This window comes from Malus domestica, chromosome 16 (genome assembly GCF_042453785.1).
Source record: "Malus domestica chromosome 16, GDT2T_hap1".
NCBI lineage: Eukaryota > Viridiplantae > Streptophyta > Magnoliopsida > Rosales > Rosaceae > Malus > Malus domestica.
In genome coordinates this window covers 5692989-5834840 of record NC_091676.1, presented here as the reverse complement: position 1 = coordinate 5834840, position 141852 = coordinate 5692989, and the positions used below count along the sequence as shown (strand labels likewise).

Genomic DNA, 141852 nt, shown 5'->3' with positions numbered 1-141852 from the left:
TCCACAATTTCTGGTTTGAAATAGCAAACCTAACCTCCACTTTTCTCATTTGTTTAGTTAATTTTATGATTTAAAACCCTAATCTTGAATTACTAAAGCGTGGATTTGTAGTTAGTAGTGGGATGTGAACTTAATCCAATTTAGAAGCCTTTTTGAGTTTCAATTAAAAAATAAAATAAAAACAAAAAAGGGTTTTTGAGTGGTTGAATTATATACAAAAAAGCCCGGGAAGAAATTTTGGAAAAACAAACAACTACTATCTTTGAAGCTTTCAGCTTTTCGTCAACCAACACCCACCAAATGCACCACGACAAATCCATCCATTACACTTTTAGATTTTTCTCCTTTCGATGCAAACAAATCTACAGAAACTTCAACCGATTCAGTTTCCAAAAACCCATCTCTCCAATCTTCCCAAAAAGCTTCATGGCTGCCAGGATTCGGCCATGGCTTCTCTCTTGTTTTTTCACTCATGGTTTTTTAATTATTATTATTCCTTTTTGTCATGGCCAATCCCCTCAAAATATTGAAACTTTCTATCCGTTTACAGCTCCGCCACCCGAAATCCCACCTTCATTGCCTCCCGAAGACTCTCCGGCGCAACCGGTATCACGGCCGCTGCCGGTTCCTTTGCCGCCAAGAAAATCTTCGTCAAAGAGTGAGGTTGCCAAGGCTGTGGCAGCCACCGCAGCCTCCACTCTGGTGATTTCTGGGTTGGTTTTCTTTTTTGTGCAGAGGTACCTTGTTGCCCGGCGCAAGAGAATTAAAGGCGGAGGTTATGGTGGTGGCTGTGGTGGTGGTAGTGGAGGTTCGCAAGGTGGCCGGCCTCAGCCGCGGCCTCCTGTGGCGGATCAGAGTGAGTTTGGCAGATATGATGGGAATCTCAAGGGGTTCGTTGTTGATGAGGACGGTCTCGATGTGCTTTACTGGAAGAAACTCCAAGCAAAGAACTCGAAGAAGAGTTTTCGAAAGGAGGTGTTTCGAAAAGATGGTGAAGAAGACGAAGGGAGTAGCAGAAGAAGAAGGCATGAGCGTACACAGGATGTTCCTCTCCTCAGAGGAAAGTCTTCAGCTTCCTACATCAATGATGTGCCAGAAATAGTGAATGATCGAAATCGAAATGGATCAACGGCTCTTCAAGCTGTTGAAAAATCGGAGGAACCAGAAGTAGAGCTAACTGTTGGATCATCAAGTCCTCCGCCTCCCCCTTCTCCACCACCAACACCGCCGCCTCCGCCGCCACCTCCTCTGCCAATTCGAAACAATAAAGGCTCCTCAGCGCCTCCTCCTCCTCCACCACCGAAAGTTTCAGCTAAGAATGGTCCTGCACCACCGCCTCCTCCACCCAAAGCGCGGCATTTGAACGCGCTGTCAAAACCGTCTCCGGGGCAGAAAGGTGAATCAGGGGAGTCTTCAGCAGGAGCAGGAAATGTTATAGTGAAACTGAAGCCACTGCATTGGGACAAAGTGAGCACACATAATACTCAGCATTCCATGGTGTGGGACAAAATTGATGGTTCATTTAGGTAACGAAAGTGATTTCCGCACACCATCACACCACTCTTTATTTCGGGTTTAACCGTGTATTGTTTTCCATTGTATTTGGTTTTGAAGTTTCTGAAAACTTAACAAGTTTGCTACTCTCAGATTTGATGGTGATCTAATGGAAGCGCTTTTCGGCACTGTTGCCACCAACCGGCTATCCCCCGGAAAAGACAGCAGCCAAGCGAGTCCCAGTGGCACCAACGTCGGTCCATTACCGCAGATTTGTATCCTGGATAACCGGAGATCCCAGAACATTGCAATTGTTATAAAATCGCTGACGATATCTCGAAAGGAAATCCTTGATGTGCTCATGGAAGGCAGGGGGCTAAATGCAGAGACTCTTGAAAAACTTGTAACAATTGCTCCAACGGAAGAAGAACAATCCCAAATCCTCGAGTACAGCGGAGATCCTACAAGGCTTGCTGATGCTGAGTGTTTCCTCTATCACATTCTCAAAGCTGTTCCCTCGGCGTTTACTCGATTCAATGCCATGCTTTTCAGATACAACTACGACGCAGAGATTGCGAGCCTCAAGGAGTCTATACAAACGATTGAACTGGGGTGCAAGGAGCTTCGAACTCGAGGGCTGTTCATGAAGTTGCTAGAGGCGATTCTCAAGGCTGGAAACCGCATGAATGCAGGAACTTCGAGAGGAAATGCACAAGCATTCAACCTCAGTTCTCTTCGAAAACTATCCGACGTTAGAAGCAGTGATGGGAAAACAACGCTGCTGCATTTCGTTGTGGAAGAAGTGGTGCGGTCTGAGGGGAAACGGTGTGTCATCAACACGGATCATATCTTGAGTCGCAGCAACAGCCAGAGCCATAACAGAAACTCGAGTGTTGATAATATAAAACCAAAAGAGGAAAGAGAGAAGGAATACATGACGCTAGGATTGCCCGTGGTTGGAGGCATCAGTGCCGAGTTCTCCAGTGTGAAGAAGGCGGCTAGCATAGATCATGACAGCTTTGCAAAGATGTGCTCGGCTCTCACAGCCCGCGTGGCGGAAACCAGAGAACTCCTGCTCCAATGTGAGAACAACGGCGGTGGAGGATTCGTTAGGGACATGAATGGTTTTCTTGAAGCAGCAGAGGAAGAGCTTAAGGTGGTGGGAGAAGAGCAGAAAAGGGTGATGGAGTTGGTGAAGAAAACAATAGCATACTATCAAGCAGGGGCTTCTAAGGATAAAGGGGCTCACCCATTTCAACTATTTGTCATTGTTAAAGATTTTCTAGGCATGGTTGATCGAGCGTGCGTTGAAATTTCTCGAAATGTACAGCGGAGGAAGAAGAAGGTTACAGCGAGTTTAGGGTCATCGTCAGCAGACTCCCCGCCCAGGAACCCCGTAAGATTCCCAGTATTGCCTAAGAATTTCATGTCGGAAAACTCTACGAGCACTAACAGTGATTCAGATAATGATTTTTGAGTTGGCTTTCTACAATGTATATAGATTACAAACTCGATTACAATCTGAAAATAGCTGGAGTGTTTTTTCAAAGTTTCAAGGGTTTATTCCAAACCGTGGCTTCGTCTTCATCTTTCCTACTAACGACTACGTGTTCCATTCACAAATACTTGTTCTTTCAGTTGTTCTTTCGTCTGCAATTACGGTGTAACCATTTAAGATGTCCAGATTTATGCAACCAACTTTGGATTACCATGTAATTATAACAGTTCCAACAGTTATACCTTCGAATACAACAATGCGTACGTAGCATTTCTAACTCCGAATACTATTTGGGACGAGCAGGGAATGAAAAGCATAAACCCGACCTGTTTCTTATCATCTGCAGATTATTACCATGCAGTAGATCTGTTCCAGCCATCAAAATATACAGGTTGTGACTCAACATGTTCACTTTCTCATCATCTAAGCGATAATATTAAGCATGGATCTTCCATAAGAAGCAATTCCTTCACGTATATTCTCCTTCCTTGTCGATCCCCTGAAGTAGATATGGTTCTTGGAGGACGACGAGTGACCTTGCAGCCGCCTGAGATTTTTTCACCGATGGGTTTCATTGTTGGAACTCTCCTACATAAGTTGTCAGAGTTGGCATTAGAATACGGAAAGAAAAATATATTAAAAAATACTAATCACACCGATAATTTCAGAAATGCAGTGCCGTAGGACATTGTACAGATTGAAATGCTAGTGTTAAGGCATACACATGCATCTTTCCTTCTTGCATATGTGTTTTGAATGTGTTTAACTCGTCATATTCTTCGCATATGCATAATTAGCTTTTATACTTGTTCTGAAGTACACAGCACACGGGAGGCTACAAACTTCACAATATAGAAAAAAGTTATCTCCAAAACATGCCCTATACTCGACTTTCAAGCGTATTCAGTGACATAATAAGGAGGCACTTCATGAAAGAAGGATTTATAAGTATCGCTAAGATGGATCGTATAGTCTGGTTCTATTGAAATGGAGTGAACAGATCTTATGCCAGATACAGACAGAATTAGACTATACCTTTTCTGAAGTACTTTTTGACAGTTTTGGCCCCCGATAAACGCCTGGTGTGGGAGTAGCCTTAAAATTAAGACTCTGTCTGAGCTTTTTTATCTCTGCCTCCTTTTGATCCTATGTCAAGCATAGAGTTCCGAGAAATAATTCAAATTTTGCAGGCTATATAACATAGTTATATTTTCTATGAATTGTACAGCAACAGTCATAGGCTATTAGCATATGAACATTCATACAAAACTTGAATTAGACAGGTAGAATATTATTCTCCTTAAAAGAATAATTGTTTGTAAGATGATACCTTTGACTTTGGTTGGGAGTTTGCTCTCTCTGTCACTTTCACATTGGGTTTTGCCGCCAATTTCTGTGAAAACTGAAATATATTGCTTAATGAGATTACATATGTACGGCTAATAAATTAAAACAAAAAGAGTTTGGGGGTTTGTTAATGGATACCTCTCTTTTATCTGTGCTTTCATCACTTCTCAAGCTAACAGATGATGGAGCGGCCTTAGCAGTTCTTTTTTCTAGATACCTATGACGAAAAGAAAATTAATGCAATATAAATTAACAGAGACACCTAAAGAAGTTTGAATCGACAACGTGAAACATGATAGTATATTATCATGCAGAGACTGATATTATGCAAGAATCTCATGCACACAGGATACATAATCAGCAGTCAAATATGAGTTTAAGGCTTTACCCTCCATTCTCCTTTGTCAGGGGTACAGAGGAGGAAACCCTTGATTCTTTCCCCTTCGTAGAGAGCTGCTTTTTCATAACAAATTTTCCAGAAATAAAATTTGACATTAGATGCTCTGATGCCAACCCTCATAATAAATAAAACTGACGTAACCGGCCATCTCTCCAAACGAGAATATGTACTAAATTGACAAACCTGCTTTGGTGTTGGAGGTTTCTCTTCAATGGAGGGTTTCGGTTGGTTGTAATTGTTTTGAAACGACTTAAATGCTCGTTTGACGATATCCTTATCTCCCATATTCTCCATAATGAAAGACTTTCTGGTTGTAGTGGTCACAGAAGTTGACATTGTGGGACTGGATTCCAAATTGAGTGACATGTGCAAAGACTTGGAAGGAGCTTTCTTGGTTTCCTCAGTTGAAGGATTTTTGCTCCTAGGGAGAGATGAAGCATTGCCCTTCTTTACCGAGGACCACGATGAAGATGTTGCAGTAGAAGTTGATAGAAACTTAGCCACTCTGGGGGTGGAAGTTGATATAGACTTAGCCACTCTAGGTGTGGAAGTTGATATAGACTTCGATACTCTAGGGGTGGAAGTTGATAACGGCTTCGATGCTCTAGGGGTCGGAGTTGATGTAGACTTCGATGCTTTAGGGGTGGGAGTTGATATAGACTTTGACACCCTAGGGGCGGATTTCTCTGGTGTTTTTGCTATTGGCGGAACTGCCTTCTTCTTAACACTTGCCACATTTCTCTCCTTGCTCATTGGAGTAACCTATTCAACAGAAAAATGCAAAAGATATACGAAATCAGACGTCAAGCACACAATTTCTGAGACTGACATATTGACCATGGTATCTGCAAATAAGTTTTCCTTAATAGATTCAACAGTTTAAGTACATCAACTTCTGAGGTACCTTCCGAAGATCCAATCTGGGTTTTTCCTCTTTCACCTCTTTGACTTCTGGAGCACTTCCTACATCATTGTCCAAAGTCTTTGGAATCTCCTGTACTCCTTGAGATTCAGCAGGGACATTTTCTACTTCTTTCACCAAAACAAGTTCCTCCTCCGGATTGTCCAATTCGGGATTATCCGTTCTTCCATCTGTTTCTTCTTTTTCTCCCACAGCTAATGAGTTTTGACACACTATGGCAAAAACATCATCCTCCTTGAGATCATCCACATGAGTTTCACTAATCTCGCTGTCGAAATTCGCTTCTCGATCATTTCCTTGGGCATTACTTTGACTGTTAGCCAAATCAATTTCGAAATGAGCCTCGGAATCCATCTGATCTCCGCTCTTCTGATCAGATTCCGACCTAAAGGTATCACCACCTTGCATTTGCTTCTCTTGCTCCATCAACTCCTCGGCTTTTCGAGCAGCAATCCTCTTGTAATGGGCTTCAAAGTAAGCCCTTTTCTGGGCCACCGAGCCAGGAGTGGCACACTTCTCAACTTCCTCCAAGTACTTATTCTGCGAAAATGTCGACCATTTCTCCCAGGACAGTGAAGAATCATTCTCAAATCTTCCGAAAGAAACCGACACTTCCAGATGAGGGTTTGAAGAATTTGAAGCTAATGTCTCCCTCTCCACCACCTGTTCATTTAACACAAAACCCAAAATCCAAAACATGTTCTGAAACAACAATACAGTAGCAAAAACGTGCAAATCTAGCAATTATACAGTGAATCAATCAAAACCCACAAAGCACAATCCCCAAACGACAACAATTGCAGACAAAATCGAACACAAGGGTTATGTTTTTCGACAAATCCAAGGTAAAAAGTGTGTACCTTTTCAGCATCCCTGGCAAAATCGACTATTGATTCACCCATGAGTTCTAAAAGAATTGGAAGTGTTTGGAAGCTACCAGAGGGCTACAGAGCAAGAGCTTTGGCTACCAGCAAGCATGGGGGCACATCACCAATCAACTGGATCACACAAACACTAAAAAATTACCAAGAGTGAGAAAAAACCCAGAATATGGACAAAAAGAAAAGAATAAAAAATTAAAATTAAAATTAAATTAAAAGAAAAAGAAAAACACATCCATTTGGTCTTTTTTCTTTCTAAATTAGCATATCATGGCTTCACCTTTTTCTTCCTGTTTGTGGCACTTCTGGGAAATCCTAAGATGATAAAGGTAATCAATCACAAGACAACTCCAATTGTATGATGAGAAATTAAAAAGGTGGAGATAAAGGCTTAGGTTTGAACTTGCAGTTGCAGATGATGACCCACCAAACACCAAATATTATTTCCCCAAGAAGATTTGGCTTTTACTTGCAAATTTTGCAATTACTCTCTGGATTCAGAAAAAGTTGAACAGTTTGGGGACTTTCTTTTACTCAAGTGCATGATGGATTAATGTGTAAATGGGAGGATTAATTAGTGGGAAAATAGAGATTAGTTGGGTAAGTATGAAGCTTCAACAAATCAGAGTGGGCGTATACGTATTGAATAAACAAAGATATGACTCTTGACTACCCATCTTAACTAACTAAGCTTTAGATATTATTTTTGGTAGGAACAAAGTTTCTTTATTTACGTTTATCATACGCTGAAATTATAATTTATAAAAATCAAATTTGAGACGTTATAAGTGGTGAAGAATACTATTAGATTGGGTGATACAAATAATTTATTTTAAAACAATCTAAAAATATTAGAAATGAAATTCAAACTCAGTTGCAATGCGACCATGCACACATCTAAGTATTAATATTATTGGTACATGTGGATTTCTCATTGGGTACTTCAAAGAGACGAGAGATTTTTCAGTGTGATCAGTACACGGAATGGTACATCACGTGTCATTATACAAATGATGGGATATGTGTGCTAAAATGTTAATAACTTAAAAAATAAAAATTTCCACCACTCCTATTAAAACATAAAACACGTCATGTACCACTTGTGTTTCCGTTACAATTAAAAATTTATCCGAAGAAACATCCAAGAGGTTCCAGCAGTGTTCAAACTGAACCACTCGAGAGAGAGAGAGAGAGAGCGAGAACTAGAGTGGAAAGACATGATAGTTAAAGTTGCATGTGACAGGTCCAAGCTTCTAAAGTTTCTAAGCACCCAACACCTTGAATTTAATACGTGTCCATCTACTTAGGCTGTATGTGGTCCCCCCATCTCATTTAGTTGCTTCCATCAAACAATACAAAGTACATTGCACCAAACTTAAGAGAAACGTTGCCATTTTAGTTGGATCCAAAGTGGTCATACAAGAAAATGTATTGGGTAAGGATTAAAATAGGTGAAAAGTTCGTTTTACTTATATAGAATTGAGCAAGTTACGAATCAAATCGATATTTTGTTGTTCAAATATGTGATAATTTACCCTACCTAATTGTTATGCTATCTAATCAATTAAGTTTCAGATCATTGATTTTCAAGTGTGACCCCGATTATTGTTGATTAATTAGTGAACGTATTAGAAATTATGAATCATATCTCGATAAGTAAAAATGCCACCTAAGTAACAAGATAAACGGTGTCGTTTTACGGACAAGAAGTGAACATATGGGCCCAAGCCCAAAGAGTATGTATAGCAAAATCGTAACAATCTGCATCATTAACCTTTGTGGGCCTTTTACTTGCCTTGTATTTTCCTCCTCCAATAGGCAATACCCCCTAAGCTACTCAATCACCTCACCCAATAAACCACCAATTTTTACTTAACATCACAATCCAACATTTCCTATATATAAATGTCCAAATTTTGTAGGTTTTAGCAAAGGCAAAAACATGAACACAATCAATTATCTATTTCTCCAATTATTCCTCAACCTAGCTCTATTCGGCCGGGCCAAATCCGACCCGGATCCGCTCCAGGACTACTGCGTAGCGGACCCGGAAACCCCTCAGACATTTTCCCTCAATGGTGCGCCGTGCATTGACCCAAACCTAGCAATCTCTTCCCACTTCACCACATCAGTCCTATCCAAACCAGGCGACACTAAAGCCAACGGGTTCAACGTGACCATCACCAACCCGTTCAATCTGCCCGGGCTCAACACATTGGGCCTGACCATGGCCCGAATTGACATAGATGCCAACGGGATTGTGCCACCTCACTTGCATCCAAGGGCCTCGGAGGTCACAATCTGCCTCACGGGCTTCCTTCTTGTGGGCTTTGTGGACACATCAAACCGGGTCTTTACCCAGCAATTGAGGCCCGGTGAGTCTTTTGTGTTCCCCAAGGGCTTGGTACATTTTCTTTACAACTACGACTCGGAGGAACCAGCTGTGGCATTGGCCGGGCTCGGGAGCCAAAACCCTGGTGCACAGATTGTGTCTATGGCCTCGTTCACATCCGAGCCTTCAAACCCCGTCGAGATTTTGAAGAAAGGGTTTCAGATTAGTGACCTAAACGCTGCCTGGATTCGAAGGAACCTCGGAGGTTGATTTTGCAGGATAGTTGCAAGATGTGAGCGGCTGCTCAACCGGATATTGTACCGGTTGACTGACTAGTCACATCCTGTAACTATTCCGTCTCTGGAAAAATCCCGATTGAGCATACCAAGCGCAAATATTTATTTGTTTATGGCAAAGAATATAGTATTTTGGAAAGGGTATGCATGTTGCTTGTGCCAATATGGCTGCGAGGAAAGTGGAACGTTAGCTTAGGTTTTCGCCTACATGCACTTGCCAACGGTCGTATATGATGTATTATGTAATTGTTTAAAGAACCCAAAAACTTTGTTTTAGAATTCTAGTCATGAATATACAAGGACTTAATATGAGGGCAAATCTTGGCGTATCGAAAATGTTTTTTGTTTTTGTTTTTATCAACAGGTTACGGGTTTGAGTCGTATAAATATTCTCTTTGCAAAATAAGAGATAAGGGCAGGACTGCATATGATTGATGTTTTTGCTCCGACTCTCGCAAAGCAGGAAACCTACGCCCTTTTTTATACAAGGACTTGATATGTTTCACTGTTTGAATAATAAAGCCAATTCAAACAATTATTTAGTCTAGCTACAATCGATCCTTGTTTAACGGAAGAAAATCTTGAGTTCAAATCTAGTGTTCGGATGGAGAAAATTGGGGGGAAATGTGAAGCATGTGTGTAGGAATTGAAAGAATAAAGTGATTGGATCCCAGCTCAGCTCATATTAGTACTGTGCTCACTGCTGCTGCAGTAACAAGTGGCACGAAAACAACAAAAAGGGCATTGTAAGTTAACTTTGTCAGGAATTTTTGTAGCTATCATCACTAGGTCTAGGTCTGTATTCAAGGTTTTGTCACCGTTGGGTAACGTACAAATAATTAGGGGTGGAAAAAAATCCCGAACCATACCGAAAAAATTCCGATCCCAAACCAAAAATTTCCCAAACAGAAATTCCCGAAATTTCGGTACGGGATTCGGGATTAGCTTCTCGATATTTCGGGAATCTCATACCGAACCCAAAATATATAATATTAATTATTATATATATATATATATAATATTATTCTTTTAGAATTGATGCTAGTAGTTTCTAATTCATGCTCTGCAACCTGGAATGCCATGCACCTTGCATATTTTTCATGTTATGTTTGATATTCATTTGGATTTTATTATTGCTGTTACCATGGCTGATGATTTCGGAAGGCTTGATTTTGTTTCTCAACAGATTGCAAAAAGGGTTTAATTAATTTGAATTTTGACTATGATAAAAACAGTCAGGCATGCCAGTGTTCGATTAAATGGTAGTGTGAATGAAATGGCATTCCTAGTTCATGAATGTGTTCTTGAATTATATAATTGAACGAAAATTTATAATTTCATATTTCAATTTGGGATTCCCGATTTATCCCAAAATCTCGAAAATATTTCGGGATTCCCAAAATTTGGGATTCCAGAAAATTTGGTTTGGGATTGGTCTTCAAAATTCTTATCCCGAAAAATTTTAGTTTGGGATTCGGGATACTAGTTTCGGTATGGTATCCCATACCGAACCACCCCAACAAATAATGACTTAGGTTTAAAAGCGTGTAGTAATAACTTGATTCCGCATGGTAAAAAAAAATATCAATTTTTAAACTCATTGATGAGTCCATAATATACTAGATATTTTACCTTATTCTTAGTTATAGTTTATTGGTTATTTTAATAGAATTTTGATACTTTGTTATATATTTTCAATGTAAGACATTCAACTACCTTTGAAGCAAAAAGTAATCAAATGGATGAATTTTGGAGTGATTATAATTGGAGGATGTTTGTGAGTCTTTTAAGATGATTGTATCAAAATTTTAGATTTTTCTACCAAGCCGTTTGACCGTGGTGAAGAAAAGAAGGCCCAGCGCGGAGCTTTCATATATTGACGTGTTTGGACGTTTTGGGTATTTTGAAGGTCAAGATGACATATTTTGAGCAATATTCCTTCTGAGGATTTGTTAGGGACATCTCAAGCTTTAAAAAGAAACTTTTGGGACCAAATCGGAGTTGATTTGATGGGTCAAAAGTATGATTTACTAAGAAGTCTGAATTTCAGTTCAAATAGGAAACCTTTTATTTCCTAGTTTTTAGAAGACTTTTTTTAGGTAGGATTTGATTTTGTAGTAGTATAAATAAGGCTATTTAGCCATTAGAGTAAAGAGGCATCAATTTGAAGAACTTAGCTAGGTTTTGACGATTTGTACTTCAAGGTGTTTTATATCCTTTTTCTATTTCAATAAAATTCCTTTTGTTTTATGGTTGTTCGTAACTAATTTTCGTTTGCTAGGGCGATGCCTTGAGCCTTAGCATGAATATGTAGTTTTTATTTAGTTGTTTGTGATATTATGCATGCATACTTTGAATTATTAATCATGGTGTTTAAACTGTCTTTATATCTTAATGCTTAGCTACCATTATGATGTTTAGATAAGTAATCGGATGCAATTCGGTCAAAATGCCACCGGAGGATTGAGCATTGCTTCTTGTGATTGATAGTTGTAAGTTAATCTAGGGCAAATGTCACGTCTTAAGGGTTGCATGGTTTATCAAAGGGTTTTCACAAAGCGTAATGAGTCATGCATGTTTATATTTGATCTAAATGCCACAGACGGATGACATGTTTGATATACGTTCTAGCTTGAATGCCATAAGTAGAATATGCATACGGGAAACCTAACCTTTAGAGTTGCATGTGTAATTCATAAGTAATTAGTAAAACAACATAAGATTGTTAAGGTGATGGTGGAACACTAGTGTCATTTTATCATTATTTTTCTAAGATCGTTCCCTTTCTTTAATTGTTTTAATTTAAAATTAGTTTTTAATATTTTAGGTCATAAAATCAACATTTTCGAAACTTTGTTTTAAATAGTAATTAAGAATTAATTTAAATACAAATGATTCAATCAATCCCTGTGGAAACGACTTTGCTTGAGCTGCTATACTACGATAACCTTGTACTCTTGCAAGTATTTTTAAGTGTTTTTATTCCTACTTTTGCAGGTGGTAAAAATCCTACCACACTCCTCATGATGCATCACAAAATTAAAAATTAAAACTTACAAAATCTGAAATCCAAACATTTTTTTTAGAGAAATTTCAAAGGTTGTATTTGATTAAAGATTAAATTGATGAGATTACATAAACGGCTAAACAACTTTTAAAGACACTATTTCAGTCCCAGAGAAACTCAGAGGCCTTAGAAAATTAAAACGACATAATATGGACGTAAATCGAAAGGTCCGATATTTTATTATAGAATTTCAAATGTTGTTTTGGAAGCCTAAACGATTGCGATGTCATTCCCTTTCCAAAACGTATTATGGACTCAAATTGGAGCTCAGACGCCAAATCTGCAGAGTCCTGCCGAGCCCTTTGTCTTCCGTCGATCCATTTCCTCTTCAATCCACTCGGCCATTTGCTCTACATCACATCATTTCATCACTTGGTACCCATTTACCAGTTTATCGAAAATCTACATAGTATAATTGTAAAACGTTAAACACATGAATTTTTCATGGTTGAGCTGCCAAACTAGTTGTTATCCATAACTTATCAAACAATGTCATGTGTTTTAACTTTTCCATACAGTAACGCGTAATTAGTTTAAGATAACTGACATGTCGACGTCCCAATAGTAAATTCTGCCCCACTTCATCTCTATAACACTAACACATGTGAAATAAGTCTCGATTTTCTTAAGCCAAAAGAGAGTTGGATGCGGACAAGCAAATGAGCCCAATGAGACAATGAAAAAGTCCAAATTAAAGAATAGAAGCTTCAACCAACCAAACTTGATGTGAGGAAATATAGAGAGGGAAGGGGACGGACTTGGCAGCTTATCGGCATCATGACATGATACGTGGTGAAGAATTCTGCAAGCCACCCATTTAATATCTTTTCTTGACGCACATCTTCCACCAGAAAACCGATGGGTTTTTGCACTAGAGTTTAAGCCCCTCCTCCTACTCTTAGCCACCCAATTAAATAACCTAATAATTTGAAAAATTATAATACCGAACTAAATAAGAAAATGAATTATAATTGGATGGAAATCGAAAAATGTGAGCAAAGTGTAGAGCAGACTTATCTCCACTTACACCGCCGTCATCGGATTTTTAAGTCAATCACGCACTGTTAGGATTTGATTTGGGAAGCCAGTCCGGTTCGTAAGTCAATCGCGCACCACTAAGGATCGGCAACAATGGGGTTTTTATGCCTATCACGCACTGATATGGGTTGTTTGAAAATATCAACACGGTTCCTTGAAACTACCGACACCGTTGTTTGGAAGTACCGACATCGTGACATCCCAATCAAAGCTCCCGAGAGAGGCCCGTGAACCCATTGAGCCCTAACACCATTGATTTCAGCTTATCACGGTTCAAATCTCGCTGTCAAGAGTGTCCTTTGTATTCTTTGGTCACTTTGAAAATTTACAATCGTGAAGAGAAAGAAGCAAGAACAGGAAGCGTATGATTTTTGAGATGACAAAATTCTTCTCCTCTTGGGACCCACAGACATTACATTCAAGGAAAATCGTTCATTCTCCAAAACGGCTCCAAAAATTGGAACCCCAAAAATGGAAAATTGAATTGTTTCATCGCATGTGTGAAATCCGCCGAGAAAATTACAGAAACAAGAAGAAAAAATATTGTAAATTCAACTAAAATTTCAATCAATCTGTACAAAATAGCTATCGAAAGAATGTCTGAATGAACAAAGTACGAAAGAATTATCATAAACCCAATCATCTCACGACAAATAGCTGGAAAACCCGATCAATGTAGATGCGGAAATCGACGATAAAGATTGAAACTTGGCCGGGTTGAGGTGGTGGATCGGCTTGTAGAGATCGTACGGCACCCAGAGGTGGTCCAGCGGGCACGGGTTCTTGGTTTCGAGTCTGACCCAGGGCTTGCCCTTGCCGCTCCAATGGAGGAGACTGACCGGACCAGGGTGCAGAGACCGGCAGCTGCCTCTGACATTGTCGCCGCCGAGGCCGTGTTGGTTCCACCGGTGGTCTATGGCCTCCACGTTTCCGGCGAAGACGAGCAAGAACGGCGGCAGAGAACCCAGCTCGTAAATCCTTCTCTTCCTCTGTAATTCCATCCAGTTCTCTATCCTCTTTCGGTAATTTCCCTCCCTCCACCTCACCAGGTCCATCACCATCACACCGGTGTTGAAATAGCAGGGGTTTCTTGAGGAGAAAACCCGGGAGAGAACCGGGTCGGACCAGAACCCGTCGGTGAAGTACTTGGTAAAGTTGGCGTGGCAATACTCCGGGCCTCCAATGACCCGCGACCCGGTGAGCGAAATGTTCCAGAGCTTGTGAATGTCGTCGACCAAAACCACATCGGAGTCCAAGTAAATGACCCGGTCCACGCACTGGCCCAAAATATCGCCCAGGTAATTTCTCGCGTAGTTGAGCGGGTTCTCGAGCGCCTGCCGAATCGACGACGAGATGAGATTAATAACGGTGTCCTCCCGGAATATGTAAACCTTGAAATTGAGGGAGGGGAAGGTGGATCGGACGAGTTTGGTCAGGACCCGGGGACTCGCCGGGTCGAACTCGGCGGCGATGAAGTGGAAAAAGACGTTTTCCGGGCAAGAAGCGTGCTTGATGACGGAGTGCACTGCAGCCACTGACCCCCGGAGGTACTCGGAGTCGAGAGTCATGGCGATGTGGACCAAGGACGGGTCGCAGGAGGACACCATTTCCCGGTTCAACGAAACGGCGCATCCGGCGCCGTTTCGATAGTCCGGGGCTTCGGAGAATCGGACCCAGGGGGCGGAGCCGAGTTCGAAGGCATCCCCGCCGTCGATCGCCCTCGTCGGGAATGAGCGAATCCCGATGCAGAACGGGGGGAAGAGGAGGGAGATACTGAAGACGAACAAAACGGCGGCGTATAGCCGGAATGGGAGCATTGCTCGCCGCTTTTCGTGGTGGGGTTTTAGTTATCTGTTTTCTTGCTGGGTTTATGAGAAACCGGAGGGAGAGAAGGAGTAGTAGAAATGGTGGGCGGGGTGTGTGCCTGGGTGTGTCTCTGTGGAGGAGAGAGATAGTTATTATAGAGAGAGATAGGAGAAGGTTGTGGGAGAATTGCGAATTAGCATATAATATTTTCGCTAATTAAGAAGGGATTAACGAATTAATTAGACACGTCAATGCAATCAAATCTTAATAAATCCTAATTTGTGAAATTACATAAAGAAATAAATAAAAAAAATTGGAAAAGGAATATCGAAATGTAAAAGGACAGTGAGAAATGCCAAACACGGACAGATAGAGTACAAAAGGTGTTTACTGTATTACTATTTACAGTAATCGTTGACTCGCTCCTCTCTGTAACAGCTGGTAAATAGTTTGCTGGGTTTCTTCTATTTTTCTTTTGCTAGGTAAAAAAATTGAATTCTATTTTTACTAATACACATTTGAAATTTGAAAAAATGGGTTTCGGTTTAATTAGCAGAATACGTGAGTTGTCGTGTAGAATTGAAAATTTTGTTGTAGGCCTATTTCACTGCGGAGTTATGTGCATGAACGTAAACTTCGGAATATAATTATTTTCCTTTATTTTTTTAATCAGAATTAGTGAAATTTAATTTGCGTTTAATTGGGAAATAAGAAGAAGGAAGGGTTGGGATTTGGGTTGAGAATTGATGGTATATGGAGAACTGAGATTGATTCATCAATACAGACAACTTCAATGTGATTGTCACGTCGTTACATGATGTTATTGATCCAAATAATATTAACGAATAGACGACATAATTGATAAAATTATAACGAATATTCAACAAATACACTAAACTTATCTCTACCCAATTTATTTGTTCCTTTTCTGTCGTGTGTACAACTGTACATCAAATTTAACGGATTATATTTGAAAATTAGAATTAGCAAATAACAATGCAATTACCTTGTAAACGAACACGATAGAAACCAAGTGTCAAAGTGCCAGGTCAGAGAAAGCTGCAAGGAGGAGGGATGGACAGCTCAGCAACATGGGTTAGGGTGAGGCATTCACCTCCCCTTATTTTTATTTTTATTTTTTAATTTCGTTGTAATTTAATTTTTGTTTTTTGGAAATTTGGAACAAGTTATATTCGTTGTTGGCTCCACTGCCCAAATGCCAGCTGTTTCCTCATGTTGTTGTTCACGTTGGGGAACCCGATCCTATCTTGTTCCATGAGAACTGAGTCCACTAATCAATGAATCTGGACCATTAAAATTTGATATAATGATTACAATTATTATAATTTTAGAGAAGCTCTTTGTTTATAATTATTTGATCAAATTTCAATAGCCTAAATACATTAATTAGTTGACTCAGTCGTTTTGAATCCGGAAGGGATCCGGTTCCTCTCGTTGGCGGCTACGTTCGGCCTGGCAAATTCGCCTTGGCATCTCTCTGGTTGCATCTTTCAGCTTGTGTCCCACGTGTCCCCACGCGCTCCCCCTACCAAAGTGGAGTTTCTATTTTCCGTTTTATCCCTTTTGTTTTCTTCTTTTTCTTCGGCTCATATGTCTCATTTTTGCATTAATCGTCCGGAATATGCTATATTTATGTCAACTTTGCTGAATAGTCAAATGAGAAATGTTCAATTCTCAAACGGTAATGAATCTGAATATATGTTATATTTATATCATATTATTAATTTGGAGCTTGTTTGATAAGTATTTTTAAATTGCTGGAAACGTTTTTGAGAAAATATTTTTGGATTTCAAAAACACTTGAAGTGCTTCTTGACCTGAAGCAGCTGCTTCCTCCTAAAAGCACTAGTTATGTGCTTCTTACTCAGTGGCGGAGCAAGAATTTTATGTGAGGAGGGACCTCACAATATGAAAAGTTGTAGTAAATTGCACATTTGGAAAACCAATCAAATTTAGTACAAAGAACTAAAAACATTGTACAAACTCAAACACTTGAATACAAGGTAAGAGTTAAGCATGAAAGATTTGAAAATATAACAAAAGGACTAAAGAAATGACAAAGAAAAGTTGATAGCAAAAGGAGGGGAAAGGAAGTCTGCACTGAAATAAGAGAGATGGAGTGAAAAACGGGGCATGTAAAAGGAAAAGAGAGTTTAGATTAAGAAATGGCACACTTGAATTTAATGGTATTCCACTAATAAGCAGCAACAATAACAATATGTTATTGTATCAAGAAAAAAGGCAGGATGGGCCCAGGACTATTTTGGTCCCTTAATAGCTTCGCCTATGTTCTTATTAGAAGCACTAGTTATGTGTTTCTTACTGGAAGCACTTTAAGTGTTTTTTCCATAATTAACTTATATTTTTACTAAGGTTTGATTTCAAAAATATTTTTTATTTAAAAGTGCTTTCAGTCGTTTAAAAGCATTTGCCAAACGAGTCATTAAACACTTGTATACAAAAGTATGAAACCACAATAGAGTAGCCCAATGGTTGGAGATAAATTTTAGGCACGTCTTCCACATTGCACATCGTATGTTCAATTCCTGACACTGGTGAATCACACGATGGTGCCCAGAGAGACTGAAATGCCTCTGTGAGTCTTCCAAACCTGAAACAAGTTGACTATTGTAGCGAAGCCGCCAGTTGATTTCCTATATATAAAAGTATGATAGTTTCATTATCAATAATTTGTAATATTCCGTCGTACCAACTAGCAATTGGTTTTCTTTGATGATAATTTGTAATATTCCATCATGTCAATTAGTAATTGGTTTAAGTCTTAATCTAGCTCTACTTGATAGAAACTTAACACCCTATGTCGAATGTCAGATTATAAATTTGAGTTGAACATTTTAATAAATTTATATAATTGGTTAAATTAATAATTTGACAATATAGCATATTAGATCATACAGTGTGTTGAATATTTTATTTTTGTAATAATTTGATAGGTTGGTGTGATAGGAACACGTCACTAATATTCTTTTATGGCTATTTTAATTTCCTTTTTATAGAATAAAATTATACCACAAGAAAATGCTCACGGCACGACTAAAAGTAAGAGTGTGCATTAAACGCTATGATCTACCAATGTTACAACGCAGCAACATGATGTGACAAATTTCACTTTCAATTATCTTTTCAAATATTAACTATTTCTTTAAATACTTTTGTGGTGGAGTGACATGATTTGTGAACAGCCTAAACGACTTCTTATTAAAAGTTTATAGAAAGTCGTCGATATGAGAGAGTTTGCAGTGTGTCGGTTAAGTGTTATAATACAGGTTGTGGGATACTTAAAAAAAAATTATTTCAATAATTTGTAGGGTTCTTTAGGTATAAGTCCATGCAACACTTATTTTCTTGACAAAAACCCATCTCGTTTTAAACATCCAAATAAAACCCAAATTTGAAATAAATTGCCATGTAAACAAATAAATACCTATTATTTTTAAAATATTTACAATTGTGCCACAACACTCTAATTATGTTGATGAATTTAATTACCACCATAATTATAGCAAATAAGTGCTTTATTATTACAAAAGTATCTACTTTATACTTGTCTTACCATCATCTGTTCCATTTCTTTTTTTTGTTTGACAATCATTGTAGGTAAATTATTTTGCATGTATACTTTATTCACATTTTGTTGTTATTATATCTGTGTGAAATAAATTACCTATATTTTTAAGTAGAATAAAGGTAATTAATTAACTTTGAATCAATTGGCTAAAAACATCCTTTGATTTTGTAGGTAAATAATTTTGCATGTATTATTACATATACTAGGCACATTTATTATTATTATGTGTTGTTTGCAATCAATCAACATTCATTTATTCAGTAGGTAAATTACAAAAGTATCCACCTTATACTTGTCTCACCATCATCTGTTCCATTTCTTATATTTGTTTGACAATCATTGTAGGTAAATTATTTTGCATGTATACATTAGACACATTTTGTTATTATTATATCTGTGTGAAATAAATTACCTATATTTTTAAGTAGAATATAGGTAATTAATTAACTTTGAATCAATTGGCTAAAAACATCCTTTTATTTTGTAGGTAAATTATTTTGCATGTATTATTACATATACTAGGCACATTTGTTATTATTATGTGTTGTTTGCAATCAATCAACATTCATTTATTTTGTAGGTAAATTATTTTGCATGTATTATTACATATGTTAGGCACGTTTTGATATTATTATATATATGCGTATGCAAATAGCTTAAATAACTTTTGAATCAAACAATATTTATTTATTTATTACATAGGTAAATTATTTTGCATGTATTATTACATATGTTAGGCACGTTTTGATATTATTATATATATGTGTATGCAAATAGCTTAAATAACTTTTGAATCAAACAATATTTATTTATTTATTACATAGGTAAATTATTTTGCATGTATTATTTTACCTGGAACTTATATTGTTATTTTATATATGTAAAATATTGGTAATTTTGAATAAAATAACATTTGTATATTTGTGAATAAATGCTAATTTACTTGTTACAATTATTTGAAAGGAAAAAAATGCTCATTTTTACATAAATGTGAAAACAACCATATAAGGAAACAAAACTCTAATGTCATGTAATTTTTGTTATTAATATGCATTGAAATCATGACACTCAAAATTTTCTTTTCCAAATCTGCATAAACATTTCAAAACATTTAATTGAATGAAATAATATCAAATAAATGTAGATAACAAGTAATAAACCCAAAATCAATAATATTAGGGGTAATTTAGACATCCAAAAATACCAATTTTGCCAAGTCATACTTAATTATGGATATTGCTTAGTTGGAGCCTAGTCATTGGGTTTTTATTAGAAAATTTTACAAATGGGGGTTTTAGTTAATGAAAATTGAATTCCAAGGGGTCTACTCATATTTTCAGTAATTTGTATTATGATATTTCTAATCCTTAATCTGAACGTAAACCCTAATTCTTAAACCAGTTGAGTCCCCACAAACATCCTCATCACTTGTAGTATCACACTTGGTATACTTGATCGTGTTCTCGGCACATTGAAAAATTTCTCCACTAATATATGACAAATGCATTTTGCAAATCAAATCACTGGGCATTCTCAGTGTGTTCATTCGTTTACACTCAAATTAAAATTCCGTTCACTGCAAATCAAATCAATTTGTCGTTGAAAACAAATTTAAGTACAAAATTTGCAAAAATAACATATGATTTTGTTTTGAAACAAATGCGATTTAGTTGGAAAATACTGATAATAATTATTAGTTGAGTGTCAGCCAAGAATTAGACAATTCTTTGCTTGTGTGTTGGTCTACTGTTGCAAGTGGATATTCAGTGAACTTTCCGTCTCCAACAATTATTGTATCAAATTCTTTACGTCCAAAATGTTGCAATTATTCCATTATTTTTCTAAAAGCATTGCTTGCGTTGCACAAGAAGAAGCCAAGAGAACTACAACAAAAGGATGGTAAGCCTAAAAAGTTAATTAAAACGGTCCTTAACGACTAAGCAAGTTGACTTGGCATTTGATTTGGAAACCAAACCGACGCACTATTGCCTTCTTATACAAGTTAGAGAAATGAGTTGATTAAGTATTTTGTAATACGTATGAGGCGGGTGTTCGTCCTATTTCACAACTTCTTAGCAAAAATGATCAATTTTGCATCACTAAAAATCTTATATATATTGTTTTTAAATGTTGTCGCATAGCTTAGAATCAATTGGTAATGCTCTGCACAAGTTAAATTTGAAGTTGAGAGTTCTCATGTCTCCGTCCGCTTCTGAATTTGTCGTTTAGTAGAATGCATAAGAGCGAGCAACATTGTTTAAAATGACTGAAAACACTTTGGTGAAAGTGTTTTGGGTTTTAAAAGCACTTAAAGTGCATCTTTGAAAAGCACCAATTATATACTTTGTTTGTACCATACTTGACTAATCCCGAAACTACTGAGCACCGGTCAACATTATACCGTTAATGACCCAGAAGAGTTTCCCTCCACCCAGGACGCCAATCACAGCGCAACACATGTCGACATCAGAAGCCAATTATAGCGTGACACGTGTCAACATTAGAAGCCAATCACAACATGACACATGTCAGTGTTAGAATGAAACTAGAAATTCTCTTCTATAAATAGAGATCATTCTCTCACAATATTTTGGAATGTCATTTCTACTAAATTATTCACTAGTACTCACAAAATGAGAGTTTGAACCTATGTATTTGTGTAAACCCTTCACAATTAATGAGAACTCCTCTACTCCGTGGACGTAGCCAATCTGGGTGAACCACGTACATCTTGTGTTTGCTTCCCTGTCTCTATTCATTTACATACTTATCCACACTAGTGACCGGAACAATCTAGCGAATGTCACAAACTTAATACTTTCTGTTGTACCAAAGTCCTCACTGATTTTGTGCATCAACATACTTCTTAAATGTTGGTCGTGTTTATCGTGTAGCACTTCAAGTGCCTCATGAAACACTTCTATTATTACTATGAATTGGTTTTAAAAGCACTTTTATCAAAAATGTTTTTAAACATTTTAAACGTACTTCTAATCATATCTATTGTGTACTCACAACATGTACCTTGAACCAAATAAATGATTTTGTGCATAAAAAACAAAAGTTCAACATCTTTTTCAATTAAGATGTCCGATAAAACATCCATGAATATCAAATACGAATATAATTTAATGGGTGAACAACTTAGAATCAATGAACAATGATATGCTAATTGTTAATGCCTCTGACGGAAGCACTTCACCAATAAAACATGTTAACTCTATAATTTGCGAGTAAATACAAATGCAAGGCTTAATTAAGCTGGTATCAAGTCCTATTCATTATTATTTTTTAAAACGAAAACAAAAATACAAGGAAAGTCATGTACATTCATTGCACCTAACAAACTAATGGTGTTTATTGTGTTAATGTCGTTTTCGCGTCATACATGTTATCTTAACAGGTAGTGTCGTGTCAAATTCGTTATAATAACGGATTATTAACATGTAACCCGATAACGACTCTATTCATTAACGAGTCATGCTAGTTGGCATGCCTAATGGAAACGATTTCTTATCCGATTCATAATGAGTAATTCGATAACGATCCGATTCGTTAACAAATTTTTAACGAACAACATGATAACGATCCGACTTATTAACAGATTGACCTAAAATAAATTTTCTTTTACCGTACCAAAAGTGAAGCATAATATATAAACTAAAAATGATATAAAAAAAGGAAAACTAATGAAAAATGTTTGAAAACTTTGAATTTTAACGAAAATGACAAAATAAAGAGTAAAATGAATAGTATCATGATTAATTTTTTAATGTAAAAAATATGATTTTTCGTCAGAATAAACAATATCGTGAGCTTTTCATTAAAGTTTCTTATAAAAACTGTGGAATTGGTCCGTAAACTTTTCAACTAGAAAGCTGTCCATAAAACACTAAAATAAGGAGAGTGGCCTACGTTACCCAATCCCAATCATCTGTTTCTGATAGAAGACAAGTCATAATATTTAATCAGACGTGACAGGTATTGTAAAGTGAACTTTATAATTTATGTTTTTAATTTTTAATCCAACAGTCAGGTGAAAACGATTAATTAACATTTTAAATAATATAGGAATTGGGTTGATTGGGAGTCCGGGTTATTTCTGTTCCCAAAATTGTCAGAAATTTTGAACTAGAATTGACGGGACCCACCAACAAAATGTAATTTTTATTTATTTATTTATAATATTTTTATTGTATCAAGATGAAAATTTTACATCTTTTCATTTGAGAGTTTTCCGGCCTACATAAAGTGCAACATATAGATTTCGGATGCCGTTATCTCTATCCTGATTTTTACTTTTTGCATAACTTTTATTATTTTCTGTTTTTTTATTATTTTTAATTATTCGATTCAATAGTTAAAAAATTAAGAAAAATGTGTGGATAACACCATTCTAATTATGCGATCGATTCATTATATCAAACTCAATATCAGTAGATTCCTTACATATCGTCTTCGTATTTGTGCAAGTCGGACCTAAAAATTCCTCGAGCCAACTGATCACATGCAAAGTAAAATCAATGTTCAAAAATTCACTTGTAGGTGTCAAATAATTAAAAAAAAAGCTAAAGAGCATATACATTTCTTTTAATAGGAGCTATACTATACATGAAGGTGCCTTCAATTTGGGACAAGAATTAGCTTCCCGGTTTTGGAGTTGGATTATCTTTTTCTGGCACTCTTTGGAGATAAAACAAAAAATTAGTGTCAAATGTAGCGGACAAGGATCTTTTCTGGATTCTCTTTGTGAGGATCTAGATGATCAATTAATCGTGTTCGTTTATCGTATATCGTGCAATTAGTTTTCATTAAGTATTATTTATATTTAATTTTAAATTTTAAATTTTAAATTTAAAATAATTTTTAACCGTATAATATATAATGAACAAATATGATTAATTGATTATTTGGATTCTCACAAATAGGATCCGAAGAGGATCCTATTCCAAATTTAGCAGCTGGAACTCCAATATTATATACAAAACTCATCAGAATGTCTGCTTCGGTTTCTGCGTTCATGATTAATCAGACGGTCAGGATTGGTCTGCAAAACCAGGAGGTCAGAGAAGTCAGGGTACAAGAACATGAATAATTGACTGCACGTGTGGGAGGTTGGAGGGTCAATGAGCAGGAAAACTTTGCAACAAAACAAGATTTTAATCGTGTTTAATTTGGGATTTGGTTTTAGTTAATTTTTAATTGTGATTAATAATTGGGAAGGTGGGAAGTTTGGTGGGGAAAGTGGGGTGCATTGGATACCCTGAGACTTTGACGGTGGCTTCACACCACTGAGTTGCAAGTTAAATGATGCAACCACCACAGTTGCTGACTCATCACTCGTACAGTCTTGTTTGTTCACATTCACCTTACATGTAGGCCGTGTTTAAAGGAACTAATCTCATCGAATCCAAATGAATTGAGCTTACTCATCAAATAATTCGGACCATTAAAATTTGATTCAATAATTATAATTTTTAAAGGGCATCCCTGTTTGTAGTCGTTTGGTCAAATTTCAATGGTCCGGATCATTTGATGAGCGGGCTCAATTCCTTTGGGTTCAGAGGAGATCCGGTTCCGTGTTTAAAATACCCACAAAATTAACTGATATGAAAACGGGAGAGAAAGGGTAAAATGCAAACGTCACCCAATATCGAAGAGATATATAAAATCAATGAATATTAATGATATTACTAATTCATTATAAATTTTTTGTATAAACTCGTTGTTGATTTGAACTTTTGATTTTTTTTTTGTTGAGAAATTTTTCTCTTACTAAATCTAAATGAGTTGGCACATTCATCCTATTGTAAATTTTCATAATTTTCGTCGAAGACAACTGATATCGATATCGATGTCTTTATAAATTTGCACATCGATATTTTGAACACTGCATGTCGGGAACAATTTTATACAACTTGAAATTCGCATGAATACAAAAAACTGCTATCTACACACAATTTATGTTATCCAACTAATATTGATTAATATTACCAGTATTACAATATACTGTTATAGGGTTATGCTTCTGTATTTATATGATGTCTTACATTTGAGTCGCATAAATGGTTAGTGTGGTATTGAATTATTAATGACCTGACTCCTACGGTCCTACCTCCACATCGTTGTAATATTTTATAAATAAATCATAAAAAATTTCCATTTTTTTGTTTTGAGAAATAATTTGTTCGTTAATTAATCCATGGGTTGTAGAGATTATCGAGTACGACTGTCGGTACGCCCAAGAAGGGCCAAGACGCGTACAAGGAGACTCCTCCATACACATGGATCTCATGCGAACTCATTTTGGTGGGACCCGAATACATCGGGCTAATGTTGTGTTTGTGTTGGACAAGAGAGAAACATCGGTAGAACTAGTCTACTAAAGAAGCTCTTCCTGACCACGAGGTTGAAAATACTATCGTGGTTTGGGCTAGAACAAAATAACGTGATTATGGTGACGGTGTTGAGTTTGACAAGTAGAGTTGCCTTATGAGTTTATCTTTCATGTTGGTTAGGTGTTATGCGGTTGAGGAATTGTACATCTAGAGAGTTTGTTTTGTGTTGTGTTGTTCTTTTTGGCTTTGATTGTGGTTTCGTTGTCTGTTCGCTTGGAAAAGGACTACGAACACATTTTTCGTGATGTCCTCTATGAGTGTTTCTCCAAATGAATAAAGGGCTCAACTCGATAAGGATCCCATCGCAATCTCTGATTCACAAGTGACCTTTTCTATCAAGTAATGCCACGTGGGTGTTCACCAATTTGCCCAGTTGTGAAGATTAGGGATCCAGATTAATCAGGACACTTGGTGGCTCGTGAAACAACTAACAAGCGTGTTTCATGTCTCCCTTCTCAGAAATCACAGTTTTCTCATGTATCCATTGCTTTGTTTCGTTACGTACGTAAGGCCTTCATACTTTTCCAATTTGGCAACAACAAGCGGCAACCTCTGGAAAGTTGTCTAATCTAACGCTGCTTCTTCTTCTTCCACACAGACATACATAGGTAAGAGAGAGAGAGAGAGATCAGTCTTTCGTATAATTTGGTGATGGCTTTATTCTGCCTGGACCATTACCGATAGACACTAGAGAAGAGGTGCCGGAACCAAGTTTATAGAGGCCAAACTAGCTACATACGAGTTTTTTAGTATGTTTCGGGATAATCTACATTCCGAAGTTTTTAGCTGTTGTTGATTACATATACAATAACCAACACTTAAAAGTTAAAAATCCCTACTTATAAAATATGGTGAAGTGTCAATTTAGTCCATGAACTATCACCTCAGTGAAAATTAGGTCCCTGAATTATTTTTTGGGTAAAATAAGTCCCTAAATTCATTAGAAATTGCTAATTTCATCCCTACTATTATATTCAAAACTATTTTATCCAATTTTTCGTCAACTTAAGTCACTGGACACATTTTAGAGTGTAATACAATCATTTTCTTATGTATAAGCCCTTAACATTTCATATAGGTTGCGAATTTTTGTCTAATTAACCCTCAAAAGTTAACTTACACTATTTATTTATGAAAAACTACCAATTTATCCTCCAAAGTTAACTTCATACACTATTTATTTATGAAAAACTACCAATCTACCCTCCAATGTGTATCACATGCAAGTAACGTGACTTAAATTGATGAAAAATTGAATATAGTAGCTTCGAATATAACATTAGAGATGTAATTGGCAGATTTTTATAATTCAGGGACTATTTTTTCTGAAAAAATAGTTTAGGAACTTAATTTTCACTAAGATGATAATCTAGGGACTAATTTGACAGTTTACCCTATAAAATAATCTATTTGGCCATATACATAAAAAAAAAAATCACTGTAGGATACGAAAAATCGTGACGTGATTACATGTACTAATCTTTGTGGCGTTATTGCCGCGCGTAGCCGGAGTGCGGAACGTGTTTACACATCGCACTACAATGTACATGTAAATTTGCACTCCCAAACATATTGATTGGAATTCTTTGAGTATAACACTGACATACTCATTACAAACTCCTTGTCGACCGTTGTTATAACACGTACATTAATAATATCATACAACCGTAAGACCGTCAACACGCTTAAATGTTTCATGATTCAAGATTTTAACCTTGGAAAACCAACATACAAAAAACCTCTCCCAATAACCGAATGGCATGCGATGCCCGTTAATAAGCTTTAAATACAACTGGGAAAAGCAGATTTCCCATGACCATGAGCTGCAAACGAGTAATATGTTCGTATCGATCCCGAAAGTGTATAACCTCTCGAGCTTCGAGACCTACATCTCATGAATGCAAATCAGTAATCCTAAACAAAAAAGAAGGCGAGTATCAAAATGCATAACCAGGAAGAGATGGCCATCTTGACTCGAACCATTATTGTGTTTTTTTTCTTTTCCGGGGAATTGGAAGGTGCGGTCCAATTATGTGAACTGAGGGACCTTCAGGGTCGAAGGACGACACCATTGGTCATCGGCAACTTTCCGCTTTAGATTCAGGGGAGTACAGTTCTGACTTCTTTCCTATCTGCTCCGAATGACTGCAATTAAACAGAAAAACTTTCCATCATTAAAAGGGGACGGTAACCAATTCAGATTAAGCAGAGATTCGATGTGAGATTTTAGCTGCAACTGGGGCAAGTAACGTTCATTTACAACATAGTCAAAGACGTCGTTAAGTAAAACATGGTCACGTAACCTAATCAAGTGATGATACCAATCAGCTACTAAAAATGACTATATGTATCTCAGTTATGTCTCTTTTTTCCTTTTAATGCTTCAGACATTTTTATCAGTCTTACAAATCATAACCTCAACTTCTCGAAAATTTATCAGAGAGAGCTTATACCAGAACCCGGGACCCAACTCGACCAATAACTATTTATCTTTAACACATTGACCGTCAAATTAGCATAATGATTTCTGTATGTAAAAAATTTATCTTTACAAGGAAAAAGGTTGCGAAAGTTCTTTATGATTATGGTTCCAAGTTTGTACATTTACAGAATGTAAGCTATACAGCTCCAATGATCATGATCTCACTTTCACGTAAACAGATGATGAACAATAACTCAACGTTTTGCACCGATTCTATGATATATATAGATGGTCGAAATTCTTCTATACCCAAGGAAAACTAAAACCAAACACTTTAGAAAACTATAACTAAGCTCAAATTCAGTGAAACATAATCACACAAGTATTGGTTAACAACTTAGCATCAGATACCCATACAGAGCGGTAGAGTCTCAACTGACAGTAACAAGCTTTTGTTTACTACCCATAAAGATACAATAATAACAACCAAGAAAATGAATATTGTGTGCTTATCTGTGTGTGAAATACAAGGGATTAAAATATTACCTCAGTTCCATAGCCTTTCACATAGATATTTGTGAAGAGTTCAGAGGGCTCTAGCATTGGGCTTTCCTGGAAAAGGGAACAACAGACATAAAAAACAGTGAGAGAACGATATCTAGTAAAAATAAAAAATGACTGCAAGCGTTTAAAAAAATAATAACAAAATAAACTAATAAAATTAAATGACAACAGAAAGTTTCTTACTTTGGCTCGAGCAATGGCTTCATCAACTTCTTTTCTTACTTCCTTCTCAATATCCTAAAAGAAGAGTAAAGAAAGGGATAAATACATATATATGTGTATATATAGTTTTCTCATGGTCCTTTATGGCATTCAAGCAGGGATCAATCCCCCAACAGCAAGATGATAGACATGAATGGGACCATTAAACTAAAATGGGCCCTCAATAGAAAAAAGGTCGTACCCAGTGCACAAGGCTCCCGCTTTACGCAGGGTCTGGGAGAGGTGAATGTCGGCTAGCCTTACCCCCATTTATGGGCCCTCAATAGAAATGACGATAAATTTTATATATAAGTGAGTCTAGTTGAATCATACCTTTAGCTCCTTCTCAGTAGCTAGATCATGAGCAAATATCAGCTTTCTTATTCTATCAATTGGATCACGCTCCTAGAAATCACATCACGATGTAAAAATATAAAAGACACACTTAAGAAATTATGGCATATAATCTCCAAAATAGAAAAAGGGGAAAAGGTTTAGGCACGCATATCAAACCTGTCTTATGCCAGAAATCTCATCACGTGTGCGGTAGGTGCTACCAGGATCAGACATAGAGTGACCATGGTACCTGTAAGTGTCCATTTCAAGAATCTGACCACCAGCATCAGGAAGATTTGTCAGGCAAAAAATATCATGTAGAGAAACAACAATTCAACAATTATAACACTTGAAATAGTTCCACGAGTTCCATGAATGTATGAATCACAAGTATGCAAGTAAAAGCCTGAAATGCTATCGTTCGACTTCGTATATCACACAGAACCAGACCATTTCAAAAGGACCAATTAATTCCTAAGGTTCAAAATTCAATCTAAACAAAACCCTGGGTCTGAATGAAGGTTACAATTCATCAGTGAACCACACAAACTTCAATTTACAAAAAGGAAGAATCTAATACGTGTACCAAACATTTTGTTTCATGCCTTTTTCATTCCCAGAGCATTGTATCATTCTTTACTCCACAAATGGTGTACAAATGCGGGAAAGGCAACTCTACAAGTAGAACTGAATTGCTGTATACCCAAGTTTATACTAGAATCCTAAAGGGACATTTCCCAAAACCAAGAGAATAGTCATACATTTACTGTCACAACTGACCCTGGACTAGAAGCTTAGACATGATTAATTCATAGACTACATGCTTGACGACTCGTTGTAGCTTCAATCTAATATACGATTAACATACTCTGGCTGCTGTAGCACAAATTGCATGCATTTGCAATCACAACGGAATTAGTGGTTTTCCCACAAAAAAATTCATTTGCCACAAGTACTACCAATCGAGTTCTGCTTTTATATGTGGGATTACGAACTAAAACAATAGAAAAAATATTTTGATTGTCCTAACAGTAAAGCAATTCATGTCACCATAGTTTACACAAGAACTTTAAAACACATGTCAAAACAACAAATAAATAACTCACAATGGGTCCATTTTTCAGAGCATGCTCCTTTGCAAATTTGCATGCCTGCTTTACGGCAAACACATCCATACCGTCCACCTGAAGATTGGCCACAAACCATGAGCAATATGAGCAGAAATTAATACCAGAAACAATAATCTTATTATCATCTACAATCGTCCACCCATGTAATTCGCACGACAGACTCAATTCGGTAGAACTTTACAACTACATGCTTTACCAACCACCAAACCATCATTTCTTTAAGAAGCTAAAAATTCAAGGCAAATGCACTAGCAACAAGTTAATAACCAATAAAATTCAACAGTTCAGTAAACAAAAATCTATCCGACCTTCAAGCCGGGAGCATAATCACCGCGCTTGTAATATGCGGGACTCTTCGCCGCTCTCCACTCGGCGGTACCCATTCCATCTGTATCAAAGCTCACACCGAAAGCATTCAGTATATGTAAATTGACAGTTTCTATTGAATTAATCCTTGGTTTATGAAGAACCATTTCTACAATTACTTACAGTGATTATTCTCGCAGACCAAAATCGCAGGCAGATCCCAAAGCGCAGAAATGTTAAGCGCCTCGAACAACTGCCCCTGATTGGCCGCACCGTCACCATAGAGAGCAAACGTCACCGTTTCGTCCTTGGAGTACTTCTGCCCAAAAGCCAATCCGCATCCCAGCGGAATCTGAGCGCCCACAATGCCGTGGCCGCCATAGAACCCGGCGTCCTTCTTGTAGAAATGCATCGACCCACCTTTCCCTTTGGAGCAGCCATCCTTGCGCCCCATGAGCTCCGAGAAAATTTGCAGGAGGGTCCCACCGCGGCCGAGGAAGGTGCAGTGGTCACGGTACGCAGTGATGATGCAGTCCTTTTTGGTAATTGCGGCCTCCATGCCGATGGCGACGGCCTCCTGGCCGTCGTACAGGTGGCAAAACCCACGGATCAGCTTGGCCTTGTAGAGCGAATCGGCGGCGATCTCCATCCGGCGCATCAACGCCATGTCGCGGAAGAACGTCATAAGCTCCTTGGGAGTGGTCTCGAGCGTGCGCGACGGCGGCTCGCAGTTGTGGGAAGTGAAGGGAATAGACGTCTCGATCGTGAGGGTAGTGGAGTCATCGGCGGCGGATGAGATCGGACGGCGGAGAGATGGGGTGAGGGATAAGGCGGAGGTGAGGGGCCTCAGGAGATTGGAGCCGGAGGAGGAAGCTAGGCGGGATAGAGCCATCTCTGACCGTTGAATCGTTCCGGCTGTGTGGGACGATGGGAGCTTAGACACTAGTCGAGAGTGGGGGAATTCGGTTGCGATTTGCGAAGTACGACAGGGGATCGAAAATATCTTATAACTTAAAAATGAAAGCTGTCGTGTGTTTTTGGTGGGCGGAGTGATTTCTTTGACTTTATAATTTGAGACTTTACTTTAATTTATTTTTATTGTTCCATCTATCTATAGTTGTACGAATTATGCGTTACTCTATTTTTCTTCTTAATGTGTTTTTTATTTAATTTGCGGCATTAAGTATAATATTTATATATTATAAGATAGTCAAATATAATTTATACAAATATATGTATTTAATATAATCATCATCTGGTCATCGAGATGATGATTGACTTAAATACATGTAAGTACTGTACTCGAAATTTTAATTTGAACTAAAAGCTATGGATCATTTGATAACTATTTTTTTCATGAAATTTGTTTGGTAATTAATTTTAATTTTCAAATTTTCAAAAAAAATTAAAATTGAAAACAAAAATGTTAAAAAGTGAAAACTCAAGACTGATTTTTAAAAACTCAATAATATTTAGTTTTTGGTTTTCAATTTTTTTAGCTGAAAATAGTTACCAAACAAGATTTTAATTTTTAATTATAGAAAATAAAATAAAAATAGAAAATGAAAACAAAAGGTGATCAAATTGCTCTTAAATTTGTGCATATGTTTAGAGCATCGACTAAAAATTTATATACTGGTGTGGAAGTAATGCCAAATGCAGTTGAGAAATGCTATGGGATTTTTCATGAATTTTCTATCACCTCACAGTTTAACGTCAATTTATCTCATAATTTAATGACAATTATGTGCTAATATTATAAAATATTATGTCAAAAAATAAGTGTGAGAGAGTCTTTGAAGTTTCTCCTTAGCATTTCTCTATGGAGTTTGGTGGAAGTAATCAAAGATGTGCTACATGTGGTTTGGTGGGTGCATCTTTTAAGGTATAAAATAATTAAAAAAATATGCTCCATTAAGTTTTTAGTTCGAAGTGTATAAAATAGTATAGCCTAGATATTTCTTTATACAATAATATTAGGAGCGGAGGTTGGACTAAAAGAAATAATTTTCACACTTTTTTTATTTTTTTATCACACGTCTCTATTTTTGATCATCAAATTGATAAATCAAAAGACAACGCTCATGATTAAACAAGAGTACATGAGAGACTAAAATGAGTATTGTATTTATCATATTCTTTAAACTAATTCAAATAATAAGTTAACAATAATTTGGTATTCAATTCATCTTTTTTGGGAATAAAAAAACATTATATACTTATTTTGGCAAAAAAAATAAAATTATATGCTTATAATCACGTGCAACAGAAAATTTTAAAAAAGCTTATGAGTTAATAGTTATAAAAGTATTTTCTAAATAAGCACTTATTAAAAAAACATCTCAAAGCCCATGGAGGTTGATTTGGGCCCACATTCGTCGGCCCATCTTGAAATCTCAACGGTTTCACTTACTTTGAAATTCCCGGTCACACTAACCAACAGACGGTCTAAATCAACGGTACTTAAACAAAAAATGGCATACGGAACCGAAGCGACGTCGTGTGGTGGTTGTCCGACTCCGAGAAATATCCCACAATTAAAACGATAAGCCAAATCACTCTCAACTGAGAGGGTGGTTTGCCAAAAAATCTCTCTCCCGCCATGGACACTCTCTCCATCCTCACACCCTCCGACATCTTCACGCGCCTCCTTCCTCTCAGCCGCGCTTCCCATCCCCTCCCCCGCCACCCCACCAAAACCCTAGGGTTTTGCTCCCCCAAACCACCTCCCGCGCACTCTCCGACCTCACCGCGATTCCGAGTCAGATTCCAGCGCCCGAGCTCCGCCTTCCCCGCCAAATCTCAGCTCTACGATGCCGATGAAGAAGAGGAGGAAGACGAGTACGAAGAGGAGGAGGAGGACGACGAGGACGTTGCCGCGGATGAGTACGACGACGTTACTGGGGACATGTCGGACGGACTCGAGCAGAGCGACGACGAAATTGAGAGTTCGGTGGCTGACGCAGAGCCGTCGACTCGGCCGGAGGAGTTCAAGTGGCAGAGAGTGGAGAAGCTCTGCGGCGAAGTCAAAGTGTTCGGCGAGGAAATGATAGATGACCACGAGCTCGCTTCTATCTACGATTTCCGAATCGATAAGTTTCAGGTGAATTTCAATTTCGAATCACACATTTGAAGATTTCATGTTTCGTATGAATTTTGGAATGAATTTTTTTGAATAATTTTGGATAGAGATTAGCGATACAAGCGTTCTTGAGAGGTTCGTCGGTGGTGGTATCGGCGCCGACGAGCAGTGGAAAGACTTTGATAGCGGAAGCTGCCGCCGTCGCAACGGTGGCTAGGCGGAGGAGGTTGTTCTACACGACTCCACTTAAGGCCTTGTCCAATCAGAAGTTTCGGGAATTTCGGTATGAGAGATTGAGAGTAATATAATTGCTTTGTGACTTTGTGGTTTCACAATGTAGGTGATGCACTTGTGATATGTTGAATCGAATTAGCTTATGCGTTCTTGTAATTTCAGTGAGACTTTTGGCGATGACAATGTCGGCCTTCTCACTGGAGATTCTGCGGTAAATAAAGATGCTCAGGTTTTAGTTATGACCACTGAGATCTTGCGCAACATGTTGTATCAGAGGTACATTTTGTATCTTGCACAAAACCTTTTTACGCATTCATGATTTCAACTTCCGAGTGGATTCTTGGGATTAAGGATGAGATTTCATTTAAGCTTATTGATGCAGTGTGGGAATGGCTTCTTCTGGGGACGGACTTTTTCACGTAGATGTCATTGTCTTGGATGAAGTTCATTATCTGAGTGACATGTATCGGGGTACAGTGTGGGAAGAAATCGTAAGTGCAGTTTGTTGTCAAGATACTCCTTTTACTGCCAGTAATGCTACCGTAGTGTTTAGTCATAGAATCTTATCATATATTTCAGGTTATATATTGCCCGAAAAAAGTTCAACTCATATGTTTGTCAGCAACAGTAGCAAACCCAGATGAATTGGCTGGTTGGATTGGTCAGGTATTTTGGTCCTTGGTTGATTTGATGCTCACATAGACTGTAAATATCTTACATTGTCTTCCCCCTACGTTGTTTTTACAATTTCTTTTACATTTTGATTTGGAGACATATACGGGGTTCAATTTTATACTCCTTTCATCCTCTTGTAGATTCATGGTAAAACTGAATTGGTAACTTCATCAAAGCGTCCAGTACCATTGACTTGGCATTTCTCGACAAAGACTTCTTTGTTGCATCTTCTTGACAAGACGGGAAAACACATGAATAGGTACTTTGTGTACATTCTTTTCATTTACAATGTAAATTCGAGGTTCGTTATTTTTTATTTATTAGTGTTCAGCTTGAGAAGGGATGCCTTTCCATTTTAATTTATTTTTTCATGAGTAGATTGGACTAACTGCTTTAAGGTGCTGTTTTTCGCTTGGGGTTTCTTATGAGATCCCCTTTCGCTTCTTTAAGCTATTTAGAGTTATTCCGTTGATGCAATTTTTCGAAGGTTTAACTTGCATTGCCAGTTAGGAATATGCTTATATACCAATATTATGTTTTGGTTATCACTTATACTCAATAACTGGATTCAATCTTATTCTTGTGTTGTTCGCTCTGAATTTCTTCCCTGCATCTCTTTCCTTTGAGCATATGATGGACGTCTAATAATATAAACATTTTCTTTATATGAAACAGGAGGTTGTCAGTCGATTATCTTCAACTCAATGCTTCAGGAACAAAATCTTACAAAGACGATGGCTCTAGAAGGAGGGGCTCAAGAAGACGTGGAAATGAGATGAGTTATGATGACAGTAATGGTAACATGTCTAGACGACCACTGTCAAAGAATGACATCAACTTAATACACCGTTCGCAAGTATGATTCATGCATTAATCTTGTGAGACCCAGAACAAGTTTCCTTTTCTTTTCCTAGGGACACGGTGATTTGATCCTATTCACTATTTACTATTTTCCTTTTAGGTACCTCAAATTACCGATACATTATGGCAACTTAAGACTCGGGATATGCTTCCAGCAATATGGTTTATTTTTAGTAGGAAAGGATGTGATGCTGCTGTTCAGTATGTTCAAGATATCACGCTCTTGGATGACTGTGAGAAGAGTGAGGTTGAATTAGCCTTGAAGAGGTTCCGCATCAAGTATCCTGATGCTATCAGGGAGACTGCTGTGAAAGGTTTACTGCATGGGGTTGCTGCGCATCATGCTGGCTGTCTACCTTTATGGAAATCATTCATAGAAGAGCTGTTTCAGCGGGGGCTTGTTAAGGTCGTCTTTGCAACAGAAACACTTGCTGCAGGAATCAATATGCCTGCTAGGACAGCCATTATTGCATCCCTCAGCAAAAGAGGTGACACTGGACGTGTCCAATTAAGTCCAAACGAACTGTTTCAAATGGCTGGGCGTGCTGGACGTAGAGGCATTGATGAAAAGGGTCATGTAGTGCTTGTTCAAAGTCCTTATGAAGGCGCTGAAGCAGGTTGCAAGATTGTTTTTGCTGGACTTGAACCTTTGGTCTCGCAGTTTACAGCTTCATATGGAATGGTGCTGAATCTACTTGCTGGTGCAAAAGTTACTCATAGATCAAATGAACCAGATGACACTGAAGCCTCCCTATCAGGGCGAACTTTGGAAGAAGCTAGAAAGTTAGTTGAGCAAAGTTTCGGAAACTATGTTGGCAGCAATGTTATGATTGCCGCAAAAGAGGAGCTTACTAGAATTCAAAAAGAGATTGAGACACTGTCTTCAGAGATTAGCGATGAAGCAATTGATAGAAGGAGTAGGAAGATATTATCTGGACCAGCATATAAGGAGATTGCAGATCTACAAGAGGAATTAAGAGCAGAGAAACGACTGAGGACCGAACTTCGAAGAAGAATGGAATCTCAAAAAATGTCTTCACTACGACCGTTGTTAGAGGAGTTTGAAAACGGACAATTACCCTTTTTGTGCTTGCAGTACAAGGATTCTGAAGGAGTTCAACAGTCTATCCCGGCTGTTTATTTGGGGAAAGTTGACACGGTCAACAATTCAAAGCTCAAGCACTTGGTTTCTGTTGATGATTCATTTGCATTAAATGCAGTGGCCTGTGAGTTTGAACCAAATGTGGTTTTCGAACCATCATATTACGTGGCTCTTGGTTCAGATAATTCCTGGTATTTGTTTACAGAAAAGTGGATTAAAACAGTTTATAAGACGGGTTTCCCAAACGTTGCTTTAGCGCTAGGAGATGCTTTGCCTCGGGAAATTATGAGCACGCTTCTGGATAAGACGGAGCTGAAGTGGGAGAAGCTTGCCGAGTCTGAACTTGGCGGTTTTTGGAACATGGAAGGATCTCTTGAGACATGGTCTTGGAGTTTGAATGTTCCAGTCTTGAATAGTCTTTCTGAACATGACGAGCTTTTGCATAAGTCAGAAGCATACAATGAAGCAGTAGAACGTTACAAAGATCAAAGAAACAAGGTTTCACGTCTGAAGAAGAAGATCTCGCGTACGCAAGGCTTCAGAGAATACAAGAAAATTGTTGACATGGCCAAGTTTACGGAGGAAAAGATTAAAAGATTAAAGAGTAGAGCAAGGCGTTTGACTAATCGAATAGAGCAAATTGAGCCCTCCGGTTGGAAGGAGTTCTTGCAGATCAGCAATGTCATACACGAGACTCGAGCATTGGATATCAATACCCATGTCATATTTCCACTTGGTGTAACAGCAGCTGCCATTCGGGGAGAAAACGAACTCTGGCTTGCCATGGTTCTTCGAAACAAAATCTTAATAGGTTTGAAGCCCCCAGAACTTGCTGCCGTCTGCGCAAGTTTAGTATCCGAAGGGATCAAAGTTCGTCCTTGGAAGAACAACAGCTACATATTCGAACCTTCGAGTAAAGTAGTCGACGTGGTCAGCTTCTTGGATCATCAGAGAAGCTCTTTTCTTGAGCTTCAAGAAAAACATGGGGTAAATAAACCTTGCTATTTGGACACACAGTTTTCAGGTATGGTTGAAGCCTGGGTTTCTGGGTTGACTTGGAGGGAAATCATGATGGACTGCGCGATGGACGAGGGTGATTTAGCCCGCCTCCTACGGCGAACCATCGATCTGCTGGCGCAAATTCCCAAGTTGCCGGATATTGATCCGCTACTGCAGAGTAATGCAAAGACGGCGTCAAATATTATGGACCGTCCTCCAATTAGTGAGCTGGCTGGATGAATAACGTTATGTTTATAACAGAATGAATCTTGTAAACCCAACTGATGACATTGTATCAGACCTTCCCATTCTTTTTCATCTGAAAAGATAAATACAAAACAAAAACATTAAGGGCTCGTTTGGTACGTTACATTGGATTGAAACTAGACCTGTAAACGGGTCGGGTTTATCGGGTTTAGGTCGGGTTCAATCCGACCTGTTAAGCTAACGGATCACCTGTTTAATCCGTTATCAATTATTATTATTAATTTTTTTTTTGCAGAGTTTATTTTTTGTTGTTAAGACTTTACTAAAATTACTAAAACATCTTCAACTAACGGGTGCTAACAGGTCTAACGGGTTGACTCAAAGTGACCTGTTAGCAACCCGACCCATTACGCATCCATCCAAATACTAATATTAACGGGTCGGATCCAAAATGCCAGGTTTAAATGAAATGGATTACTCCTTTTCTTCAAGGCAGTTGAGGTGAGGAAAAAAAAATTATGACGGACTAAAAGATAGAAAGATGGATACTGAAAACCTGTCCATTTCAATTATTAGAAGGGATGAATTTTCTCCACATTGAGCATTTCAATTTATTTCTCCTCCCTCGTAGTGTAATATATCGTTGCTTAAAAAACAAATCCTCTTCTAATCCCCCCTAAATTAGGGAATTATTCATTGCAAAAGGCCGCTCAGGAGTTTGTATTAGTTCCAAATTAGAGAATCACCCTAAATAGTTGGAAGTCAAAATGTTTTTAAACAACGTAAGGATTAATAATATAACCGGTTCTATCACGACCATTGATTGTCTACAGTCGCAAATTCCTGGATCACTATTTCACAATGCATTTGGTTGTCTACAGTCGTAAATTCCTGGATCACTATTTCACAATGCATTTTGTCGACATTTTTCCCCGGACAATCTCCGCCCCACCCCAGTGAATGTAGTCGGGTGGACAGATCGACTCTCGCATGATCGAGTGTTAAGGTAAGACCTTCAACGAGGTTTAAATCAAACACCGACAGAGACCTTAAACTAAAGACGAAATGATTATCAAACTTTCCCAAACAAACCTTTAAACATATTGAAAGAGTTCGTTCATCAACGCCTCGCTTGGATAAACACACAAAAATGGAAAGTTTACGATTGGATTTCTGCAAGTAAATATCGGGCAGGCTGGTTGGCCGGCCTTCTAAAATAAGACAAATCGGCCAGGCAATTTTAACGACCGGCGACACACTAACTGTCCTGTAAAATCAATTAGATCTTCCGATACGCTATTACAAAAGATTTAACAAAAAATATTGATCAATAAAATGAATCCCAAGTTTACAACACAAATTACCTCTATTTACACGAACGGGGCTCGAAGTGCCAACTCAAAAGTATACAACTTTCGATCCACATCCCCCCTCGTCAATTCCTTATTAGGTTGGAGAGACAGGTCCATGAGAATACAAAGGTAATTCCACAAAAAGTTTTTCGCTACAGCGACTCAAGTTTTTCGGGTTTCCAGCGCCACTGTATGTAATGCTTGCAAAATGCTACTGGAGAAACAAATGTAAACAGAGTCACAAATAGTTAATCAGGGTTCTCTCCTTAAACGATAGAAGTATCAAATATCGCAATTAAAAAACCGAGCACATACCATATTTACTTGATGGTAAAAACATGACATATCATGAGCCAGAAAGCAACCGCTGAAATCGCTCTACTCTACTAGAACCGTTAGAAGACCTAGCCAGGTTATGGCATGAACCGTTCTGGTGCAAACTTTTCCTTTTCTTCTTTGTCCGAAACAGAAAGTCTTCTGTATCTAAAACGTATGAGACCTATACACACAAAATTTTAATTGATTGACAGATGCAGACAGCCAGAAATGCAGACCTAATCGTAAAATGGAAACTCAAAGAGTGGCTCGATTTAATTCAAAACTTACCGTCATAATGTATTAAAAATGTAACTAGCTAATTATAGACAGAGGAGTGAATTAAGTACCTTGGATGAATGGTAAGCGATCTTACACTCCAGACCATTAGCGACTTTTAGTCCTTCCATGGCCTCACAGATAGCAGACAAATCATCGCTGCCATACTTACGTTTGTTCCTGCAAAAAATAAGCAAAGAATTTATAGTCACAACAACTCAACTTAAAAAACTCCGTACTCCTAAATATAGCAAACATACCTCATCAAGAAGATCCCGGACTTCTCCTTTTTGTCAGGAAGAACTGAAAGGAATTCATCATGCAGATACGCAGAAAAATTAGGGTCCATAGAAACAGCAGTCATTTCAGGCTTATCATGCCCAAAATCCATTAGCTGAATAGACACCCGGGTTGGAGAGGATGCCTGCAACAAGGAAAGTAGTGATAATTAATTTAAGGAGTTGAAATTCTACAATTGTAGACAGTATTAACTTAGAATGTCACATAAAAGACGTACACATTCGATGCGGTAAATGTTCTCATCATGAAGAAGAACGCGAGCATTTTCGTGATAAACCACATCTACAAATCTTCCTGGTTTTCTTGATTTTTCAAATGCATAAAGCTGAACGAGTTTGTTGTCCATCTCTTCACTGGCAACTGTTTGGAGCTAGAAAAAAAGGGAAATGAAGCAAAACTTCTGGGGTAAAAAAAGGAAGATGGGAAAGAAACTTGAAGAAAGAAGATAACGTATACGGGCATCTACCTGCTTAACGAGTTTGTAGATCAGCTTGTCTAATGTGAATAAAAGATATGACTGTGTCCCAATGATGGCTCGACAATCATCTTCAAATTTCGTATTGTCAGAAGAACCGTCAAGTAAATTGTAAAGTGCATTCATGAATCTGTACCATAAAATATGGAGTTAGGATATATATACTCACTTAATTGTGAACAAACAAGGAGACCAAAGCAAAACTACCTAGCATAAGAGTCTGTAGGGCTTGTCTCATTTGAAGAAGCCCGCCACTTCCTCTCAGCAGATGATGAGTTAATCTTTGCTGATTGTATTCTCTCATATAAGGTCTGTCAAATAAGTGAAACAGTTGGGATACACGTATATCAACATCTACTAAACTCAAAGAGACAGAGACGCAAAATAGATATTTTGACCAGAGTACTTGCATATAATCCATTAGACTAGATATGGACGGCTGAGATACATACAACCCACTATTATCCATATATGATCTAGTGGCTGAACTACAAGTACTTGAGTCCTTATTCACCAGTACATATGTACACTTTTGTATACTTGTCTTAAAATGAACCTTACTTGGTGAAGCCTGAATAGCACATAGAAAGAATCATTTCCATAAAATATCCGAGAGTCCTTCTCCTTGTCATGTAAAGCTGGAGGAACATACTTTGCAAGAGGCTTCACAGTCGAGAGAAAACGTTCTGAAAGAGGCAAAGATATTCCATCTCCTTCAACATCATGGGCATCAGCCATCCCTTCAGCTTCACCTTCACTCTCGGCCTTAGTATCGTGCTCATCATTATCCCCATCTTCCTCATGCTCTTCACGAGAACATTCCTCTCCGTCACCAGATTCACTTCCAGAAACATCACCATTCTCAGAGGCATTCTCACTATCCTCAGATGACCTCGGAGCACTTTCCTCACCTTCATCATCAGCATCAGCTTCATTTTCTCCACCTGTCTCTCCACCGCATATTTCTTCTTCCCCATGTCTGGCTTGATATTGCCTGCTGACAGTACCATCCTTTGGTTTTTGAACAGCCTCTGAACCAGCTTCTCTATAATTTGCAAAATTAACCTCCTCGAAATCTCCATTTGGAGATATCTCGCCTTCTTCTCTATCAATCTTGAAGTGTCTAGCAGACTCTTCAAGATATCTGAGACCTACGGCGCCTTCCGCTACTGCTCCATTTAAGGAAATACCTGGTCTTGTAGAATCACCACCCTATGACATAAATAGGAACACAATTATCTTCAGCACACATTTACCGTGACAATATTATTAGAGATAATATCCAGGACCCACCAGAAAGACCACTAGCAAACAGTTTGTCAGGTGTAGCTAGTCTAAGGGCCATGATTTGATGAGTAGTGAATAGAACCAAGGAATTGACTAATCAAAAGCTGATATGTACCAACAACCCATAATGCCCATATCAACCAGGGTTCTCAAAACATCAAAGTATTACCATAGCGTCAACCATACCTCTGATGAAGGTAACTCCAGCCCAACATCAACAGTGCCATTACCAGGTCTGGACGGAGTAGAACTATGCCCTAGTAACCAACAAAAAAAAAGGATTTCAGAAATCTAGTTGCAATTTCAGAAAGAAATAGTAAGAAATAAATAAATAAATAAATAAATAACAAAGCAATATGTCCAAGTAACACGGATAAAAACTTTCAGTAGTTTATAACATTCTACAAACCTGATGAGTGGTCTACATTAGTTCTTCCATTACTTTGCTCCAACCCAGTGGCAAGTGATACATTAGAATTCACTAATCGTTCATTGAAATTGTCTTGTTTGCCAACTCCAGACGTTTCCTCAGCTGGAGATGTGTTACTCTGCACTTTACCTTGTCGAGAGGTATTGTACAATGTATCCCCTTCACATGCAGCATGATCAATGTTGAGACAACTTTCTTCTTTGACCCCATTAGCCCCATTTACTGTCCAAGTCCTGCAAGAGCTTGATTGTTCAGGTTGAATGCTTTCATCTCCATTTCTTGATGAATTCAACTGTTTGGAATTCGTCAGAGTAGCATCACCATCAGGACTACCATCACTCTCTCCAGGACTCAAAGAACCACTCTTTACAGCAAGATTTTTTGCTTTCACACCATCTTCGGTATCCTCTGCACCTTGAGGCCGCGTAGGAACACCTAGTATTGGTTCAAGAAAAGTTGTCCATATCTTCATAACTTTATCCAATTGCTCGGTTGTGCAAACTTCTCCACAAGAATATTTGACGAGTTGATACAGATCTTCATGGATTTCTGGGTCAGGGTACTCAAATTCCAAATTCGGAATAATAGGTCGTCTATTTCCAGCAGCAATAGCAAGAAGAACATCATCTTCCTTCCGCTTCTTCTCACTAATCTCTTTAATCTCAGCCAACAAGGCTGCAAAAGTTTGTTCTCATCAATGAGAGGAAAGTGGAAAGCAATAAATTCCGTAAGTGGAAAGAGCAATTGTAAAAGAATGGAAGAATACAGAATCTCAATATTCTAAACTAAAATGGAAGAGAAAGCCTACTTTATTTAATGTAAATTTATAGCATGACCTGCCCAATAAAATGATTAACAGTGTAGATCTCAATCTCATAGATGGTTTGGCAGTCAATTAAGATACACAGTTATTACTATTATCATGGCCTATATAACCGCCATTATTAATTTTGTAAAACTAAAAACTCTCGGTCAAAGAAATAAAGGAAATAGAAGATGGGATTTCAATTTTTAAATTACCTTTTGTGCTTAAGCTCTTGGTGTCTTGTTGCTTAAAGTAGAAGCTACGATGATCAAGTGACTTGTGATAGTTCTTGGCATATATATCAGCCCAAACTTTATTAAAATCTGAACGACACCTTGCCCACTCTTCTTGCTTTTGCTTCAAACGGGTCAATATGACAGGCAAAGCTAGTGGAGCATTTTTCCTCAACACGTCCATCACATCAAGCCCATGGTCACCATATAATCGCTCAATGCACCTTAGGTTCAGAGCTAGAAAAGAAGAGAAAAGGGAAAAGTCCCGTCAAAAATATATCCCCAAGAAAATGAAAATCAGCAACTGAGCTTATATCACATAACCAGGTATCTTCAATTCAGTCATTAAAAGAATATAACCTGTGAAGTGATCTTCAATACGAATTGGACTGTCCATCTTAATTGTATTGTTGTTGATCTTTTCTAATAGATCTTCCACGCGCTTGGTTGTTACGTTCACTGACTCCAACAACATATCCAGTTCAAACCTAAGAAATATAAGAAGATGAATTACCAAGTGCCAAAATCAATAAAGCCAATAGCTGGAAATATTTACAAGCAATTAGTAGTGTAATGAAGGGCAAAATGTAGAAATAAACAGCACGCCACAAATCTTTCCCTCTCAAAACAGAGATGCCAAAAAAACCCCGAGGTTTCCTTATTAGTAAATGAGCAAACCAAAGTGCCAAAATGGCAACATGAACCTTGATGACAATAAATACAATTTTGAGGGAGGTGGGAAGGGAACAACCACCTTGAGTTAATGTTGCTATAAAACAAATAAATAATGGGAAAACCATACGAGATACTGAAAAATCTCGACCAACCTGTCATCCTCACACCGAAACAGGCTTTCTTCATACTGGTTTTTGCGCATGTGTTTAAAAGAGTAATCCTCACTTCCAGAAGTAACAGATACCCAGTGGTCATTTAATAGTTCAAAACCAAGCTCTGTTCTTTGGCTAGCAGAAGGTATTGGATACTGCACGACGTGAAAATAAAAATAGAAATATCAGTAAAAGCATCAATACCTCCTTAAAAGGGAAAAATAGATAATTGTCTAAGAAAGCACCACATACGTTCTTTGGCAGGAGACGATAGCTCGGAGTGCAGCGCTCACAATTGGAGAGGTCAAGCTCATTAATGGGTTTTGCCAAATATTTATCCTTGCTGCTATATAAACTCTTCTGGCCTCCAACTTCTTTGATTCCAAAGGCACCATTTTTATCAAGTCTATCTCTTTCTCGAGTTTCATGCTCTCTATCTTTAACCCCATCATCCCTTTCACGATCTCTATCCCTATCCCTATCTTCTACCTTCACTGATCTGGGTAAATGTCCTTCATTCCACAAGGATTCTGTGATGAATTAAGAATTAATAGTTGGTTTGCAAGTCTATTGACAAGGGACAAAATATAAAAAAAAAAAAAAAAAAACCCTACAAATTAACCCTCAGATCAAATTAAAAAATAGAAGAAAAAAATGGTTTGTTGAAGCCTGTGCCAGTGCCCAAACTCTTATAATAAACTAAGAGGAGGAACTAGCTTATATGGAACAAAAAAAGGGAACAAATCATGTTACGTACTTTTACTCATGACACCAGCAAGGAACCCATCTGCAGGACAGGACTCAATTAGATAATGTTAATCACACATATATAGTGTAGGTAAAAGAATAGATTAGATCAATACCTTTCTTCTCACAACATGCCAAAAAATCATCGAACCCATCCATAAGTTCAGGATATCTTCCAATTAAATCAGCCACCTACACAAGCAAAAATCTATACATATTAGAGATTGTGTTCTGTAAATTTCCTTTTGACAGGTAAATAAATTAAAACAGTTTATACAGTTTTACATGTATACAACTTACCAAAGACTGCAATTCAGAGCGTGTAATAATTTCCTTGCTATAAATATGAAGGCACTTCAAAAATTCCTGGTAATCTTCAGGATTTCGTAACTTCTCCTTCACCTTCTCGCAGAAAGCAAACTCCTGGCCGTACATACCTGCGATGATATAAAATAAGTAAAAGAAGCTACCGGAGGAAGTAGACCAAACAGGCAAATAAAGTGCTCATCTAAAAATAAAAAGTGCAGAAACAACTGACCCTTATCATGCACACACAAACGCACATAGGAACAACCGAACATATCAAATTTTGTTGATAGATAGATTGCTATAACGTATTAAGTTATTAATTACCAGATGAAAACCAACTTTCATTAATGATTATGTAAATCAGTTCAAAAATATCATATAATTCTCACTTTTTGCATAATTTTTATCATCATAAGAGAATGAAATGAGATTTGCAGCAAAGTTTTCATGGCCTTCCCCACCTGGCTGCAATTGTTCAGTGTCTTCAGTCCTACGAGCAGATTTCTGTTTGTGGGGAAAACGCTGCATATTGAGGTCTCTACTGCCATCATGGTCAAAATCCCTATCATCCCGTTCTCTTCTTTCTCTGTCTTCTCTCCTCTCCTTCTCCTTCTCGCCACGCCTCCTTTGCTCTTTGTCTGCTTTCATCAGAGCTTTATCATGGTCAGGATCAGGACGGTCAACACTGAGATCATGGTCAGCATAAGAACCCACGGTCCTTTCCTTCTGGCAACAATGCACGTGTACCAGATGTTAGCATTAACAACAATGAGATATCAATATGAAAAAAAATAAGTAATACAAAGGTGTGAGAGAGTGAGAATGGAAAAACAAAACCTTGTCTGCATGCATCTGCCGCATAGTAGGCATTGCAGAGCTCCTATCCCGAAGCATTGAGTTTCTGTGAGGTGGATGAATGGAAGCCGTTCCTGTAGTATCAGGTAAAAAGTGGGTAAACTCCACAAGCAAATCTGGGTGGTCTTGGAAAAGTGCAGCAACCTGCAGAAGTTCAAAGTGAATTCTTTAGAACACGAACTAAATGAACAACATCAAATTAAGCAATAAGGTACGAAAAAGATGTATCAACACACCTCCTGGTAAACCTCTTGGATGGACTTGTTTTCCTTTCTGTACATATTCAGAATGTCTAAAAAAGATTTATAAACATGGTCGTCGCCTTGAAATCGTGTCTGCAGGTAGAGAATTCATTAGGTTACTAAACTTTAAAGCAACCAATAACGCCAGATTAAGATACAAAGTAATGTTCCGACCTTAATCTTGTTCACAAAATTGATGGCTTCCTCAAATTCAACAGGCTTCTTTTGAGGAGGTTGTTGGTCATCATCAAGTGGGAGGGTTATTTCATATCCCTTTGGCAAGAAGGTATTGAAACCTAATATTAGCTCTCGATGCCCTTTAAATAAATCTTTCACCCTCTCTATCACACCCGCAGTGTCAATTCTACAATCAACACAACACACAAAAACTCAAGTAAACACAAGCTCGCATAAGCAAATTACCAAGCCATCATCCAGCAAGTAAAGTATTTCAGTATAGCATATAACATGATCGAACCTTGTGGCCTTGAAGTCTTTCATGACTTCAAGAAATTCTTCGTATTTTCCCCTGTTTTTGTCTTGAAATATATCCTTCACCGCTTTTAGATAAGCTAAGGCATCATTTGTTGTTAGCTTTTGGGAAGCTGCTGCTGCTGCTGCCATCATCTGGGGTTGCCCAGAACTTCATTGCAGAAAAAGAAACTTACAAATTAGTTAACGTACAAAATTCCCGAACTCTTCCAGTAGATCAATCGCCAGAAAACAAATTTTTCAAGTAAAATTAAACAGCATCCTAAATTTTTTTTTTTTGTTAAAGGAAAGATAAGAAAATCCGTATTTCAAATTTAAGTTTCTCCCGAGTCCACACCTGAGTAAGATTGAAACTTTCAGAGATAATTGGTCTGAAAATCCAACAAAAAACTGATCTTTCCACGGTAAGTCAAGCCAAACCGGTTAATTTCGTAGCCTCTAACTGATAAATAAACGTTTAATTTTAAAATTAACGCAGTAAATCAACAAGCACCGACTCACAAAATTCGACCAATAATCAACTTAATCTCATAATTAACAAGCATGTACTAGGATAATCAAACACGAAAATTAAAATAAAAATTAAAAATTAATACAAAAACAAAATTAAAACAAATAATGAGAAGAGAATACAAGAGATGAAGAACGTACGGCTCTCCTCGAGCGGAAACCACGGGCCGCTTGAGTTGCGAGCTCATAAAAACTTCGTCCCTGGACCTCTTCATCTCCGTCGTCGCCGCCGCCGCCAACTCTTCCCCTCCTCAGCCACAAATCATGCTTCAAACTGCGATTCAACACCAACTCCCTCATTCAAACACAAGCAACAAGCACAAAGCAGATCTAAAACCAAAAACCAAAAACTCCAAAGCAAAACTCGACGAAAAGCTACCTACACAACCAGAATTCCAATCCCGAAGCTCCGAGCAGATCACCTCTCCGACGCCAAAATCCTAACCACAAAACAAAACCACACAGTTATTAACATTTACTTGAAGGCAAAGCAATGCTCAGACCAAATATCTCAAATTTTCCCGAGAAAATCAGGAAACGAAGATTACGAAGAGATCGTCGAGTCGTCGAACAGCCGAAGTCTTCTTCCAAAACAAGCTTTTCTTCCAACTCCGAACAAAAAACGCAGAGGAAACGTTTCGCTGCGGAGATTGTTGTGATTCTCTGAAGCCGCAGCGAGGGAAGACGAAGCCAGATTATAAAACTTTTCACCTTACGTTTTTATTTATTTTTTTCTTTCTCCAGAAACAAACAGCAAAACACAGAGAAAAAAGAGAGAGGGAGAGAAGACGAGTTTAAGAAAATGTGGTTTATATAATATAGGGATATAAACGCCACTCTCTTCCTACAGAGACAATGAAAGAATTGGGGTTACTTTTCCGGTCACGTTAGGGATGGTTTACCGGCTGTAGCCGGTTAACTCTCTCCCTCGTAATGAAATATTAGGGATTTTGTCTCGATTAGGAGGTGATTAACTACTCAAAAGCATGGATTAATCACAAAAGAGTGGTGGCAATTTGGGTGATTATGTGGAGGTGTTGGGGGTAAATGTGTCCAAGGAATTTTGAATTTTGCTTTTTTGCAATTTAGGGTTAGGGCTAAGGACGTAGATTTTGATCTCTCTCTTTTTTTTTTTCTTTTTTTTCAGTTTTGATTTATGGGTGCTGCCGGTTTGGTAAGACTCTGGGAGTGGTTGTTGCAAATGGAAGTGGGGTTTTAACTAGATCATGATTTTTTATGATGAAATTGCGTCCAACAAATTAATAATGTAATATAGCTTTGGAATTAATTTTTCGGATTTAGGTTTTATTTATTTTTGCTTAGCTTTGAAATTGTCAGTTTTTATTGTCACAATGACTAATTTCTTAGCGCGCTTACGCGCGGTACCAATTGGCTTATCGTCTTTTGTTGTTGTTTTTATTAATTTGTTTGCGTTTTAAGAGTGGCAATCGATTAGAATTCTGGTGTAAAAGAAATGTGAACTTGTTTTTGCCATTTCACCATCTTTAAATCTAATGGATTCTCCTTCTCATAGTATTTTAGCTAAGTGAGGACATTACCATTAGGGTTTTTTACCATATATATTCGTTAGAGTAAATGTATTTCTCCCTACTAATCTTCCGCAGTATAAATTGGTTTAAAGTAAATTATCGTTGGTGTTAAGATATATGGCCGAGATGGGCTGGGCTGAGCTATTAGAGTGCTTTGGTTTTAAGCAGAAAGTATGGCATCCAAACACGGTCCTAGGATCCAAGCTGAACTCAACTATGTAGTTGACCGTTGGCATGTGAAGTAAGATTTGCTGTCTTGATCCAATTTTTTAGTGTGAAACAAAAAATCTGACATTTAAAAGAAGGCCTCAAGTGGGCAATTGGATAAAGCCCAACAAGAAAGTCATGGATTGACCAAGAAGCCCAATGGACTCTGATTCCTCTGCAAGACTCACCAGCTTTTGGATCTTGCGTGAAGGCAATGCGTGAGCCCTTCCTTTATAACGCGGGTAGTGCTATACATTTTACACACTTTGTTAAATTTCGTCTAGTAATCTTCTTCAATTCATTCAAGCCGACAATTGAAAATTAAGAGAGGTGTATAAAAGATAAAAATGGGTATTTGGATACAATTTCGGTTGAAGAAATCGAACCGGAACGAAAATATTGGTACAATTTTGCTTTCAGATTCCAGAAACTAAACCAAACCGAACTGAATGAGTATAAATTAATTAAGTTCGGTTTGATTTTTTGTTTATTTAACTGAAATCAAACCAGTCCGAACTGAAATAAACCAAATCAATTCGGTTTGATTTTCGGTTTTCGGTTTGCGGTTTTGGCAAAAATTGTTGTTTTGACCAAGAAGCCCAATGGACTGATTCCTCTGCAAGACTCTCACCATCAAGTGGGCAATTGGATAAAGCCCAACAAGAAAGTCATGGATTGACCAAGAAGCCCAATGGACTCTGATTCCTCCGCAAGACTCTCACCAGCTTTTGGATCTTGCGTGATAAGGAAATGCGTGAGCCCTTCCTTTATAAAGCGGGTAGTGCTATACATTTTACACACTTTGTTAAATTTTGTCTAATAATCTTCTTCAATTCATTTGATCCGACGATTGAAAATTAAAAGAGGTGTATAAAAGATAAAAATGGGTATTTGGATACAATTTCGGTTGAAGAAATCGAACCGGAATGAAAATATTGGTACAATTTCGCTTTCAGATTCTAGAAACTAAACCAAACCGAACTGAATGAGTATAAATTAATTAAGTTCGGTTTGATTTTTTGTTTATTTAACTGAAATCAAACCAGTCCGAACTGAAATAAACCAAATCAATTCGGTTTGATTTTCGATTTTCCCAAAAATTGTTGTTTTGAATACCGAATCCGGATACGAATTCACATTTTGTCTGTCCGAGTCCAGTAGTATTTGAGCTATACGGCTGCATGAACATTAAGATAGTACATAAGCCTAGCCCATCTTTGCAGCTTTATGGCATAAGGAACAAGTCCAACAAGTATACATGGACATCAAATTCGCATTTAACGAGAATTGAATTAAAAATCTCTCATTTATAAAAGTAATGTTATTCATATCATGTTTTTATATCACATTTCTATATCATCTTAGGTGACATATGATGTGGTCAGCTACATCATTTGAAAAATTTGCAAAACCCAAGGAAAGGAAGGAGAAAGACTCCTTGTATACCACAATCATCATTTAATTAACTAGTTTTTCTTAAGGGATAATTTGGATGTTGTCCCTAATCCTTAATATTCTTTTACTAAAACCTTAATGGTATTCAAAGTCCCTTGACTTTGTACACATCATTGTATTACAATTAATATTTATATTTTTATAATTTTGACATTAATTGTTTGATATTTTATGAGATTTATTGTGACATCCCACATCGTCCAGGGGAGTGATCCTTAAATGTATATTCACATCCCTACCTAGCACGAGGTTTTTTGGGAGCTCACTGGCTTCGGGTTCCGTATGAACTCCGAAGTTAAGCGAGAATGAGGTCAGAGCATTCTCAGGATGGGTGACCCACTGGGAAGTTGCTCATGAGTTCCCAAAAACAAAACTGTGATGGTGTGGTTGAGGCCCAAAGAGGACAATATCGTGCTATGGTGGTGGAGCGGGCCCGGGAAGTGATCTGCCCCGGGCCGGGATGTGGCAATTTGGTATCAGAGCCTACCCATGGCCCGTGTGTGCCGACGATGACGTCGGTCCCCTAAAGGGGGTGGATTGTGACATCCCACATTGCCCAGGGGAGTGATCCTTAAATGTATATTCTCATCCCTACTTAGCACGAGGTCTTTTGGGAGCTCACTGACTTCGGGTTCCGTAGGAACTCCGAAATTAAGCGAGAAGGAAGCAGAGAATTCCCAGGATGGGTGACCTACTGGGAAATTGCTCGTGAGTTCCCAGAAACAAAATCGTGAGGGCGTGGTTGAGGCCCAAAGCGGATAATATCGTGCTACGGTGGTGGAGCGGGCCGGGGAAGTGATCCGCCCCTGGCCGGGATGTGGCATTTATAATCCTATAAATTTAAAATCTTTCATTATAATACTATTAGAAACGGTTACAATAAAAAAAATTCAAACATTTTGATTGAATAAATGAATAAAAATTATGTAAAAATAAGAAATAATAAATGGCAAAATAATGTATCCATAGTGTTTAAAAAATTGGTACATTTCACATATAACAAAGTGGTACATTAATAAAGAAGAATGGGTACATCGTAAATAAATTAGGGTACATATAAAAGATTAAAAAATTATGCGTACAAATGAATTTTTTAAAAATATAGGCACTAAAAGAAATTTATACATGGGTACAAAATAAAACTAAAAAGAAAATACTACAAATTTAAAAAAAAAATGTTGCAAATTAAAAGTGGGTACAAACTAAAAATATAAATATATGATACAAAGTTTAGGCATAAAACATAAATATACCATATGTAATTTTTATTTCATTGATTAAATATACAACGTTACGTAACGGTATACACATAGGTACAGACACAAATAAAATTTTAAAAAATATGGGCACAAAAAGAAACTAATATATGGACACAAATTAAAAATGAAAAAAAAAAATTGGTACAAACTAAAAATAAAAATATATGATAAAAAAATTTAGCCATAAATATAAATATACTAATTGTAACATTTGTAACACTAAAGGAATATATTTAAAAATAAAAATATTTTATTATTCAAATAATTAATGATGTTATTAATACCCAAGGACCTTGATCAAAAATTGAAAATGAATAGGATTTTAATCAATGAAGTAGCAAAAAGAATGACGTAAACATAATTTCTCATTTTCTTAATTATTAGTTTATTAAATAATAAACTAAATTTAAAAATCTAATTAATTCAAATAATGTGGCTGTCCACATCAAATGTTACCTAAGATAGTATAAAAATGTGGTATAAAAATATGATATGAATAACATTACACTACTTATAAATTAAAAAATTACTATTTAACTGTAGTATTGACACACCCTAACCCGAAGACTAGGACGTGCTGGCCGTCACGTGAGCGTGACGTAACCATAACGCAAGCGGAAACAATTTAATAATAAATACGAGTTAACGAAAACCACTAATTGCAGTTATTTACAACCTAGCATTCTATGTGCATAAGAGTGTACTAAACACACATAAACAGAGCATAAGCATCTAGGTGCAGTCAAGTAGGAACATAACTAATTTACAACACCCTCGGGTGAATCCTACATTTATTTAGTCTGTCAGAACGCCGAAGCAGTCCTCGTAGGCCACCAACGCCTCAACTATCAACTAGAACCTGGAGGGGCGAAAAACAGAAAACGTGAGTGGGCGAAAATAAGCTTTTCCAAATCATTTCATAAATCCACATTTATAACCCCTTTTTGGAAAACCTGTATACTTTCCCAGAAAAATAGTATATAGCATATATATCTCAACTGTCTCAATCATCAATCTTATAACAGATTCAATAAAGAATGTACCATGCCAATTTCAACAGTTTAGTATGAATGCATTAACATAATATAATCAGGTAAAAGATAGAAATCAATCGGAGGCCCTCTAATAGCCCTGAACGATTGAACCTAGAGCTCAACATCTATCAATCTCACTCTCTGCCGGAGTCACTCCGCGTGACCTGTCCGGCCTTCTGCACATAAGTCGGAACCACCTAATGTAGTCTGAACGACTCATGGTAATATTCGCTCTAGTGCTTCTCTCATCAATCATCTGTATACAATAACCTAAGGTCACCCACCAGTCATAATCTCACTAACACTCTACGACTGGCCCGTCGTACCCACTCCGCGTGGACTGTACGACCAGCATCTACTTGGATCCAAGGCGAGCGTGCGATGCGGTGAATACTATAAGCACTAAACCATGGTGCAGGATATGAGCTCAATATATCATCATCATCATCATAATATTAATTAAATACTTACCTGTGCTTCCACAGCACCATCATACATATATGCATCATACGACAGTTCATAATATCCATAACATTCTATGCATGGCAATCACATCATATTTCATTTCAATATACTTTTCATTTAAATTTGATTTCTGGGGAAATCGAGTATATAGGTATATATAAAAACAAATGCCCACTCACTGGTATGTCGCCGGGTCGTAACCCCCTTGACGCCCCTGGATGTGCTCGTCCTCGTTAAAAGTTCCACCTAGAAGTGAAATAACTTAAAACAATCATTTAACGCACAATTAACGCACCTAAACCAAACTAGGTAATTAATTCTTCATACGATGCTCAAATTGGGTATATGAATATACCACAGTGACCTACACAACCTCAGGATCACCCCCAAATTTTTAAAATAATTTTTGGATGTCTCACGCGCCCCCACGCGCCTGACGTGGCACGGACCTACGCGCGGCCACGTGACATGCACACTGACGGCTATAGTGAACGGCGTTAGAGAATATTCCGTTAAATCCTAGCATATTCCGTTAAAAACTAACGGTTTCCGTTAAAGTTAACTAACGGCGTCGGAATATTCCGTCAAACTTGACGGAAGATTCCCTGTCTTCTCCGGCGAGTCGCCGGTCGCCGGCGACTGTTCGCCGGTTTCTGGAAAAATTTCAAATCCACTATTCTCCTTCGTTTTTCAACCAATTTCTTCGAATTTTATACCAAAATGAAGCATTTAACATGTACTAACACGTTGGAAGGGTTTTAAGGCCTAAAAACAACTAGATCATACCTTCCAAAATTCCTCAATTTCGGCCAAACTCGAACCCGACGATCCCGACGTCCATTTTGTTCAAACGAGGCACTCCGAGCCTCCTTGGAACTTCCTAAGACTCGTGGTGATCTTTGTTTAACCTAAAACACAACCAAAATTAAGTTCGTGAACAGTGCCATTACACGGGGTGTTTTAAAACTAGGGTTCTCGAAATAGAACTTACCTAAAACTGGTATTCCCGTGCTCGTGAGGTCCTAAGGAGTGTCGTGGTGATCTTAGATCGGACGTTGGTGTAGGATTGTGATTGTTCTTGGTGTTTGTCCGAGAGCTTGAGAGAGTTCGAGAGTAAGAGAGAGAGAGAGTGATACTGAAATGAAGAAAGAGAGAGAGAGTGAAGGGAGATGAGAGAGAGACATCCCACGGGTTTTGGGGAGGGATTTAGGGGGTAGGACCCCACCCTAAGTCCAAACACAAATTAAATTAACACATACTAATATAATTCTAACCCTAGTTTAGGATCTTAGTGTAAAACAAATACCAAATTTACGCACCTTAATCCCGTTTAAGGGCGTTTTAGTAATTTCACGTCCTCGGTATTTAGTAACTCTGGGACGGGCTGTGACAATCTCCCCTCCTTATAGAATTTCGTCCCCGAAATTCCAATCACTAACCAGAACATCAAAAGTCATAGAATAACCTCGGATACATATCTCTCATCCGATCTTCTGTCTCCCAAGTAGCTTCTTCAGCTGAATGGTTTCTCCACAATACTTTTACCAAGCTCACGGTCTTATTCCTCAAAGTCTTATCTTTCCAATCCAGTATAGTCACTGGTTCCTCATCATACGTCAAGTCCGGATTTATTTCCAATGGTTGAGGAGGAATCACATGTGAAGGATCTGACACATAATGCCGAAGCATCGAGACATGGAACACATTATGTACCTTAGACAACTCTGGAGGTAGCTCCAACCTGTAAGCAACTTCACCAATCCTCTCAGTGATCTCATAAGGTCCAATGTACCTGGGACTTAGCTTTCCTTTCTTTCCAAAGCGAACCACCCCTCTCCAAGGCGATAATTTCAGAAAAACATAGTCGCCCACATTATACATTCTGTCCGTGGTATGTCGATCCGCTAGGCTCTTTTGTCTATCCTGGGCCACTTTCAGGTTAGACTTAATTACCTGAATATTCTGAGTAGTCTCATCCACAATCTCTGGGCCCTCAAGTATTCTTTCACCAACCTCTGACCAACATAATGGCGTACGGCAAGCTTTACCATAAAGTGCTTCAAATGGAGACATTCCAATACTCGAATGAAAACTATTATTGTAGGCAAACTCCATCAAATCCAAACGATCATGCCAAGAATCACCAAATTGCATCACAGAGGATCTCAACATATCCTCGAGTGTCTGAATAGTTCTCTCTGACTGACCATCTGTCTGTGGATGATAAGCTGTACTGTAAAGCAATCTAGTACCTAAAGCTTTTTGAAAAGCTATCCAAAACTTAGAAGTAAATCTTGGATCTCGATCAGAAATAATATTCACTGGAACACCATGATACTTTACAACCTTCGATATGAATAACTGAGCCAACTTATTTAAAGAGTATTTCTCCCTTACTAGAATAAAATGTGCTGATTTGGTAAGTCGATCTACAACCACCCAAATGCCATCAAAACCATTTTGTGTACGAGGCAGCTTATACACAAAATCCATCGTTATATTCTCCCATTTCCACTGGGGAATGGGAAGTGGTTGCAATCTCCCAAACGGCTTCTTTCTTTCAGCCTTAACCTGCTGGCAAACAATACACCTACTTACATACTCCGCAATCTCCCTCTTCATACCCGGCCAATAGTAGAATGGTCGAATGGTATGATACATTTTAGTTCCTCCTGGGTGCATAGCATAAGCCGAACAATGTGCTTCATCCAAGATTTCTTTCTTCAGTTCCTCATTATTAGGCACATACATCCTGTTCTCTTGCATAAGCATACCATCTGATCCTCGGATCTTGAGATCTTTCTTCTTCCCTTCATTTCTTAAATTGATCAATTCTTGAATTTCTTCATCCCACGATTGAGCTGCAAGCACCCGATCAATTAAAATTGGCTTGACTTGAAAATTGGCAAGAAAAGCTTCACTTTGCTCTTCCCATTCTAACTCTACTCCAGTAGATCTCAACTCTGCCAGAAGAGGAACACGACTGGCATACAAAGCATTAAGTCGCCCTTGAGGTTTTCTACTCAGAGCATCAGCTACCACATTTGCACGACCCGGATGGTACTCAATCGTGCAATCATAATCACTTAACAATTCCAACCATCTTCTCTGACGAAGATTAAGATCATGCTGAGTGAAAAGGTACTGAAGGCTTTTATGATCGGTAAAGATCTTACATTTCTCGCCATAGAGATAGTGTCTCCAATTCTTCAAAGCAAACACAATAGCTGCCAACTCAAGATCGTGAGTCGGATAGTTTCTTTCATGAGTCTTCAACTGCCTAGAAGCATAGGCAATCACTCTACTATGCTGCATCAAAACACAACCCAAACCATTCAAAGAAGCATCACTATAGATCTCGAAGTTACCATCATCATCAGGAAGTACTAACACAGGTGCATGAGTAAGGCAATACTTCAACTGCTGGAAACTTTGCTCACAACTTTCATCCCACTCAAACTTAACATCCTTCCTGGTTAACTTCGTTAATGGCAAGGCAATCATAGAAAAGTCTTGAACAAACCGTCTATAATAACCTGCTAAACCAAGAAAACTCCGCACCTCAGTGACCGTTCGAGGTTGTTCCCAATTTTCCACTGCTGCTATCTTTTGAGGATCCACTTGAATTCCCTGAGCTGATACCACATGTCCCAAAAATGCCACTTGATCCAGCCAAAATTGACATTTACTAAATTTGGCATATAATCGGTGTTCCCTCAATTTCCTTAACACCAAGTTAAGATGTCGAATATGGTCTGATTTCGACTTAGAATATACCAGGATATCATCAATAAAAACAATAACAAACTTGTCAAGATATTCCTGGAATACTTCATTCATCAATCTCATGAAAGCTGCAGGCGCGTTCGTTAATCCAAATGGCATCACCAAAAACTCATAATGCCCATAACGAGTCCTGAAAGCTGTTTTATGAACATCCTCATCTTTAATCTTTAATTGATAATACCCAGACCTCAAATCGATCTTAGAAAACACACAGGCACCTTTGAGCTGATCAAACAAATCATCTATACGAGGCAAGGGATAACGGTTTTTAATCGTCACCCGATTCAATTGCCTGTAATCAATGCACAATCTCAAAGTTCCATCTTTCTTTCTTACAAACAACACTGGAGCTCCCCAAGGTGAAGAACTAGGCTGAATGAAACCTTTATCAATTAACTCTTGCAATTGAATTTTCAACTCTCTTAATTCCGCTGGTGCCATTCTATAAGGAGTCAAAGAGATAGGGTTCGTACCTGGAAGCAAATCAATCGAAAATTCCACATCTCTATATACTTTTCATATCAATTCTATGCATGGTATTTCACTTCCCGTTTTTCCACATAACTCATATGCATTTCATTTTAAACATAATTTCATGCATTTTCAATTTCTGGGAAAACGTTAAGTATATATATATATACGGAAAACAAAACTGCCCACTCACCTGGAGTTCGTCCAACAACTCCCTAGCACCTCACATCAAGGCGTCACGACGATCGCTGCCTAGAATAGTAATCAAATCCAACCTCAGAATTCATATCGATAGAATATATAACTTATATAAAATACGTCACTACGTAGTTCGATCCGGAAGATCTGCCACTCAGATTTTAAATCCATAACTTCCAGAGGTCCACAATATATCTCTAGGATAACATCCTAAAATTTCATTACCATCCAACGGTCGGATCTCCGTCAATTTCCAAAACTAAGTGACGGTTAACATTTTATATTATGGACTTACAATTCCAATTCCGGAAGATCCGTAACTCGGATTCCCAATCCGTAAGTTCCAATAATCCTCAAATATTACGTATTACAACGTATCAAAGTTTGGTGACGATCCAACGGTCGGATCATCAATTCACATTTTCACCTAAATGTGAAAACTATAAAACGTTATTTGAACACCTAACCAACAATCCTTAATAACTTTCTCATACGGTGTTCAATTTAGGTATAAGAATATACCACAGTGACCTACACAACCTCAGGATCACCCCCAAATTTTTAAAATAATTTTTGGATGTCTCACGCGCCCCCACGCGCCTGACGTGGCACGGACCTACGCGCGGCCCACGCGCGGCCACGTGACATGCACACTGACGGCTATAGTGAACGGCGTTAGAGAATATTCCGTTAAATCCTAGCATATTCCGTTAAAAACTAACGGTTTCCGTTAAAGTTAACTAACGGCGTCGGAATATTCCGTCAAACTTGACGGAAGATTCCCTGTCTTCTCCGGCGAGTCGCCGGTCGCCGGCGACTGTTCGCCGGTTTCTGGAAAAATTTCAAATCCACTATTCTCCTTCGTTTTTCAACCAATTTCTTCGAATTTTATACCAAAATGAAGCATTTAACATGTACTAACACGTTGGAAGGGTTTTAAGGCCTAAAAACAACTAGATCATACCTTCCAAAATTCCTCAATTTCGGCCAAACTCGAACCCGACGATCCCGACGTCCATTTTGTTCAAACGAGGCACTCCGAGCCTCCTTGGAACTTCCTAAGACTCGTGGTGATCTTTGTTTAACCTAAAACACAACCAAAATTAAGTTCGTGAACAGTGCCATTACACGGGGTGTTTTAAAACTAGGGTTCTCGAAATAGAACTTACCTAAAACTGGTATTCCCGTGCTCGTGAGGTCCTAAGGAGTGTCGTGGTGATCTTAGATCGGACGTTGGTGTAGGATTGTGATTGTTCTTGGTGTTTGTCCGAGAGCTTGAGATAGTTCGAGAGTAAGAGAGAGAGAGAGTGATACTGAAATGAAGAAAGAGAGAGAGAGTGAAGGGAGATGAGAGAGAGACATCCCACGGGTTTTGGGGAGGGATTTAGGGGGTAGGACCCCACCCTAAGTCCAAACACAAATTAAATTAACACATACTAATATAATTCTAACCCTAGTTTAGGATCTTAGTGTAAAACAAATACCAAATTTACGCACCTTAATCCCGTTTAAGGGCGTTTTAGTAATTTCACGTCCTCGGTATTTAGTAACTCTGGGACGGGCTGTGACAAGTATTAAGTAACTAAAAATTTGAATAATTGAATAAAGAATGTTTGCTGGATAAGACATGAACCCAAAAACAGTGGATGCTTGTCTTTGTGTTGCAGCCACCACGTGGAATTATTGAATTTCCATGATACACAGATTCCGAACATGAAGCGTGATACGTAACTAGTAGAGTTGGGACACGCACAAGACGAACTCATCAGGTCCCACAATATTGGCCAGTGGGGCACTGTCCTCCAACTCTAGGACAGATCCATTGCATATCCCTAATCATACATATTGTTAGATTCTTAATCATATTGGTCACTGCCCTAAAACTCTAGGACGGATCCATTACATAGCCCTAATCATACATATTGTTAGATTCTTAATCATATTGGGCACTGCCCTACAACTCTAGGACAGATCCATTGCATAGCCCTAATCATACATATTGTTAGATTCTTAATCATTAGGGAAGACCTAAACTCCCATGCATAGCTTTCGCCTACGTGAAGTCATTAATTTATGTTTGATACAATTATTTGATGGGAGGTGGATTGTCGGTCTTCTCATTTCTATACTGTTCTCATCTTCTTTTGTTTGTGTGATCACGCTACATTAATATTTTATATTAATTTTTTTTTATAAAAAATAATAAAACAAAAATTAATAAAAATATAAAATGTTGACGTGATTTAACCGTGATCACATAAAACAAGAGGAGATGTGAAGAGTATGGAAATGGGAGATCAGACAATCCATCTCCTATTTGATGAAGTGTATAATGCTGTTGCTGGCTAGCGTGTGAAATCAACGGCCAATGTTTTTATATTTGATTCGGCTGAGTCCTTTTGTTTTGTATATGTTAAAAGGTTAAATAAACTATAATTAAGTTGTTTGTCTTCGATTTAAAAAAAAAAAAAAAAAGAGCAACAGGCACAGAATAAGTGTAGTTATTAATTAACTCATGTAAAAAGCGTGACAAAAAGTCAAAAAATATGCCAAAAAGTAAAAATTAGTGATATTTTTGTCAAAAATTTTAACTGGTGTCACGCTTTTAACAAGAACTACCTTGCTCCACGAGGACACTATCGTATCTGGCTCCTTGAACCGCCACCAGTATCCATCTTTGGACAAGCATATGGCGTCCGAAGAAACCATTCCCTTATATATATACAAGTAGATGCTCTGTGTGAACAGTTTTATTTCATTCTTTTTATTACGAAGTGTGATTAGTTTTTAAAATTTAAAAAAAAATCAGTTATGAAAATTGGGATAATGAAGAGCAATTTTTTTTTTTTAATTTTCAAATAGAGCACGCCATACTAACCTGGCTGTGAGGTTGTTGTGAAAAAACAGTAAAATTTATGTTCATGTAATTACAAAATTGTCCTTATTATTATTTTTATTTTTATATTTGTTCAGTATTGATGAGGGGATTAAAAGTATAATTTATTTGAGTTTTGGTTGACAACAGAGGTTCTATTAATAGATTGTTTTGATATATATGGTCCATAAATATTGTTGGATCGACTTGGCTCATCATTTTAGTTTGTACCAAAATAGACGTTACATGTGAGATTGTCGCCTGTGAGCAGTAAAACACAAAACACATGGAATGGAAGGGACAAAAATATAAATGCAGGGATGGATGGATATTAATCATCGAAATAAAGAAAGAATTCGATGGTTTTGGTTTAAATTTTGGCCTGGCCTCCCCATGTGAAGGGCCGCCGAGCTATTCCGTGTTACTATCCAAGGACAAAGCTTAGCTCTCAGATGGGGTCTGCCTCTCAGTCAAACAACATGGCCGCTACTGCTTTTGCATGAAGCATGCATGGACCACATCACACCAATGACACCATGCATGCACAGTCGTCCAATATCCAATATATCCACTTACATTTTAGTTCGACCGATGATCTCTATCTTCTCTCTCAGCGACTTCTTATGATCTTATCTATCTACTTTCTTTGTCTGTATATCTATGTTTGCATATCCACGCTCATCGAGTATATTTGTAACACTTTTGTTGAGAATATCTATTTAGAAGCTCTATTAATTAAGAATACAAGATAGAAAGTAAAATTATTATTTTGAATTATTTGACTATTAGGGCTTTTTTTATCCTATTAGGTCATGAATTCTGCTAATGAGAATATATATCCGATTAGGTCATGAATTTTGAAGGTATTAAATCTATTAGGGCTTTCTTTATGGGCAATAAATCTAATATTCTCATCTATAAATATAAGGCTTAGATGCCCACTCTCTTACAATAGTACATAAGGTGTGTAGGGAGAGAAGAAGATCTTTGCTTCTTCATTGCTGCTCGTGATTTCAATGACTTCTCAAAGTTAGTACATTTAGTATGCATATTATAGATTGATGACTTAGATAATTGTCGTACGTGGAGAGCTTGTAGGTAGGAACCCCATCCAAAGTTCTCTCTTAATAATTACAACTAAATTATACATACGTAGCTCTAATTAAATTGTGCATCATCGAGTTTGTAGCTACAAAGACATTGAAGAATGTACGTAGTTGACAACTAATATAAATAGACTTATCTTATACGATGTACAATCTTTTATTTGTACTGAGATATATAAGATCTTCTGGTAATTTTTAGTTACAAGTCTGAGATATGCATGTTTCGTAAACCATTCCAACATTCTATGCAAGCAAATGGGGCATGATTAATTAAAGTAAGGGCTGATTTGATATTGTTGTGCTTTGAAAAAAAAGCTACTATGAGAATAAGTGGCTGTGCTGTGAGAATAAGCGGCTGTGAAATAAATTAACAGAGTGTTTGGTAAACTTTTTTGTAAAAGTGCTTTTGGAAAAAAAAGCAGTCTGATAGTGAGTCTTTTTATTAAAGGAGCACTGTAGCTCCGTGTGCTTTGAAAAAAAACCAGTTTTCCAAAGTTGCAAATAGCAGCTTCAGTTTTTTCCTTTGATTTTAGCTTATTCTCACAGCAGCTTTCAAAATAAGCCCTTTTTTTTTCAGTTTACCAAACACCTAAAACCCTCACAGTTTTTTTTCGTAGGTGTTTTTTTTTAAGCACATCACTTCCAAACCACCCCTAATTGCAGTCCACAAGTTGACATGGTTGCAGTATATATTTACTGTGTGCAGACTTATTTTATTCAAAAGCAAAAACTAAAACTGATGATATTCCAAACACCACGCTCAGCTGTTGCCTTTTTAGCATACATTAATTTAACAATTAATCTTAAATAATATCGTTGAAAATTCCTCTCCGGTTTCCACTTATTTTGTAAGATATAATCCATATGCTGCAACATTTTTTATGACCCTTAAAAGTTAAAACTAAACATTTTGCGACTAGTTCGTTTTTTCTGAATTTCAAAAAGAAGGATATATTATTTTCACTTGGTGTGATCTCAATAGAACTACACAAGTGCGAAAGCAACAGATCAGTGCCGGATAGTGCCAAACCTTTTGCAAAAAATGAAAGATGCCACATGAATTCTAACTTATTTAGTGTCCCAACATACATATACATTCCCTTCAAATTTGGGCTAAATATGGTGTACCCAGTTTTGAATTTTTTTAGTTTTTATCGCGATAGATTTTTCAGTATTTTGAGTATACGGTATTCTAACTTATCCACGTGTCCCAACATACATATACATTTCCTCCACCTGTGGTGAATTTTAAAGCCAACACATGGATAACACAAATCGGGTGATGTGAAGTATGTGTGGCCGTTAAGCTTCACACACAACGTGCTTTGATACCATGATGAAAGTTGCCACCATAAAATCAATCAATAATATGGAGAGTAACCTAATTACTTAAAAGCACATGTAAGGTCTCTTATTTCCCGAACATGGAATTCATCGCAACATTTTGTAGTGTTATTATTTAACTTCAATTACGATATGTATACTTATTTTTTATTGATATACTCTAAAAATGAAAATATTAACCATATCGCTTGTTTATCTTATAACATATAAAATAATATGTATGTATTTCGAAAACACATAAAAATCAACTTAGTCATGCTTTTCGTAATTAATCTCATTCATTTAAACTTAAATGACGGGGGGAGATTTACACCAACTTGGGGCCCTTTCTGTCTCACTCAAAAAGTGTACACACACACACAAACAGATGCTGTAATAATATTGTGGCATGGCATAACCCTAGCGATTAGGTTTGTGGGTATAGATAGATAAAGGGTCGACTTTTGGGTATAGATAGATAAAGGGTCGACTTTCGACGACCCCACAGGCCCTGCTAAATCAAGTTAATCAACCCTATTAACATCGTGATTAGCATAACATGATACACTAGTCTTAGCAGTCGTAACTAAAAAAATGATAAAAGATGAAACAAATGGGGTGGTGGGTCCTATTCTTGACTAGCACATCAAAGTAAATCTGAAGTAAACGAATCATCTTCTACATCTGGACTCGAATCCAACCTAATTCTTCTGCTTTAGCTAGAAGAGACATTGTTACTAGATTTGGTTCATTGAATATCAAGGCTTCGAGTCACGCGATTACCTTGTTTTAGAAAAACAATTTACATAGTATACGTGTACTGTTATTATTTTTATATCAATAATACAACTTCATATGTAATTTTTTTTACACATTTTGTTTTATGGATAATACTTGTGTCCTCATATGGGTGAACTTACTTGTCTCCTACTTATGATTAACAAATATTTACCGTTCGAATATTATAATCAGAATCGGTCATTCTATTTATCATCATCTAAAAATCATATTTGCAAATTGAAGGTTGTTTGATTATCCATGCGTGTTAAACCAATCAACGATTTTGATAATGAGTAGCATTCTCATAATAAACCGTCAATTTGTTTTATATATATGAATGATTAAAAGATCCTTTTTTATTTATGTATTTAGATATTATAAAATTAATAAATAGTTTCGATTATGATATTCAAATGATAAAGTCCGTTCATAAGTAGAAGACAAATAAAATGAGACACGAGTATTATCATTGTTATATTATCGGCGGGAGACGCGAAAGTGGACGTACACGTGATTATGGAGTATGGACTCCTCCTCTGGTTCTGCGATCACGTGCCCTTATAGCCTTTCAGAAACTAGGGTTTTCTCATTCACCTCTCCAATCATTTTTTCACCCGCAGAGCTGCACTGCAGGAAGATGCTCGATCTCGTCGATGACGTAATTGCATGTGGAATACATGTGTGGAGGTCGTGTATTTATTATTCCCAACCTTCATGCATAGCACATTGCCTAATGAGTGAGCTCTGCCTGGATTTTCTTTGTGAGGATCCCGGTAATCTTCTAATCATATTTGTTCATCGTATATTATGCGATCATAAATTATTATAATTTTTTTTATTTAAAATTGAATATAAACAGTAACTGACGAAAATTAACCACACGATTTACAATAAACGAATGTGATTAGAGAATCTCCAGGATTCTCACAAAGATGATCCGACTAGGATCCTCTCTCATTGCCTAGAGTAACATGCATGTTTATCATACAAGTTTTGGATAAGAGGTATATATTAATAATTAAGATGCTAATTAAACAATAATTGGACTGGTCAAACCTTAATTAAGTTGTAAACCTTCCCATCATTAGCAGCCGATTGGCTCTCGGTAACGTGGCCTGCTAATCCTGTTCAGTAACCTAATTTGTTTTGTGTATGGCTACTCATGTGCCATCTGAATTTATATGCTTTCATACATGTGCATTGGCCAAAACTACAAATTTCATTCAATAATCCAACTGAAAAATATATAATTTTACAAATTAAGATTCAATTATTATCCAAGAAGCATCTCCTGAACAACTCAACAGAAGCATTCCATACTGTTTAAACTGTATTTTAATTAACTATAAAATAAATTAAATATCAAGGTACACAACGAACTAACTGAACATACAAACTTTATTAAACAAAAAAGTACATAATTGTCAAAAATACTACATGAATCGAAGATGCTACATCTTGATTAAGTTATTATGATCTACAAGGTTAAAAAATATCATACATATAGAGAACTAACTTTATCATAATAGGCAGGGAAACAAAACCCTAATTCTAAGGCTATCTCCAATCAAAGGAGGGCCAGAGGGCTCTCTTGGGCTCTATAGCCCTCCAAGAAATTAATATTTTAATGAACAATGTCAAACCATATTTCTTGACATCTCCAACCGATGGGCCAAAGGGTCACATGCCAAACCTAACCCTGTGACAAAGAACCATCTCCAACCGAGGGGCCAAAGGGCTATAGGGCCAAACATAATTTATTATTTTAATTGAATTAATATTGTTACTTAAATTAAACTACCTCAATAAGGAATCTCAATAATTTTGTGTCTTGGATTTCGGATGCCACGTATCAATATCTGAGTGACTTTGCAGATTTCTTGTAGATAAGGAATCTCAATAATTTTGCGTCTCGGATTTCGAGTGCCACGTGTCGATATCTGAGTAACTTTGCAGATTTCTTGTCAATAAGGAATCTCAATAATTTTACATCTCTTATTTCGAGTGTCACGTATCGATATCTGAGTGACTTTGCAAATTTATTGTCAATAAGGAATCTCAATCATTTTATGTCTCAATTTTCGAGTGTCACGTGTCGACATGTAATTGGTTGTAGGGATTTTAGATAGGATTTTTATAAGCACGACACTTATTATCTTCAGCTTCCAATGTCCATAGATAAGGTGGATATTGGGCTATAATTCACACACCTTCAGATAAATACATGAGGCGTTATAAGATGATACGTTCCCGTGCCACAAACAAGTACCTACAACAGGATCTCGTTGCACATCTTTGGGCCAAAAGAAGCATGGAGTAAACGTTTAAGTTTTATGTTGTTAAATATGTTTAAAAATGTTGTTTAAGTTTCATGTTGTTAAATGTTTTATTTTTATTTTTTTATGTTGTATAAATTTTATGTTGTTTAATGTTACTTAATATTATTTAATATTGTTTAATGTTATTTTAATGTTGTTTAATGGTTATAGGAAAAAAATAGATTTTTTTTTTAAATTTGTAAAAAAATATACCGGCTAGTTGACGTCAACTAGTAACTGTTGCCTTCAAAATCCGGTTCGGCCGAGTTGGGCCAGCCGGTTAGTCCTTTTCTCTTTTTTTGGCTCGGTGGGGCCCACGAGCCATTTGGCCTAGCCCTCGGTTTGAGGTGATTTTCGTGTCATTTCGAGCTATCTTCGGTCCTCTAACCAGATTGGTTGAAGATGGCCTAACTGACTAGACCCAAAATATTAAACAAACAAGCAAATCCAAATAATAAAATAAATAACTAATATTATCCAACAAAAAATATTTTAAATCATTCTCACTAACAATGAAAATATGACTATGTTTGAGACTTATTTTGTAAAGGTTAAGAATGTTTTCTTACAATTAAAAGCATTTGCGAAAGCGTTTGACAAAAAAAGTTAATTTATTTTAAACTGTTAGATTTTTATTTAATAACTATAACAGTACAAATTTAACAACTTAAAAATTAAAAAGTTGTTCGAAACACAATATAATTCAAAAAATGATTTTCACACCATTTTTAGGTTCTTACACACTTCTATTTAATTGTGGCATTCAATTTCGTTTGATTTGTTCAATCTAATAGTCATAATTTAAAAAAAAAAGTGTTTTTAAAAGAAAATTACATTATTCATTTTTAAATGTGTTAGAAGTTGAAAATAATGTGTGAAAATAATTTTCCAATCATTTTTGTCCTAACGAAAAAATTCAGGGCAAAACTTGGTAGTTTTCTTTTCCCCGCGAAAAAATAAAGAAGTTACTGAATGCTGCCTGTACGGCATACACTGTAATAAGTCCACTCAGCGATCCTCGTCCCTCTCAAACATTTAAAAACCCCAGAGACCCAGTCCAACTGATACATCCCCCATATAACTCTGCCGCCAAATCACTCTCCCTCCACCGCTTCAACCGCCTCCCCCTTCGTCTCCCCCAATCCCAATGCCCACAAACTGACCTCCTCCCTCAATTACTCAACCCCCTCCCGTCCCAGTTCACTGCCAGCAATCACCAATGGCGTCTCTCTCCCGGCGAGCCTCCTTCGGCAGCTCGCCCCAACCAACCGCCGGATCTTCCACGCCGGATCTGAAGCACCGCGTCATCACCTGCCTCAACAAGCTCGCCGACCGCGACACTCTCGCCATGGCCTCCGCCGAGCTCGACTCCATTGCCCGAACCCTCGCCCCCGGCTTCTTCGCTACCTTCCTCATCTGCATTCACAACACCGACTCTTCCACCAAGCCGCCCGTCCGCAAGCAATGCGTTTCTCTCCTCACCCTGCTGTCGAACTCCCACGGCGACGCCCTCGCTCCGTTTTTGTCCAAAATGATCTCCACCGTCGTCCGCCGTCTCCGCGACCCCGACTCCGTCGTCCGATCCGCTTGCGTGGAGGCAGTTTCCGCCATGTCGTCCAAGATCACTACACCGGCGTTTTCGTCGTCATTCTTAAAGCCATTGATGGACACTCTGGCGACGGAGCAAGACTTGAATTCTCAGATCGGCTCGGCGCTGTGTCTGGCTGCCGCGATCGATTCTGCGCCTGACCCGGACCCGGTTCAGCTGAAGCGGAGCCTGCAGCGGCTCTCGAAGCTGGCGAAGAGCGAGAGCTTCAAGGCCAAGGCGGCGCTACTGGTGCTTGTTGGGAGCATTATCGGGGCTGGTGGCGCGTCGAGCCAAGGCTCGTTGGACTGGCTTGTGCCGTGCGTGATTGAGTTTTTGAGCAGCGAGGACTGGACAACGAGGAAGGCCGCGGCCGAGGCGCTTGGGAAGGTGGCTACGGTGGAGACAGATTTGGCGCCGATTTATAAAGCGTCGTGCTTGAATGCCTTGGAAAGTCGGAGATTTGATAAGGTATATTGCCTTCCCTACCTCCCAAATCGGTTGTTTGGGGCTCTGTTTGGTTGCTGAGAAAGGGTAGGAGAAGAGGAAAAGTACTGTGATTTCAATCATATCAGTTATTTTCTTTTCTTTTTCTTAATAATTTTTTGATGGAATTTTACTAATTCGTTCTTTAACAGGTGAAGTTAGTCCGGGAAACTATGAACGAGACATTGGAGCTGTGGAAGGTTCTTCTTGCCGGCGATTCCGAAGCTGTTCCTGCTCCAATTCAATCCAGATCTTCAACTGGTAAAGGCCTTTTCTTTGTTTCGGAAACACAAATTGTAGCAATAAATGCCTGCAAGTTCTTTACTTGTTCAATTATTTGATCAAACAGTTTTAGAGATTTATGACATGAATCCTAATTCGAAAGCTATTTTTTGAACTATGAAATAGTTGTTACTATGGTGTTAATTTGTCCAGTTTGAGCAAGCTCTGTTGTGGCCTTTATTCTGCAATATATAATCTTTAAAGTTAAACAACTTTGGGACCCGTCTAATGTCATTTAATCTTCTGTTTTCTGTTGGATTTTCTCTTTCCGATGGGACCAGATAATGGGATTGGTCGATGCTCTCCTCCCTCATCAAAAAGTTCCGATGATGCCGGTTGTTGTAGGATTCCTCAACCAAAGAAAACAGTCCCCACAAACAGGTCCCCTCCATCAGATGCTTCTTTGGTGACCACAGCTAAAAAGGGAAGTCCTTTAAGTAGAAACGATAGAAAACCAGACACTGCCGTGTTCTCGAAGCAGGACCACAAGAAACCCACCGATTGGAAATTTGAAATTGCTACGCCAAACTCTCTCTCCTCGAAGGTGACCCATAAGGATGATATTGTTAGGAGTGACCCTAGAGATCCGGAATCAGGAAAGAATGACCCCATTGGAAATGGCGTGCTAGAAACTAACAGCTTACTCTTTAGTAAGAATCCTGGTGAAAAAGTATACAGATCTGGTGGTTTAAAATCCGGGTCACTCGTTGTTCCATTTAATGATCATGAGAACTATGACTCAGATGTTGAAGTCAGCAATGATGCAGAAGAAGTTTATGAGAAACTAAAGGATGCTGAGGATCTCAGTTTGATCCGCGAACAACTTATTCAGATTGAAAACCAGCAGTCCAGTTTATTAAACCTACTCCAGGTATGTTCCTGTACTTGTTCACCTTTTCTCTCATAATTCGACATGTTAATTGCACCACGACGAGAGGTGTTAATTTATTATCGTCTTCTTTTTAACTTTATCTCTCGGGTGGTAGTATTATTGTTAATCAAAGTTACTCTGCCTTACTTTTCATGAGGCTCGTACCGCCGCATTGTTGCCTGGTCTCTTCAAACTTAAAATTTGATAATGGGGAATGAGATAATGCAGGCACTGTTATTTAGTCTTGCCATTTTAAGTTTCTAGATGAAGTGTAGTTTCACGATTTATCTCCTCGTCTCTGCTTACTGACTTTGTTAGTCAGTTTTTGTATTTTCAAAGTTTCATTCTTATAATTCGTATCCTGTTCCGAACTTAAGGCTTCAGGCCAATATTAAATTATTCATAGTGATGCACAATGTTAAAGAAGCTTCTGGTCTGCTACTTAATCCCCTTTTCTACTTGTCTACAGAGATTTATTGGGAGCTCTCAGAGTGGGTTGAATGCTCTTGAATCACGTGTGCACGGCCTTGAGATGGCTCTAGATGAAATATCTTACGATTTGGCAATATCAAGTGGAAGGATCCCAAACGCAGAATCTGCCGAAAATACCTGCTGCAAGCTGCCGGGTGCAGAATTCTTGAGTTCCAAGTTCTGGCGTAGAACAGATGGGAGGTGTTCTACTTCGAGGCTCACTTCTGGAACCATTCCCTCACTTAATGCTATGCCTAACATAGCTAATAAAAATACAAGTGCTGAATCGTGTACTTTTGACCGCGAAAGGTTTCAGCACCAAAGTAGAAGTGCATCTACCGGTCACTCGTTGGCAAAAATGCAAGATGCCGAGAGGGTTCAGGCTTGCAATGCTAGTCGGTATGACGGGGTTTCGCCAGCTACATGTACATCATCAAGGAACCTGAACAAAAGGTAAGGATAACTAATTTTAGCACTTTATCTTTTACTTCTAGTTGTTTCATCAATTGGTAGTTCATTTTTTCGTGCATTTATAATTAGTTTGATTCGTAGGAAGTCCGTTTTTTATTTCAAAACGTCAGGAAGTTATGATTGCTTAAATTTTTCCTTTTTGTGTTTGACCACAATCATTCTTCTCCCTCTAGCTTAATTTTGTAATGTGCACTTTATCCTCAAACAAGCAATTTCTAAATCAACTCATTCTTCTTGTTTCTCAGACCATCTGCTTAGATAGAACGGAAATGGAAATTGTTGGATGGATCGATTTTGTCCAAGATACAGGCACCATACCGTGAGTCATCGAAGTACCCGAACACATTCAATTGAATGCCAAGGCCGATCAAGTAAGATACGTAGGTGCCCATACTTTATTAGATTTCTGAATCAATGTAGCATTTGATGCACAGGGAGCATAGGGCTCTCCTTCTACATGTTAGTATGTTACCCTCCCTGCAAAAGGCAGCTTTCGGATAAATGCAATACTCAGAGTAGCCTTTTGTAGCATGTGTTCTATTTATTACTTGCCTGCACCATTGCCGGTAAGGGAAGGAGGCTATAATCTGTACAGAACTACAGATCCAAGTTTGCTCATCTTTTCTTGGATTGCTGGTACTTGCTGTAAATGATCAATAAGTTTTTTTGTCGCTATAAATTTACGAGCGATCTAAAAATCTCCACCTAGGTGCTAGGTAGCTTGACTACAAATGCCATGGTAAATTTGTCTGGTTCCAAACCTATTAGAACAAGAGAACGTGGGCTGCAAAATTGAAGCATGTCATCTCACTCAAAAACAGTAAGGTCACATGGTGTGTGCAAAATCATGCCGTAGTACAGCTAGATTTAGCTTCAAGCAGTCCGAGTTCCATCCACATTGATACTTTAAATCTAATTTCCCACACCATTTCACCACTACAGCAACAACCAAGCCTTATCTCACTAAGGGTAGAGTCGATTTTATAAATCTTAGAACGTCACTGTGCTTGGTTTTGCGCAAACTCTTCCATTTCACCACTAAGCAAGAAAAAATTAATCTGCATGAACATTAAAAAGCACATGCATGATTTAAACAAATAAATCCCATAAGAAATTAAACAATCCTCTCATGTTTAGGAATGGCTCAAACAAGCTCTAGAGCAACAGACGAAATTAAACGGGAGCATGTAGCGGGAGAAAAAAAAAGGTGTGTGGTTATCATTTCGCAGATGTTATATAATATTGAAGGTGCTTTGAATGTTTCGCGCTCTGTAAGCTGGTTATGTAAGAGCAAGTTCTATCTATGGATTCCTTTTATGCTCCCAATTGTTTTTGCCGTGTCCACTAGGACTCCATTCATGTTTTTTTCTAACTGATCTGCATAGTCCTGAAGTCGGCTCTCACAAAAATACAAGACTATGTTGTATTGTAGTTCCACTTGATTCCACGCTAACCTACTTGTCGTGAGAATTACCCTAATCAGACAATACTATTGAAAGTTCTCCATAAGCTCTTATATGCTGCGGTCACCAAATGTTTGAGTGCATTTAGAAACTTCTTTTATCTGTAGGTCGGTCTGAAAATGACCTAATCCTTTGGGGACCAAAAATTTTTGGCTGTACAGAAGAGAGGATAGAAAATTGGGCCTTTTCTACCATTTTTGGTGCTGGACAAACAATTCACTTGTCCGGCTTATAAGAAAAGTAATGCTACACTTATCACATTTTTCATAATACATTTGTACCACGTTTTTAATAAAGGTATGGCACACCGACACATGCAGATTCCATCTCTATTATCAAATAATACAATGTGGTATAAAAATGTGACAAGTATCATCTTGTATAAAAACAAAAACTTATAAATATTCTAATATTTTCATAACATGCACGCAGTCACAGCAGTAGACCCAATTTTAAATATACATTTCCAATAATTAAAACTTGAACTGGAATTTTATAGAGGACCAATACCTAATTTCATACTTTTTGCATTTTATTTTATTAATGATTGAGCAATACTTGTTTTAGGTGCAACTAGACAATTAATAATATGCACCCAAAACGCCAAATGTGTTACTTTGCAGTCTTAATAATACGAAAACGACTCAAAATTTGCCGTCGTTTTCTATACTGTTCAAACCTGTCAAGTGTCAACCACCGAAAAACATTTTCCTAACTTTTTAAAAATTAATAAAAAAATTTGACCGGATTATATTCCGTACTACTATTCTTTTCCTGCATTAAATTAAATATTTAGAGTAGCTAAATGCTAACCATAATTTGACAGAAAAGTTGGATAAATTCCTTGAATTGTCATAAATTTCCTTGAATTATCCTAAATTCATTTCAGTCATCCTTTTCACGAATGGTTTTATTCGTTGGCTTATCTAATTATTATGTTGAATTAGACCACAAACCCATCGAAAGCAACACTTAAACTCGATTGACCATAAATTTATAGGAAAATTAATGAAAAAAAAAGTGAAAACTTTGAGTTTTAACGATAAGGACAAAATAAAGGGTAAAGTGAATAGTATCAAGATTAACTTACAGTCAATACATCACTAATAAATTTGACGTTAAATGTGCAATTACCGTGATGTAAAAGAACTGGTCAAGTTATCTCACAGGCCATTTGACGCATTTACTATTTTACTTTGGGCTTTTTGTTCAAAATAATTATGAGATTATCATAGCTTCTCATTTTGATATCTGACAATGAAGATCAACATACGCGGTTCCTAAAGTTTGTCCATTATAAATCATTTTGCTCATTCTGTAAAAAAATTGTCAATACCTCATTAAATTGTCACGTAAACGACCACATAACCACATTTTTAGGTGATTTTTGTCAAACAAACTCCTCCACTTAACAAGACTATTAACAAATTTTCCTGAAAAGACCACAATGATTTACAATAGACAAATTCATGAATAACTTATATCGATTTTCATGGGAAAATACCAAAATAAAAAGTTACATCGATCTCAATAACATATTTGGAAAAAAAGAAGCTTTTACTTTGTAGAGAATATATGTTTCCTAGGGTGCAAGAAATGAATCAAATGACAGTGAGAATGGTGGTTCGAATTATCGTGGGAAGCACATGGAATTATGCAGTTGCTTACACGGTTTTGTTCCAAGTCCTAAGTCCTAAGTCCTAACCTTTTGCCAGCTAAGCCTCCCTCCCTATTGAGTCTTGACCAAACCAAAAAAAAGAAATAAAGAAAAAGGATACATGCTCTTTTGGAACGAAGGTCGACCAGCTCCTTAGGCAACGCATATACCACTAAAAGTCAATGTGTATAAACATTTTGCTGCTACAATTGTTTGTAAGTACTGGTTTGATACTGAGATGTTTTTATAAAAAGTGGGTATTAAAAAAAGTTGAGCTCAAAAAAGTGTTTGGTAAACACTTAAAAACAGCTTATTTTCACAGTTTTGGGTAAAAAAAAAAAAACTGAAAACGTGAAGCAGTAAAAATAAGCTTATTCTCACAGCATAGTAGAATCAGTTTTTTTTTTCAAAGCACAGCAATACCAAACCAGCCCTAAGTATCACGAGTTAAGAAACAGATTTGAGGTTTATGTTATTAGCCCTCTTGACATGCGCTTATGCTACAGTTAGTAGGTTTTTATCAGAATAATTAAGGAGGGCTAGAAAATTGAGCTATGCTTATACGAGTATGTCCCGTATAGGCAGAGTGAAGGGAGTGGAAATAACTAGTTGATGATTGAATTTTTTTTTGTTTGTTGCCTATGATTCTCTTTGTATTATTTCATATTTGCATTTAGATTCGTTACAAATGTGATATTGATATTGTTCGATAGAAAAAATGGATTTATTTTCAACGTTATGCTTGTTCATTATGTCTATGTCGATAATAATTTGATGAAATCAATGACGGATGCATGAATTTATTTTTTTAGATTTCGCAGTCTGTTTCTATTTTATAAATTAGAACATTTAATACTGGACCTTCCAAAATTTAAATCATGAATCCACCAATGAAGAGAAAGCAACTAAACCGTAAATAAAACTTGCTTTGTTAAAAGCCAAATAACAATCATAGAATAATCATACATCAATCGGGGATGAGCCAATAGATCCTTGAGCAAAGGAATGAATTGGTCAGTGACAAGTGGACGCCATTTAGGTTGTCAAATTTTCCAAAATAAAGTTTACGGTTGTCACTTGTCACCATAGAAGAATAAGAATAAGAAAAAACAAAGATTGTGACGAATGCCACATTATTTGGTACTTATTCCAAATAGAACTAAAAATTGCTTTTAAAATCTAAAATCAATTTCATCAAAATTGGTTTCAGTTATTTTAAAAGTAATTTCAAACGAGCTTTTATTTGGACATGTGATTCTAAATTCAGTGATCTAAATCACTAGATACTATGATTTATTTAGATGGTTATCGTCCATCTCAAAGTGAGATTCTATATGAACTCTTCGCCACTTTATATATTTGGCACAATATTTTATAATATTAATACAGAAATTGTGTCATAAATATAAGATGGCGAAGAATGAAATACATATGTGGTTAGTTTCAATTGAGTAAAATATTTTTTTTAGGTAATGATTTTCATACTTTAGTTTGTTCATGGGCAAAATCAAATAGAAAAAAGGGATGTGATATCCACACACTCATTTTTACTTCTCTCACACCCTTTTAATTTTCAGTCGTTGAATCGGATGAATTGAAGAAGATCAAAGGACACAAATTAACAAGGAATGTGGGAAAAGTAAAAAAAATGTGTGAATAGCACACCCCTAGAAAAAATTCAAGTGGTTGAAACAAATGGTAAAAAGTAAGGAAAACTAATGAAAATAACTTAAAAACTTTAAGTTTTAACGATAAGGACAAAATAAAGGGTAAAGTGAATAATACCAAATTTGACTTTTTAATGTAAAAATGTGGTTTTTCATTAAAATGAACAGTACTACGGGTTTTTCGTTAAAACTCCCAAAAAAATATCGCTAACATTTCTCTTTTTGATTAATATAAAATCAACATTTTCTACTTTCGATCAGCCGTTCTCATTCATGAAATTTAAACTCAAAATCTTGTATTAACAAAAAAGGAAACTGAGTGCTACCAAAGGAGTCGCCTAACTTATACGTATATCCGACATAGTCAATCATCGTCCCACTGTTCATGTGGAGATGGAGAGCAGTAAACAAGTAACAACAAAAAGATGAATGAAATATGTAGTTTCTGAGCAACCTTCATGCATGCCTGTCTTCTACCTCACGCCATATAATTACAAATTACAATACAATATTCATATCCACCTCCCCCTAAAGCGTCCACCTCAAATCTCAATTATTTCGGTCTTCTTCCTGCCAAAAATCCCTTAACTAATCAACGTCGACAGCTTTAACTAATCATACTTCTTAATCCTCCACCACCACCACCACCACCCTCTCTCTCTCTCTCTCTCTCTCAAACCCCCGAAAGTTCACAAACTCCATAAAACACACTTGTCGGGAGTAGCAGATCTGCAATACCTAGTAATTATTCGCCAACTTTTTTGGGCTTTTTTCTCAGTTTCCACTTTTGGCAACTATGGAGTTGCCAGAGCAGCGCCGCAAGGGGAAGCGCATGGTGCGGTCCTACTTACAGGCGAAGCAGTACTTGTCTCTGAGGCGACCCATCTTTCTCTGCTTCTCGTTCTTTATCTTCTTTCTGTGCGTATTATCCGACCACTTCCGCCCGGCGTCGTTTCGGCCAGTACTCAACACCTCCTCCACCACCCTCTCCCTCCTCTCCTCCACCGCCAGCAACTCGATACTCCAGTCCTTCGCCGCCCACGGCAAAGAATCGCAGCCGTCGTTTCGAGTCCAAGATCGAATCTTGTTTCCCGATCACGTGCTTCTCATTGCGCCCAATCGGTTCCGCCAAGACGACCAGTTGGAGTGCGTTTACCACAAGCAGTTCAACGGTTCGGGTGACGACATTCTTGAAGGTAAAGAAAAGAATAAGCACCTGGATTTTGCTGTTCGACCGGTTTTATCCACCAACGACTACGATGAGTTCCGGTCCATTGTCCGGTGTCCGCTGCCGCCGCTCAGTTTCTCCACAGCCATTGATTTGCGACGACACGGCAGTTACGACTCGACGGCTGGGACTAACGGCACGGCTTCTCCATGGGACAAGGTGGTTTACAAGGCGGTTATTGACGGAGACACGGCGGTTGTGTTCGTTAAGGGGCTGAAACTCCGACCTCACAAGATAACGGATCCGACCTGGCTAAGATGTTATTTCGAGTTGGGGATTTTGGACAGAGACGAAAACCACGGCGTCTCTGTGCTCTCCACCGAAGCCGTCACCGCCGCTCAAGAAGTCGTCCGGTGCCCCCTCCCCCGGACTATCCGTAACAACCCCCACGGAATCCGAGTCACAGTCGGGTACAACACCAGCCACCCCAGAGCTCCAGTCCACGTCACTCTGCCTTCCGTGGCCACAATTCACAGTTCCAAATCCAATCCAGTCCAATCCAATCCGAAGAAGCACGAGCTTTGTGTTTGCACAATGCTGTGGAACCAAGCACCGGCGATTAGGGAGTGGATTATGTATCACTCGTGGCTCGGCGTCGAGCGGTGGTTCATCTACGACAACAACAGCGACGACGGAATTGAAGACGTCGTTCGGGAGCTCGATTGGCAGAACTACAATGTCAGCAGACAGAGCTGGCCGTGGATCAAAACCCAAGAAGCAGGCTTTTCCCACTGCGCCTTGAAAGCAAAAGACGAGTGCAATTGGGTCGGATTCTTTGACGTGGACGAGTTCTTCTACTTCCCGCGCGCGTTCCGCCGCCACGGAGGAGACTTCAGTGTTCCAGGGGAGAACTCTCTGCGAAAACTGGTTTCGAATTTTTCAAATTCAGCCACCGTTGCTGAAATTAGAACCGATTGCCGCAGCTTCGGGCCATCAGGGCTGAGCTCGCACCCGTCGCAGGGAGTCACGGTGGGGTACACTTGCCGGCTGCAGAGTCCCGAGCGACACAAGTCGATCGTGCGGACGGAGCTGCTCGACGTAACTCTGCTCAATGTGGTGCACCATTTCAGGCTGAGAGAGGGATACAGGCACGTCAATGTGCCGGAGGGAATCGCGGTGATCAACCACTATAAGTACCAGGTGTGGGAGACTTTCAGGGCCAAGTTTTTCAGGAGGGTGGCGACCTACGTGGTTGACTGGCAGGAGGATCAGAATAAGGGGTCGAAAGATAGGGCGCCGGGGCTGGGGACGGAGGCGGTTGAGCCGTCCAATTGGCGGCTGAGGTTCTGTGAGGTTTGGGACACCGGGCTGAAGGACTTTGTTCTGGGGTACTTCGTTGATCCTGTAACTAGGTTGCTGCCATGGGAGAAGAAGTCTCGCACTTCTGCACAGTAAATCACACACAGCAGCCATTTTTTCATTTTTTTTAATCTAATTATTCTTTTTTTTTGTTTACACATGTTCTACACAGAATCGAATTAATTACAAGAGTCTTACCGTGTAAATTTTGTGACAATATCAAATGAATTTTTTCTTGGCTTGCATACAAATTCATTTTTCTCAGTCAAATAAAATGGAGTATGGATATTTTCCTCTCTTTTTTTGTCATTTTATTATGTGTTTTCATGTGATTTAAATTATTTAAAGGAAAAGAAATTGGAGGTAACATTAAATTCGTAGAGTGTAAAACAAATTGAATAGGCGGGAAAGATACTACGATTCAACCAATTGATTTTATTAAGAGAAATCTTATTTGAACTCAATTATTGTCTTTATACACTTAATTAATAAAATCTCTCTACTAAACAGTGTGACCGGCATACTGAGTGGTACACCACTTGTCACTATACAAATGATGAGATATGTGTGTTAAAAAGTTAATAACTTAAAAAATAAAATTTCTCATCACTTACATAAAAACACAGGATGTACCATCCGTGTTCCTGTCACAATAAAAAATTTCTCCTGCTAAACTACTAAATTTGCCTTTGACGCGGGTAGTTTTATTCTGTTAATTTGGATTTTTTTTGAAATTAAATTGTTTTATTTTAAAATCCTAATTAGAGAGGAGTATTTTTAAAATTATAAATGATTCACCATTTATGACTTCTAGCTTTAGATAAAAGAGTAAATTGTAGCTATGGTTCCTTAACTTTAACTCAATTGGAACAATGATCCTTCAACTAAAAATCAACTACCATTGGTCCCTCAACTCATCAAAACGCGCAGCTATGGTCCTTTAACTAAAAATTCATTATCATTGATCCCTCAACTTTAATTCAACTGGAGAAGTGGTCCCTTAACTTTAATCCAATTATAGCAATGGTCCTTCAAACATAACTCGTTTTGACAAAAAATTTGACATAGTTGACGAAAATGACCATAATCACACAATTTGATGAGTTGAGGGATCCTAATTATATAAATGGTTATTCCAACATAACTTATTTTGACAAAATTGATGAAAATGACTATTGCCACACATTTTGATAAGTTGAGGGACCAATGGTAATGGATTTTTAGTTAAGGGACCATTGCTCCAATTTGATTAAAGTTGAGGGACCATTACTACAATTTACTCTATATAAAAACACTAATACTAGAACCCAAAATCCACCGACCAGCAACAACACATATTCTTGTATTACTTTTGGATTTGAATTAGTATTTTTGCTTTTATTGTCAAACAAGTGGGATTTAACATCAAAATCTGGAAGCTTGGGATGAAATTTCGAACAATGATGCATGAAAATGGAAACCGCAGTTCAAACAGACTGGGAAGATAAACATACCGATGAGGAGGGGAGTTGACGAAAGAGTATAGAGCAGTGCCTTTATCGACCGTGGAGAGAAGAGGGGAATCATGGTCGTTGATGACGTCGACGGAAAGTGTCATCGGTACTTGGGTTGACTTCAGCTTCTTCACGCTTTCGTATAGAATTTCCCAGCAAGCAGCTCCGAAGAATCTGTTCTAAATGCACTGTCAATGATAACTGACTGATAATACAAGAAAGAAAGAGACTCTGCATACATTATATATTTCAGGACAGCAACATTGTAGATCTGGTATCGCAACAGAATTGGAATGCACGGGAATATGATCCCAATAACCGTTATCCTTCATCCTCTGCTACGATAAAGCTGTTGCTTGAGGAACCTAAGAATGAAAATGCAAGCAGCATACAAATATATGAACTACAGCAATGTAGAAAACCAACACAACACCAGGATTACCATTTGAATATCAGATTCACAACAACTAATGTATAAAAACATGCAATCTGGTATAACAACTCACCTGGACGTATCACCATTGAAGAATCAACACAAGTAGTCTTCTGCTTCCAACACTCAACAATGCTCCTCTCTAAGTGAATAGGGTTTTAGATGTCGAAAGAGTGTACATGTGGAAGCAGGGACTTGTTCTATTTATACAACCACACATATAGCTAGAGATTCACTCGGTCCAGCCTATTATCAGAAAGAGCGATTATCTCTATCTCTTTAACAAGTTTAAATAGGTCAGCTGCAATATAAAGAGAGATACATCGCGCGGTTGGGCATGACTAGTTTGTGCTGAAATTTGATAGATTTACCTCTCACAAACCTTTTTCTTTTGTGAGAAAAGAAAGCCTGTGATACACAACAACTAACCAGCCATACTAAGATTAGCAAAGTACCGATCTTTTAATCCGCCAATCGCTACAAATAACCTACATTTCCCCCCTCTCTTACTTAACATCAAGGTTTTCGTTTCAGCTCTATCAAACAGAATTCCACACTACGACTTGAAAACACATGAACTGCGGACGATGACGAAAAGGGTAAACATTCTCTAGCAACAGATATTTGACCAACATTGCTATGTAACACGTCTTACCACAATAACTCAGATAGTAGAGTCTTAGGGAGATTCCAACACATCTGCTCGCATTCGACACCTTCCCGATTCACCTGAAAGTAAACCCTAAAAATATTAGCCCTAATTCATTTCCAAATATGGGATCGATCAGCTCAACTTCTCACCTTAGATATAGATTTTAGCTAATATGTTGGTCACGGCCAATCCCAACGTCAATAAATCAGCTTAGACTGTGCACTACAAATTAAACATAATTAATTAACCACTAATTAAGCTCATTAATCAAAATGCCTAAATAATAACTGAGAAATGAAGCTTCAAAATCCTGAGAATTGCATTGAAGTGGCAGTGGTTGTAATTAAGCAGAGAGCGATATGCTTACCTGCTGGCGTCGGCGACGAGAGCGATGTCCGAAACGGTGCGGTTAAAGAGGACGACCAGGAGGAAGGCGCCCCCTGCGTATATCGGCAAGCTCCGAGCAGCGGCGTCGTTGTTGGAGACCCAATTTCTCTTGGGCTTTGGGCCTCTGTAACGCGTGTCTGAGCCCTAATGGTGCGCGGGAAAGCAGGGACGAGACGACGTCGGATAGGGCATTTTGGAGTCCGTGGAATTGGACTGCGGAGCAAGGTTCCCGCTTCTGTGGGATAGGTGACGTGGCTTGGTATTTGGTATTTTTGCCCTTGATTGGAAACGGCCTGTCGTTTAGCTGAGTTCAGTTCCACGCTCTCTCGGTCCGGAAAAGGATCCTCGCCGGATCTTTTTTCTAAGGATCCTAGGAATTTTGTGAATATGATCATTTATTATACATCATGCGATCAGAAATCATTTCAAAATTTAAAATTTAAAATAAAATATAAATAGTACCTAACGAAAACTAACCGCACGATATACGATGAACGGTCACGATCACGAGATCCTTAAGATCTTCAAGAAAAGGATCGGGCGAGGATCCTTTTCCCCCTCAAGATTTAGATCATCTCCGAATCCCCTCACTGGAGATCCTGGGGATCAATGCGCCACAACCGTTCATCAAAGATCGTGCTGCTACAATTAAATCCTTTTTATATTTTTTTAAAGTAAAATAACCTTGTTTTGCAAGAAAAATGTAAAATAAAATAAAATTGTGACCACACGATCTTTGATGAACGGTTATGGTGCATTGATTCCCGGAATCTCCAACGAGGGGATCTAAATCCTCCCCCTCAGTCCCTTGTGGTTTGCACATCGATGAGATTTATGACTTTTGCTGACTAGGACTTAGAATCTAACAATTAACAACTTTCACTTAACAACTTTTTTTGGACTTGGACTATAACTAAACCACACTAACTTTTTTGGGCTCGGACTGGGCCCATAGTTGACCCCATTTCCTTGTCAAAGGATTGAATTGGAAATGAAAACCCTCTAAATTCAAGTCATACTTCTTGTTTGGGTCGAAGAATACCATTTTAAAGAAGATTAGAATGAATAAGTTTTCTTCTTGAATAATCATTCTCCTGCCTCTCGGTCACAATATTTTCATATCTTCTTTCAACATATCTTGAGTCTCTTATCCATTCCAAAATCCAAACTTGTATATCACTTAACAAACGAGGCCATTAGTTGTAGCCATTTTACCGGACTAAGCTAGATATTACCTCTTGGGAAAAAGTTACAATATATTTCATATTTCATAATTATTTTTAGTTTTCCATTTTCATGTTTGTGATATAGGAAAGTTGGAGATAATAAAAGATGAAGAAGGGCAGTAGGAAGGAGAGGAAGAAAAAAAAAATTAATAATTACAAAACGCTGAAATAAAACCAACTTTTTAATAGTGTTTTTTTCTCCTTCTAGGTTTTTAGAGTTCGTTTTGTAATGCATTTCTTCTACATCTCTACTTACTACACTCTAAATATCATCACTCTTCAAATAAACGCATGGTTTGTTATCTTGCAGCATTGGGTGTAGTGTAGCACATGCATACTGATGGAGGTACATCCCCGTATTAACATATCCTCGCACAGCTGTTACAATCAGAGCCATAGACTTCCCCCTGCAATATGATCAACACGTTTATGGTCAAATTTTAATATCTACTAGGTCGGCACTCTTGAAGACAAAAAGGTTGTTCCTGTTGATAAATTACTCATTTTATACATTACGTTATTTCCATAAATCCGACATGATAGCTAAAGAAAAATAGTATGAAACTACGAATATTATTTCACTAATTAAAATGAAAGAAATACTATATTTTATAGATGATTACATAATTCATAGAACTACATTGTCACTGATTTATTAAAACTAATTATATAAAGAGAAAACTAAAGCGAACCTAATATTAGGGGCAAAAAACGTTTAATCCTTGGCTATACTAAATAACTAATACCTTCCGACAGTTGCAGGCTGTGCTCGACATCAAGTATCAAACCATGCCCGTCCGTACACTAGTATTGCTCTTGTTTTTTTTTTCTTTTTTTCTGATAATTAAGCTATAGCTGCACAACTGTTTATTGAAATGAACGGCAACAACGAATGCAATGATAATGCATGTAATTAATTAACAGTTAATTAAGGAAATTAAACTCTAAATAAGCTTGGTAGTTTTGTATGATTAGGGTTTCCTTATCGTTAAGATACTAGGGTAGACAAGTCAACATCAAAGTATTAAATTTGTGTGCCACTGCCCCGTTGCCATTGGATTTGTAGAGCTTTCTGTAATTTGTTATGGATATTTGCGATACTAATTCACCTTTCATTGATCATGCTCATGTATTCAAAATTTTAAATATCTATTCTAATGGAAATATCTATATTGATTGTCCAGTTCACCGATACGTGGAGCAATATTTTGTTATCGAAGGATGTTTTCAGAAGATATTGTGTCAATGTAAATTAGATACGTGATGAGAAAATTAAGTGATATAAATTCTCACACGTGTAAAGATGATCGACAAAAAATCATCACACGCTCATAAATAACTAATTGTAACATATCTTTTAATTTAGAGAGTTTTAATAAAACACTTCTGGTACTGTTCACTTTTAACGAAAAACCATATTTATATATTTCCCTAGTATTATTTACTATACATTTAAAAATGATTTTTTATTAAAAAATAAATTTTTTTAAATTTTTCGTTAATTTTTCTTTTAATTTATTCTTTAACTACCAATCAGAAATCCTCACGCATACAAAACTGAACGACGGAAATTTTCACACGTTCATAAGCGATCGAGAAGAGGATATGGTCTAGTTTAATTAACATTCACTTTCAATTAAATTACCTGGGAAAACAAGTTAAAAAGAAATAAAAAAAGATGTGTTGACCGATGATCCAAATCCAACGTTAGGTTGGAGACATCGATCACTGCGGTTGATCCAGGGTGGCTCTAGAAAACAATTTATCCGATGCCATTGTTACCCAATCTCAAGACATGTCGTCCTATCGAAAGATGATACCAATCAATCGATTGAATGTCCAATCCAAGTCAGAAAACTTATCTCAACGTGGATATGAGATGACCTTGTCTTTGTTTGATAATGACCATTGCTTGCCCTACGGGCTACACCAGTACAATTATGTGTCTCGCTTGTTTAGTTATTTCATCAGTATCCAATTTTAGTCTCACACTTGGTACCATAATTCAAATGGCTTCTTCTGCATTCGATCTCACAGTTGAAATTAAGAAGTGTATATGAAAAATAAAAAATAGGTATGCTGATAGCTAGTTGATTTTGATTTAGGAGAGTTTAAATCTTTTACACTTATTTTGTGTATGACCACTTTTATTATTGATGAATATGTGTTAAGTTTATAACAACAGAATGGAAAAAATTAATTTTATAAACATGTGTTAATCAATATAAAAGACATGGAGTTGTCACACACAAAATTAGAGGCTTTCGTATGTTTCTAAATGTTGGAATATCCAATACCACCGCTCAATGCTACCTATTTTAATTCTATCATGTGATATGCGTGAGAACACGGTCTATCATCGTGTGAACACAATTATCTTATGTCTGCATACTGGAGTCAACAGATTGGACAGTAGGAGATTATAATTCTTTATCTTCTTTCTTTTGCTTTTCCAATTAATTTGGTTTCAATATTTTAATAGCTTTCTTCTAATTAAAATTGTTGAATGTCATCTTCAACCGAGGATTGTCCAGATGACTCGTTTTAGCATTATGGCTCTCTAATATATTAATATTTTAATAAACAGTACATAGCTATATTTACCTCCATCTCCAACCGATGGTCATATGGCTCGTTTTAGCCCTGTCACAAAAAACCGTCTCCAACCGAGGGTCATATGGCCAAACATAATTTATTATTTAAATTTAAAAACTACAACTTATATTTAAAAACGATAAATTAAAATGGTGTAGGAATGCTGAAAATTTTGTGAGAAATGGTGAATGAATGGTTTAGGTATTTATAGGAAAAAAAAATTAGAATTTTTAAGAATTCAAATAAAAAAGGCCCAAAAAACAAAAACCAAAACAAATTGAATCCAATGGTAACTAGTCAACTAGCCGTTGGATTCAAATTTATGTTTAAGCATTCATGTCGGATACAGCTGACAGGAATAAATTTATATTAAATATATTCATGTCAATTATTGTCACATCCCGGGCCCAGGTCCACCACATCCCGAGCCCGTTCCACCACCGTAACACGATATTGTCCGCTTTGGGCTTACCATTCCCTCACGATTTTGTTTATGAGAACTCATGAGCAACTTCCTAGTGGGTCACTTGTCCTGGGAGTGCTCTAGCCCATTTATCACTTAACTTTGGAGTTTCTACAGAACCCGAAGCCAGTGAGCTCCCAAAAGGCCTCGTGCTAGGTATGGATGAGAATATACATTTAAGAATCACTTCCCTGGGCAATGTGGGATGTTACAATCCACCCCCCTATGGGCCCAACGTCCTCGTCGGCACACTTCCGGTCAGGGATTGGCTCTGATACCATTTGTCTCATCCCGGGCCCGGGTCCACCACATCACGGGCCCGTTCCATCACCGTAGCATGATATTGTCCGCTTTGGGCTTATCATTCCCTCACGGTTTTGTTTCTGGGAACTCACGAGCAAATTCCTAGTGGGTCATCCATCCTGGGAGTGCTCTGGCCCCCCTCTCGCTTAACTTCGGAGTTCCTACGAAACCCAAAGCCAATGAGCTCCAAAAAGGCCTCGTGCTAGGTAGGGATGAGAATATACATTTAAGGATCACTCTCCTAGGCGATGTGGGATGTTACAGTTATAACTTATATCTGACAAGATTGCTGGAATTTTTAGCCAGTCCTTTGGCCCTTTCAGATTCTGTGGGGCTCACGAGCTCTCTGGCTTAGCCCTCGGTTGGAGACGGTTTTCAGGCTATTTTGACCCTCTGACCCTGTAGACCATTCGGTTGGAGATGGTCTTAAATGGTTGTGCAATACGTCAGAAAAGCTTGATTATATATATTATATAGCGGTTAAGTTCGTTTTTCTATTCATATTATAAGTTATTTAAAAGTAAATTTTAACGCAACTATTTTATACAAATATAATATGCATGTTTTTAATGTTTTTAGTGACGACCTAGGGTTCAATTGATCAACCCAGTCTGGTTATTAGTTTGGAGAAACCGAATAACTAAAGACAAAGCTAAGCACAAAAATCGCAATATGTAATTAACAGTTGACGGAACTGGGTGTCGAAGAATAAGAAAGTTACACTTGTAGCCGCCGAAGAATAAGAAAGTTACTACGCTTAACAACGCACACATGCATGTGACTACAGACAAATTGCCGAAGAAAACAAGATGCAGACAGAACAGAGAACACACCTAATAAGAAAAGTAAACGTAGATAAAAAGATGAAACGAATCAAATGCTTTGAAAGCAGCGTAACAAATTAGGAACACGTGCTTCCAAAGAGACAGCGCATCCATAAAATGACATGGCCTATGGCCTTTCTGCTTTGAACAAAGCCCATTCACCGCACACTCACAATCTCCCATGATTTGGAGAAATTTCGTGTTTGACGTATTGACAAGTGATATTATTAATCCCCTTGACTGAAATAATTGATATGTAATTGAGTTAAGTTATGATATTAATGAACATATTGATTTATAGAAATTTAGTAATATAACTTGAAATTGTTACAATATAGACAGACTGAAAAACTTGAGAAAATTGAAGAAATGGTTTCTTAATTTTAATCCAATTGAACCAATGATCCCTTAATTAAAAATTCATGATAATTGTTCTCTTAAGTCATCAAAACGTGTAGCTATGATCCTTTTCGTCAACTTCGTCAAAATGAGTCATGTTTGAATGATCATTTATACGATTGGGTTAACGTTGATGAACCATTACTTCAATTAAGTTAAAGTTGAGAGATCCTTTCCTACTTAATTCAACCTCACGTGCGTAGCATATGACTTATTTTTACGAAAGTTCTAACATAGTTGACGAAAAAATATCATAACTGCATGTTTTGATGAGTTAAGAGATCAATGGTTGTGAATTTTTAGTTGAGGGACCAATGGCCAGAAATTTTTAGTTGAGGAATTATTATTTCATTGAATTAAAGTTGAGGAACTACTGCTACAATTTTCTTGAAAAACTTTTCCATGTTGTACATGCTATTACTTACGTGGTCTCACATGGTTGGGTATGAGAGCTTACGGTGGACAAATCTTTTGTATACTTTGCGGGTCTCACTCACCAATAGAAAATCAGGAGAAAACGAAAATAAAAAGAGGGAGAAAGTGATGGTAAAAAAATAAAAAATAAAAAATAAAAAAAGGAAAGCAAAAGGGCATCCGTCCACCACCACCAAGGGGGTGGAGAGCCACATACAAAGGTTGAGGTTAAAGATAGAAGTTTTGTAGTGAAAGGTGATGGATGGGGTCCAGGCCTTACTTATCATCCACAACCACATCCCATCCCACCACCAATATCCACCCCCATGGCTGATATCCAATGGACGATCTGAATAACGTGAAGGCATTGAGACAACGATGTCTTTCTCAAAGACTCATCGAATATGCCCAGTCGACGGTGCAGAAATCACTTTGGCCCTCCACCATCGCTTTTTTCCATATATTAGTTTTTTTAGAGAACTGCTATTAACACTTTAAAAATCTCATTCTACACTTCTCACAAGTGTATTTTTATTTCTAATTATAGAAAGTTTGAAGTGCTAAATGAGATTTTTGAAATGCTAATAATAATTTTTCTTTTAAATGTTGAATTATTTTAAGCAAATAATTTTCTACAGTGGTCTTAATTAACAATAATACTTGTTGTAGCTAGGATAATATATAAAAACTATAGCTCACAGATTAATTAACCTGTCAACTAAAAAATATATATTAAGAATACACAGGATTTCATTTAAGAACACATAGGATTTCATATTTACACTTAGAGAATGGGATGATATTTTAAGTGGATACAACTTATGAAAATTTTTATATAACTGATATAATTTTTCTTATAAAAAAATATAATTTATTTCTGTTCTAAAAAAGAAACATAAATCCTATACAGTGCAACATATTATATGACAACAAACTATATATCAACATAGTAATAATTAAAATTATTAGTTTTGTGATTTTTCAATTCAATTTTAAAAATTAAAATAAGTTTCAAGTTGGAACCACTGTTCTTGTTATAAAAAATTAACAATATAAAAAGTGGAGAATTAACTTACTTATTAATTAGCTACTAATCATTAGTGTCCAATCTCAAAAGGCAATATGCACGAAACGAAATAAATAATTTGGCAAAAACCCTACCACCAACCAATCCAAACAAGTAAAGACATCCGCTACATAACGAACGGTGTAGATACATTTAAATTTTAATCCAACAGATGGTACACATAAATCTCATCCAGGTTATTAGCCTACTGTGGACATTACTATGGCACAGAGGCTTGGTTGTATCGACGACAAGTATCCCCATACTGAACGGCCCTGATTCGAATTTTAACAATCCGTGGAACCCTAAACATGAACCGTCCGATTTTAATTCCACGGTCCATGTTCGTACACAGAAACCCTAAAATATACGCAAAACGCAGGGTTATTAATTACATCCGCAACTATATATGAGCCACAGCAGCCCTCATTTTTCTCTTTCATTAGACAAACCAATTCCTGTCTTTTCCCAAGACTATCACCTTTTTCTTCCTTTCTTTCCTTGCATGCCTTGTTGAAATACCACCATCACCTACACCCACAACAACGTGTGAGTCGCCGGAGAAGATCATGTCTCGCACGTGCTCTCAGTGTGGGAACAACGGCCACAACTCCCGCACTTGCACGGATGCCAGCGGCGGAGTCGGTGGTGGCGCGACCGCCTCTGCCGAGAATGGTATCATGCTTTTTGGCGTTAGAGTCACGGAGGCAAACGCGTTCAGAAAGAGCGCCAGCATGAACAACTTGTCCCAGTATGAGCAGCATCTGCAGGCCGACTCAAACGCCGACGCCGGTTATGCTTCTGACGACGTCGTCCACGCCTCTGGACACCGCCGCGAGCGCAAGAGAGGTATGTAGTACGTACTCGTGGACCTTTTTTTATTTTTTTTATTTCTTTATTAGAACGAGAAATCAAACTTAGAAATCTCATGCGCAAGCGTCTTGCTGATCTAATCTGGAGTTTAATTATATTAATTTGTTCATTTATTTGGATTAATTATTTTTCACTTGACTAATTGTTGGATTGGTTGGTTTTTGATATGGGAAGGTGTTGCGTGGACGGAGGAGGAGCACAAGCTGTTCTTGGTGGGCTTACAGAAAGTAGGGAAAGGAGATTGGAGGGGGATTTCTAGGAACTTCGTGAAGACTCGTACGCCGACTCAGGTGGCGAGTCATGCTCAGAAGTACTTTCTCCGGCGCAACAACCATAACCGTCGACGCCGCAGATCTAGTCTTTTCGACATCACCACCGATACCCCTGTATGTGCTATCGATATTTTAATCATAGTTAATTATATATTAATTTCCTTAGTTTTTTCTTTAATCCGAATCGATAACGATATTTCATTAAAAGTTGAATAAAGTTAAGGGAAGGGTGCCAGGGTGCATTTTTTCGTGGACCAAATCTTGATCTGGAGAGAGAAAAGCACAACAAACAAACATAATAAATCCCTACATAGTCCCCACTGGTAACACAAAACATAAGCACCAGCGGTGCAAATCTATCATAATTAATTGCCTTAATTTTAGTTCATGCCTATTGTTATTTCCATGAGTTTGATTTGTCTTTTGGCGCATATTTACTCACCGTCCTCAAGCGGTGGCAATCTTCACCATTCTACTTATCATTTAAAATTTAAAATTTATAGATTACACAAATCACTAAATTTAAGGTTCAGATTTATTGTTTGACATTATAACTAAAATCAACTTGACATTGTAGCAACTTTTCTACGTTTAAATATGTCATTGTTAATCATGAGTTATGAGCAAACGATTTTACACGGCATTTTCTTGCGCCCAAGTCCGATTACTTTCTTTTTAGTAGATTAGTATAATCTATAATATCGTCTTGTTAAAAAAGCCATGGATTATATTAATTGTGTACTTTAAATATGTGCAGTTGAATTCATTGATGGAAGAAGATCTAGGCGAATCCTCACCAACAGTTGTACCAGTATTGCCATTCCCACCACAGCCAGAGTCTAATTTGGGTTGCAATTTTCTTGGAGGGTTTCCAGTTTCGACTTTCCCGGTTGCTTTTTCTCCGGCAGCCCTGCCGGGTGAAGGCTCACCGACAGAAAGTAAGCTGACATCACTAGGATTAAACATGAAGTCATTAGAAGACATGCAGCAGCAGAGCCAGACAAAAGTCGCACAAACAACTACTGAGCTCATCCGTCCGATCCCACTTCATCCTCCGGTCGTCCCTCCTTCTAAAATGGCCGGTCTTAACTTGAACAAGACGTACTCATCGTCACCCACCAGGGATCCACTGCCATTGTCTCTGAAGCTCTCTACGACTCCGTCCGAGGAGCAATCGCCCACGACCCCGTCGCATTCGTCTGCGTTTCAGGCCATGTCTAGCGGCTCTGATAGTGTCATTAGCGTTGCTTAATTAAATGTAATATTGAACAATTTGACGTCGATGTATGTCGTACGTGTGTGTTATAATAGGGCCGGCAATGTAGCACTAGCTAGCTAAAGCAGTATGGTGGCAAACGGAAATTAATTATTTGGTGGGCCCGAGATTAGATCGACCAGTGTGACTAATTAGGGGCAAAAGGGTGATTAGCGTTTATGTAGTTAGTTGATTAGGTGATTAATTTGCTTATTTTGTACAGGATGGTTGGGTTTAATTTATATAGATTTAGGACAAGATAGGTGATATGTCGGTTTCAGTCTTCTCGCAGTGGTGGGGATTCTTGTGATTGATTTTTATTTGGTACCTATTGGGCTGGAATGTTAATAGAGCACCAGGTGCGCACTGTTATTTGGTCCTCTGGCTGGACCCTTTGCAACTTAAAAATATAGTACCAAATTGATTGATAGAATAAAATACAGGAATCATTTTGATTTAAGCTAAAAATAAATAAACGTGTTTTTCGTCTCTTGATTTCTACCAAATAAAAAAGTGAAGAGTACACGTATTGTATCATATGGAATTTGTTTGGTTTATTTTTCTTCTTCCTTTTATTTAAAACATACGTCTTGAAATCTTTTTCATGTCCAATCATATAGAATTGAATCAATGAACTAGTGCGCATAACGAATACTCAAATCAGGTTCGAATGGTGGACGATTTCCTTGCACTTTCTTATGTGATCATAGATCATTGGTATATTAAGTATAATCTCTCAAATCAATCAATTGTATTAAAAAAAGAGTGGGGAGTACAGCTCAAAAAACAAACTACAAAACAGTAATGGTCACAACACGAGTACGAGAGACTCTAGAATCATTTATGAGAGCTGGTCTAATCCAAATATGACACTCATCAAATACAAAATTTTTAATATTCATATTAAAACTTCAATTAGCCAACTGATTGTTATAATATTCTTCTATCTGAATAGCATTATTTTTCAAGAAAAGCAGTGTTGTATATATAGTGTGCACTAGCACAAGATGCTGATTGATGTGGCAAAACACACACCGATGATATTGAAAGAAAGTTGGTTGCCACCCTATTTTACAAGACAAAATGAGTAAGGAGTTGTTCTCTATCAATCATTAATCTTTTTTTCGTCCAAATAAACAATTCCTTCACTGTATTTTTTTTTTTTAGCAAATGATACTATATTAAGGGGAAGGGGTGAACTTAGCCTCACAATAGCTAGCAACAATGTGGTTCAAATTCGTCTTTGGTGAGAATCAAATCTAAGACTTCTCACTTACAAGTGAAGAGGAATATCACTAGATCGTAGTGCTAAGTGACAACAATTCCTTCACTTTGCTAGGCAATATACATTTCATCATGTGCATATTTTATATGTACGTTGGGTTGATTTTTTTTTTTTAAAGGGACCAAGTAGCTTTCTCATGACAATTCACTTTTTAGAGGGCTGGAAAGACCCACAAAGGCATTTCATTCTCCACATGGCTAACATCGTGTGATCGCACAACGCCAAGAATTGAACCCAAGACATGCCTTGTGAAATACAAGCCTGAAATTTGTATGTTGGGTTGATAAGAAAGTTATCTTAAGAACTAATTTTTGCCACTCTAAGAAGTAACTGAATAGGTAAATTACTGGTGTGATTTAAAATATATTAGTTATAAATAGGCTTATTTTTAATCTACGCCCCTTAAAACTTTATTTTGATCTCAGTATACCTCCTGTCACTCAAAAGTATCACTTTATTTCTTGAAACTCAAAATTCGTTCCATTTTGATTTGTAGACTCTTTATTCTTTGTGAAACTTATAGGTCACATCTTAAAACATACGTGGAACCTAACACCCAATAAGACTATACCAAAAGTGCAATAAATTTGATTATAAATCTCCATTATGCGTTAACATTCAATAATCAGAGAATGTTAAGTTTAAAAGAAATTGAAGAGATGAAAAACAAAAAAAGAGATTGATTAGCCTGAAGTACCCAAATCAAACTCACATAAGAAATTAACAGATCTAAGGCAACGTGGAGTGAATTTTGAGTTTTATATAGAAACTTTCAAGTTTCAAGGGGCAAAATGAGATCAAAATCGAGTTCCAGGGAGCAAAGTGAAACGAACTTTGAGTTTCAGGGAATAAAGTAGTGACTTTTGAGTTATAAGGAGTAAAATGAAATTAAAATCCAGTTACAGGGGTAGTTAAAAATAAACCTTATAAAATTGCATGCTACTTGTTAGATACCTGCAGGATCTCTACTTACCATTTAACAGTGTTGCATATTTTTCTGAAACGCACCTTTGAAGTTTTATGAGATACATCAAAGCCGTTAAATAATTTCACAAATTAAAACAACTTATTGGAATCACACACACACACATATATATTATATATAAACATGAAAAAGCTAGATGGAAATATATAACAAATTATGCAGGAGAACATTATTCTTCCAAGTACTTCTGAACTTTAATTATTCCAGGAATTATACCAACAAGCACACATATGCTTAAGAATTCAAGTGCTGCTTGGATATTTTGGGAGCTGGGGCAGGCCGTGCATGTGAATGACGTTTGGAAGATACTATTCCAGCCGTAGTAGTACTAGGAGTAGGGTTCACTGCTGGTTGATCGTTTTGGTTTTGAATCTTGCCATGCACCCTTTTAATATAAGCTTCAGCTCTCCCATCAACATCGCTGCCTGCTTCGCTCTTACTATTCTTACAAGCGTCCGATGACTGAGTACTTGTAGTTGAAGTAGCAGCAATAGTAGTACTAGTATTCTGATCTGTGCTTGGTAACTGCATCACGAAGGAGAACGGCTTTGATTCATTTTCCGGTTCCCGCAACCTTTTCTGCGGGCTTCTGGGACTTTGAGGATCTGGGACGTCTACTTTGGTAACTTTAGCAGGCGCTTCTGCGGGATTTGGCGGAGGCCTGGTCATGGTTGTTGCAAGATGGATATTGCCAAGAGAAAGAGATGAAAGTTTAATGACGTTTGCCACCAAAATCATTGACTTTTCACACAGAGATTTGTTCTTGCGACTAGTGGTACTACTACCCTTGTGTTTCATGGCTTCCCGAATTTGAGCAAACAAAAGAAACCAAAAAGGAAGGAAATTAAGTCAAGTTATTCTGTTCTGTGGGGTTCCTGCAGCTGAAACTAACTGGATGATGAGCAGATTAGTAAGGACTTCACTACTGTGCAAATACTTCAATTTTATTATATTCTGGCTGGAAAGAAATTCTCATGTGTTTTGTGCTGTAAGGATCTAAAATTCCTTTTTTCTTTAAATTTTCTGAGAAACTGTGTGAGAGAATCCAACGTGAAATCTCTCAATTTCATTCCGACTCAAGCTAAATGGCTGGATCTGGAAGCAGTGATTTACGAGCTCCTGTTTTTGATGGAACGGAGTTCGAGTTCTGGAAAGTGAGAATGGTCACCATTTTCAAATCGTATGGGATATGGAAATTGGTTGACAAAGGGATTGCTATTCCAGAATCGAAGAAGAAAGGAGAAAAGAAGAAAACAAAGAAGGAGAAAGACGAGGAAGATTCATCCTCATCGGATGATGATGAAGGAGATGATGACGAGTTGGACGCACACATGGAAGATCAGCTCATGAAAGATGCTAAGGCACTGGGCATTATTCAGAGTGCTGTCTCGAAGGAGATCTTCCCTCGAATCGTGAATCAAGAGACCTCAAAGGGTGCCTGGGATCTACTCCAGGAGGAGTTTCGCGGCGATGAACAGGCAAGATCCGTTAAACTTCAAAGTTTACGTCGTGAATTTGAGTATATGAGAATGAAGGAGAATGAATCTCTATCTGTCTATCTTACTAGACTATTTGAATTAATTAATCAAATGAAATCTTATGGTGAGAACCTCACTCATCAAAGAGAAGTTCAAAAGGTTTTGATTAGTTTGTCCAGTAAATATGATCCAATCTGTGTTGTGATTGAAAGAACTTCTGATTTGAATACTGTGACTGTGCAAGAAGTGGTAGGATCTCTTAAGAGTTATGAACTCAGATTGAGTAGACATTTTGATGAAATTACAAGCACAGAGCATGCTTTCTCCACTATGGGTCTTGTACCTAAAGCACAGAATAGGCCACTCACACAGGGAAATCACAGTAAGGGAAAGAAGAATTGGAAGTCTATGTCTAGGAAGTGGGAAAACAACACTCGACAACCTGAGAGACAAGGTGAGATCACTGAGGGTGTTAAACAAAAGTGCAAGATCTGTGATAAGGCTCATCATGGAGAGTGTTGGTTCAAAGGAAAACCTAAGTGTCATAACTGCAACAGATTTGGGCATGTAGTGAGAGATTGTCACCAGCCAAAGAAAAATCATACTGCAAATTATTTGAATCATGTTCAAGATAATGCAATGATGTTCTATGCCTGTCATAAGGCCTCTGTGCAAGAAAATAGTGGAGTTTGGTATCTGGACAGTGGTTGCAGTAACCACATGACCAGTACTGAATCATTGCTGATCAACATTGACAGAAGTATAAGGTGTAAGGTGAAAATGGGCACAGGGGAATTGGTTGACTCAGTTGGCAAAGGCACACTGATTGTGGAGACCAAAAGAGGCACTCGGTTCATACCAGAAGTAATGATTGTACCTGGTTTGGATGAAAACCTTCTCAGTGTAGGACAAATGGTTGAACATGGCTATTGGTTGTTGTTTGGTGATTTCATGGCCTGCATATTTGGAGATCGTGAACTGCAAGATCATATAGCCACTGTGAAAATGAAGGGAAATAGATGCTTTCCGCTAATGTTTAATCATGTGGATCATATTGTAGCAAATATTGCTACCACTGAAGGTAACACATGGAAATAGCACAGAAGATTTGGGCACCTAAACTATGACAGCCTGAGAATGCTACAAGAAAGGAGTATGGTGTATGGTCTGCCATATCTAAATGAGTACAATCAGGTGTGTGAAGGGTGTGCTACTGGAAAGGCTCACAGAGAGGCTTTTAGCAAAGAACAGAAATGGAGAGCAAAGTTGCCTTTAGAACTTGTACACACAGATGTGTGTGGACCCATGAGTGAGACACTTGGAGGTAGCAAGTATTTTCTCACCTTCATAGATGACAAGTCCAGAATGTGTTGGGTCTATTTTCTGAAGTGCAAATCTGAGGTATTCAGAATTTTTAAAATGTTCAAGGCCATGACTGAATTACAAACTGGTTACAAACTGAAAAAAATCAAAAGTGACAGAGGATGAGAGTACACATCTCTAGAATTTGAAAAATTTTGTGAAGATGTTGGTATTGAAAAGCAACTCACTGTTGCTTATTCTCCCCAGCAAAATGGTATTGCTGAGAGGAAGAATCGTACCATAGTTGAGATGGCAAGAACCATGCTCTATGAAAAAAAATTACCACTCAAGTTCTGGGGTGAAGCAGTTCACACTGCTGTCTACTTGCTTAACAGGTGTCCTACCAAAGCACTAGAGAACAAGACTCATTTTGAAGAATTCTGTGGTAGAAAACCAGGGGTAAAACACTTGAGAATTTTTTGTTCTGTTTGCTACACTCATGTGCCAACCCAGTTAAGACAGAAACTGGATGAAACTGGACAGAAAGGTGTATTTGTTGGATATGGGACAAGAGAAAAGGGTTACAGGGTGTATGATTTGAAACACAACAAGATCATTGTCTCAAGGAGTGTTATTTTTGATGAAGATGCTGCTCTTAATTGGGAGAATATGGAAACTGTGCATTTCTCAGTACCTTTCTCAGAAGCTAATGAGGGTATAAGCATAACTGAGATAGAAAATGGTGTGTGTGAAGAAACTAATATTAGTTCCTCTGGTTTATCTTGCCCAAATACAAGAAGTGAGTTTGTTTCCAGTGTACACAATGATGCTCCTAACACTGTGAATATGGAGAGTGAAATTCCACTCACAGAAACTTATGACAACACACCAAAGAAGTGGAGAGATCTGAATGAAGTATTTGCTCAGTGTAGACTCAGTGTCATTGAACCTGAGAACTACATTGAAGCTTCTCAAGATGAAGCTTGGAAGAAAGCAATGGATGAGGAGATTACTATGATTGAGAAGAATGACACTTGGAGATTGGTTGATAGGCCAAGTGACAAACCAATTGTTGGGGTAAAATGGATCTTCAAAACCAAATTGAATTTGGATGGCACTGTACAAAAACACAAGGCAAGATTAGTTGCCAAATGGTACACTCAAAAGCCCGGAATTGATTTTAATGAGACGTTTGCACCTGTGGCTAGATTGGACACTATAAGAACACTTATTGCTTTGGCAGCACAGAAAGGGTGGAAACTGTATCAGTTAGATGTAAAGTCTGCTTTCCTGAATGGGATCCTTGAAGAGGAAGTGTATACAGATCAGCCAGATGGGTATATTGTCAAGGGAGAAGAACACAAAGTATATAAGTTAAAAAAGGCCTTGTACGGTCTAAAACAAGCTCCCAGAGCTTGGTACAGCAATATTGATACTCATTTGCTGCAGAGTGGATTTAACAAGAGTCCAAGTGAGGCCACCTTATATGTGAAACATGTGTATGGACAGGGAACTCTGATTGTCTCTATATATGTGGATGACATAGTTTATACTGGAAGCTGTTTAGAAATGATTGAAGATTTCAAATGTGATATGATGAACAAGTATGAGATGTCCGACTTAGGCTTGTTGCATCATTTTCTTGGAATTGGAGTAATCCAACAAGAAGGGAGTATCTTTATTCACCAGAAAAAGTATGCACTGAGTTTACTGGACAGATTTGGTTTAAAGAGCTGCAAGTCTGTCTCAATACCTTTACCTCCCACGGATAAGCTAAGGAAAGGTGATGGGAGTGAAGCTGCAGATGAAGAATTGTATAGGAAAATTGTTGGCAGCCTTCTATACTTAACTGCAACAAGGCCTGATATCTTGTACTCAGCATGTGTACTTGCCAGGTACATGCACTGTCCTTCCATTAAACATCTTGGCACTGCAAGGAGGATCCTCAGATATGTGCAAGGAACTGTTGACTATGGAATTAAGTATGAAAAGGGAAATGCAGCTCTACTCATAGGATTTTGTGACAGTGATTGGAGTGGAGATGAAGATGACATGAAGTCCACATCAGGGTATGCTTTCAGTTTTGGCAGTGGTGCATTTTCTTGGGCTTCTGTAAAGCAACAAAGTGTTGCACTCTCAACTGCTGAAGCCGAGTATATGAGTGCTTCAGAAGCCACCACTCAAGCTACATGGCTGAGATTTGTGCTGCATGATTTTGGTGAAGAATTGATCGAACCAACACCTTTGATGTGTGATAACACATCAGCAATTGCAATGTCAAAGAATCTGGTATTCCATCAGAGGTCTAAACATATCAAGAGGAAGTTTCATTTCATCAGAGATGCAATTCAGGAAGGAACAATTGACCTGCAATACTGCAAAAGTGAGGAGCAACTAGCTGACATTTTCACCAAAGCACTTGCTAAAGACAGATTCTGTGCACTGAGGGATAAGCTTGGGGTAATCTCAGTTAAGACCTTAGAAGGGAGTGTTAGTTGATTAAGGTCTAAACTGTATTTTCCTTACTTTAGCATGTGTAAATAAATCAGTTTGTGATCAAGGGCTGAGATTAGATAATATTGTGCTAGGCTCAGATGTAAGCATGTGTCAAGATCTCATAGGGTCTTGTAATGGATGGTATGATGAGCTCATAGGCTCACGTAGCTTCCCTCTCCCTAGTGTCATGTAAATGTTGAGGATCTGAAGGAATAGATGCAGAGAGCATTTTTGGCTCTATCAGAGATATTTTTTAGAACACTCTCTGTCTTTTCATTTTCTCTCTAAAACCTCTTCTTCTTATACACATTTCTAAATACATCACTGCATAACAGGAATTCCAACATGGTATCAGAGCCCACGGTTGCGGGCCCGTGCAAGCCAACAAGCTTGTCACCACCCGGAAGGAAACAAGTCTGAGCTCTTAATATAGAGACGACCGCTGAGTTCCAATTGAAAACAAGTGGGCCCAACGTCAGCCGACCTCTGAGTTTCAATCACCGATGTGGATCTCCACGTGTGAACCACTAAATGAGGTTACACGTGAGGGGGAGTGTTAAACTGTCCCACATCGGTGGGGTGAAGAAAACCAAAGGGGTTTAAATAGTATTACCCCACTCTAACTAATACCGAGGCCTTTTGTGGTAAAACCCCACACCTGAGGATTGTGCAGGTGGTTAAGTGGGGACAGTATCGGTGTCGTTAGAGTGGGGCCGGGCCCAGCGATCCAAAAATTCCAACATTGTTGTCGTGTAATGAGAAGGAGTGGATGGTCAACAATATTTTCCATTTTGAATATACTTAGGCAAAAGATAGCAGAGAGAACTTGATTCTAACATTACGAGTCTCTTCGACTTGTCTTAGTCTGTTTTGAGAACGTAAAAATTCATCAACAGCTATCAATAAATTTATATAAGACAGAACGTGGTTATCAGAGAAAACTTTAGTTAAGAACAAGATGCACCTCATACATAAGTTAACTTCAACTGTTTCTGATACAACGTGTTCTAGCCAATGAGTTGTTTAATTATAATTAGGAGTAGATGAATTCATATGCGTTTGGTCTTTGCTCTTGCCAGGAACGTCAAGTAATCCAATAAAGAAGCTTTAGGGGCAAGATTCGTCTCCATCGTTTCCCCAAAAAAAAGGATTGGTCTCCAAATGATTTTATCCACATTTTCAAAGTAATTGCTTTCCCTAAATTGGTTCCTCTCTCGCCACAACCACCAATACACACATCTTTTTGTTCCCTCGAGAAAGAGAGTTTCTCACACGAACCAGCTGCTTCTTCTCGTGTTCACTTCACAATGTTCGAATCTTTAGCTTCTCCTGGGTGTGTTCACATATGAATCACATTCCATTCCCGAATCCGTAACACTATTTTTTGTTGGGCCCACTTTATAAGTATTTCAACAATTTAAATCATCTATCTTTTAGGTTTTCTTTCAAATATCATGTCTATAAAAAAAGGAAAACTAATGAAAAGGGCTTGAAAACTTGAGTTTTAATAATAAAGACAAAATAAATAGTAAAATGAATAGTACTATGTTTGACTTTTTAGTGTAAAAATGTGGTTTTTCGTTAAAGTGAACAGTACCGCGGACTTTTCATTAAAACTCCCTATAAAAAATCACTCAAATTTAAAACCATATTACCACTTGAATAAGGGTTTTGGATTTCTTAGTAGAACCATATTTGTCTATTTTCTTCACCACAAATGAATTTCTTAATGGTTGTGGATTTGTTTAATTTTATGCAAAGATGATCTATGAATGATGTTCTAAAAAAAGGACGATTCAGATAGTTAAAATAAATAACGGAGTGCTCCTGAAAAAAACGTGTGTCAAAAGTTGTATAAAAAAAACGTGATGTTACGTATCGGCCTCATATATATATATATGCCTTCATTGGATGATCTAAGAGTTCTCTGACGTATACCCTCCATTCTCTTTCATGGTCATCAATTATGGCATCATTTTCTTGGATCTTCTTTTATGCTCTATACTTTTTCCTTTCTCCTTTTTTACTGAAGCTGCTGGGAGAGTCGGTGTCCCACCGCGTGTTTACGTACCCGTAATCGGAATGAGAATGTGGAATTGAATTTCAATTATGGAGTACTATGGTGTTTACTAAACATGAAGGAATAAAAAAAACAGTGGGGCCCACACAAAATTTGGAATTCAAATCCTTGTATTGGTGGAATTGGATCCCCTAGACAAAAACATGATTGTTGTCTGATAGTTGCCCTAAACAAGCAGTGCTACCCAAAATTTCTCGCTTCTTGCATAAAAAAATCCAAATTACATATGAAAATAATTGAATTCGAATATTTGAACTATTGAGGTTAGGCTACAAATGAAAAAGAAGAAGAAAAATTTTAGGCTAGATCAAGAGTTCGGTTCTCTTAGCATTATAAAAACATTTACCTAGCCTTGTCTTTTAAGTTGTTGCATGGATCTAAGAGAGTGAGGCTTTTTCCAGTGCACATTTAACTTACACATCTGAAGAAGCGTTGTTAGGTCATTTAACTTGACAAGATCTAACGATTCTTGTTTAGATGTTTAATTAATGGACCCTAGATCCGCGAGGACCGTGCCCACCCCAGATGTTCACCAGATAAATTTTAGGTTGTAGATACGCCCAATAAACCATCATTTTCGAACAAGGCCCTAAAAACCCAAAATTAATCACCATATGAGACTCCTAGATCCACCAAATGCGGAGGCCTCACAGTAATCATATGGCCAAGGAAAGCCCACCCTAAACCAAAATCACAAAAATTAAAATATGAAAAGAAAAAAAAAGAAAAAAAGAGTGAAAAGTTTCATATCACCTTAAGGGTGCGTTTGTTGCATCGGACTATCTCGGACTGGATTAGCTTCAAGGATTAAGCTGGATTGCCTTAGACTAAATTAACTTAGTAAAACATTTGGTACAGATTCAGACTAGAAGCATGATAATTATATATATATAAAGAACCCATGATATATAACAAAATATTTTAAGTTGCTTCAACTTCAATTTCAACCAAATATTCATGTTATTTCTGTTAAACATTTCATCTTCTCCATGTTCAAAGTATGTTGGTGTCACTCAAATACCGTATTTAATCCAACCTCTTTCTTCTTTTGGCAATTGCCACTAGTGCCGTCTACCATATTAAAAATTGCAAAATTCTTGACATTTCAGAACCAACAATTGATAATTTGCTTCACATTTAAACAAAAACCCATCCAGAACAAAGCAACCCATCACAATTTTTCCCCAAAAAAATAAAATTTATAAATGTGGGTTTTGTGAATAAGGAAATATACCAACAAGAACAAATAATACAAAAAGCCATTTAGCAAATCTAGCAAAAACATATACATACATATATGTGTGGGTAAATACACACACACACACACAAACCCAGAAAAACGGTGCTTTCTATAATTTCAGCTTAAATTAGAAAGAACCATTGCAAACACCATTAAACCAAACAAAACATATTCAAAAATCTGAAATTCATATTATATTACCAAAAAAATAAGAAAATATGAGGAAGATTGAGGACATATAACATTACATCTTTCCATCTGAAAATATCAATTTTTCGCCACCAATATCATCTGAATTCAGTGAGATGACGCGGTACTACGGCGGTGGTAACCATCGTCAAGACTTGACAGAGAAAGTGGGAGATGACCTTGGGAAAAGGAGTGGAGGATTTGATGTCGAGGTCGTCGATTAGGAAGAGGCAGCCAACAAACAAAGCAAATGAAGGAATGGCTTAGCAATCCGCTGCATTTTGGAGGGCTTCACTAAGAACCTCTAACGAGGTCTCTAGTCGAGACGAATCCTGTTTAGTCCCACTAAAACTAGTCCATGTGACTACAACACGAAACTTCATTAATTTTTAGTGTAGTCCAATCCATTGAAGATTAGCGAACCCAAACAAACACACCCTAAAATATTAAGACAAAGATTCCAAACAAATGAGAATCGATAGGTTAGTTGGAGCTAACCCAAACTACTCTAAGTGGAGCTCTCAAGACTTGTTGCGTTTGTCTTTACTCCAAACTAAACCTTATTAATATATTAGTGTTAAACTAATTAGTTGGCAGGTCATCACAGACGTGTCAAATCAGGTTGTGTAACATAGAAGAATATGAACTCGTTTAGATCTACTTTTAAAATGATTGACAACGTTTTTTTTAATGTTTTTTTTAACCAATATTTGGTAAAAATGCAAGCAAATCCTGAAATGCACCTGAAGTGCTTTTGGAACCTAACTTTTTTCTCTAAAAGCGTTTTTGTTCATTTTAAATTACTTTCAAATTAATCATATAATTGAAATATCACGAGAAAGATTTAAATGAAACAACAGTCGTAATATTATCGTTTCTTAAACTAGTTATGTAAGTTATACGAGAAATTAACACAGGACGATTTGTGATTAGTTTTGGAACACTAGCATTTTGACGCTCTATTTTATGTATTACATTAGTAATTAGATATACATGTAATAAGATGATTCATTAATAACAACACATGACGGCACGGCAATGCCTACACTAAAAGAATAACAATTTAGATGATACTAGTACATTGTTACATTAATAACAACACGTGACAGTACGACAATGCCTACACTACAAGAATAACAATTTAGATGATACTGATACATTGTTACGTAATATTCTATGTTAATAAAATAGTGTCATGTGAACAAAGATTATTATATTAGACGACACCTTTACGATGTGTCTATGTCAAAAGAGTGCTATAAAACGACACCATAACCCCATAAAATGCCCAGATATCAGGTGGCATTCAAAAAGCTCCAAAAGGCTGGTCCTTCTCAAGGCTAAAGACTGAAGACCCACTGTCAAATGGATTCCCATTCCCATCTACCCCAACCTCCACCGTCGCCATCATCGCCGCCGCCACATCCACAGCCCTAAATCCCACCGCCCACAATTCACCCGAAAATACCCAACACCAATCGCAATCTCCAACAACCATGAAGGTCATTTTGGTCATAGTCTCACTCTTGCTCTTCAACTCCCTCCTCCCCTGCTACTCCATAGAAGACGACGTCGCATGCCTCGAGGGCGTCAAGTCCTCGCTCACCGATCCAGAAGGGCGGCTGAGCCAATGGGACCTTGCCAACAGGTCGGTGGCCTCCATCTGCAAGCTGGTCGGCGTTACCTGCTGGAACGAGAAGGAGAATCGCCTCATCAGCCTCCAGCTCCCGTCAATGGAGCTCGCCGGCAAGCTCCCGGAGTCTCTCAAGTTCTGCCACAGCCTCCAGAGCTTGGATCTCTCCGGTAACTCTCTCTCCGGTTCGATTCCTCCCCAAATCTGCAACTGGCTTCCTTACCTCGTAACCCTAGATCTTTCTGGCAACTCTCTCTCCGGTTCGATCCCGCCGGAGATCGCCAACTGTAAGTTCCTCAACACTCTAATTTTGAACGACAATCGCCTCTCCGGTTCTTTGCCATACGAGCTCGGCCGGCTCGATAGGCTGAAGAAATTGTCCGTCGCTAATAACGATTTAACCGGCACGATTCCGCTGGACCTGTCGAATTTTGAGAAGGATGATTTTGATGGGAACGATGGGCTTTGTGGGAAGCCTCTGGGGTCGAAATGCGGTGGATTGAGCAGCAAAAGCCTTGGCATTATCATCGCCGCCGGTGCTATTAGTGCTGCCGGGTCTCTGATCTTGGGATTGGGCATTTGGTGGTGGTTTTTCGTCAGGGCGGGTCGGAAAAAGCGAAGCTTTGGTGACAGTTTTGGCGGTGGTGATAAGAGTGAGGGTGGCTGGGTTGGGTTATTGAGGTCTCACAAGGCTGTTCAGGTGTCTCTGTTTCAAAAACCCATTGTGAAAGTCCGGTTGGCAGATTTGTTGGCCGCCACCAACAGTTTCGACCCCCAAAACATTGTCATTTCTACGAGGACCGGTGTTTCGTACAAGGCTGTGCTACCTGATGGGTCGGCAATGGCGATTAAGCGGCTCAATGCGTGTAAGCTTGGTGAGAAACAGTTTAGGTTGGAGATGAATAGGTTGGGGCAGGTTAGGCATCCGAATTTGGTGCCTTTGCTGGGGTTTTGTGGTTTGGAGGAAGAGAAGCTTTTGGTGTATAAGCACATGTACAATGGCACACTACACTCCCAGTTACATGGAAGTGGTAATGTGAATAGCCAGTATGGTTTTTTGGATTGGCCGACTCGGCTAAGGATTGGTGTAGGTGCTGCTAGAGGACTTGCCTGGCTTCACCATGCGTGTCAGCCGCCTTATATGCATCAGAACATTAGCTCGAATGTGATTCTTCTCGACTATGATTTTGAAGCTCGCATAACGGATTTTGGGCTGGCAAGGCTGGTGGCTTCTCGTGACTCCAATGACAGTTCGTTTGTAAATGGGGATTTGGGAGAGTTTGGTTATGTGGCTCCTGAGTACGCGAGCACGATGGTGGCATCGTTGAAAGGGGATGTGTATGGTTTTGGGGTTGTTCTTTTGGAATTGGTGACTGGACAGAAGCCGCTTGAAATCAGTAATGTATTGGAAGGATTCAAGGGGAACTTGGTGGATTGGGTGAATCATTTATCAAACACTGGTCAAAGCATGGATGCCATTGACAATATCTTATCTGGGAAAGGTCACGATGATGAAATTTTGCAGTTTATGAGGGTTGCTTGTACTTGTGTTGTTTCTAGGCCCAAGGATAGGCCTTCCATGTACCAGGTTTATGAGTCACTGAAGAGTTTTGCTGAGAAACACGGTTTCTCTGAACAGTATGATGAATTTCCGTTAGTCTATGGCAAACCTGTTCCCGAATCCTGATTTTAAAGAAATACTCGCGCAGGGAGAGTTCCAAAGCGCAAGATAATGCAACATTCTTCAGTGTATGCTTACGAAAGGCGTGTTCTGTAATTGGTATGGTTTCCGCTAGGACATGATTTCGCTGTTGTAATGCTCATCTCGTTGAATCATTCTGTATCATAAACAAGCATTATGCATTGTAACGTTTATGTAATCCACAAATTCTCTGTTTTCGTTTCTTGAAAATGCTCCTTCAGAATCTTCGTTGTAAGTTTCCCTTGCCAGAAAATGCTTGAAATTAGCTATTAAATTTGTTCACCATGTATGTCTTGTGTGTTCGTATTCACAGATGTTCAACTTTTCTTTCGGTGAATCTTCTGGTTAACCAAAATACTGCCCATTATGGTACCTCTAGGGTTTCCCATTAACTTGTTGTCTAAGTAGGTTCTCAAATCCAGCAAAGAACTCACCTTCTGGAGAGAAATTTCTCTCTCCATGGCACGGGAACATTGCCGCTGTGACGCCCACTTACAAAGATACAATGTCGTGCGTAACTTTCTCTTCATGTAGCATTATGTTAGTGCGACGGTGACAATCTTCTTGTGTCATATAAAATCTTACCTGCAGGCCGACACTCCAAAAGAATCATCTTCCGAGAAATTACATGATTATTTTGGAGCGCTACTTACACCTTCGGTTGATGATCCCAACCACTAACGACTTTTCTGTCCACACCATAAAGAAGAAAGTGAAAACCCAAAAAGTAGTTTAAGGTCATGTCAAAAACATGGTCTTCTCGTGACAGCATTAAAAGTTTAGCACTGAAATCTGAAAAGACATAAGAATCTTCTTCTAACTTCTTCTTCTAACTTCTTCTTCTTCATCATCATCATCATCACCAACTGCTACTACTGAATCATATAAATGTAATTATTTAAGGATTCCGTAATCGTGTCCGTTCATCGTACATCGTGTGGTCAGTTTTCGTTAAGTACTATTTATATTTGAATTTAAATTTTAAAATTTAAAATAATTTCTAACCCTACAATGTACGATGAATGAACACTATTGGGGGATCCTTAGGATCCCTAAAAAAAGAATCTTTCCATTATTTATGACCTATCTTTTAGTGGTTTCATATACTTAAAAGCTTTTATTAAAATTGAATGTCCGTGTTGTGACATTATGGGCCTTTATTCATTTGCTACTTTGTATTTTGCACACCTCGTAAATTTTGACCCACATGGTCTTGGTCCCAACCCCACTCTGTCAATTCCACCCACTATGTCATTGCACTCAATCTATGAGGTGTGCTTTCAACATTACCTAGTACTCAATGTTATGAGTTTTTTAGTCATTATATTTCATTTCTATAAATGTTGGATCTTCTTATTTTTAATTTCAGCTAATCATTTCTCGTACCATTTAAACTTCGATTTGTATTGCTTTTTTTTTTTTGGTTGAAAATGACTTTACTTTAAAGTTAAACAATTAAAAAAAGTATTTAAAAGTAGCATGTAAGTTGCTTTTAAAAGCTGCTTTAAGAAAAAACAGAGTTGAATATTTAATAGATATTCAATTCATGTAAAACCCTCATTAGTTTTTATAAGTTTACATTGTTTAACCTTCAACTCACTTTATCCCTTGGAGAACAAAGTGACCGTGACCACCTATTATTACAAACACTAACCTTACACCATTACTGCCATTACCACCACCATCATAATCGCCACCACCGCCGCAATCACCACCATAACTACAATCACCACCATTGACAAGAGAATATTCTCCTTTACCACCATTGTTACCTCTACACCCCACTATTGGCACCACCACCATACCCCCACTTTTGCTGCTGGAATCACCCTTGCCGCCACCATCACCACTACTACCCTCACCACTACTGTCATCGCCACCACCCCACAACCATGTCCATTTTTTGTTACTATATACAATTATATCACTTTTATATTAAAATTTACCAAATTCTTTTACACTGCTTTTTATATTAAAAGCTGCTTTAATAAAAAGGGGAGTTGAATCTTTAATGGATATTTTCAATTCATGTAATACCCTCATTCGTTTTTAAGACTGTACCACCATTGTTACCTCTCCACCCCAAACACCACACCCCACTATTGAAAATAGGAATTTATGTATTCGTGTCGATCATAGTTTAAGGAGAAATGCTAAGCTGACTCTCTCAAAAGTGAAACTCTTTGACACCTCATATTTTTTGCACAATTTTTGATAATGTTAGCACGTGAATTGATGTTAAACTATGAGGTTACAAAAAATTTATAAGGAGTCCCACTTTTAAAAAAGCCCTCAACATTTCTCCTATCTAACAGTGTTAACTGTAAAATTAAAATAAAATAAAATAAAAAACCAGAAAACCTAACAGCCGTCGGCCACCCAACTTCATATCCGGCAACCTTCTTCCTCCTCGCCCAAGTTTGTGTAAACAAAACCGTAATTTGTGGGAAAAGTCCCAGTCACTCAAGATTCAACTGCGAATGGGTGGGCTGCAGTTATGAACTCATGAGCATTACTATTAGGGCCCAAATGTAAACGATATGTCCTCGTCTCATCAAACAACGGCCCAGTTACAAAAGCCCATAAACCAGTTTGTGAAATACTGTGAAATACGGGGGCCAATTTTATAATATCAAAGAACTTCAGGGTCATCCAGGGAAATAAAAAAAATTATGAAGCTCCCGATTTTGCAGAAGAGAATAGAAGAGAAAGAAAGAGGCGAAGAGAGAGAAAGCAATTATGCCTTCAGATTCATCACTCTTTCTCCTACTGCTCTTCTCCATAGCTTTCAATCTGCTCTCTCTAGCCCACGCCACGTAAGCCCTAACCCTGGAATCTATACATATATATGTGTATATATATGTATGCTTGCGAATATTTGATATGCGATTAAGTGGGGCAGTTGAATTTTCAACAATTTTTTTTGTTGGGTTTGGTATTTCAGGATCGGAAGCGAAGAAAGCGGAGGAGGGATTGGGCGGAGGGCGCTGCTGAGTCTGAAAGAAACTCCTCACGGAAGCAACGCCACCTACGAATGCTCTCCGGCTGGCCCTTGCGTTCCTTGCCTTTACCCCGAAAAGGTTTTTTATCTTGTGCTTTTTGATCGTTTTATATTTCGTTTTTTATGATTGCATTTCGGCCAATTGATTGTTTCTCAATCGTATTCTGATGTACTTTGTGATCCTGGTGTGTAGTAGAATATCTTGAGCATTCAACTATTGTTTGAGGTTATTTGGATATGATTTGAATTTCTGGATTTTGTTGTGGAATGTTTGGTGTTCGGAAGTTTTCCTCGAATTAAGAACAAATTTGAAAAGAATTGTTTGGTCTAGTTTAGCTTATGCTTCAAGTTTGGATTTTTGTCGCGGGACATTCCCTGGTCGCCAATTTTTCGTGAAATTGAGAAAAGTATTGGACAAAATGGTTTGGTTTGATTTAGATCTACACTTGAGTAACAGTAGTGCAAATCAGGATTGATAATTGAACACACTGGATTGATACTGAATGGAATTTGAAGCACTTCCATTGTGGTTTATGTTGGGTTCGAACGAGCCCCGATAAGCAATATTTTTAACTCTTTCTGCTATGAATTATGGTATTTTAGGATTTCATTAGATATAACCAAATGAGGTTATATGAGATAGTGAACTGCCCTCACATATGTGGACCACATTAGCGCAATTCATTTGCTTTATTTGCCTTTCGTAGATTGTTAGAAGCAGCTGTAGCTGTAATGCAATGATTTGAAATAATGGTGGTCTGAAAATTAACCGTGTATATCATATGATTATATGAATCATTGCTGCATGTCGTTCACTTTTGAAGATTGAATTTTGTGTTGGCTTTATGTGTTCTCGCATGTTTCTGATTCCTTTGCCTTGTACGGTTGTAATTATTTGTTTCTTCTGTAGAAAGACGAGAAGTATCGCTGCAGTGAGACTGGGTATCGCATCCCCTTGAAATGTGTTGAAATGAAACATGGCTCAAAGGAAGCTAAAATGAAAGGTGCTCAAAAGAGTCGATCTGCTCTGGAGATCTCCCACAACATTGAAGAATCGGATAAAGCAGACAACCTTGGTACTTATGTAAAGCATAGAAGTTTACTTGATGATTCATCCACACAAGAGCCACAGGCTTACATTACATATAGAAGCTGTATACCAGCAGTTAATGAAGAGAAGTTGTCGGTGCTTGGTTTCGAGGTATGCTTATATCTTTTGATAATACGTTTTGGTACCCTCCTTTTTGCTTGTTTATATCCGATATGAAAAATGAGCCCGGTGGTTGTCGCTATATGCTTGATCAAACAAGTTAATCGAAGGGTATTGAGAACGGAAACTAACTGTGGCTTGTATCCTTGAAATGCTAGTTCGGCTATATTTTTTTGTCCATGTTAATGTATGGTGTTATGAACTACTGGAACAGGTGATCGTGCTGTTCTTGTTGCTCATCAGCGGTTCATTAGTATACTTCAGAAGAAAGCAGACTACTTCAACTGCAGGATTTGTACGAATTCAGAACAACTCCAGGTTTTAAATGGAGATTCGATGCCACATCGGAAGCTCACTCGAACTGTACCATCTGCTGCATACTATTTCTCGCGTTAAAAGGATCCTTTTAGTGTTCTTTTCATCTGTTCTGCAATATTTATCACACAGCTTATTATTCTTCCGTTAGGATTGTATTGCAAAAGACACTTGTGCGAAAGAAATGTAAAAAAATTCCTACATTACCATGCAGTTCAATATAAGTTATTTTTCGGTTCAATGCGAGCAAATGCAGCAACCAAATGGCTCATAGCAATTTCTTGCCTTAAAACGTGCATTCATTTGAATCTGTTTTTAAAATGATTAAAAACGTATTTAGAAAGAAAAAAATTTTGGTTCCAAAAATATTTTCACCAAAAACGTTTTCAATCATTTTAAAAGCACATCCAAACAAGCTTTTCTACGTTGAGGTTGCAAAATTCCAGAACAAGATATACTGTGTTATTGACGTTTCCTTCCGAAAAATATACAAGACAACGGCCACAGGCCATCGGTGACCATTGTCAGTTCTCCTAACGAGGTTCTTCAGAAAATCAACAAAGCAGCAGCGGTGTGGACCAAAAACTCCAAACAAAAGAATCATGTTGACAATAACCCTCAAACTTAAACAACACAACTCCTTAACGACGCAGCTAAACATGGCAGAAAACATGGATTACAAACAGCCTGTAAGAAATTGAAATTACAAAAAATAGTCCGGAGTCTTGCGTGTGTTGTCAGGTTCAATTTGACGAGGTGCGGGATCAAACTGCAGAAAATTCTGTTCCATGTTCTCCCCAATTTCCAAAATTGCAGCCATGTTCCCGCACCGATAACAATAGTTTGGAGCGCTAAAAACAGTCACCACATTCTTCTCCTGAAAGACAAAGTTACGATGAAAGTTGAAATACAGCTAAAAATGATGCAAAATGAGGAATAGAGAACAAGCTTCTATTTCCAATCGGGTTCGCGCACCTGGCACCAATTGTATCCTTCCATGACAAGCTGATGGGCTCTTGAAATGAGACTGAGTCCATTGGTATGGTTAAACTGAGCGGCTATATCCTGCCCGAATGTGTAACCAGCACCACGTGGAGATATTCCCCACCCACAGCGGTCATCTGGGTCAGACCACAAGAGATCGCACATTGGTCCTTCATGCGGAACCTGCTCATGCAGAAACATGTTATGATGTAAAAATAACCAAAACAAGCTTATACGATGCAAAACCATGCGCCCATATTTGTAACTGAATTGAAGCATATAACGCATGCATACCTCCTGGATACGGTCCAAAGCTCGAATATTGTCCAAAGTGTCCAAAGATGGTGAAAGACCCCCATGCAAACAGAAGACCTACAAGATATACCAGAAGCTGTCAGAAACTACTGCAACCAACATGTCTTGAAGAAGTTCATCAAACTGCCAGCAAAACAAGTAACTTAACCTGACTCTCAATGAGGGCTGTAAGGGGAAGATAATCAAATAAATCGGTAAAGAACTTCCAGACATTGGCATTCCCATACTTTCTCAAGCATTCGTCATAAAAACCATACCTGGAAAAGGGACACAAATGAATAAAACTAGGATCCAATAAAGAGAAGAAAAAAAATCTCTCTGTCAATCAACAAATCTTTCAAAAGTTAATGGAATTAAGCTGATTCAACTCTCGGCTTTATTTTTCCATGCAGCCACATCAACAAGTAATTTGTAAATAGCGCTGGTTCCAGTATCAATGGAACCCCATCCACTGCAGCCATATAAAGTACAGTGGACGGATTTGACATGTCAATATTTAAGAAAATGTTACCATAACGCAGGAGCCTTTAACGATAGGAACATGATGTGGGAGCCTTGAAGGGCTATACCTTATATATTCTGCTGTCATTTGGATACCCCAGGGAACATGGAAATATATTCTAGGGACCACAGAATTATAAAAACATGATTTTTTTCTGGAGTGTACAGTCCCACAAAAGCATACTATATCTAACTACGAAAGCAAGTATCTACATCGCTTAAATAATAAAATCTGTCAAGAGACTAAGCCAAGGAAAAAGGGGAAAAAGGAGAAAAAGCCTTCAAGCTAACATGGCATTTCCGAGCATTATCTACACTAATCTTTTGTAAAACATTTAGAGTCAATCAGCAAAACAACACAGTGAAAATTTAGACACAGCCCACATACTTGGATTGCTATAACAAAACTGCCAGACTAAGAGCAACAGACATGAAATAGAATAAACATTCTTACACTTGAGTAATTTGCCGACTCTCGTGATTTCCCCTGAGGATTGTAATTCTATCTCTATAACGGACTTTGAGGGCGACCAGAAGCGTGACAGTCTCCACGGAATAGTACCCACGATCTGCATTTGTGCAACATGATATTAAGAAAACACTGGCACATATGTACATGTAAAATTCCAAACTGAGGCGTTCCACTTTCTAAAACAATGTCAACCCATCAATTAAGCTAAACAACACAACGCATATGGCTCAGCATAATTATTTTTTCCCCATTTACGGAAAATCATTCTTGACATTCCAACCAATTCCCTGATAACAATTACGGTAAGATTGATCGAGGCCACAACAAAATATCACATAAAATTTAATCCTTTTCTCATTAATCCAAGAAAACAACCGGATCATAGCATGTGATTTCAAATATACAAACAGGATTATTCGCAAGTCAAACAGAAATCAAATCCAGAGCCTCATTCATTTCCATAAATTAACAAATAAATCCCAAAAACGGTAAACGAATGAAAACCCAAAAGAAAAGAAGGAAAAAAAAGCAGAAAAGGAAAGAAAAAGAAAAAAGAAACTGACCTACATAATCACCCATAAAACAGTAATTAGTATCGGGAGCGTTCCCTCCTATCCGAAACAGCTCAATGAGGTCGTAAAACTGGCCGTGTATATCCCCGCACACCGTCACGGGGCACTTCACCGGCTGCACGTTCCACTCCTCCACCAGGATCGCCCTCGCCTGCTCGCACAGCGTCTTCACCTCCGCCTCCGGCAACGTCTTGCACTCCATCAGATGCTCGATCTGACGGTCCAGATCCGAATGAGACGGCATCGCTTCGCTTCACCACCACTAACACCGCCGCCCTCAGATCCAATCGCCAATTCCGATTCCTACAGATCCAAAAATAAATAAAAATAAACCGATGCGCGCGAACTCAGCGCCGGCGGAGCGATCTCGAGGCGGGGAGCGAAACGAGTCGTTTTAGAGGCGAGCGGTCGAGTTTCGACCCCTCTTCTATCATTCCTCGCACCGTGTTTGTTTTATTTGTTTAAACAGAAAAAAAATTAAAAAGGTCAAAAAATCTGGAAATTAAATCGAAATTTGTATTTTATTTATGTGAAGAAGGAATGGAGAGAGTCTCTCCCGCTCGCTGCGAAATGAAATGAAATGCAAATGCAAATGCAAGTGAAATTGCAGATTTTGGAATTTTTAGATTTTTGTTTTTGTTTTTCGTCAATATTGTGATTTGTGAGGAAGAAAACATTTTCTCTCTCCGGTGGCTCCGCCGAGTCAACATCGCTAATTACCGACACGTGTCGACTCCAGCTGCTCTTTTGGACTGTTCAACCTGCTAAGCGCTTCTTCTTGTCCCCCACCATCCGATTTTTCTTTCTTTTTCTCTTTTTTATAATATTTTGCACAATAGTACATGGACTTTTTGGTTTCGTGCAATTACCACTTAAATTAAATGTTTTTATAATTATCCCCAAACTTCATATTGTATTGCAATTTGGCACTCAAGCTTCAAGACGGTCCCTTTTCAATAGCATTCTCGTCGCTGACAATATGCTAATTTGACACCCAAATTTTTTGTTTGATCGGGCGTCGGGTGTCCTCCCTCCTAGGGAACATTTGACACCTGAACTTCACGAGTATTGTTTTTCAATTGCATTTTTGTCATTTACTTAGAGTACGGTACTTGAAATTTGACATTAAGATACACTAATTTTATTGTCGTTGAAAATTATGTTTTGTGTCATTTTTGTCTAACACCTGAACTTCACGAGTACTGTTTTTCAATTGCATTTTTGTCATTTACTTAGAGTACGGTACTTAAAATTTGACATTAAGATACACTAATTTTATTGTCGTTGAAAAATATGTTTTGTGTCGTTTTTGTCTAAGTAGTATACATGTTGTAAGAACCATTTGTGCAAATTCCCTTTTATACATGCATAATTGAGAACAAACACTTGAAGGAGGGCCTGCAGACAAAACCCTAACAGCAAAGGGAATAATTTTGAGTTTATTTGGTCCAAACGATAACAGCAAGGGGCATTTGTTTTGAGTTTATTTGGTCCAAACGATAACAGCAAGGGGCATTTGTTTTGAGTTTATTTGGTCTAAGAAATCACACCGAAGATTCATTTAATTTTGAGCCTTTGGAATGTAGACTTTTCAAACATTGACCATATCCAAAAAGACATGAAGCTTGGTGTGCTTTCAAATTAAGTTTTATATAGTTTGAAAATTCATGTGGTATATTTGGTGTGAGGGGTGGGGCGCTCTTGCAATTGCATCGGTTGCTCCCCCTTCGGAGTCATCCATGACTTGGATTTAGCTTTTTTTTATACTTTCTAATCAACAATTATCAATTTTATTTCAAACATCCCTTAAAAAGTAGAAACTAAGTGTTTAGGATTCAACATCACCCAAAAGAAGATGGATAGTGTCTTAAAGTTGTGTTTCATGCCGATTAGTTATTGTTACAGTGATATTTTTCTTTTTAACAATGGAAGAGATTTTAACTCGAAAACTTCACACGCAGGAATGAAAACAGAGTCGCCAAATTGGGTCCGCCAGCACATGAGGTCTTAGAGTTAAGTTCAACTAGTCTTGTTGTAAAAAAAAATTATATATATAAAGTTCAACTAGTATTTGAAGTTTGAACATGGACTCAGCTACGATGATTCTCCCACCAGTTTTATCTATATAGACTAGCATATGGGCACACACAAAGTGTGTGAGAAAATTTTTTATTTTTGTTTTTGAAATAGAATGAGAAAGGAAGAAAGTGATAGAGAATGTGGCAGTGAGAAATATTTTTTTTTTTTTTAATTAAAGATATGTTAGGATTACTGAGACTTTGAGAAACTAGGACAAATTGGTAAAAAAAATTTACTATATATGTAAAAAAAAGAATATAAAAAAAAACAAATATGAAAACTTTAATGGAAAAACACAAATTAATTTTTTTTACTATATATGTAAAAAACGAATGTAAATACAAAAACCTAAAATTTAAAAGTTACAGTAAAAATTAAACATAAGAAAATTTAAAATAATGTTGGAATGATAACAAAAAACTTGAAAGAAAAAAAAAGAAAAACATGAACGTGCTTAACCCTCACAAACTGATACGTTGTAGTGGGCAATTTAAGAACACAAACTAAAAAAAAAATCATCTTTACCACATGTGTAAAAAACAAATATAAAAAAAAACACTGAAATTAAAAAAGTTACAGTATTGTTCAAAATAAAAGTTAGAGTAAATATAAAAAAAGAAAATTAAAAAAAATTAGAAAAGAGAACGGACATGCATAATTAGGGGTGGGCAAACGAGTCATGGACCCGCGGGTTGGGGCGGGTACATGCGGTTCGGGGTGGGTACGGGGCGGGTCCAAAATTTTGAAACACAAAACGGCGCGAGGCGGGGCGGGACGGGTCCAAAAATAAGAAGGAACAAGCCCCCGGCCCAGCCCATTTGTAGCATGGGATATATTGTGGATTAAAGCGACGCCATGGCCCTTGACATACAAGGTAGCCCACCAAATTGGACCAGATTTGGGAGGCCCTCAAGAAGGTCTCTAGAACCATCAGATCATTTAAATAAATCAACTCTCCAGCATTCTCCCATTTTCCATTCTTTCACTTCACTGTTCCAACGATAAAATCGTATCTAGAACTCCAAGTTTAACAAACACGAGTTCATACTTTCCACTTTCCCTCTCTCTACAAAAATGGCAGCCAAATTGGGTTCTTTCAAGTAAAATTTCCAAGAGAAGAGAGAGCACTTGCTCTCCGTCCAGAAGGGCTACTCCGAGCTCGGCTTCGTCCGCATCGAGGAGCAAGAGCTGTTGAGGTCTCCCCATTGCTGCACTTTCCGATCAGTCTCCGACTGAATCATCGGTTGGTGCCGAACTGTGTAACATTTCTCGAGCCAGGCGGTTCAGATGGGTTAGTCCGATCCGCAAAAGATTGTCTTTGCGGGGAAGATGGGTCTGGCATTTATGATCATCTCGGATCATCTCGCTGCTCATCTTCCTCGGAGGGTCGTTCAAGCAGCTCAGCCGCTACTCCGTCTGGGCAATTCTTACCGTGTGGTGGTGTTTGAGTTCAGCATATGTAAATTGCTGTCTGTATTTGGGTCAATTTTCTTCGTTTTCGCGTTTATTTAGCAATGTGTGAGTTCACACTTGAGAGCTTACGTCGAGTTCTCAACAGCAGTCACCCAAACCATCATCTCACAACTACATTGCTCTTGAGCTCTTGCTGAAGTTGCTGGACCATCAAATCTCGGCCGTTGACCACCTAATATGGTCTGACTCGAGCTATTCCGCGACATTCTTGACTCGACCACTACCTCATCGCCACGATCTAGGACTAGGATAAACTCCCATAGTCGCTGACTTGTCCGTCGCCGTTGCGCATGTGGGTTTCTTTTGGAGCAGGTCGCCATTCCTCTCCCTGACTCATCTTCTCCTTTTTCATTAACTCGTCTTTTTTGGGTTTTATTTTATTTTATTTTTTATGGTTATGATTTTGTGTTGGTTGGGTTTTTTTATGGTTCTGATTTGTCGTCTTCTCTTCTCTCCCATACGACTAAGGAAGATGGCTTGAATGGTCTGAGCTGGATCTGGGTTGTCGCGGAGGAAAAAGGCTCGATGACTGAGGAAGACGACTTCAACAACGTCTTCCCTTTTTGTGATGACGAAAAAAAAAATGTAATAAGAACCGTGGACCCGCCCCGAACCAGCCCGTTTCAAACAGGCCGGGTTAGGTCAGGTTTTAAAACTCTAAACCTCTTTACTTGGCCCGGCTCAGCACGTGCCCAACCCTATGCATAACCGTCACAAACTGCTGCAGTAGTGGGCAATTTTCTCCTCCAAAGATTCCATGATATGAGTTTGGTGGGAGGATTAACACAAATTATCCACATACCACCAATATTTAGAGATGAATAAGAACAACAGTTATCTCATTGATAACTTGCATTTCTTTTTCATCGGTTTATGTTCACTCTCGCAAAAAAAAAAAAATGTTCTCTCTTCAACTCCAAAAGGCTCTTCCGCATTCATCAGTCAATTTTCCCAAACAGATTAACAAAATTGCCATGGAAAATCATGTATCCAGAAAAACAATTGCATGTATCATCAAATCTCTCACCTTCTTTTTCTCTTTTTGGGTATGATTTGAAATTTGGATTTATTTGTGATATTTTTTTTAATTTTGAAAGGGAACTGCGAGATATGATAGAGCTATAAGCAAATTTCCAATCTTCATCTATCTACGTTTTGTTATGTAAATTTTTTATTTTGATACTCTATTATTTTTGGTAAAGATTAGCTTGACAATTGTTTGCTGTTCTTTTTGCATAGGAATATGGTTAGTCATGCAATGAATATGAGGAATATGAGGACGATGAGGATGACGAAGAGTATGGAGAGGAAGAGTATGATTCCAAAGAGTTTCACCCCCACTACATTTGCATGTTGCAAATATTTAGTTTGATTGAAATCCTTCGTCTTATCACTCTCTTTTTCAGTATCTAACTGGGCAATTTTCAAACTTTTTGTAATAATTTTTCAGTTCTAAGGGGTAATTCTCCACTTAATTGCTTAATCTTTTAATTGCTACAAGCCTACAAGTATATTGTCTTTCGAACATTCTAATTTTTCTTATGACCATAGCACCTAATTATTGTTAAAAAAGTATTGAAGAGTCGTATTTTTTCTATGACTCCGGCTGTAATGAAGATTTTCCATAGTGGTCAAGATGGTAAAGGTTTATAGATATATAATTTTATTCATAAGTGTATTCTTTCTCATTTGCTTTTCTACTCATACGAACTTATACTTTAAACTAAACCAATTCCAGGGCTTTACAACATTTCAAGCACACTCCTAGAGTCGGGAATTCTTCCTTTGTCTCTCCTCCTTTCTCTTGAATGTTTGATTGGTATTTACTGTTATTAGGTTTTCCATTTTGGTTTTTGCCTCAATTAGATAGAGAGAGAGAGAGAGAGAGAGAGAGAGAGAGAGAGAGAGAGAGAGAGAGAGAGAGAGAGAGAGAGAGAAAAGGTTCTTGTAAACAATCAATTGGTATGCAATTTGTGGGGGAATTTGCTCCATTCTTTCTTTTGGTTATTTTACGTTTTTGGTAATTAAACTTTTTGTTTTACTCTATCTTTTTTATTTTGTTATGTTCCTCTAATCCAGGAATTCGGCCTATTAATATTTTTGTAAATTTTAATTATGTTTATATGTGTTGGAAAGTGGATGCTACTTGTTATTGTTCATGGACTTTAGGTAGGAACTTGCATTTAAAATTCATGTTGTTTGACAATTGCATGAATAACATTTAAATCATTACTTTACGCAAAGTGAAAACGAAAAAACATGACAACTTTTTAGGACGTGCATGGTAAAAAAAAAGTTTCTCTTTGCACAATACATTTAAAATATATCTTGACAGTTACAATGGAAAAAAAAAACTATCACAATACACCTTTAGAGATGCATAGCGTCCGTGATGCAAAAACGTGCGTGCAGAGAGGCTGATTATATCTAACTTCAGCACCACTAGATATTTATAATAAAATGAATCATTGTCCATGTTTCAGCACATAGAATGTAGACTTCTGAACGATTTTTATATAGCTATAATATGAAATTATAACATGATCTCTAAAAACTAGTGCATCATTGTCACATATATCTCTAGAGAAATATTTTATTTCATCTTAAATTTTTATTTGTAATAATATTATATTTTTTTTTTATCACTCGACAGTGTTGAAGCAATTGACTAAACTAAGTCTTGTTGTCCCACATAAAGGAGTACAATCTATTATTTTGTTTCTTTCGTATTGAACTTAAAGAAAATGTAGTTTCCCCGATTGTAGTGCGCCACCTAAAACTTGTCCACCCTCCCTAGCAGATTTATACAAAATCCAACTGTTGCCTTATCAAGTGCTAACGATTCGATGCACTCGTAAAAGGTGGTGTTGGGAAGGGTGAGTGTTAATATGTGAAGGTAAATTTTTTAATCTCTCAAAAAGAAAAAAATTATAGCTACATAAAACTTATTTCTTTATAGAGTATTATTGAAACTGTATGTTGTAATTTGATAATTCATTATTCTCGTTAAGACTTATCTCTGTCTCACTCTCACATAGTTGAATGAGCAAAACCTTCAAGTTTTTTTTTTTAGTAATGCTAGGTAAACTAAATTTGTAAATCATATGATATGTCACAAACAAGAAATAAGTACGTTAATCAACACTTAATAATAATCCAATTATCAACAACCATATCATTTAGCTTACAAAATTTAATCTAAAAAGTTGATCTCCCTAGTATTATCTTTGGCCATATCTCCCTTAGGTCTTTGTTTTTTCGCTTCTCAATCCAATAAAAAATATAAAACCCCACAAAAGAGAAAGGAGAGGATAAAAAAGGCTTCACTTTGAAGCTATTGAAGACCGTATAGTTCTTCATTTTTTTATAAGGAAAACTAATGAAAAAGACTTGAAAATTTTGAGTTTTAACAATAAGGATAAAATAAAGAGTAAAGTGAATAGTACCAAGATTGACTTTTTAGTGTTAAAATGTGGTTTTTCGTTAAAGTGAACAGTACCGGGAACTTTTCGTTAAAGTTCCCTTTTTTTTAACCTCTTTTATTTTGTTTCTTTATTTATTTTTTCGGTTATGATATTCAAGGGAACACTGTTTTTTTTGTGTGTTTTTTGTTGAAAAAAGAACACAGTTCGACTCTTTCGTCTTCATTTTAGGAAATTATAGTCTGATATACGTACAGAAATAATTCATAAAAACACAAACAAAAACTTTTGCGCAAAACCTTGATTTGTAAGTTTTGTCCTACGCAAAACTAAGTTTGAATGGACCAAAGGCATAAACAGTAAGCATTTCGCTAAAGAATCAAGGAAAAAGATGACTAACACACATCCAAGAGGCAACTTTATTTTTCAGATGCAATATTCCACTTTTATTAATTGGTAGGATATGTTCACTTTAGTTTTGGAACTCATGCCATAAGCATATTTATTTAATTTTTAAATTACTTGTTGATAGTTAAACTAGCATATATAGGAAAATGATAAACATACACCCTTTTAACTTTTTAGTTTTTACACATTCATGTTTAATCTTAATCGTTGATTATGTTTAATTTATCCAATCTAATAGTTATAAACAAAGAGATGTGCATGAGAAATTAAAAAGAACTGTAAAAATCACTTCCCTATATATATATATATATATATACATACTTGAGAATCTTGAAAAGTACAGGCCAAACCATCCCATGCATGCATGGTGACTGCTACAACATCTTTTGAGTACTTTAAGTTCTGTTCCACATATAAATATATTCTCATCGGCTTTTTTACATGTAAAGACACATTTCCTTTATCGACTAAAAATTTGCTATATCTATCACTCACTAAAAAAATTATGGAGAAAACAGTAATCTTTGATCGATGAACGTATTTTTGTGTGAGTGGCAATCTTCATTTCCTTTCGTATACTCTCCCCGAACACCTCCCAGAGCTATTTCTGTCATGAAAAAGATTTGCATATGCATACACAGCAAGGAGTTTTCACAATATTTTTCCAAGAATATTTAAACACAGACATACATACATAAGCCTAAAGGGCATATGCATCTCCATCGATTCGTATGCATCTCGATCCATCCCGTGCATCGTCTTCATCTGCACTACTCCTGCTGAAGTACTTAATTAGTGGCTAAGCTTGACCGGGGGGCCGTCCTGAGCTCCCGGCTCTCCTGTGAGAAGAAATCAAATAAAGTAAGTAATTAGTTAAACGCAGATGCCTAAATGAAAGGTAACTATCCGTTGATATGAAGCATCATACCTAATAAAGGAGGCAAAAAAAGAAGGGGAAAGAAAAGACACAAATGTAAAGGTTGAAGGTACCATAAATGTATAGAACAAGGTTAAAGGTTAATTAGTTTTAAACAAACATCATTAAGGAATGGAATAAAGTGAAGAAGCATGCTTTATTTTTCTTTTGTTGGAGTCAGTGAATGGGGATTAAAAACTGTACCTAATCGAGCTTTAACTGTTGCAACAAATCAATGTAACAGTTAAAGCATCAGGAGCATATTAGTTTTCTTTTAATTTTTGGGTGCATATCCGCATGCATGAGCGTACTTCATATATGCAGTTGCATTAGATACTCAAATATTATAAGCTAAATGTAAAACAGAAAGGAAACAAAGAGAACCAATTCTCTATTAGCATCTCTATTGTTATATATTTTGCCAGAAAGATCAACAAGAAGATATAATATCATGTTCTATTTGGGAACCTAAAGGGAAGGGAAAAGCCATGCATCCCCAGATACATAATCATAATTACAGAGGAACGTTTGCTTGATGAACATACACGCATATATATAATACACACACACAAATATGCTAAAGTATTTAAGAGATACATAATCATAATTGCATCAATGCATGTGAATCACACCATATAAAAGAAAGAGCAGGGGTGCGTGCGTTTCTTGTCATGATCATTTTATTACATGAGCGGTATGTGACTTGTAAATGTGAGAAGCGTATATATATGTATACTCACTCACTAGTTTTGGCAAATTAATTATGCTATTTTCCATTTACAACTCCTAATCTAAAACTTACAAACTCAATTACCACAACGAAGAAAGTGATCAAGAGTGAAGCCATATAAATCCCCACCTGTTGTGAATAGGATCTGGTCCTTTGGGAACTCTTCTTTTGCTCACCATATAGTTGAGATTCAAGTCTGGATGAACAAGCTTCTCTCTTCCAACCGCATCAGCATGCTTTGAGGCTGCTATACTTGTACCCCCTTGAGTCTCTAGTGTTCCGACCAACAAGAAACAGATAAACCCTACTACCGTAAGCGTTTGCAAGAACAACTTAAGGCAAGAAACACCACCACCCATAATTTTTTTTTCTTTCCCTTTATTCCAAAATATACTAGCTATACTAGCTATAAGAAAGATCGTTATAGCTGGCTAGCTAGGACATGGATGAAGGGAAATAATTAGAAGAAGAAGAAGAAGAAGATAATATTCATCCTTGCGTGATGACTGGTGAATTAATAGAAAGAAGATAAATAAGAGAAGAGAGGGAGGCAGGAGGGTTAAGAGCTTAAAAGCTAAGAAGTTTCTTAATTAGCTAGAGAGGCAGTTTTTTACTTCATATGGTGTTGGGGGTGGTTGGTTTTCTTTATAGGATTTTGAGGGTTTACGATGCACTTTCTCGAACCTTGAGAGAGAGAAAGAAAGAAGGGTTAGCTTAGCTGGTTTGGAACGTGACATGGGGAGAGAGAGAGCAACTTTGCTTTATACTGAGAAGGCTTGGATACGACACTCTTCTTTTTTGGGTGAACTACGACACTCTTCTTTTGCTTTGCTTTGATTTGTGTATTTTCATGCAGATGGCACATAGCCAAAAGACCATCCCTTACGTACAACAGGAGCAAATACTAAAAGGGGTTTGGGGGTTGGGCTGTACGTGAAATGTATCAAATCTCCATGTCTCTTGGTCCATAAATAATCTCCATACAAAGGCATACATAGGAAGAATAAAACTATATTTAATGATTGGTTTACATCTAAACGATGGGGCCACATCCCCCGGTACATGGAGTGAGCTGATTGGAATTGGATTTAGCAATTTTTTTTGGGTGGTTATATAAATTAGGGAAGGAGAATCGAACTCAAATCTCAAGTATATGAGTCAATGCTCTTAACCAATTAAGACATGTATTGGTTCTTTTTAACAAACCTCAACATTAAAGGGTGACACAACAAAACCGACCAATCACTCTTGTTTCATTGAGACAATGAGATCTATAATCTAGGGTATGAAATTAACAACCAATCCACATGTGTTAACATGAACTGAATTAATTATACCAAGACGATGTTCAAATACTAAAAAAATGACTTCTATATTAAATTTAACTACGACGCTACTAAAAATCTAGCACTCACAAAACATAGATACAGTTGATGATTTAATCTATTAGTTATTTATGAACTTTATAATTCCGGCTTGCAGCCATGGTCCACAAAATTATGCCTTGATAATTAGAACCACCCTTTACATGGGACCGTTAATTTAATACGTTCCTGCACTGCACCCTTGCTCTTGGAATTTCAGCACAGGATCCTTGAATATATATTGAAGATGGTTCTTTGCAACAGGTTTTGGTGTTGATTAGAAGGAATATTTCGCATGCATGCCATATTAAAACTCCACAAGGCCAAAGCAGCAAGCATTTCGCACATTTTGTCTTATCCATTCTTATATGAATATATCAGGGGGTAGCGGTGCAGTAGCAGCAATAAAAATTATTATTGCAAGAATCAAATGCTTCTCTCACTCCTGTATTGGCTTCTTGTTGAAGGTAAATAAAGCTACACACATAAAAAAACCACCTAAACCAGTAAAAATACATGCTAGCTAGCAAGCTAGTGCAGTACAAAGATATGGGATCGATGCTGGCACTATTTAAAATCAGATGTGGGGCGCTTTGGCTTTGCTAGTGCAGTACAAAGACAGGTTAGCACCTTGTAATCTTAACAAACAATTGATTAGCGTTTAAACGCTCATGTGATGGTGGTTATATTTAATACCACAATGACACGACATGTAAATGTAACATAATTGTGTAACTCAAACCCTAATTTCGAAAAAAATAGTTTCGGATGGAATCCATTATTTAGTTTCTAGATATTGACCTCTCCGTGGTACAAAACTGTCCATTTGGAATGGCTGCGATGCATATAATAATATAGCTGATATTCTCTGTAGTATTGGATTAGTCTCTACCCGCTGATATTCTGATATTCCTATATTATCCCCATCTCATCATGAACTCAAATGATGAGGCTTTGGTTTGGATTGACCCTTTTTTTATATATATTTATAAAGTGCTATGATAAGAATTGAGTTCGATGACAGTTCAATTTATAATACGTGAATTAATAAATATTATGTAATGGCAATTGCACTATGTATTTTCTTGACGTCGAAAAGTAAACGATTTCGAATTAATATACTCTAGGAGCTTATAATCAATGGCGACCTTTGTGATGAGAAATTAGGAAATTTGGAAGCAAAATGAGTCAACTTGGTGGTCGTTGAAAATTATTATTATTATTTGTCAAATCACAAGGTTTATGCCTTTGATAATCTGGACCAGCTGTCCAGCTTAAGGTAGATACCTTATATAATAATGACATGTATGAGATTCTATCACAAATTTGTGTACGTATGTAGTTTCATCCACTATAGGCACTTATATATTAGCAAAAGTTAAGTTTTCGGTTTTCAAAAAGTGAAAACAAAAATAAAAAGTTGAAACCGAAATAATTATTGACACTTTTTAGAGTTATTACGGTTTTATTGATTTAAGCGCTAGTTGCATGCTTAACACGTGCAAGTCGGATGGGAAATTATGTTTCCAGAAACGGTCCCTTAATTATTGAGTTTAAGAACAATTTATAGTTACGTAAAAAAGAATAAAATAACGTCTAATTAACTTTTAACACGTGAATTAATATACTGTGCGATAATTGCAATACGTATTTTCCCAATGTCAAAAAGTAAACAAATTGGAATTAATATACTTTAGGAGCTTATAATCAATGGCGACCTTTATGACGAAATTAGGAAATTTGGAAACAAAATCAGTGAGCTTGGTGCCCTTTTTTTTGTCAATGGTGGTCATGGAAAATCCTTTTTTTGTCAAATCACAAGTTTATGCCTTTGGTCATCTGAGCCAGCTGTCAGCTAAGGTAGTCATCTTAAATGATAATAATAAGGATAATACTTGGGTACTCTCCGGGGAGTACCCAATATACACACTCACTTATGTGGTACAATAAAAAACGACATCCCTATTAGCCTAATAATAATATGTATGAGATTCTGTCACAAAATTTGTACAAGTATAGTTTCATCACTATAGGCACCTAATAGAAGGCATCCCTATTAGCCTATATACATACAAACAAGATTTCAGTTTTTTTTTTTTTTTTTTCAAAAGAGTGAAAATAAAAACAAAGAATTGAAAACGAAATAGTTATCAAACAAGCTTTTAATTATTTATTTGTTCTTTTTATATTTTAGGATTCGTACACGACAAGTTAATTAGTGAAATGTATCACACTTATTCGATATGATTTTAGTTTTCAGTTTTTAAAAGAGTGAAAACAAAAACAAAAAATTGAAAACGAAATAGTTATCAAACGACCCTTTAACTGTTCATTTGTTCTTTTTGTATATCTGAATTTGTACACGACAACTTAATTAGTGAAATGTTTCCCCCTTATTCGATATGTTTAAGGCTCGAATAAAATCAACATGCATGTAACATCGCAAACAAAAGCCCCTCCAAAGATATTATTCTGTTCTTCATATGCTTAACCATGCTACTTAATATTATTAATCATTTCGTCCAGACTTCCACCATACATCTCTCTCCTGCGAGATTCTTTTCTTAGGAAAAATGGAATCTTATCATCAATTATACAATACATACACACATATATATATATATATATATATATGCTTTTTCTCTTCTTTCTAATTGGTTTATGTTACTATGTAGGAATGAAAGACTAGGGTACAATATTAATAATCATGATAGTCATATGCATTTTAAATTATCATATCATATGTTTAATGGCTAGTTAATTGTGATTAGAGTTTCGCAAAAGCAAAATAAAAAAATATTGTGAGTAGACCTTTCTTGATGATGTTATATAAACCAACGAGTATGATACGAGAATTCACACACAATGAAATTGTGCGTGTGCAAAAAAATTGTCCGTAATTCTAACTTTATATACAAACTTTATTGTTGTAAACCAGTTATTTCTCATTCTTTTGTTAAAAAAAAAACCGTCTTTATAGAAATTCAAAACAAATCAGGAATTGCCAAGACATCTAACTATGATTAAGAAAATAAACGAACATAATAATATAGACAACACTAAAACGACAACCATTTAATTGAGTAAGTAAACGATTCGAAATTTGAATAATTCTTTCTCACAAATAATTTTCAAAGAAGACCTAAAATGAAACGGTTTAGATCATTAAATAAAGGGAACTTTAACGAAAAGTTTCTGGTACTGTTCATTTTAACGAAAACACACATTTTTACACAAAAAAATCAATCCTAGTACTATTACCTTTACCTTATATTTTATCCTTATCGTTAAAACTTAAAGTTTTCAAACCATTTTCATTAGTTTTTCTTTAAATATAATGCGGTGTAAACAAATCTTATCCGACCCGAACCCTAAACAAATCCTATCCGACCCGAACTCTTAACGGCGCCTACACGCAACCAAAAGAGCGCCAAATTAACGGAAAAAACCCCAAAGCACGAGAGCCACGAAGCATGTTCAGTCATGGCAGAGCAAGCGCGAGTGGGCTCATAAACGGGGCAAAGGAGGCGGTGGCACTCATCACCCAGCCGCGCACGTTAGCTTCTCGTACCCTCTTCCCTTCTCGCCTAGCTAACGAACGCCTCGCATCCCATTCTCCCCGCCCCTACTCCACCATGAACCGAGACGACGACGACCCAATCGAAGCTATATTCCGGCAGAAGCGGTTGCTCCGGTCCAGAATCCGCAAAGAGCTCAAGAACATGGACCCGGTTCGGAGGTCCGAAGAAGGTAGTCCGTTCAAGTTCGAGCTTCCTCAAATTGCCCTCTAAGTATTTGTGTTTTTGTCTGACTGAAAATGTTGAACTCTCAGATGCTGCAATTCAGAGCATTGTTTTAAATGCTCCTGGTTCCAATCTAGTAAGAGCATATGCGCTTACATAAGCCCTCCTGCTTTACGAGAAGTCGATACGTCAAGAATTGTTTCAGAAATTCTATCCAAACCTGCCAATGGTGCTGGTATAATATAGCATTTCTGTGTGTTCATAATTCGTGTGCTTTTTGTTGTTGTGCTTAAACTTTTGGAGATCCTTACTGTTGGTTTCAACTCAAGAGGGTGATGTGCAGAACAGGAAAAAGCTTTTTGTTCCTCGTGTGGAGGATAGGAATAGCAACATGAGGATGCTTAGGATTTCCAGTGTTGATGATCTGATCGTGAACTCGATGGACATTTCGGAGCCAGCTCTTTTGGATTGTGATGGGAAACAACACGAAGATGGTACTCTTTTTCTAAACTATAATTTGCACGAGTAAATGTTCTCGATCTGTTTATAGTTATACATTCATTTGTGCTAAAATTTGTTTTCAATATTTTCCTATTAGAAGTAGTTTCTTTTTCGGTTGTTGGTAATGGCGGTTAATTATTTGGAGGACCTATTTGTTGCAGTTTTGGAGGCAAGCGATCCAGTTGACTTGTTCATCCTACCCGGTGTGGATTTTTTTCTTAACCTTGCTTGTAATTACTTACCTACCTCAGAAAACTCCGATTGTGGGAGACTTGAAAGTATAATTTCATGTTATCTCAATTCAGTTTTTATTCTAGGGCTTGCATTTGACAGATGTGGAAGGCGTTTAGGCCGTAGTGGAGGGTAGGTTGATGCATCTTTGCTTCAGATTTTCACATTATCTTCATTTCTAACCACGATAGAGTTCGTGTGATATGTTCATTTAGATGCATGATCACTGGACTCTAATAAGGCTGTTTAGTGTTTGATAATTTGAATTGTTGAACATGGAAGCTACCTGAAATCTAGACCCATAGGAATGCATCTCGTTCATTAATTTCTTATCTAAGATACTGGTATATCTTTGCTGAACTATTTGATTGCCTGGTTGAATCTTGAAGTTACTATGATTTGTTCCTAAAGAAGTACCAAGAGCTTACGAAGGAACGACAATGGAAGGAGCCCCTTCGAGGTAAATAACAATTGTTGTTAGTTCAACGGTAACTCGTAATTATGTATGGTCTTGGACTTGCCGATAGTGCTTGATAGTACAGTTTTTTCATGATGTCGTCTTCTCTATGATTTGGTTGCAGTTGCGCTGTCATATTCTGTACAGATCGTGGAGGAAGGAGCCATAGCTGTCACTTCAAATGATTTTTCTGTGGATGCTCTTGTATCTCCAGCCGGTGTCATTCCCATAAGCCCTGCTGCTCAGGAGAGGTGAAGCCTGAATAAGGATTTCGGCATATCCTATATCTTTCTAAAACCCACCAGGGCAAATCGGGATCTCACAGTTCATCTTTTATTTGCCTCTAATCCAACAGGAGTATGGGATAATCAACGGATTTGTTTTCAAGATGGACCGCAGTACAGAGCGCCATCATTGTTGCAAGAATCTGTTTTAGCTGCTTCATCTGTCTTCCAAGATAATCTTGTCAATTACTAAGCACAAGCTAACGGACATAGCCACCTTCCAGCGGTCCTGCCTCATTGACGATTGTCTATTTGGAGGTGCATAATGCTAAGAACCTTGTTTGCTGGATTTGCCTCCCGTCGAATTCCTGAAAATTTTGTTACAGAAAGAACGGAATCGAGGATATCTATATATATATGTAACCAACTGTACATTGTTGCCTAATTATGATCCGAGTTTTTTGTATTTCTAATTTTTAGAAAGTAAAGTAGCGGATAAAATGTTTGAAAACTAACCAAATATGTTTAAGAGTATGCTGTTTGGCTAAGAGAGTCATCCCCCTCATCTGCAAATGGCAGTAACACGACTGCGGAGAACTACCATGGTAACATGCCTGAAATCAACAAAAACAGTAACGCGACGGCCTGACAGTTATACTATAAGTACTTTTTTCATAATTATTATGTCAATGATATCTATTGTCGCCAAAAACTAGGAGGACAACTAATAACTTTGAGGGAGTGGAAGTCGATGGATTAGGTCGTAGTTAGACATAATAAATACAGACTTATAGCGGTTCACCTATAATTTGACTACATTCACTATGGTTGTATTTGTATTGAGTATCTGAAGAGCTATGACATTTATATGGAGGGAGAGGGGCTTGAGAGCTCTCTTTGGGAGCTTGGACACTTCTCTCCCTTTCTTGTGATTGCCATCCCTCCTAGTGACGGGTTTAGGATTTGAATTTTGGAGGTCATAGTGTTAAATACTAGTTTTTTAGATAAGAACAAAGCGCGAAGCATGTAAGAAATAAATCAGTTTATTCTCTTAGTGGGGTTGTTGTGCACATGTCTACAGATATCCGACATATACTGAAGTAATCTGATGAATGATATAGAAAAAACTTGTCGAGTGTTATCCACGCAACATATCGAGTTATGCCTAGCATGCATTACGTTAAACATTTAATAAGCACAAAGTAGACCTATACCAAACATTCAGAATGTTCTCAAAATATCTTTATATTATATTGTTGTAAAATCAGCGGTATGTGTGCAGTAGAATAAATTAAACAAGACACAAAATTTACGAGGTTCCTCTACGATCAGTGTGACTGAAGTATGTCCTCGAGGTAGCAGTGATGCTTTCATTTATAATCTGAAATAATAGGAGTACAAAGATAACTCTCTCTATTCTCTCCTCTTCTTCCTTCTGTTTCTCTTCTCGGCATAGAGTTGTGTGTCAGCTCTCCTTCTTCTCGTTCATTTTTAAAAGCAAAAGATTACTGTAGTAATACTATTCACTTTACAAATTTTCTTGATTAGTGAAAATACTGTGCATGAATAAACTCATCCATTTTTCTTCATATGAATAGTAATCCATATTTTTCTTTAGATGAATAGTAACAAATTATTCATATGCGCCATCCACATATTATATTACAAGATATATGTATATTTTCCTTACTCAGATAGTCTGGGACCACTTGGCCCCTATTTCCATCCGCTCTTGACCCCTCCATGTGCAGGAATAGTAATTCATCTGATTTTTTTTTATATAAATAATAAAAAACTATTCATGTGGGTCATCCACGTATTATATTACAACATATATGTATATTTTCCTTACTCAGATAGTCTGGGATCACTTGACCCCTATTTCCATCCGCCTGACCCCTCCATTTAAAGGCCCATGTTGACAAGTTTACGTAATTTAGGGATTGTTGTGGGGCTGCTTGGCCCTCCATCTTTAATGATTTTTTGCTTCTTTTCCCAAACCTTCCCCCAAAAGGTTTCTATATCCTAAGCAAGGAAATAAATTTCAGCGTGTTCAGAATATAAAGTAATATATAAATAGTGAGATATTTATATTAAAAAATTACAAATAAAATTAAAATTTTTTCCATTTATATAATGAAATGTGATGTTCTATCGTTCCTCCAAAATGATAAAATTTTAATAAGCACGTTCACCTCTAAGTTATCATCTTTACATTTTTATTTTAAAAATTTTAACAAAAAATCATATTTTTATACTAAAAAATCAGTTGTGGTACCGTTCATTTTACTTTTAACTCAAAGTTTTCTTTATTTCATTAGTTTCCTTGTTTTTTTTTTGTGGAGGGAATCTGTGCTCACTTCTTAGCTAAACGAACGAACATAATGTCGAACGCGTAGACGCGCAAACGAAGCAAATGGCGGGAGAAGACGACGACGGCGACGCCGTTTCGTCAACCCCGGGTGGCTTCCGGCTACGCTGGGACGTGTTCCTGAGTTTCAGAGGAGAAGACACCCGCGCAACAATCACGAAGAGCTTGTACGAGGCCCTCAAAAGCCGCGGCGTCCGAGTCTTCTTAGACGACGACGGTTTGGACCGCGGGGACGACATCGCCCCAAGCCTGCTGGAAGCGATCGACGACTCGGCGGCCGCAATCGTCGTCTTGTCGCGGAGATACGCCGATTCGAGGTGGTGCTTGGAGGAGCTGGCTAAGATATGCGAGAGCAGCAGGAGGCGTCTGATTCTGCCTGTGTTCTACCAAGTGGATCCCTCCGACGTCCGACGACAGAGGGGCCCGTTTTCCGAACATTTTTCAGCTCACGAACTGCAGTATGGAAACGCCGTCGTCTCGAGATGGAGGAGCGCCATGGCCAAAGTCGGTGGCAAAGCCGGTTACGTTTGCGACTCCTCCAGGTAGTAATTAAATCAGTAATAGTACTAAAATTGATTCATAACTAATTTCTGTTAAAATCCCACTCAATCAGTTAAAGATCTGTTAAACCCCTATCCAGCTATCAGCAGCATGCAGAAATTGAGATGATTAAGAATTTGATTATTTTTAAGGCCCGTTTAACGAAACTCAAAATTTTAATTTTTTTCTATATCACATGTTTTGATTTAAAAATTTTAAATTTAAAACCTTGTTTGGTATGCATTTTCTCAAAACTAATCCAAACAGAAAAAGTCAAACGCCCAGCTCAAACAATTACCCGACCACCACATCCCTCACTTCCCTAGCGGCGACTCCTTTGGCTATTTACCAACTCCTTACTCTAAACTCGCTCTGACAGAGGCTAACCATGTTGGCGGTCTCAAACCTGAGATCCAACGACCATAGGGAAGATGTGGTGGCTATGGTGCTATGGTGGATGCAAGTGAGAAGAGATAAGATTGAAGAGGCAACAGAGAAGAGAGGATTGAAGAGGCGGGAGAGATCGATTTGTCTTGGCCGGACGGAGAAGGATAGAGGTGGTGACTATGGTGGATATAAGCGGCAAGGGATTGGAAAGGCAATAGAGAAAAGAGGATTGAAGAGGCAAGAGGGAAGGGAGAACATCGAATGGGGAGAGAGGAGAGAGAGGGAGAGAGAGACGGGAGTGATAATCCATAAAATAATAAAAACACACTTTTTGTATTTTCAACCAATAATCCTTGTTTTCAGATATTTTTGAGTTATGATTTTGAGAATGGTATTCAAGTTCATTTCCAAACAAAGATTTTAAATTTGTGACTCAAAATCTTATTTTTGACTTAATGTTTAAGGTTTTTTGGAGTCTTTTGGAAGTGTGAATTTAATAAGTTAATCTTACGGCCTAGTTGACTATTTGTTTATTCATATTCATATATAATATGGTTTGAGTTTTGGCTGCAGCATGCATTTGGATTTGGGGATTTGTCAAATCTCAGTTTTATATAATATCTTCTTCTTCCCAATTAACTATCCTTTTCATTCAGGTTACAATTTAAAGTTTCACACTGCAGTTAGGGTTGAAAAACTAAGTCAAAATACCTAGGATTAAGATTATGGAGCAAAATCGAGCGCAGTGGCGTTCTAGGAGTCGTAATACAGCGTCCCCATTCTGTAGGATAAAACTTTGTTGTTGTTGTATGATTGAAGCAAAATGTTAATCAAATTAAGTTGGTCATAGTTTTTTTCAATTGATCACATGATTCCTCTCTTGGTTAGTTTGCTTCATGTCTTGAAATCTTAATCCAAAAGATTAGAGGTGTAAAAGCTAAAGTTATCTTTTGTGCTCACCACCCCAAGAGCCAAACTAATGTAGTTGTGGTCATGTAATTTGACAGCAAGGAAGCAGAGGTGGTTCAGGGGTTGGTCAAAAAGGTTTTGAATGAAATAAGGAAAACCCCGGTAGGTCTTGCTTCCTACACAGTGGGACTTGATTCTCGAGTTGAAGATGTGATGAGGCTGTTAGATGTTCGATCCAATGGCGTTCGAGTGCTCGGAATTCATGGCATGGGTGGTGTTGGCAAGACGACTCTTGCAAAGGCCCTTTTTAACAGACTTGTTGCTAACTTTGAGCATCGCGGCTTCATCTCAAATGTTAGAGAAACTTCTGCAGGACACGAGGGGTTAGTATCGCTTCAAAACAGACTTATCGGTAGTCTTTCTACTGCGAAGATGCCGGTAAATGAACTTAACGCTGGTATTTCTGCAATAAAAGCGAGTGTGTACGAGAAGCGAGTTCTTATTGTTTTGGATGATGTTGATAATGTAGAGCAACTAAGTGCTTTAGTTGGCAACAGAGACTGGTTTTATGAAGGAAGCAGAATCATTGTTACCACAAGAGATAGAAGTGTCTTGCCCGATCATCTTGTGAACAAGTTGTATGAGGTCAGGGAGTTGGATTCGTCTCAGGCGCTTGAACTGTTTAGTTACCATGCACTGCGAAAAGAAAAGCCCCCTGAGGATTTCCTGGCCCTGTCCGAGCAAATTGTGTCTCTCACAGGTGGGCTACCGTTGGCTCTTGAAGTTTTCGGCTCTTACCTATTTTATCAGAGGAGAATAGAGGAATGGAGAGACGTTCTGCAGAAACTGAAACAGATTCGTCCCGGCAATCTTCAGGATGTGTTAAAGATAAGTTATGATGCTCTAGACGAGCAAGAGAAGTGTATCTTCCTAAACTTTGCATGTTTATTTGTGAAAATGAATATGAAGAGAGAAGATGCAATTGACATACTGAAGGGTTGTGGTTTTGATGGTGAGATAGCAATTGCTGACCTCACCGCAAAATCTCTCATGAAGGTTTATGAAGACGGCATGCTTTGGATGCACGATCAAGTTAGAGACATGGGAAGACAAATCGTTGTACATGAAAGCGTTGTAGATCCTGGCATGCGTAGTAGACTTTGGGATAGTGATGAAATCTTGAATGTCTTCAAGGATGATAAGGTGCAGAATCCACTATGGTACTTTTATTGTTCACATATTCATGTAACACAATTTCTAGATTAGATGTATAATTGTCTTGATATTTCTTCACTCAGTTTCTTATATATGTTTTGATACCTTGACAACAGGGAACAAGATGTATACAAGGGATAGTCTTAGACTTCGAATCATCGATAAGGAGGGTGTGGGATCCAAGTGGTGAGAGAGTTTCGAGGGACAACTTTAGAAAAAGCCCCAGTTTTTGCTCTGCAGTAACATACCTAAAGGAAAGGCGCAAAGCATATCTTCAAAATCAAGCAGAGAAAAAGAGAAAGGTTGTAATTTGCTCCAAACCCCTTGGAGCAATGGTCAATCTTAGACTTCTCCAAATTAATTTTGTGAATTTGGAAGGGAAGTTCAAGTTTCTTCCACCTGAGTTGAAGTGGTTACAATGGAAAGGTTGTCCTATGAAATTTCTTCCTTCTGATTTTTCCCCTCGGCGACTTGCTGTCCTTGATCTTTCAAATAGCAAACTTGTAAGTTTGTGGCGCGGGCGTAACAAGGTATGCTTCATTCTTTGATCAATCATCTGCTTTATCCTTTTGTATCCTACTCTTTGGTATCTGCTTTACACTTTTCTGATTTTCTAAGCTAGTTTTCTCTGTAATACAAAGAGCGATTTTGATTGTATTCCAGGTGCCAGAGCAATTGATGTTCTTGATTCTACACAAATGCTCTTATCTAACTGCTATACCTGATTTATCTGGTAACCGCGCCTTGGAAAAGATTGTTCTTGAGCTATGTGTTAATCTCAATAAACTTCATGACTCGGTTGGGAATTTGAATACATTAGTCCACTTGAACCTGAGAGGTTGTTCAAACCTTATTGAACTTCCCAGTGATGTATCTGGCCTGAGAAAACTTGAGAACCTATTCCTCACCGGTTGCTCAAAATTGAAAAAACTGCCCAGCAACATGGACAGCATGGTATCATTGAAAGAACTTCTCCTTGACGAGACAGTGATAGAGAGTCTTCCTGAATCTATCTTCAAGCTTACGAAACTCGAAAGGCTCAGCTTGAACCGATGCAAATTTTTGAAAGGGCTACCTGAGTTGATAGGAAAGTTGTGTTCTCTCAAAGAAATATCCCTTAATGAATCAGCTTTAGAAAAACTACCCGATTCATTTGGATCTTTGGCAAACCTTGAGAGACTAAGTTTGCTCTGGTGTGAATCACTGACCACCATTCCAGATTCCATTGGAAACCTGAATTCGTTAGTGGAATTTCTTACTTATGGTAGTCCTATCAAAGAACTGCCTGCGTCCATTGGTTCATTGTCAAACTTGAGGGAGTTATCGGTGGGGCGCGGCGAGTTTATGAGAGTATTGCCTGATTCAGTTGGAGGTTTAAATTCTCTAGTTGTGCTACAAATAGATGAGACATTAATCACAAATCTCCCAAATGAAATCGGTGCCTTGAGAACACTTGAGAAGCTTGAGATGAGGAAATGTGGATTTCTTAGATCATTACCGCAGTCAATCGAAAGCATGAGGGGACTAACTGCTATAGTCATAACCGATGCTACTATCACAGAGTTGCCAGAATCAGTAGGGATGTTGGAAAATCTTACCGTGTTGCGCTTGAACGGATGTAAACAGTTACGCAAGCTTCCAGCTTCGATAGGACAACTCATGTCCTTGCACAGATTGCAGATAGCGAATACTGCGGTAACAGAACTACCCGAGAGCTTTGGAATGCTTTCTAGTTTGATGGTTTTAAATATGAGAAAGAAGCACCAAAAGAGGGAACACACAGAAGAGATCAATTTTATACTCCCATCTTCTTTCTCAAATCTGTCCTTGCTATATGATCTGGATGCTTATGCTTGTAATATAGCTGGCAAAATATTTGATGATTTCGAGAGGTTGTCATCACTCGAAACCTTGAACTTAAGCCGCAATAGTTTTTGCAGCCTTCCAGCCAGTCTCAGGGGACTGTCCGTTCTTAAGAAGCTTTTGTTGTCTCATTGTAAAAAGCTCAAGTCTCTGCCTCCGCTTCCCTCGAGTTTGGATAAAGTGAATATTGCAAACTGCACCTCGTTAGAAAGTATCTCTGATATTTCAAACCTGCAAAACTTGGTGGAGCTGAACCTTACAAGTTGTGATAAAGTTGTCGATATTCCTGGCCTTGAATGCTTGAATTCCTTGGTGAGGTTGTATGCGAGTGGTTGCAATGCTTGCTCATCAGTTGTTAAGAAAAGACTTGCTAAGGTCCTCTCTCTCTCTCTCTCACACACACACACACCCACACACGCATGCATGCGTATAGAAATTATAACTCAGTCATAGGTTTGGAAATTTTTGTTGCAGAGCTACTTGAGGAAAATACGCAATCTTAGCATGCCAGGAAGCAAGATACCAGACTGGTTTTCTCAAGATGTGGTTACATTCTCGGAGAGAAAAAACTGCGTTCTCAAAAGCGTGATCATAGGCGTCGTAGTCTCTCTCAACCAGCAAATACCAGATGAAATAAGAGAAGAACTCCCTGCAATAGTGGACATTCTAGCAAAGATCCTCGTAGTGGATTTTCCTACCTTCACTTCAGCATTGAACTTACAGGGAGTACCAAACACAAATGAAGACCAATTTCACTTGTGCCGATACCCGACGTGTCATCCCTTGGTTTCTCAGTTAAAAGAAGGTTATAAGATACATGTGACGAGGAGAGATCCGCCATTGATGAAAGGCGTCGAGCTGAAGAAGTGGGGGATTCGTTTGGTCTACGAAGATGATGATGATTACGAGGGAGATGAAGAGTCATTAAATGAAAGCCAGCAATCCTTGTCAGAAAAACTGGCCAAGTTTTTCGGCTCGTTTGAAGAAGGTGACTGCAGCTGCACTCCTGAATCCAGTTCTAGTGCACATGAAGAAATAGTTCAAGAAACCAATACAAGTGAACGACGATTATCATTATATGATCGAGGGTACTTCATTTCTTGCTTGGTAGTGCTCCCTCTCGTCTTTCTGTCATTGAGTTGGTTATGGCGGTGGCTATCAACTTAAACTGTCTAGTGTCCTTCTGCGCTCGAGGTTCTGTATTTGATTCTCCCCTCCATTATCGCTTTTATCAAAAACAGTCTGGTATCCTTCTGCTCTGTGAAACTTTAAAACTTTTATATAAATGTGTGGGATCCATTAAGAAGACGCTTTGATATTGGTGTGCTTTTAAAAAAAATTATTTCTATTGTTGCGTAAGAATAAGTAGCTGTAAAATAAAGTTGTTAATTGTTTGGTTTTTTTAATTTTTTTTTAATTTTTTTATTTTTAGTAAAAGTGTTTTTAACAAAAAAAAAGTCATATAAATTAGAGTGAATATGTTAGATGACTAAAAAAGATATGATATTTAATGTGATATAATAATTGTCAAAGATAATAATGTAGGTGCAAATATTGTAATTTTGTAAAAGATGTGGGGGCATGCTTGCCATTTACAAGTCTCTTTGCGACGGCTCCCTGAATTAGACCTAGAACTTTAGCATCCTTCATAAGTCTCTCTGGGAGAGTCATCTTCCCAACATTGATTCTTCATTTTCTTTCTTCTTTGCATTAGATTCATCATCCTTCTTCGAATCTGAGCTCTCAAACCCCTTTTCAACAAGATCCCACAACCCGTGAGACTTGAAAATGGTTTTCATCCTTGTACTCCAAAACTCATAGTTATCGCCATTGAAGATCGGTGTTCTCAACTCGCTACTACTAGACCCTGCCTTGTTAAACTCAGGTCACAGACAACTCAAGCTCAATTTCGAGTTTCTTGGTAGTTCCTTCACATATCCAAATGCCTAGTATCAATTGATCAAACTTGGCTCAGAGACCATGTTAACATTCATAAGATTGTTATCTTATATATGAAATCAATCAATGAGAATTGGAGATTATGAATTCTGGAATTCAAATGAAGTTGCAGAGAGAAGAAGAAAATGGAAAACGTGCTTCTACATTCATTCCTTCTCACGCACACACTGTACACTTGAATACCGTTAGAAAGAATAGAGAGAATGGAATATTCTCTCATTACATCATGTAAATCTAACCATCCATTTCATCTATCATATGAGATTGTGACACCAGGCATAAACCATCACTTGCCCTAAGATTACATCTTAGTTACACACTTGGACTGTGATCCAAGGGCTTACAGTAAAACTGAATTTTACAGTTAACCTCTCAACAATTCCAGCAATTACACTTCCACACCAACATTATATATATATATATATATATATATATATATATATGATATGAGAAAATTTCCTTCTTAATGAAATTGTGATTTCACTGTTCCTTAAAGGGGTACAATTCAGGCAATGCAACGCATGAGAAGGGATTTAACTTTGAAGATCCTAAAGCTTATGCGAGGAGGTTGGAGGAATGAGCCTAATCCTGATCTTTGTAAGGTAGACTTTTTTATTTGTTAGAAGTAGGGATGGGCAAAATACCCATGGGTATAGGTAACCGCGATTACCCGTCTATTTAAAGTTGATGGTTATAGTTATGGGTAACCGTTTAAACAAATAAACGGTTATGGGTATAACCGTTTATCCATGAAATTTAAATGACCGGTTATGGGTATTATCCGCGGTTATAACGGGTATCCATCGGTTATGGTTAATATTCATAGTTATAACAGCTATCCATTTACCCATTTAATTTAATATATGTAAAATTAAAAAAAAAAAATTAAAAACCCTCAAAGTTACAACTCCGTCACTCTCTTTCTCTACCTTTCGACTTCGTCACTCTCTCTCCGTCGCTCTCTCTTTCCGTCGCTCTCTCTCTCCGTCGCTCTCTCTTTGCGCCTCTCTCTCCGTCGCTCTCTTTTTGTGAGCAGCCTGGTTCACTTGCTGTAAGGGTTTTACATCTTCAGCACCGCCGTGGCCGGCGATCTGTCGCAGACGCTGAGCAATTTGCAATCGAAGCGGAACATGAGCATTGAGGTGAAGGATGTGGTGGCGCAGAGAGACCCGCCGACCAATGGCAGCCTGCCACCTATTGTTTTGGTCCATGGGATATTTGGTTTTGGCAAAGGGGTATGTTTGTTTTGATTTTTTCAGAAATGGGTTCCGATTCCCATTTTGTGGTTCGAAATCGAATTTTGTTCATTTTTTGTAACTGGGTGTTTTGGATTTCGTGTGTTTTGCAGAGATTGGGCTGTTTATCGTATTTCGTCGAGGCAGAGAAGAAGGATGAGAGGGTTTTGGTGCCGGATTTGGGATCTCTAACCAGCATTTATGATAGGTTTGTGCTTTGGAGCCTCAAAGTATTTCCTTTTTCCGATACAGGCGATAATTGGTTAGCGAGAATCGAAGTAAGGACCTCGGATATTTCCCCCAATAGTTATACAGAAAAATATCGTTCGTAAACTATTATTTCAATTATTGGAATTATACGAGGACTTAAATGATTAAAATAGGAAAATGTATGCTAAAATGTACTTATAACGGTGTTTAATTGTCAAAAAATAAAAATTATGACAAATTTTTCTTTTGTAATTTTCAAATTGTTAAAAAAATAATGTAGACGGGAGAAAAAAAAGGGTAAATGGGTAAAAAAAGGATAAACGGACGAAAAAATGGGTAAACGGGTAAATGGTTATGGTTATGGTTAAATGGGTAAATGGTTATGGGTAAATGGGTAAACGGTTATGGGTATGGATAACCGTTTATAAACGGTTATGGTTATGGGTATAACCATTTATCTAATTACCCAACGGGTAAACGGTTATGCGGATATGAACATAAACGGTTATGGGTAAAATAACCGCGGTTACCCGTCCGCATAACCATTGCCCATCCTTAGTTAGAAGTATATCGAAATATTCTCGTCATCGTTACTGAGGTGTGGAGCTACATGCAGCATACTAGATGTTGGAAGTTCTTTTTCTCCTTTTGTTTTAGGGGATTATGATAGCTGTTTGCACTCTGTTGAAGTTTTTATCTTTGCCATCTTGTTTTTTTCTAGTATAACGATATATTTTACACTTAAAAAGAAGGAGAGGTATTTTCAAATCTAGCCGTTGTATTTTGAGTCCAACGATACTGATTAATTTAATTAAACTACCGTTGAATTCGAATCAATTATTCCAAATAAAGAGATAGGCCCCTAAAAAGGGGCTAATGCCATCTCTAACCGAATGGGCTATGTTAAGCTCCATTCAGATTATAGTTCTGCAAGAAATTATTTTTTAATAAACATTGTCAGACCATATTTATATCTCATCTCTAACCAGAGATGGCTATTTTTTAGCCCCTCAATAATTTATTATTTTTTAAAGTTTGTTCTTCAATTTTATTGGTTAATTGAAATAAACTACCATATTAAAATAAGGGTTCTGAACATATTTTGAGTGTCACTTGTTGCTAAATGAATAAAGCTCATGACATATTTTGAGTGGCGCTTGAAGATGTGGCCATTTGAAAATTATTAAAAAAATTAAAAGAAAGTTTATTGGAAGAGGTAAGAGAGGAGTGTGCATAAAAAGAGTGTTTGATGTCAATAGAAGGTGAATAATTGAAATAAAATGAAATAAGATAGTATGAAATGGTGAAAATGATACGAGAAATAGTGTAGAAATGCTTTAGGTATTTATAGGACGAAAATTAGAATTTTTTATTTTTATTTTTATTTTGTCTTAAAAAAAATCCAGCTAAGCCCAACTGAAGAGGCTAGCTGATTGGCTAAAGATGGCCAGCCCCTGGTCATATGGTTGGATTTTTTGGCCCAGACCTCTGTTGGAAATGAGTTTTACGTAACAAATAGTTATCCTTTGGCCTATGGTCCTATGACTGGCTCAGTTGGAGATAACATAAAAGAAGAACTACATTTAAGCAGCTTCTTTGACCAAATAATAACCTGGTAGGCCCTATATAATTATAACCCAAACATCGATTAGACTTCAGTGATAAATTTTTTAACAAATCCATCAAATTTTTAGCTCCGTTGGACGTGGCCTAAGTTACCAACTCTCCATCCAATCTATTATTATCCACCAATGATTTAGCTCATGGTCAACAAGTCTTCCTTCATTGGTAATGGGTAACGTGGACAAGGTTGAAGAGTCTTCCTTTCTATGTGCATGGTATATAGCATCAATAATGTCCATCTAGGGACCAGTGAGGCAGGCTCCTTCACACGAGGAATATTTTTATGGGTTCAAAATACGAAATAATACATTATATGTTTTTATACAAGTAATTAGATATTTATGTTAAAATGTTAACAATTTCAAAAGTAAAATTTTGTACAACTTGTATAATAACGGATGATGTAACACTGTATTATCGATATAATGAAAATTTTATGCTTCAACGCAAGTTTGAGATATTCCTGTAATTTAGATTATCGTCTTTAAAAGAAAAACTGAAAATTTAACGTTACCCTTGAAACTATATTTTCCTCTACTAAAAACCCATATCCTTTTGTTTTCTTGAATAAAGCACATTGACTAGCCTCCAACTAAACAAATTTTTTAATTAAGTTTGACTTTTCAAATTGTGTATTTTTTGAATGCCTAAACTACCCCTATTAATACTTGGATAGGGTTTTTGGATCACTTGTTATATCCATTTAATTAATTTTATATATTTTACAAAATAATTCATGTCATTCATTTTATATTCAATGTATTAACTTTCAAATTGTTATAATGTGCAGATTGAAAAATAATAATACTAATTTTATAATTTTGTGCATTAAATATATAAGTTAATTTACATACTAACACAATAATAAACCTAAAACAGCTTTGGCTAATACTCCAACCCCTAATACACAAAACAAAAGCTATATGTTCCGAGCAATTTTCACCTACAAAATAGTCTAATTTACCTATTCCATCAAACCAAAATTTAAAGGGTCTATTTTACTTCCAAAATGGTCAATTTACCTACATGATTTATGTGCATTAGATTAAAAGTTTATTTAGTTGCCTACAAGCACAAACCCGCAACATTCGAACATTATCTAATATTACTAATTTTTTTTAAGAATAGGTAAATTAATTTAAATGTAGGTAAATTAGTATAATATTAATAAGTAGGTAAATTAATTTAAATGTAGATAAATTATTATAATATTTTATAAGTAGGTAAATTAGTATAATATTTGTATATAGGTAATTACATGATTCAAAATGAAGGTAAATTAGTATAATATTTTATAAGTAGGTGAATTAATTTGTATGTAGGTAATTACATGATTCAAACAATATTATTTTTTCTGCACAAGATATGTCTTTTTTTTTTTAATTTGGTAAATTAATTTATATATGTTGCTAATATATATGATACAAGAAAGGTAAAATATCCATATGGAGTTAATTGCTCATCATAATTAGAATGAGTAACAACATTTATTGACCAAATTAGGATTTTGTGGCATAAGTTGTAAATGTATTGTAATAGTTGGTCATATATTTGTCTACATGGCAGTCTATTTGAAATTTGGATTTTATTTGAATATTTCAATTTAGGTGGGTTTTTATTTGAGAAATAGGAGTTTGAAGGGGCTATATCTAAACAACCCAAAGAAAAACAAACAGATCCATTTAACGGTGATTTACGTAAGCTCAGAGTAACTGTGCTCACATCTTAACTAAACGAACGGCCATAATGTCGAACGCGTAGACGCGCAAACAAGGCAAATGGCGGGAGAAGACGACGACGGCAACGCCGTTTCGTCAACCACGGGTGGCTTCCGGCTACGCTGGGACGTGTTCCGGAGTTTCAGAGGAGAAGACACCCGCTCAACAATCACGAAGAGCTTGTACGAGGCCCTCAAAAGCCGCGGCTTCCGAGTCTTCTTAGACGACGACGGTTTGGACCGCGGGGACGACATCGCCCCGAGCCTGCTGGAAGCGATCGACGACTCGGCGGCCGCAATCGTCGTCTTGTCGCGGAGATACGCCGATTCGAGGTGGTGCTTGGAGGAGCTGGCTAAGATATGCGAGAGCAGCAGGAGGTGTCTGATTCTGCCTGTGTTCTACCAAGTGGATCCCTCCGATGTCCGTCGACAGAGGGGCCCGTTTTCTGAACATTTTTCAGCTCACGAACTGCAGTATGGAAACGCCGTCGTCTCGAGGTGGAGGAGCGCCATGGCCAAAGTCGGCGGCAAAGCCGGTTACGTTTGCAACTCCTCCAGGTAGTAATTAAATCAGTAACAGTACTAAAATTGATTCATAACTAATTTCTGTTAAAATCCCACTCAATCAGTTAAAGATCTGTCAAAACCCTAGCTAGCTAACAGCAGCATGCAGAAATTGAAATGATTAGGAATTTGATTATTTAATGTTTAAGGTTTTTTGGAGTCTATTGGAAGTATGAATTAAATAAGCTAGTATTACGGCCTAGTTGACTATTTGTTTATTCATATTCATATATAATATGGTTTGAGTTTTGGCTGCTGCATGCATTTGGATTTGGGGATTTGTCAAATCTCAGATTTATATAATATCTTCTTCCCAAATATCT

At 37.6% G+C, this 141852-nt stretch overlaps 15 protein-coding genes, 3 long non-coding RNA genes and 1 pseudogene across 31 annotated transcripts in view; 13 read left to right on the top strand and 6 right to left on the bottom strand.

The window, feature by feature from the left end:
- Positions 1-244: 244 nt before the first annotated feature.
- LOC103403306 (formin-like protein 4) lies at positions 245-3043 on the top strand. The gene is made up of 2 exons (XM_029096692.2): positions 245-1526; positions 1648-3043. Exons 1-2 carry the CDS (start codon positions 301-303, stop codon positions 2969-2971), a joined length of 2550 nt encoding a protein of 849 aa, XP_028952525.2. The 5' UTR covers positions 245-300; the 3' UTR covers positions 2972-3043.
- Positions 3044-3179: 136 nt separating this feature from the next.
- Positions 3180-7743, bottom strand: LOC103402971 (protein WVD2-like 7). 6 transcript variants are annotated; one of them, XM_070815783.1, is made up of 9 exons: positions 6823-7743; positions 6522-6659; positions 5634-6324; positions 4923-5503; positions 4728-4792; positions 4478-4556; positions 4323-4394; positions 4028-4138; positions 3180-3580 (listed from the first exon to the last, which is right to left on the bottom strand). In XM_070815783.1, the coding sequence occupies exons 2-9, from the start codon at positions 6561-6563 to the stop codon at positions 3551-3553; spliced, it is 1671 nt and encodes a 556-aa protein (XP_070671884.1). In that variant the 5' UTR covers positions 6564-6659; positions 6823-7743; the 3' UTR covers positions 3180-3550. The 6 variants fall into 6 exon arrangements, with proteins under 6 accessions (XP_070671884.1, XP_070671883.1, XP_070671885.1 ...); XM_070815782.1 differs by having other exon boundaries at positions 6522-6675; positions 6823-7253; XM_070815784.1 differs by having other exon boundaries at positions 4323-4385; positions 6522-6675; positions 6823-7253.
- A 732-nt stretch (positions 7744-8475) lies between these two features.
- Positions 8476-9489, top strand: LOC103402972 (germin-like protein subfamily 1 member 1). Its single transcript, XM_008341765.3, has one exon. It carries the CDS (start codon positions 8485-8487, stop codon positions 9142-9144), a length of 660 nt encoding a protein of 219 aa, XP_008339987.3. The 5' UTR covers positions 8476-8484; the 3' UTR covers positions 9145-9489.
- A 4327-nt stretch (positions 9490-13816) lies between these two features.
- LOC103402973 (probable galacturonosyltransferase-like 9) lies at positions 13817-15312 on the bottom strand. Its single transcript, XM_008341766.4, has one exon. The coding sequence runs from the start codon at positions 15090-15092 to the stop codon at positions 13920-13922; it is 1173 nt and encodes a 390-aa protein (XP_008339988.1). The 5' UTR covers positions 15093-15312; the 3' UTR covers positions 13817-13919.
- Positions 15313-26696: 11384 nt separating this feature from the next.
- On the bottom strand, positions 26697-31103 carry LOC103402966 (pyruvate dehydrogenase E1 component subunit alpha, mitochondrial-like). Its single transcript, XM_008341756.4, has 8 exons — positions 30232-31103; positions 30051-30130; positions 29719-29796; positions 28790-28885; positions 28610-28681; positions 28259-28312; positions 28058-28123; positions 26697-27234 (listed from the first exon to the last, which is right to left on the bottom strand). The coding sequence occupies exons 1-8, from the start codon at positions 30938-30940 to the stop codon at positions 27190-27192; spliced, it is 1200 nt and encodes a 399-aa protein (XP_008339978.2). The 5' UTR covers positions 30941-31103; the 3' UTR covers positions 26697-27189.
- A 1390-nt stretch (positions 31104-32493) lies between these two features.
- On the top strand, positions 32494-37357 carry LOC103402965 (DExH-box ATP-dependent RNA helicase DExH15 chloroplastic). The gene is made up of 8 exons (XM_008341755.4): positions 32494-33151; positions 33238-33413; positions 33527-33640; positions 33747-33855; positions 33944-34030; positions 34180-34298; positions 34715-34895; positions 35001-37357. Exons 1-8 carry the CDS (start codon positions 32651-32653, stop codon positions 37239-37241), a joined length of 3528 nt encoding a protein of 1175 aa, XP_008339977.3. The 5' UTR covers positions 32494-32650; the 3' UTR covers positions 37242-37357.
- Positions 37358-38277: 920 nt separating this feature from the next.
- On the top strand, positions 38278-38633 carry LOC139192648 (uncharacterized). Its single transcript, XR_011576881.1, has 2 exons — positions 38278-38402; positions 38443-38633. It is a non-coding gene; the product is annotated as an uncharacterized lncRNA (long non-coding RNA).
- LOC103402964 (paired amphipathic helix protein Sin3-like 4) lies at positions 38360-47501 on the bottom strand. 7 transcript variants are annotated; one of them, XM_008341752.4, is made up of 25 exons: positions 47215-47501; positions 47046-47106; positions 46808-46940; positions 46143-46307; positions 45839-46028; positions 45659-45757; positions 45405-45566; positions 45029-45293; positions 44559-44695; positions 44375-44450; positions 44269-44298; positions 43764-44041; positions 43512-43666; positions 43045-43172; positions 42667-42921; positions 41626-42321; positions 41403-41473; positions 40491-41141; positions 40137-40240; positions 39921-40059; positions 39672-39824; positions 39415-39578; positions 39226-39334; positions 38876-39059; positions 38360-38774 (listed from the first exon to the last, which is right to left on the bottom strand). In XM_008341752.4, exons 3-24 carry the CDS (start codon positions 46879-46881, stop codon positions 38907-38909), a joined length of 4254 nt encoding a protein of 1417 aa, XP_008339974.3. In that variant the 5' UTR covers positions 46882-46940; positions 47046-47106; positions 47215-47501; the 3' UTR covers positions 38360-38774; positions 38876-38906. The 7 variants fall into 7 exon arrangements, with proteins under 7 accessions (XP_008339974.3, XP_017179142.3, XP_008339975.3 ...); XM_017323653.3 differs by having other exon boundaries at positions 38360-38771; positions 47215-47488; XM_008341753.4 differs by having other exon boundaries at positions 47050-47106; positions 47215-47452.
- A 4288-nt stretch (positions 47502-51789) lies between these two features.
- On the bottom strand, positions 51790-54266 carry LOC139192886 (uncharacterized). Its single transcript, XR_011577412.1, has 5 exons — positions 53956-54266; positions 53628-53771; positions 53423-53544; positions 52816-52882; positions 51790-51996 (listed from the first exon to the last, which is right to left on the bottom strand). It is a non-coding gene; the product is annotated as an uncharacterized lncRNA (long non-coding RNA).
- A 12099-nt stretch (positions 54267-66365) lies between these two features.
- On the top strand, positions 66366-70338 carry LOC103402963 (TORTIFOLIA1-like protein 4). The gene is made up of 5 exons (XM_008341749.4): positions 66366-67549; positions 67717-67825; positions 68128-68717; positions 69187-69641; positions 69905-70338. The coding sequence occupies exons 1-5, from the start codon at positions 66713-66715 to the stop codon at positions 69915-69917; spliced, it is 2004 nt and encodes a 667-aa protein (XP_008339971.1). The 5' UTR covers positions 66366-66712; the 3' UTR covers positions 69918-70338.
- A 4316-nt stretch (positions 70339-74654) lies between these two features.
- On the top strand, positions 74655-77269 carry LOC103402959 (glycosyltransferase family 92 protein RCOM_0530710-like). Its single transcript, XM_008341747.4, has one exon. The coding sequence runs from the start codon at positions 75243-75245 to the stop codon at positions 77067-77069; it is 1827 nt and encodes a 608-aa protein (XP_008339969.3). The 5' UTR covers positions 74655-75242; the 3' UTR covers positions 77070-77269.
- Positions 77270-87459: 10190 nt separating this feature from the next.
- On the top strand, positions 87460-90066 carry LOC103402962 (transcription factor MYB1R1). Its single transcript, XM_008341748.4, has 3 exons — positions 87460-88077; positions 88276-88487; positions 89131-90066. Exons 1-3 carry the CDS (start codon positions 87798-87800, stop codon positions 89623-89625), a joined length of 987 nt encoding a protein of 328 aa, XP_008339970.1. The 5' UTR covers positions 87460-87797; the 3' UTR covers positions 89626-90066.
- Positions 90067-101947: 11881 nt separating this feature from the next.
- LOC103425488 (probable inactive receptor kinase At1g27190) lies at positions 101948-104307 on the top strand. Its single transcript, XM_008363571.4, has one exon. The coding sequence runs from the start codon at positions 102180-102182 to the stop codon at positions 104001-104003; it is 1824 nt and encodes a 607-aa protein (XP_008361793.3). The 5' UTR covers positions 101948-102179; the 3' UTR covers positions 104004-104307.
- A 2367-nt stretch (positions 104308-106674) lies between these two features.
- Positions 106675-108785, top strand: LOC103402955 (uncharacterized). The gene is made up of 4 exons (XM_008341743.4): positions 106675-106834; positions 106963-107098; positions 107930-108220; positions 108444-108785. Exons 1-4 carry the CDS (start codon positions 106758-106760, stop codon positions 108552-108554), a joined length of 615 nt encoding a protein of 204 aa, XP_008339965.3. The 5' UTR covers positions 106675-106757; the 3' UTR covers positions 108555-108785.
- Positions 108786-108984: 199 nt separating this feature from the next.
- Positions 108985-112063, bottom strand: LOC103402956 (serine/threonine-protein phosphatase PP2A catalytic subunit). The gene is made up of 6 exons (XM_029095452.2): positions 111380-112063; positions 110799-110913; positions 109992-110100; positions 109823-109900; positions 109520-109711; positions 108985-109421 (listed from the first exon to the last, which is right to left on the bottom strand). Exons 1-6 carry the CDS (start codon positions 111630-111632, stop codon positions 109248-109250), a joined length of 921 nt encoding a protein of 306 aa, XP_028951285.1. The 5' UTR covers positions 111633-112063; the 3' UTR covers positions 108985-109247.
- Positions 112064-125160: 13097 nt separating this feature from the next.
- On the top strand, positions 125161-127402 carry LOC103403301 (5-formyltetrahydrofolate cyclo-ligase, mitochondrial-like; annotated as a pseudogene).
- Positions 127403-129225: 1823 nt separating this feature from the next.
- On the top strand, positions 129226-135529 carry LOC103431855 (disease resistance protein RPV1-like). Of its 2 annotated transcripts, none has more exons than XM_070815778.1 (5): positions 129226-129849; positions 131242-132346; positions 132475-132888; positions 133022-134596; positions 134696-135529. In XM_070815778.1, exons 1-5 carry the CDS (start codon positions 129353-129355, stop codon positions 135386-135388), a joined length of 4284 nt encoding a protein of 1427 aa, XP_070671879.1. In that variant the 5' UTR covers positions 129226-129352; the 3' UTR covers positions 135389-135529. The 2 variants fall into 2 exon arrangements, with proteins under 2 accessions (XP_070671879.1, XP_070671878.1); XM_070815777.1 differs by having other exon boundaries at positions 129230-129849; positions 134675-135529.
- A 1565-nt stretch (positions 135530-137094) lies between these two features.
- Positions 137095-137877, top strand: LOC139192896 (uncharacterized). The gene is made up of 2 exons (XR_011577440.1): positions 137095-137415; positions 137529-137877. It is a non-coding gene; the product is annotated as an uncharacterized lncRNA (long non-coding RNA).
- A 3040-nt stretch (positions 137878-140917) lies between these two features.
- LOC139192895 (toll/interleukin-1 receptor-like protein) overlaps positions 140918-141852 on the top strand; it is a 3222-nt gene continuing 2287 nt past the window's right edge. Inside the window, exon 1 of one of the 2 annotated variants that reach the window (XM_070815781.1) lies at positions 140918-141852. This exon is cut by the window's right edge and continues 1281 nt beyond it. In XM_070815781.1, the coding sequence (XP_070671882.1) occupies positions 141027-141527 (501 nt within the window). In that variant the 5' untranslated portion in view covers positions 140918-141026 and the 3' untranslated portion in view covers positions 141528-141852. The other variant, XM_070815780.1, reaches the window with a different exon arrangement.

Coding starts and splice junctions, on each gene's coding strand:
- LOC103402972 (XM_008341765.3), top strand. CDS start 8,485: ATGAACACAATCAATTATCTATTTCTCCAATTATTCCTCAACCTAGCT.
- LOC103402964 (XM_008341752.4), bottom strand. CDS start 46,881: ATGAAGAGGTCCAGGGACGAAGTTTTTATGAGCTCGCAACTCAAGCGG. Junction 41,474..41,625: donor TAATGTAGACCACTCATCAG/GTTTGTAGAATG, acceptor GTTGGTTACTAG/GGCATAGTTCTACTCCGTCC. Junction 39,825..39,920: donor TCTACAAACTCGTTAAGCAG/GTAGATGCCCGT, acceptor CTTTTTTTCTAG/CTCCAAACAGTTGCCAGTGA.
- LOC103402971 (XM_070815783.1), bottom strand. CDS start 6,563: ATGGGTGAATCAATAGTCGATTTTGCCAGGGATGCTGAAAAG. Junction 5,504..5,633: donor TCTTCGGAAGGTACCTCAGA/AGTTGATGTACT, acceptor TTTCTGTTGAAT/AGGTTACTCCAATGAGCAAG. Junction 3,581..4,027: donor CAAAAAGTACTTCAGAAAAG/GTATAGTCTAAT, acceptor CAACTTATGTAG/GAGAGTTCCAACAATGAAAC.
- LOC103431855 (XM_070815777.1), top strand. CDS start 129,353: ATGGCGGGAGAAGACGACGACGGCGACGCCGTTTCGTCAACCCCGGGT. Junction 132,889..133,021: donor TGTGGCGCGGGCGTAACAAG/GTATGCTTCATT, acceptor ATTGTATTCCAG/GTGCCAGAGCAATTGATGTT. Junction 134,597..134,674: donor TTAAGAAAAGACTTGCTAAG/GTCCTCTCTCTC, acceptor ACTCAGTCATAG/GTTTGGAAATTTTTGTTGCA.
- LOC103402963 (XM_008341749.4), top strand. CDS start 66,713: ATGGCGTCTCTCTCCCGGCGAGCCTCCTTCGGCAGCTCGCCCCAACCA. Junction 67,550..67,716: donor AAAGTCGGAGATTTGATAAG/GTATATTGCCTT, acceptor GTTCTTTAACAG/GTGAAGTTAGTCCGGGAAAC. Junction 67,826..68,127: donor TCAATCCAGATCTTCAACTG/GTAAAGGCCTTT, acceptor CGATGGGACCAG/ATAATGGGATTGGTCGATGC.
- LOC103402966 (XM_008341756.4), bottom strand. CDS start 30,940: ATGGCTCTATCCCGCCTAGCTTCCTCCTCCGGCTCCAATCTCCTGAGG. Junction 28,886..29,718: donor CTCTGAAAAATGGACCCATT/GTGAGTTATTTA, acceptor GCTGGTGGTCAG/ATTCTTGAAATGGACACTTA. Junction 27,235..28,057: donor TGAAAGGCTATGGAACTGAG/GTAATATTTTAA, acceptor GTTTAATTGCAG/TCATTCGGAGCAGATAGGAA.
- LOC103402956 (XM_029095452.2), bottom strand. CDS start 111,632: ATGCCGTCTCATTCGGATCTGGACCGTCAGATCGAGCATCTGATGGAG. Junction 109,712..109,822: donor CTTTGGACCGTATCCAGGAG/GTATGCATGCGT, acceptor CTGCATGAGCAG/GTTCCGCATGAAGGACCAAT. Junction 109,422..109,519: donor AAGGATACAATTGGTGCCAG/GTGCGCGAACCC, acceptor TTTGTCTTTCAG/GAGAAGAATGTGGTGACTGT.
- LOC103402959 (XM_008341747.4), top strand. CDS start 75,243: ATGGAGTTGCCAGAGCAGCGCCGCAAGGGGAAGCGCATGGTGCGGTCC.
- LOC103403306 (XM_029096692.2), top strand. CDS start 301: ATGCACCACGACAAATCCATCCATTACACTTTTAGATTTTTCTCCTTT. Junction 1,527..1,647: donor AAAATTGATGGTTCATTTAG/GTAACGAAAGTG, acceptor TGCTACTCTCAG/ATTTGATGGTGATCTAATGG.
- LOC103402965 (XM_008341755.4), top strand. CDS start 32,651: ATGGACACTCTCTCCATCCTCACACCCTCCGACATCTTCACGCGCCTC. Junction 33,414..33,526: donor CAGAAGTTTCGGGAATTTCG/GTATGAGAGATT, acceptor TTGTAATTTCAG/TGAGACTTTTGGCGATGACA. Junction 33,856..33,943: donor GTACAGTGTGGGAAGAAATC/GTAAGTGCAGTT, acceptor CATATATTTCAG/GTTATATATTGCCCGAAAAA.
- LOC103425488 (XM_008363571.4), top strand. CDS start 102,180: ATGAAGGTCATTTTGGTCATAGTCTCACTCTTGCTCTTCAACTCCCTC.
- LOC103402955 (XM_008341743.4), top strand. CDS start 106,758: ATGCCTTCAGATTCATCACTCTTTCTCCTACTGCTCTTCTCCATAGCT. Junction 106,835..106,962: donor CTCTCTCTAGCCCACGCCAC/GTAAGCCCTAAC, acceptor TTGGTATTTCAG/GATCGGAAGCGAAGAAAGCG. Junction 108,221..108,443: donor TGTCGGTGCTTGGTTTCGAG/GTATGCTTATAT, acceptor CTACTGGAACAG/GTGATCGTGCTGTTCTTGTT.
- LOC103402962 (XM_008341748.4), top strand. CDS start 87,798: ATGTCTCGCACGTGCTCTCAGTGTGGGAACAACGGCCACAACTCCCGC. Junction 88,078..88,275: donor CCGCCGCGAGCGCAAGAGAG/GTATGTAGTACG, acceptor TGATATGGGAAG/GTGTTGCGTGGACGGAGGAG. Junction 88,488..89,130: donor ACATCACCACCGATACCCCT/GTATGTGCTATC, acceptor AAATATGTGCAG/TTGAATTCATTGATGGAAGA.
- LOC103402973 (XM_008341766.4), bottom strand. CDS start 15,092: ATGCTCCCATTCCGGCTATACGCCGCCGTTTTGTTCGTCTTCAGTATC.